This window comes from Coccidioides immitis (genome assembly GCF_000149335.2).
Source record: "Coccidioides immitis RS genomic scaffold supercont3.1, whole genome shotgun sequence".
NCBI classification, from domain to species: Eukaryota; Fungi; Ascomycota; class Eurotiomycetes; order Onygenales; family Onygenaceae; genus Coccidioides; species Coccidioides immitis.
In genome coordinates, this window is record NW_004504310.1 from 436,698 (window position 1) to 539,182 (window position 102,485).

Here is a 102,485-nt window from a genome sequence, read left to right on the forward strand (position 1 = left end):
TATTGTTCCACCAGTGCATTAGCTGGAGAATGACAATAGATCTAGTTGTTTCCCATTCCTTCTGAAGATTGCTGGTGGTGAACTTGTTAACTCCAGTAATTCACATGTATCAGTTGAAGTTAAATGTTCTCATATTTGTGACCAGGGAGATAATTGGCTGATGTTTGAATTTGTAAATGTCTAAAGCATCTTCAGCTCTAGCTGGTCTATTTGCCAAACAGAACCAGAGGTAGGTACTGTCATTGGTCTTGACTGAGCCAATGTTGTGATGATTTCTATGGATGTAAGCTAAATGGTTGAGAAGCTTCTCCCTATTAAGTGTGTGAGTCTGCAAACCAAGTTTTGAAGCTATTAGTTTAGCATGGTCATAGCATAGATAGATATCAGCTTTCTTATTGCTAAAGACCTTTTCTAATTGCTTCAGGATGTGAATAAGCTTCAATTCTGAACATGTTTTAGTACTCTTTATTTTTTAAAGAAGCTGCTGTTTGAAACCATGGCAACAGCAAGTACCAGAGTGTACTGCTATAACAGATTCTTCTTGTTCATGTCAGGGTATTTCCTCATCACTTTCAGGAGAAATAATGGACTTATCTTCATTGCCTAGGTCTTGGAGAGTTTGGTGTGCTGACATGGCTGCAATTCTCTTACTGTGATGCTTTGAAGCTTCTGATTGGCTGGGTGGATTGGCCAGTGTGCTGGTGAATCCAAATGATGGCTGTAATTGGCCAGTTTCCAATCCATGTAATCTAATTAACATTGTACTATGTATAGAGGCTTCTGATACATTGTGGCTATATAGCATTAACATTCTACTCATTGGAACATCTCTTGGTGATCTTGGTGACTGTGGTTCTTCTAGTAGATCTTGAGAGCTGCTTGCAGTGGGAGGACTTCTAGTGATATCCTGAATTGAATATTGGGAGCTAGATGACTGTGGAAGAGCCAATGACTATAGAAGATCATAGTTTCCAATAGTAAGTTCTTGTTGGTGTAGAGCATCTCTTGAAGGAAGTTTGCAGGTGTAATTAACTTCTTTGTCAGCTATAGTATAATTGCCTGGCAATATAGCTAAGCTCTGGTGATGTCCAGCTTCTGTAGCATCTAGTCTTTGAAGCACTGTGCTGTTAATATTGTTGGTGAACTTATTCCAATTCTTGTAGACATTTAGAGTATGGTGAAGCTTTTATATGGCTCATAGACTCTCCACTTTTAACCATATAATATCAATTCTGTCTATCTCCCATGTAGCAACAAGCCTATTCTTGATCTTTTGTATATTAATGTGATGTTGTTTGACATCCAGAGTAATCTTTCAAGCATCATGGAAATCAGCTTCAAAATTAGCATGCATAACATGTTGCCAAGCTCTGAATCTTTCAACATATTGATAAAAATGAGCCACTAAGTTAGTGACTACATCAGTCACTTGCATAAGTGTGTTCATCAGCTCAACTTGTAGACTATATTGATGGTGCAGAGCTTGATTATTGATGTATTTCATAGCTGCTGTTAGGTTATTGAAGAAATGGCCATCCAAGTTGACTCCACTGTCTCTGGTAATGACCAGACCTTGGTTCTTGGTTGCTGGTGCTAAAGGAGGCAGGTTGCTTTGTCCAGCCATTTTTGAAGGATATCAGGGATCAAAAAAATTTGCAAATGAAATGTTGAATCTGTAAAAAGAATCAAGCTTGAATGTAAAAGAAAGTAAAAGCTCCAGGAAAGAAAAATTAACCTTTAAATATCTTCAAAAAATTCAGAAAAAGTGAAGACTTATGCAAATAACAAAGAAAGAGAAACTTTCTGAAAGAGCAAGTAAAAACTTCACTTTTGCAAACAAAACACAACAAATTAAACATCTTGTGAAGGTATAACAACAGCAAAGCTCCAGTCATCTGGTATAACAGTTGGAAATTGTGTTTGCTCCATTTCTTCTTGATCATTTTTATTTTCACTCTGATTCAAGAAGCTGACATCTGAGAAACTGCTAGAGAGAATGTTAGGTTGACTTCTGGTGATATATCTTTGAGAGATGTTCTCCATCTCTACATCAGAATCTGCTGAGCTATCATTGAATGGCTTCATTTCAGATTTTATAAGATACTTCTTCAATCTGTTTCCTGCAATATATTCTTTGAGTTCAGTGCTGTCTAACTCTTCAAGATGATAGGAACCTAGTTCTTGATTGGCAAACTTAACTCTATAGGGTTCTAGCCATCAAAAGTGCAGGATGTTATTTCTAGACATATTCTGTTCTCTCTTGATATTGTGAAGCAAGACAAGGTCTCTAGATAGAAGAGGGTTGGTCTGAATATTATAAGTATTATTAAAGTATTTCTTATTTCTAGTGCACATTCAGAGCTGATAATGAGCTGCTTTCAGAATATTCTCATCTCATCTTTTAATTTGCTGTGCTTGCATCAGAAGCAGGTCTTCAGTTGTTCAAATCTTTCACCAGGAAATCATTTATCAAGTAGGAATCTTGAGTTTAATCAGAAGAACTGCCTCCTGGCCCATTAGTAATTTATAAGGGGAAACACCAGTACTAGCCTTAGTTGTCATTCAATCTGCCATCAGAATTGCAGGAAGATGTTTAATTCAATGCCTTCCAGTGCCATTGGTAGCTTTAGCTAGCCCATCAGCCAAAGACTTATGGCCAACTTCCATCATACCATTTACAGAAGAGTTATAGAGCAAAATAACAATATATTTAATGTTGAATTTCTTCAGTAAGGTCTCCACAATATTCTTATTTTCTGGTCCTCCATCCATAACAAATTTGGCAGGCAGGCCCCATTGACAGATAATATTCTCATAAAGAAATTTGGCCACAGCTTCAGCTGTTGCCTTTTTCAAGACTCTAGCTTTCACCCATTCAGTGAAGTTACATCTGGCAACAACCAAATAATTTTGTCCTCAACAGGAAGGCATGTGCTTGATATCTATCCCAACTTTCTCTTAACAGATAGAAGTTCAGATAGGATGAAGCTTTTCACTCAATCTTTATGAATCTCTTTGTTGACATTGAGAACAGTGCTTCACATAAGCAGACACATCTTTATATATTTCTGACTACCAGTATCAAGCTTGTAGAGCAGAGTACATTTTCTCTTGCTCTTTATTACTAAATTTGTTGTACATCATGTGTAAAATTTGTTCATACTGTTCTTTGTTGTCCACAACATGTCTTAGAGACACACCAGATCTCACTGACCTAAATAGTTGATTGGCCTTCACCACATATTTAATTACCTTTCTTTGGAATTTCGCATACTCTTTCCCTTCCATGCCCAATGGTTTTGATAGAGTGGTTAGGTATTGTGCAATCTTCTCTGATTCTTCTGAATATGTGGAGTCCAGTATCCTAAGGTCTTCACTATCAAGAACTTGGCCAGCTAAAACTCTTATAGAATCCATAAAGACAAACAGATCTTCATCTTCTTCAGATTCAGGCTGTTTCTCAATATCTAGTTCTTGATGAGATAGTCCATCAGCAGCTGTGTGTTTTGTCCCAAGAACATGTTTAACAGTAAAGTTGAAGAGGTGTATTCAAGCTATCTAATTGATAACCAAAGCTTCTGAAACATCTGTAGCAGTCCTGTTAAGTTGGGCAACAAGAGTTTTTACATTGATTTTCAAAGTAAAGGGCACTCCATAGATATGGTGTCAGAATTTCTTGAAGACTTTCAAAACAGCTTTGCATTCTCATTTGCCAGCATTATATGTTTTCTCTGAATCACTCCATACTTCAGATTTGTATCATGCAGGATGTCAAGGTCCTTATTACTTCTAAATAATGCATTCTCCCTATTCTAATTCACTGGCATCAACAGCTACAGTGATAAGCAAAGGATTCTGTTTGTAATTGATTGGAAGAATGATAGAAAATAAACATAACTTTTCTTTCAAAAGCATAAAGATGTTATTTTGCTCTTCAGTTCATGTCCATATAAAATTTCATCAAAGCAGATAATGTAAAGATTCAGTTATTCAACTATAATGCTTTATGAGTATTCAGAAATATCCAGCAAGCCCTAGAAATTCTTATAATTCTGTAACACTTGTAGGAGTAGGCCAATTTGCAATTTTAGCCACCTTGGCTTCCTCAGGTTATCATCTATTATAGTTATAGACCCATCCAACAATATTGACTCCAGACATGCAGAATTAAGATTTGGCACTGGAGATTCTGGCTCCAGAGATTTCAACAAGCTATAAAACATAGTTCAGATTCTGCAGATAATCATAAACAAATCTTCTTATTTCTGGGAGGACTTTAGTTTCATCTTTGATATGTGATTCTTTTACCCCAAGATCATCCATAAAGGCTTGAGCAATCTCTGGAAAAACCTCACATATTATCTTCATTATTCTGTGTTGAGCTTGAGCTGGCAAATTTGTTGCCTCTTAGACTAAAGTTATATGGTGAAAGAGCCCAATAGAAGTTGTAATGGCTGTCATATCTCTGCTTTCTTCTGCTAACAGAAAATTATTGTATCTAGAGAATAAGTCACATAGGCTAGCCATAACAAGTCTGCCAAAATCTTCAGTGTATTTGTCAACATTAGAAGGAATAAAAGTGTTCTGAATAGTAACTTTGTTGTATATATGTGCTGTGTCAACTAAATAATATTTGCCTTGCTGTTTCTTTGTAACCAGAAAATAGAGATTAGTATATGAATTATGGCAAGGCTCTAATGTTTTAGCTTCTAACCTGTTCTGAATGATTTTAATTAGCTTATCATGTAGAGCACAAGAAATTCAGTAAGTCTTAGTCTGCCAAACCTTATAGAGCTCTGTCTGAATAATCTGAGAAGGCAAGCATTCAGAATGAATATTATATAGATCTTTGAATGACCAAGCCAATACCTCTTCACATTTATAAAGAACTGATATGAAAAATTCCTTCTTCTGACTTGTCAGTTTGAATCCAATTTTGAGCTTCTCAATTCTCTCATTTGTTAGCTGTTTTCCAACAGGAAAGGGTGCAATCCTAGACCTAATATGGTCATCAAATTCACAATTAAACACAACACATTTCTTCTCAGAGTAATACTTATTCAAACAAACATCCATCTAATTATCTAGATCTTCTGGCTTGCTTCCATCAGATTTTCCAGATGCTAATAATCTTATCTTATCAGCTTTCTACTTATAAGCAGTGCACATCCTCCAGACCTCTGAAGAAGACAGTCTGATGTTTCATTCACTATTGAAAATGTCTATCTGATGTGATTTCTTTGTGACAAAATTGTGATTTTTGTTCAGAGATGCATAAATTGATTAAGTACTTCATGGAATAGGTTTTTGAATTAAGCTGGAATTAATATCACATGTGTAATGTTTGCAGTGAGCCATGATGCTGTCTGGATCAGAAAGTGACAGTCAGAAAATCTGAACTTCTGATGCAAAATTATTCTTGTCTTCTGATTGGTCTATTTGATTCACCAGTACACTGGTCAATCTGATTAGACTTAGTGTGCTTTTGAATTCACCAACACCAGAATTATGTTTCTTCTTATTGCTGTAATCACCAATACTGGCAATGCTGCCAATGCTTCTGACTTCTCTATTCTTTTCAATCTCCTGACCTTCAACCTTCTCATCATTAATTCTTATACCCATTATCTTCATCACATCTTCTTCATTCTTCTCAGGTCTTGTATCCATGGGCATCTGCCTGATTAAATGCCTGTTGAATTGTTTAAATAATCACTGTTTGATTTATCAGTTGCATATCTTATGTTGCTCAAGTTTGGCTTAAAGTCTTTAAAAACTAGATGATGTGTTCATTTCTTGTTATAAATTTCACAGTTCACTCTGCTGTCTTCTGAGATGTTGCACCTCCAACAGGCAGCAAATTATCAAGGTCTTCCAAGAATAAGTTGCTGATCCCCTCTCTCAAATATAAGGAAAGGGGTATATGTAACAATATCTCCAATTTGAACAGGCACTTTGTCACAAAATATGTAAAAAGAAGTGACTTCTCCTGTTTGAACAACCATGGTTACTTGTGGCTTATTTTCCATTGGCAGATTCAACATTTCAGCATACTTCTGAGACAACAAATTGATTTCTGAACCAGTATTGATCAATGCCATTAATTCTTGTTAGTTTATAGTGACTGGTGCATATAACAAATGCATTCCATATGCTGTTTTGGATTTTAGCATCATGGGCTTTGATGTAAGTTGACTGGAATTGATCTTTAGCTCAGGCTGAACTGGTTCAGAGACTCCAATCTTTGCATAGCTTTTGCTAGTACTGTTATTCCAGCCTGATCTGAAAAACACTTAATGAAGTTTTGGTGATACATCTATAAGCTTCTTGACTGATAATTTGATCTTTTCATTGACAATTTGACCCATTAATTCATTAGCATCTGTTGAATTACAGATCTGAGAGGATAAGTAATCTGTTGCAGAATATCTTGGTCTTTGTTTCTCTACAGACTTGCTCTGAATTTCAGGCTTCTTCTGATTGATTGGTTCAACATCTTTCATGATATTATCATCAACACTAGTCTGATTATTCTGATAAGTAATAAATTGTCCAGTATACTGAGTATGGGGCATTGCAATCTTAGCTCTTTAATTGTTCTTAGCTTCTCCAACTGTTCCAATATTGACTGATGTTCTTTCTTCCAATGGTTCATATTTCTTATTCAAATCAGATTCTTCATCAGACATTAGGTATGCAAGTTGTCCTGCTTGAACCTTCACACTGGTTGAATTTGCAGAAGGTGTCTCTTCTTGCTGATTGATCTTCTTTTTAGAGCTTGTTGACTTCAGAATTACTCATTCATTCTCTTTCATAGACTGTATAATATACATGTTTGGGATTTCTGGTTTAGGAGTGACAATTCAATAGTTCTGACCCTTAGATCTCATGTGTAAGTTCCCTTTGTCATCAATATGGTAGTATCTATTACTCATATTGGATTGGTATTCATAACACTGAGATTGACAATGTTCAGGTTTTCCACAGTAGAAGCATGAGGGACATGTCAAAATTCCTCTAGTTTGAGCTCTTTCTTGTCCACAAGCACCACTATAGCCTGTCATAGGAAAGCCATTTCAAGTCAAATAGAGGTTGACTGGTGGTTGAGTATTCTCTTGTACAGTTGTAGAATTAACAGTCACATTTGTTGGATAATTTGATATAGGTTTTGAAGGTTCTTCTCTCTGCAGCATATAATACTGATTGGAATTCTCTTGTATCTGATTTGATTGTACTCTCATGGCTAATGCCAAATTTGTGAACTTGTTGATCATCTTTTCAATAGCAGCTTCAATATTGGTGCTGTCAGAGCTCTTGGCTTTGGATTTTGATTTGAATTCTTCAGTCTTTGCAAAACTAGCTGTTTTCTTTGAAGCTTCAACTGTAGAGGACTTGTTAGCTAATTGATATTGCTCATCAAGCTTCTCCATTTTCTTTTGTTTCATTTCATCTTCTTCAAAGACCTTCTTATTCCCTTCATACTGGTTGATCAAATCCATGGTCACCTGAACAACTTTCCTAAATTCAATAGGCAACATATCATCTGAAAGATTGAGCTTGGCCTTGTCAATAACCTTATTCTGGAGCTTCTCAGATAGCTCCTGAAGAAACCAAGACACCTTAATGAATTCATCAAGCCTTCTATTGGCTTGTACTGTACTGGTGATAGTAGTGTATTCTCAAACATAGATGTGAATGTTGCCATCCCAAGCATGCAGTTTCTTTGTAATTGTCCAGAGATAATCCTGATGGTGAATCTTGTAAGTAATGTCTTGATCATGAAATTCATGAATAATCTCTTTAAAGAATACTTCCCAATTATCTTCTTTGTAGTCTTTCAAGATCTTCATCCATTCTCTAATTCATGTAACACAGTACCTAGCCAACCATTCAATAATGTTTTTAGGGTTAATTACCCCATGATCCTTGCACATCTGATAAAATCTTTCAATAAACAGGGTAGCATCTCTGTCATCAAACCAAGATGCATTTGCTGTGCCAGGGGAAGGCATAGAAATGTGGAAATGAACCACAATTCTCTTGTCCTCACTCTGTAATATAGTTGCATATGATTCTGTAGTACCTTCAGCCATAGTTGATTCTGATTCCAATTTCTTGATTTCTTGATCTTTAGTCATGTCACATAGTATGTTCTGTCTATTAGTCAATATCTTCCAAAAACCTGTTTATCAGGCAAGCTCTAGATAAGAGGCATTCAAATCTAAGCTCCCTAATCTTATTTCTAAATAAAAAACCTGATTAGTACTGTGTTTCTAGTCTATAAGATCTTATCTTGAAATAGTGTATTGCTTCATGTGTCTCAGAATTTATTTTTCTCCTTCTTGGCAGTAACCAAATCACCACATCATCATCTTCAGGTCTCAGCTTGGTCACCAAATGAAGTGGGGTATGATAGAATGCCTTGTCAAGGTAGGCAAGTTGGTTGATATGGTGAGAGCACAAGAAAGGTGAAAAATCACAACATAGTAAGGGTATGGTCAAGTAGTAAGTGTAGAGATAGGTATGTCCTAATGGATGCCTAAGCTTATAAGAAGTAATGGTACTAAAGAGCTCTGTACTAATACAGGCAGCTCTAATGAGAAACAGTAGCATGTTTCATGAGCAAGAAATCTTCATATTCTCTAACTAATAACTAAACTGGTAGTAAGGAACAAGTGTGTAGAAAAGAGCAATGGTGTGTGAAGGTAATAAGCAAGAAGCAGGGGCTACAGATGATTTATATAGCTCAAGAATAATAGCTTGGGGTGGTTTGTGCCTCAGACTGGAACAATCTTTGTCCTAATGAGGTACTGGAATCCCCACTACAGTATCAATACAAAGAAGCCAACCTCCTGAAACTTGCAAATCTGGAACACCAGCTGAAAACCTACCTGAAGAACAAACCCAAGTTTGTGAAGAAACAACTAATCTTGACATCTTATCTCTCTCAACTGTCAATAAAACAAGCATCACAAACTCAGAGAGAGAGTCTATCTCAACATCAAAAGACAAAATTTAACAGCTTTGTGAGAAGACCAAACTACTAAAGAAAATGGTGAAATGGCAAGAGAAGTTGAATGCTCTTCAGAATATCCAAAAGCACTTATAAAGTGAATCTCTTGATATAGCTATCTCCAACTCAATATCCACAAAGCATCTGTCAATCTTGAGACCACCACAACACACAAAGTGCTACCAGACTGGAACCTACACAGAATATCATTAGTTCACCTCAGATATTGAATTTATTTGTGACACAAGCAAACTAAATGATGAGAATACTCTTGTGTATGCTCTTACAGAACTTGATTATATTGAGAAAGATCTTTAAGAGGCCTACTGTGAAGGCAATCTATTAAAAAATAACTGGACTGGCCTTAAAGAATTTTTATGTATAAGGCTAGTAGATCTAGCAAACTACATACAAAACTCTTGGCAAGCAATCTTTGATCTTCATAAAAGTTTGAATGAAACTGATTATACTTATCACCAACAATTTCTAGAGCTCATAACAGAGATTGGTGAAGAATTGAAAGATTCTATAACAATAAAGAAGAATCTGTTCATATAAGACTTGAATAAGTTTATGCAAACCAAACTGAATGAACAGCTGGAGATACCAAATAACATTGATGATATAATAGTACTGGTTACTCAGGTTCAACCAAGTGTGTCAGTAGCCTATGTGAAGAATGCCTCACATGTGAAGTCTACTAATCCAGTTGGAAGTGCTTGCAGAGGTATAAAGATCAATGACTCAAAACTGCAAATGAATAAGAGAAGTTAATCTCAGAAGCCTGCTCAGAAGATAAGAAGGAATCTTACCAAGAATTACAAAGTCTTGAAAAAGAATAGAAGGTGCTTTGAGTGTAGCTAAAAGAGCCATCTCACAAAAGACTGTCCCAAGAAGAAAAAGAGTAGCAAATAAAAAGTTGGGGGGCTGTAAGTAGATAAAATCAATATAATGAAGTTGTTCAAGAACAGTCTTCTTGCTCTCCTCTCTATTGTTCTAGGTACACAAAGCCTAACTGACAGAAGTATTACCTGGTCAGCACTAATAAATTTGGGCTGTCAATCTATAGTGATCAGTTTGCAATTGGCCACAAAGCTAGATCTAGAGATGCACAAGATATCTATAGAGATTAAAACTGCTATAGATCATGAGAATGTCACTTTTGTGAAAGGGATTGTGAATATATTCTTTAAAGCCTGTGACTCTCAGGGAAACTGGCAGTTGTTTCATAAACAAGTGATGATCATGAACATAAGAGATGAGATGCTAGTGGGTTTGAGCTGACTGCAGCAACACAATCTCAAGATGTGTTTCAAGAAACTAAGACTAGAGTTTCAAACTGTATGTTGCAACCCACTCACAAAGATTAAACTAGTTAATCTCTCAGAGCTTGTAGAAGAAGGAAAGCTCATCTATATAATAACCCTTCACAAATCAGAACAGATAGTGACAGCAGATCTAGATCTTCAGATACCAGAAGTCTACTGTGAACTTGCAGAAGTATTTAGTAACAAGAGAGCTTGAAAGCTGCCACCACACTGCAAAGATGATTTGGCCATAGATCTTGAATCAGAAAAGCAGTCAGGATTTGAAAGAATATACAGACTTTCACAAGCTGAGCAAGAAACTCTTCACAAATATCTGAGCAGTGCTCTAACTCATAGATTAATCCAGTTTTTCAAGTCATCTACAGAAGCACTTATTCTGTTCACATTCAAGAAGAATGATGAACTAAGAATGTGTGTAAACTATCACAATCTGAATTCAAAAACAGTCAAGAATAGATATTCTCTACTACTGATTGAAGATGTGTTGTATAAGCTCATGGGAGCTGCAATATTCACTTAGTTGAATGTCAAGAACACCTATTATAGACTGAGAATTCATAAAGAGAATGAGTGGAAGACTGCATTTTAGACTTTACAGAAGCTATTTGAGTACTTGATAGTGCTTTTTAGACTTACAAATATACCAGCAGTTTTCCAATTATATATCACAAAGATACTTAGCAAGTATCTGGATGTGTTTGCAGTAGCCTATCTTGATGATGTAGTTGTGTACTTGACTCACAAAAAGAACCATGGAACTATGAGGAGCATGTAAAATTAATACTTAAGACACTTAAGAATGCAGGTCTTTATTGCAAGCTGGCAAAGTGCAAGTTCAATGCTTACAAGATTGACTATCTTGGGTATGTCATAAGTTCATAACACTAGAGGGTGTTCTTATGGAGAAGAGTCACATGGACACTATTCTTGACTGGCCAAAGCCAACTAGTAAGAAAGAGGTCCAGATCTTTTTAGAATTCACAAACTTTTACAGGCACTTCATCTCAAGATTTTCTAAGATAGCCTGCAGCCTGACTGCTCTTTTAAAAAAAAGAGAAGCAAAGCTAAGCAGACACATACAAAGAGAGATAAGAAGAGAAGTCAATATTTTTATAATTGAGAAAGATCACAAAGTCTTTATAAGTCTGAAAAGAGCATTTACAGAAGCTGTTATACTTTATCATTTTGATATGGGACAGAAGACCAGATTGGAAACAGATATATCTGACTTTATGGTATGTGGTATTCTATTACAGCTGGTGAAGAATGGCATCTAGATTTCAGTTGGGTTTTATTCATAGAAAATGCAATCCACAGAGATGAACTATAATATTTATAATCAGGAACTGCTCACAATTGTGGAGTTATTTAGATATTGATGCTGCTGATTGAAAGACTTGCAAACACCAGTTCAAGTTCTTACAGATTATAATAGCTTGCACTACTTCCAGACTGCTCAAGATCTCTTGTAAAGACAGATTCACTGGGCACAAAGACTGACAGTCTTTTGGTTCACAGTTGATCATGTGAAAGAAACTAAGAACTCAGTAGATGGACTCTTGCAAAGACTTGACTATATTAAGAAGACTGATCTAGATGATAAGAAGAATTGTGAGACTGCAAACCAACTAAGAGTAATGGTTGTAAAAGAGCAAGAGACTACAGAAAAATTAGAATCAACAGTCCAAGTTTCTCTTAATCAGAGAGAGAAAAGAGAAGATAAGAATGTACAACTTATCTTTATAAAGCTTCAGATTGAAATCAAGAAACTACTTATAAAGATTATCTTGAAAGACATATGCAAAGTAAAGAAGATCACAATACAAATTCAGAAGATTAAAGACCTGGTCTGTAAGAAGAGTTATTATGAAAAGAGCAGCTTTAATCTGTTAGCATTACTGCCAAATCTACTGCAAAGTGAGAACTATGCAGCTGAGGTCCACAAAGACATTAAGACAGGCACAAAGAAATTCACAATATGGAAAGAGAAGAAGGGTATTCTCTATAGAGATAGTCATATGTACATTTCTCAGAATGAGGCTTTGCAAATAAAGCTAATTAGATATTACTATAATCTACCTCTCACAGGGCATTTTGCTACAGTAAGAATATACAAGCTTATAGCTTGCAAATACTTTTGGCCAAGAATAAGAGAACTGGTGAAGAAGTGTTGTAAAGTCTGTAGAGTCTGCCAGAGCTCAAGAAGAGTTTGTGGGAAGTTCTAAGAAGAACTATCACTCTTATTAATCTCAAATTATTCTTGAGAATTCATTAGCATGAATGTTATTACAGATCTTCCCACAAGTCTGAATTTTAAGAAGATGCAGTTTGACTGTATTCTGGTTGTAGTGAACCAGTTTATAAAGATGGCTCACTTTATCTTTACAATAAAGAAGCTGACATCAGAGAAATTGACCCATCTCTTTATTTGCAAGATAGTGAGATTGTATAGATTATCTGCAAGCATAGTAACAGATTGAGAATCTCTGTTTGTGAGTGAATTTTGAGGTGATTTGACTTATATCTTGAAGATTGTAAGAGTAATGAGTACAGCATTCCACCTGCAAACTGATGGTCAGACTAAGAGACTGAATAGTATGCTGGAGCAGTATCTGCAAAGCTATGTTAATTATAATCAGAATGACTGAATAATATAATTATTAATAACTGAGTTCACATACAATAACTCACAACAAGCTTCCACACAGAAATCGCCTTTCCAGCTGATATATAGACTGAATTCACAAACAGAATTCTTGAACTCTGATGAGTATGACTATATATACAAGAATTTAAGAGATCAGGTGAAGGCAATAAGATTGCTCTGTAAAGAGATCAAGAAATCACTTATGAAGGCACAAGTCTACTAGAAGAAGTACTACAACCAGAACCACACCACAAAGATCTTCCAGATGGGAGAGAAGATGTGGCTTGATTTTTGCAATATCAAGACTGCATAGCCTAACAAAAAACTGAATTTGTTGAGACATGAGTCTTGTAGAATTGTGGAGAAGATAGACTTGTGAGTCTACAGACTGGAACTGTCTTCAGATCTGTAAACTCATGATATCTTTCATATATTTCTGCTCTGTAAACACAAGATCCACAAAGAAATCAATAGCTTACCTCATCATGAAGTTTGTAAGGCAGAAAAGAATGAAAAGAAGTACCAGATCTGTAAGATAATTAACTCAAAAAGAGAGGGGTGTAAGCTATGGTACAGAGTACATTAGGAAGAATATGATAATAAGAAGAATAAGACATGAGTTTCCACAAGCAATGTTCATTCACTGAGAAAGCTACTCCAATAATTTCATAGTAGAAACCTGGACAAGCCTGGTTCACAAAAGAGATGGATGGAGATAGTGGAACTAGAAAATAGATTAGAGAGAGAAAAGACATAGTTAAACTAAACTGAATTCAATTAATTTCAAAACAAAAGAAGAAAAAACTAAACTAAGACTATATAATTAAAGTCTTCAGCTTCTTCTGCAAAGACCTGTAATAATTATTTATAATCTCACTGCTGGAAAGAGTAAGTAAGATATCTATAGTATAGATAGTTGTTACATTTTTGATTCAAGTCTGTAGAGATGCACTCTGTAAAGACTATATTATTATAGTCTTGCTGAGCTCTCTTACAGGTGAAGCACTTCTGTTCAGATGATAGCTGAGCCTCAGTCCAAGTTATAAGAATTCTCTTACAGAGCTGAGCACACACAGCTAACTAGTGTAGATTATTTTAAACCAGCAATAAGTACAGAGCTTTAAATAAGCTTGCAACACCATGCTTTTTCACAGGCAGACAAAGCTTGTGCCCCTGTGTGGGGGAGAAGATCTGAGAGAATTACTGAATTGGCCCATGATACACTAGTAAAAGTAGCAGCTGGTGGCATTTAGATGAAGATGGTCTGAAATCACTATTATCAGTCTTACAGAGAAGATGCTGGATGATCTTAAGCATCTTACATAATTATAGTATCTACAAACCCTGCTGATGCAGAGAGAACAATAATAACAATCTAAAGAAGATTAGCTGTGAACTGAAATATAATAGAGAATACTCATATTTCTGGCTGGGGCTGGAGCAATAACTATAGAGGAGAGAGGCAGAGCAGTAAGATTCTAACTCCATCAGCACACAAATTAATGTCAGCTTGTGAGAAACACTTACAGCTTGAGCTGGCACAGAGAGAGTAGTGATAACTGATAAAGAAGAAGAAGAGAGAACAACAATACTCTAGAACTATTAGTTACAAACACTTCTCAAACTTCTTACAACTACTCACTGAAGACTCAATCTCATTTATAAAAGAGAGAGTGAGGATTCTTTCAAGAGAGAAAAGCAGAGATAAGTTATAAGAGAGAGAGAGAGAAGACTGCATACCAGCAGTAACTGCTAGCAAGCATCAGTCTTTGTACAAACCAAACTCCACACAAAGACAAAACCTAATAGTTACACAAAGTAAAGACATAATCAGAGATAAACTCACCAGCTTGTGATCTTTTAGTTAATTACATCAAACATTAAAGTGAAGCTATTTTTCTTTCAGAACATCAGAGATCTTTCACAAGTCTGCCTCTTATATAAAGTAGTGCTTGAAGGATTCACTTATTTTAGTAATAATGATATAGACTAGAGAAGAAAGAGAAGAAAAGAAGAGAAAGAAAAAGCAAGAGAAAGCTCTCTCTTAAGCTAGTATTTACTATCTAATAGTGATACAGAGCTAGTGAAAACAATAAAGACTCTCTACATACTGTTGTATTATTGGGTTCTGTTGTGTTATTAGAGTTGTATTAATATCACATCTCTAGTGAGGCTGTACTCTTTTTCTTGTAAGAAAATTTTTATTTTTCCCAAGAGATATTTTGTTTTTCTACTCATGAAGGTTTTTAATAAGACAGCCATCTTGAGAGATCAAGACTTACAAGAGAGAGAAATCTGTAAGAATTCATTACAAACCTCTTATACAGATGAAGAGCACCTGCAAGAGTCAGAGAACTTGACTTGCAAGCTGCTGAAAGTTGCATGTGTTCTTACAAGACACTAAGTCATGTGCTTGCAAGCACACATAAAAAGCTGTCACTGCATAAATCTCTTGCTGGAAATCAGTGGTAATCTTGTTTACAAGTTGTATATAGTTGCTAGAATACAGATCTTTTACCTCACATGCTCTTTTTCCATATATATTTCTTCTAGAGATTCATTGTTATGCTGATCCACATATACAATCCTCACATTAAGATATTTAATTTCTTTCTTAAAGAAGTTACACTTCTTTAGTTTCACTGGTAGATTGTATTTTTGTAGCTTTTTCAGTACTTTCTTGATTTTTTTAGTGTGATTTTTTCAGTCTTCTTTAGTGAATATAACCACATCATCAAGATATTTCATTCTGGAATCTGTTTTTGATTTGTTGTCTTTTTTAATTCATATCTGATGGTAGGCATCTTTAATATTAATTAGAGTAAACTATGTTACTCCCCTCAATCTGTCTTGCACTTCTTTAATCAGTGATATCAGATAACAGTTCTTGACTATGATGCTGTTCAACTGTCTGTAATCTACATATAGTCATAAGGTTCTATCTTTCTTTAGTGCAAACAGTATTAGATATTCTGCCAGTGATATCAACTCTCTGATGTAATCTTTTTTGAGATTATCTTTAATGTATTTCTTCACTTCAGCTGATTCTTTCTCATTCAATCTGTATATTGGCAATTTCACTGGTTGTTTTTCTTCTTGTAGTTTTATCTTGTGGTCCTAGGGTTTATGCTTTGGTTAAACACACACGCTCTTTTCACAACTCAGTCAATTTTTGTTCAAAATGGACGAAACCACATTCATTTGAAAGATATTCCTCTACCTAACAACCTCTCCAATTTTCATGTGAATTGCCTTGCTGGTTGTTGAGATATAAGTGGAAATACATGCGCCCGTCAGAAACACTTCTCACACTATTACTCAGCAACCATATGATCTTTTCATCTGAATTTTGAGAGACAAGCTCAATAACTCTCTTTAAACAAACTACCAAATTTTCCTTACTATATCTCTACTATTTGTTGTGTTATTGCACTCTTTTTATCTGAAAAATCTCTTACCAGACACTCTCTTATTTTGATTTTCCTTGCCAAGACTCTTGCTTACTCACATTTTGTTGAGATATGCCAAGCTAAGCTAGAGCTCTTATCTTATCTTATCTACTTCCATCTTATCTCTCTACCTCTTCTCATCTGATCTTTGCTCCCCAGGCCTCATACCAGCACTAAATCAGCTCTATCAACTTGATACCCTTGGTATAGCTGAGCCAAATTGATCTCTGCAAATTCTGACCAATCTTTACTAAATACTAGTATGTTCTATACTGTTTGGTAGCTGAGAAATCAGAATTAATTAGTGAAAAATAGCTTTTCAAATACTTATAGTAACTAAGTTTTTGAACTAGGAACAAGCTATAATATAGGCTACCTTGCAAATCAGAGCAGTTTTTATTAATTTTTCTGCATTTAAGAGAAAAATCAAGCTAGATTTCTAGTGACTTAACAGGTTTGCTATCTTTTCCATCTGATAAAAGATATGCTAGCTTTCTGGTGCTGCTACATCTGAAAAAACCAGCTGTCCTTCTCACTTTTCTGCTTAGAATACATCTTATTTTTATAGTATTGGCTCTGGTATCTTGAATGTGAGTCTTTACTACTAAATTTAAAAATACTTTCAGCTGGTTTCTGAAAGCTTCTCTGCAAAAAGCTCTCTAGTGTGATACTTCTCTTCAACAAGTATACTTGCTAGTATTAATTTAACTGATTTTTGAGACATAATTGCTCATATCTCTTAAATTTACTAGCTTGCCCTCTTGCCCTCTACTCTCCCAATAGTTTTTTCATAGTTTTTATCCTAGAAGCTGTTCCCGCGATCACAGTCTTTAAAAAAAGCTATATAGTTTGCTAGTTTTCTCAAACAACTAGTCCAGAATTTAATAGATGTAGCTCTGGCTAAAGAAAAACCTACTACATTGAGATTTTCAGCTCTCAGTAAAACAACTGAACTAGTTTGGGTTAACTAGCAAGTGGAATACAAAATAACCTCAGAAGATCTTCTTAAGAAAGTAATTTCAAAAGATTATCTTCTGTTCTCTTATTCAAGAAGATATTTCTTGAAACATAGTCAAAATGCCTTCTACTTCTGATTCTTCTTCTGAATCTGAGCAGCAAGATTTAAAGTCAATTCTTAAGCTTTTTGCTAAAGAGTCTCAGAAGAAGAATCATGTTCTTGTGCAAAAAGAACTAAATGCTTGTATCTTGAGTATTCAAAAAATCTTTTCTTTTAAAGAAAAAGAAGATACTACCTTTTTTGAGAACTCTGAACTTTAAAATCTTGAGAAAAGAATTATACAGCTTGAAAATCAGAAAAAGATAGCTACTGACAGTAGTAATACTTCACAAAGCTGCTCTCAAGAGAAAGTATCTGCTAGTAATACTTCCAAATCATATTTTTCTGCTCTAAAAACTGGACTAAATACTGAATCTTCAGTTAAATATTCTTTACTCTTTAAAGTAAATGGTAAAGAAGATAAAAAACAACTTTCTGAGCCAAAACTCTTTAGAGAAAGAAGATTAATTCTCAAGATAAATACTTAAGTACTTGAAGAGATCAGTAACAAAGCTTTCTTCTTCAGAAATAGAATAAATGACAGCTTTACTGAAGCAAATATTACTGAAAAACCAGTTATTTCTTCAATTGCTAAGTCATTTAGAGGCCAATCTCTAATTCTAATGACAACAGAAGACTTTTCAGCTGATTTTCTTCAAAAACACAAGCAAACTTGGATATCTATATTCTCAGATCTAATGAACTTTGATATAGAGAGCATGAAAATTCACAAAGATGAGCACTGGGTAGTCTTTGTAGTTCATGGTATCTCTACAGAGATCTTTAATATAAAGAATAGATTATCTCTTCTAAAAGAAGAGGTAGAAATCTTTAACTTTATCTTTTTAAAAAGAACCCCAATCTGGCTATCTTCTGCTAAAAATAAAATACAGAAAAGACATGCATGTGCTGTCTTTCATATTCAAAATACTACAATAGCTGAAAATCTGAAAACAGTTGTGATTGCTGAACAGAATCTTAAAGTTTGTAAATACAAACAGTCAGAAAGATTTAGAAGCACTGTGCAATACTTTAGCTGTTAAATCTATGGACATACAGCACCAAACTGTAAAAAAGAAGCTAGATGTGGTATCTGTACTCAACAACATCAAACAAGTATGCATGAATGCTCAATTTGTGAGATTACTGGAAGAAATTGTATACACTCTACATTAAAATGTGCTAATTGTCTAGAAAATCATGTGGCTAAAAGTAAAAAGTGTGTTTTCTTCAAAAAATCCAACTATTCAGCACAAAATACTAGTAAATCAATGCAACTAGTAAGAGCTGAGCAAAATCTTCCCAGAACTAAATCTGGTTCTAAGAGATCTCATGAAACAGATTCTGAAGATGAAAATCAAGTTGTAATCTCTAAGAAGAAGATTGAAGTTGGACCACCATTTATTAATTTATGTTAAATAAAACTTCAAATACTTTTTCAAAATTGATCTTTCTTCAGAATAATGTTGGAAGAAATGAAAAGTCAATGCATACATGTCTTGATATTGGGTTTGAAAAGAAAATTGATTATATTTTATTTCAGGAACCATGGATAAGCTCAGATAATCAGTTTACAGTCTCTCATAATGCATATTATTGCATTCTTCCTGAGAATAAAGATTTGAGATCTAGAGTAGCTATTTTTGCTAGAAAACAGTCCAGATATCAACCCTGCTTAAGATCTGACATATGCTCTAGTAATAATCTTCTAGTTATAGATATTAAAGATAAATACAATCAGTTTGAAACCAGACAACTGATAAATATCTATAATCAAAAAGATCTAGAGGACAATCCAAATCTTTGGACTATTGAGAGAGAACTAGTAAATATCTCAGTTTCTCAATACTCTATTGTTACTGGAGATATGAATGCTCACTGTTCATGGTGGAATTCAAGTATAGTCAATTCAGTTAGAGCTGAAAAACTAGTAGAGTGGCTTGAGGAGAATAATATGGGTTTTAATAAATGAAATAGACAGAGAAACTTTCTTCAGACCAAATCTATCATCTAAATCAATTATAGATTTGACCTTCTTCTCCACCAACTTAACTCAAAAGATACATGAGTAGTGGATTGATGAAGCTCTTCACTCTAGCTCTGATCATGAAATTATTCAATTCAGTATTGAACTAAATACTGAAAATCTTGTTGAAAATCCACTTTATTCAAATCAATATAACTTTCAGAAAGCTAATTGGGATGAAGTAAATAAATTTCTTCTTCAAAATCTAGAAAAAGAAGAATTTCAATGGACTTCAATAGAAAATACTCCATCAGAACTTGAATTAGAAGCAATTAAATTAAGAAATCTAATTCAAATCTCTATTGAGAAACACATTCACAAAAAGAGAATAACTGAAAGATCTAAGCCTTGGTAGAATAATGAGCTAAAAATCAAGAGAAAAGCTATGACAAAAGTCTTTAGAGAACTGAAGAATAAGCAAGTTAGCTTAGAGTTCTGTCAACAAACTAGAAATAACTACTTTAATGCTATTAAAAAGGCAAAGTCATCTTGTTAGAATGAATTTCTGGAAAATACTCAAGAAAAAAAAATTTTTAAAGCATATAAATATACCAAAGAAAAAAGAGTGGAAAAAACTTCTATTCTAGAATTCTCAAACTCTGAAAATGAAATAGAAAATAAAGCTATGTCATTTAAAGAGAAATGCAATGCTTTTATAAAAACTCTTTTCAGAGAACCATCAAGTTATCCACCAATAAATTGAAATGAATATCATGAAAATCCAGATTGGAAATGGCCTAATCTTCAAGAAATAGAGATCAAAAACTTTATTTTTTCAGGCTCCAAAACCAGTACACCTGACCCAGATGGTATATTCTTTCTTATACTACAAAAAATCTATCCAGTACTTAAAGATAGATTTTTCAAGTTATACTCTATACTATTTGAAAAGGGATATCATCCAGAAATTTGCAGAGAAGCTACTGGACTTATTCTAAAGAAACCAAATAGAAAAGCTTTATTACCAAAATCTTACAGAATCATCTCTTTACTTAACTGCTTGGAAAAAGTTATAGAGAGAGTTATTGCTTCTAGACTTTCTTATTGGGCCTCCCAAAATAAACTACTATATTTTGATCAGTTTGGAGGAAAGAAGCAATGCTCTACTATAGATGCTGTAATGAGCTTAGTACATGATATTCAATTAGCAAAAGCCAATACATTGGTAGCCTCAGCTCTTTTTATTGATATAAAAGGAGCATTTGACTATGTTTCACTAAATAGACTATTAAAAGTCTTCTCTGATTTGCAACTACCTAAATCACTAGCTATGTAGATTTTTCATTTTATGCAAACAAGAAAAATCCAACTGGTTTTTGATGGTGAGAAATAACAAGAAAAGATATCTATAAATATTGGAATTCCTCAAGATTCACCTCTATCTCCAATACTTTTCTCTATATATACTATATTTCTCTTTAAGAATAATAATGATCTAGATCTTAAAGATATCAGAATTTCTAGTTATATAGATGATACTGGACTTGTTGTCTTCTCTTTCTTATTAGAAGAAAACTGCTTTAAGTTAGATAAACCTTTGCAAGCAATGTCTAATAGACAAGATTCTCATGTAGTTCAATTTGATATGGAAAAAACTGAGTTAATCCACTTTACTAAATCATTTAGTGAAGATAACTCAGTTAAACTATATGATCAAGTTTTTAAACCAAAAAAGCTAGTGAGATGGTTAGGTATTTGGCTTGACAATACTTTTACTTTCAAGAACCATGTTGAAATTAAGATATCAGCTGCTGAAAGAGTTCCTAATCAAATAATTAAACTTTCAAATACTGAAAAAGGTCTTATTTTTCAAGCTATGAGACAACTTTATATAGCTTGTATTACTTCAGTGGATGATTATGGTGTTCAGATTTGGTGGAAGAATCAAAAGAATCTTCTTTATAAGTATGAAAAACTTTAAAACTCTGCTTTAAGAAAGGTTCTAGGAGCTTTTAAAACTTCTCCAATTTATACTATGGAGATTGAAGCTGCTATTCCTCCTGCTAAAGTAAGGTTTAATAGACTATGCAGAAACTATGCTTATAGATTATTAAAAATGCCAAAAGAACATGCAATTAGAAAAAGAGTATCTTCTAGCTTTCCACCTTATAATAATGGTGTTGATCTTGATTAGGAAAGGTTTTTAAATTGGAATCAATCAGAATTAAACAATGAATATGTTGTACAAACATTAACTAAAAGAAAAAGAAAAAGAAGAAAAATCAATAAACAAAAAAAGTATCCAAGTCAACTATTCAGAATTTGTTCAATGATTTCAAATATATTATCTTCTCTAAAAACAGAGAGAATTAAAGCAAAATGGAATGCACCTTGGTCTGAAAATCTAGCTGATTTGATAGATATTTAAATTGAAAATTCAGACAAGAAAACAGCTAAAGATAGTCACATAAATAAAATTAAAAATCTAGATAATAGATCTTTAATTCTCTACTCAGATGGATCCAAAGCTGAAGAAAGTTAATATGCTGGTGCTGGTGTATAAAATCTACAAGATAATATTAGATTTTCATAGAATCTAGGAAAATATCTTGAAGTCTTTGATGCAGAACTGTTTGCTATAGATAAAGCATTTAAATTAGCAAGTTCTATCTCTCAGTCTCAATCAAGATCAATCTCAGATATCTGGGTGTTTTCTGATAGTCAAGCTGCTATTCAGAGACTTATGAATCAAGATCTTAATTCTGGCTTATATTATCTTCAATCTATAAGTAAAACTGCTAAGTTTTTTAAAAATCAGCAAATTAATCTACATCTTCATTGGGTTCCTGCACATGTAAATATACATAGAAATGAAGAAGCTGATCTAGCAGTAAAGAAAGCTACAGAATTGAATCAAGTTTGTTCTAAAAGATATATATCTCTTACTTATATAAAAAGACAAATAAAAGAACAAGCAATAATAAAGTGATTTGAAGATCTTTTTAATAGAGAAAGTTCTACAAATCACTACTCTCAATTCAAAATAAAACCCAGATGGAAAGCATCTACTCTTTCTATATCTAAGAAGATATGGTCAACTATTTGCCAATTAAAGCTTGGTCATGAATATTTCAGATCTTATCTAATAAGATTATCTGACTACTCTTTCAATTTATGCTATTTCTGTAATTGTGTTAAAAATCTAAAGCATCTACTATTAGACTGCTCAGCTTATTATACTGAAAGAAGAAAAATTTAATAAGAAGTTGATATTTCTCAACTATCTTTAAATTTTATTTTTGAAACTGAATTAGGCTTAAAATAGCTAGTTTTATTTCTGAAATGTACTGGAATAGCTACTAGACAGTAGCTTTCTCAAATATGCTAATTTTATTTCTTTTTGATTTGTATCACATTGCTACAAGAATTATTATTTTTCTTTAAAATTAATATTATGCTTTATCTGCTATTTGACTTTTGCGGAGAAAGAACATCTCATATTGCCTTGAAATACTTTGAATTTTTTCCTTTATTCAGTTTCTACAATGTATATTAAGTAAATCCTAACAGAGAAGCTGTTAGGTAGTCTTCATAGTCACTGACTGCATAAGACTATAATGAATAATAATAATAATAATAATAATAATAATAATTATCTTCATCAGTACATTATTTTTTGTGTACTGTATATACTTGTTGTTGTTATATCCTGTGCAGTTTTCACATTTTTCTAAATTATGCAGAGATCTTGTTATTTTCTAAAATCTTTTGTCTTTGTGAAATTCACATTAGCATTCATACTTGAATTTGTTGTAATATGGGTGGTTCAGTTCTTTCATCTTTTTCTGCTTTTCATTCTAGTGCTGTTTGCATGTTGTTATCACTAATAATCTGTTTTCTTCTTTGCATGTGATCCAGTGCAATTAGTTATTTTGAATCTACAGTGTTCTTGCTGTTGAGCATTTTATCTTTTCAGATATCACACTTTCCATAAGACTGAGTTTCTTCAAGGTATCATTTTTATATTTCTCAAATTCTAGTATTTCCCAACTTGATTCTTTCTTCAGCTTTAATATAGTTGTCTCTTCTTTGCTTGACTAATATTCTTTATTATTACTGTTGTCTTGTTTCTGAGTCACTCACAACTTCTTTAATAATTGTGAATAATATCTGCTGTTCTTTCTATTTCTATGGATAGAGTAATTATCATTGTAGCAAAAGCTTCAATGAATTCTGGTGTGGTCTGGGTGTTTCATGAATGAGATATTCTGTAGATCTGGTATTTTTCATTCTTCTTTCTCAGTATTGCATCTGCAATACTAGTAATTCTTGATATCACAACTATAGTCTCTATAATACATGAAGTCTTTTATAACCTGTATCTATTATTTGAACTCTTCTTGTTGTTTCTGATGAAGCTTGCATAAACATTTATAAATTAGATATTGAGTGTGTTTCTTGTACTTTGAATCCTGAATTTTATCCATTTTTAGTTTGTAGTAATATTTGTAATTGAGTGATTAAATTCCCCAATCATTACTTGGCTTACTTCTTGTTCTCACACATAATTCTTTGCATAACTTCTATTTTTTATCATTTAGCTGATTTCAGTATTTTAGTTTGTCTTCTAGCTACTGGAATAGCTTCAGGTAAGCTATCATAACTTGTTCTTTAAATATCTCTCTGAACTGCTGTTAGAGTTCTTCTTCAGTCTGCTCTTTCTAAGTTGTTATTTAGAGATATTGTTTGGCTTTAGAGTCTTCTTTATTTTCTTTTGAGATTGCTCTAAGTTTCTTATCTTTTTGATCTGTCTTTTTTGTTCTGCACTGCCTTGCTCAGTATCTGAGCTTGATATAATAGAAGTATAGTTTCTCTTTTTTTCTCTGCTCTTTTTCTTTCTCATCAAGCATGTTAGCTTTTATTGCATCCAGCTTCATGGATATGTGACTGTAAGAGTCTGGTTGTATCTGTTTGCTTCAGTCTTGATCTCCAGTGTGGTTTAATAAACTGGATTACTTCTATAGCACTTTTTCTTACTTTTTTATCTTTTGTTTGTAAAGTTGGTTTTCAATTCTGACTGCTACTTTGATTATCTTGATCAGAGTGTATGATTGTTTCTCCAATTACACTATTTTATCTTTAATTTTATTGAATAGTTCTTGGCAGAAGATGTTAGCTAAGATTTTATTATTCTAATCAGTGTTGATACAGACTTGCTGGAATCTCATGACATAGTCTTGTGGTGATATCTTTTATTGTATGTGGTGTAACTGCTGAGCTGCTGTATTTTGTCTTTTAACTTCTTCAAAAGTGGTTTTTAATATCTGAATAAAGATATTGTAACTGTCAATAACTTTAAGCATATTGTTATTCTGATTGACTTCATCTTTTTTGTAGTAATTTTACAGATAGATGTTGAACTAATCAAATACTGCTCTATAAAGATATGATACTGTCATTATTATCTTGTTCTTATTATTGCTAAGTTTTTTGTCTTTTATATTTATGTAAATATGCAGTTGTTTCAAGAAAGCGTGTAATTTTTCTTATTTGCTCTTGAAGAATTTTTGTGAATTAACTTCAGCTCTATCTTTCTTTTTCTGTTATCTGGTAGATGGAATGGCTATGACCTGGATCTCAAGCTGCTTGTTATAGTCTTTTAATTTGTGATTCTGCTCTTCAAGTTTCTTGGTAATCTGTTCAAGCTGTAAGATTCTATTCATAAGATCTTGAGTGTTGACAGCTGGTGCTTTAGATGCAGACATGGTTTCTATATTCTGTTAGATCTTGATGTGAGATAGAAGTTGTATCTTTATACTTTTGACCTAATACAGAAAGTTCTTTCTTTATACACAATCTCTGAGATCTCAGATGTATTCTCTTCTAAGTCAGGGATGATTAATATGTTGTATGTGATGGAAATCTCTCTGAATTCTTTGGGGTTTTAAGGGTATCAAAGAACTCAAAGAGAGTGACAACAGATTGAAGATAGTGATTAATAATTCAATAATGCTCGGATTAAGTAAGCAGTCTTGCTCTGATGATAAAGAGTTTCTATACGGGTATATCAGAGTCAGAACAAGACTATCATGCCTTCTTAAAAGTAGCAGAATCAGGTATAATTATACAGTATCACAAGACTTCAATAATATAGAAAGTAACCAAGATATGAAAGTATCTGATTTAAAGATATCTATAAGATAGATAAGAAGATTAATCATGATTAACAAGTTCATCAGATCTCTGGTAATAAGTATTCTTATATACATGATGCTCTTTCTGTAATACTTATGATACTTTCTTCTGGATTGCTTGTGTTGTAGTATTACAATATGTGATACTCTCTTTCTTATATCTTGTCTCACTCATATCACTTCCTGGTCATGTGACTTCCTGTTCTAAGGTTTCTCCACAATGATCTGTAACTCTGCCTTGTCAGATCTCATTCAATTGTTCTGTATCTCTGGCTGCTGTGCCACAAGATTTATAACAATTTCTCTTTAAGCTCTTAGTGAAGATATCTGTATCAAACTGCTTGCTCAACAACAATAATGAGCTCTGCTCTTGAAAATAGTGCTGGGTTTGGAATTCTGAAGAATTATACATATGAATCATACAGAAAACTCATGATTCTGTAATAATAGATTATCTGAGTAGAGAGCAGATAATCTTCATACTTATATGTGAATATTTCTGGTCTAAGTTTACTAGAGATATACAGTACTTTGTACAGAACTGTAATCTCTGTCAGATAATAATAATGTGAAGAGATTACTGAAAAAAGATGCTAAAGTCTCTGTCTATTTCTGATTACATCTGATTAGAACTCTTAATAAACTTCATTATTAATTTACTAAAATCAGAAGAATGCACAAATATTATAATTATTACAGACTAACTTATTAAAGAAGTTATATTTGAATCATACAAGAATATTAAAATTAAAACAGTAGCTCAAGTCTTTATACAGAGCATATACTGCTGCCATAAATTATCTACAGCTATTGTTTCTAATTAAAGATCACAATTTGTAGATGGCTTTTAAATTCATCTGTGCCAGCTACTGAAAATCAAGAAATGTCTCTTCACAACTGCATACCCTGAGACTGTTGAATTTACAGAATGCATGAATTAAATACTGAAGACTTATTTTAGAAAGTTCATTAACTTTACACAGAATAACTAAGCTTAATAACTACTGCTAGCTGAGCTAATAATCAACAACTATAATACTGCATTAACAAAAGTAAGTTTCTTCTTTTTGATGCATAGCTATAATGTGAGTCTTCTAAATCTTAAAATTAATATCTTACTTATGAACCAGTCTTCATGCAACTCTATTGAACAAGCAGAGATTGTTATGTACAAAATACAAAGTATTATTAAATAAACTCAGTTTGCAATAGCTGCTGCTTAACAGAAGTAAGAGAAGTATGCTAACTGTAACTATAAATCTTTATGAGACTTTAAAATAAAGGACAAAGTCTGGCTAGATCTACATAACATCAAGATAAACTGTATGAGCAAGAAGCTAAATGCAAAGAATATTAAGTTTACAGTTATTGGAGTGATTAACTTACATAACTATTGTCTGAATATATCATTAGAAATTTATAATATCTTTTATATGCAGCTTCTCTGCCCAGCTGCTACAGACTCTTTCTCTAGGCAGCAGCAGTTGAATTGACAGCTGTCAGGAATTATCATCAAGAAAGAAGAAGAGTACAAAGTGAAGAAGATTCTCAAGAAGTGAAGAAATCACTAATGTCTTGAATATCTTGTTAAATAGAAAGAATATGCATGTCCAATATGAAACAATACCATTCTTATAGAGAAGATAATAGCTCTTGATAGATGAAAACACTGTAAGCATAGAGATGAGATCTCTGGCATCTGTAAACACCAACAATAGTGCAACACCTGAAGAGCAGAAGGGGGGGAGTGTTGTAGAGAGTTGAATCCCTATTCTTCTTGAGCTGAACTCTTTATAGCATGCTGTGTAGAAGACCAACACACTATTCCTCTTTTTAGCTTAGTGCCACACACAAATGTTGTGAATATATTATACATATACTTGTCTACCATTCTTTCTCCCTTTCTCCAAGCAATATGTTCATGTATATAAAGTCTTAGCTAGTAATCTCAGCTAGGCCTGTGACATTTATATTCTAATTCTGAGAAACCCACAAAACTTATATCAGGCTCTTCTAGCAGCTATTGTGTTTCTTTATTTTATATTTAAAGCATGTCACTAAGCTGGTGATCATGCAAGATTATACCTGCATAGTTGCTGATAAAGCAGCTAGGACAGTGGATAACATAATCAATCAATCAATCAATCAATCATCACAAGAATCACAAGAGACAGTACTGAAGAAGCTAGTCTTGTCTCTATGCTCTGAGATACTAATAACAGTTATGAGAACTACAAACTACAACTATGAACTACAAATATAAATTGGATGCCTATATTTAAAGCCTTAGATTCTCTTCCAGATACCAAAGTAAGTCATGGAATAATCAAGAGAATGGAAGAAAACACACCAGTATGGTTTCTGAACTACTAATATGCTTAGAATCAGGTGAATGAGGACCTGTGCTGGCAGCTGGAAGCCACTTGAAATAATAATAGCTTTATTCCAGCTGTCATTGCTAAAACTTCTGTCAAGCACTTTTATTACCAGCTTTCTGATTACATCTGATTCAATGAGAAGAATCTGAGCTGTATTCAAGCTCTAACAAGTATCTCAAAATCCTACGGATTTGGATTCATGCCAATCTCTGACTATACATTTACAGTGTATGGCATGAAGTAGAGAAACATGACTGCAAAAGGGCATGCAAATCCTCTAACCCTTGTGTATATGAACGGAGTTCGAAGGCCCAGTTGGAACTGATGAAGAGAGTTCCAGCTACTATGGTGGCGAACGAAAAGAGGGTAGACCAAAATGGTTATATTGGCGCTCAGCACTTCCAAGACAAGTTACCCCATCAGGAGATTGAAAACTTGGTTTGAAACAAATTATTCTCAATGGTAGCGCCACTTAATCACAACATTGTAAAGCTTAATCCTGAGCCCACAGCCAGCAGGGAGATGCAAGAACTTTCAGCTACAAATAACCTCCAGATTTTGCTGCGTCAATCATTTTCTTTTTCACATCTTCATCAGTATCGTCCTTCTTCATAGGAAATGCGAAGAGTTTCTTGTCTGGATTTTTTTCTGCGAATCTTCTGACAGAGGTATTTGAGGCGTTCGCGTTTGCTTGCACGTTGACCGAGAAGGTGTTAGGGTCATTCGTGTACGGAGACCCTTGGTCGGCTCGAAAATTGGATGCTGCATCATTTTTGGTATTTCTCGACGGAAAGAGCCTTCCTCCAGCATTTTCGGCGGAGAGTTTCGATTTTGCTCTAGGTATGTTGAAATTCTGAATGAATTTCTCTAACACCTTTTTCGGAATCGACATGATATTGGAATTGACTTCCTGTAAGGTTTAGAGCCGATGCTAACAACATCTATTGGTTTGTAAACTTACTGTTTTGGGGTTTGACAATCAGATAGCAACAGGACCTGGCTACAACAGTCCTAAAAAGTGCCAGGGGAGGCGCCTTTATAGTAAGCCTGACTGAAAATTGCCTACATCACCTGATAGAAGCAGGACACGGTGCGGGGTAACTTGCATGACCCAGTGTACAGCATGAAGAGGACAATGAAACTGCTTATCAATATTCTACAGGGATGCACTTAAGGAAACGCCCTCTAGATATCCATCAGATTACCCGATATGCTGGCAGGCCCCGACTCCGACAGTTTCCAAGCTCTTAGTGCGTCTTTTACGCCATCCTTGTTATCCGCGGCGTCTATGACCGAACTTACTAGATTACGCATTGTTTCCACCTTCGCCTCGAAGTCTTCAAGATGTACCCAGCCATCAATGGGGACTCCAAGGGCGCCAAAGAGATCCCTGTGATCTTCCCAGCTCTTCCCTTCAGCAACATGAGACGCAAGCTCATCGGCGCCGAATGTCACAGGACAAGAGGACTGTGGCTGGCCAGTTAATTCCATCCATTCACGCCATGTTCGAAGCATCATCTCTCGAAACAAAAACAATCCATCGACATCCCATGTGTACCCTGAAAAATCGATGAGCTGCTGTCGCGTTAAAGCTTGAGGAAATGACAGAGCAGAGAAGATGTCATTGTCAATTTCGCAGAATTTGGAAATATAGAGCCTCTGTAGTTGTGTAAGCTGGTATCTCCGTAAATTTTCCTCTTTTTCTTGTGGCGTGAGGCCTATGGCTGAGGGAAGGTCGAAAAGCAAGGGCCCATGAATTTTCAGGAATTTTGGTATCCTGCACGCGTGAAAAGCGGGAAGACTTGAGCAGCCTTGCCAATCAATGATGCTGACAATCTGATTTTCCTTTACAAATATATTCCCAAAGTGTAAATCAGAGTGCCAAAGTACAGACCGATTTTGACCTGGATGTGATGGTATCAAATGAGGCACAACTTTCAGATACTTGTCGAGGAGTTTAATGTGACAATCAGGAGACTCTTGACTATCTGACTGTCTCAAGGGGTCTGCCGGATGACGAGGATTTGCAAACTGGGTGATCCATTCTTTCTCTCGCCTGGCGATATCCATCGCATACGCCCCGGACGATGACCCTAATTTTGCTCGGTCTCTTATTAGTTGGATCCCTAAAATTATGGTTAGGTGGTTGGCTTACAAGGGCCCCTAAACGCGCTCATGAATCTCCTCTCCTCTTCCCAAAATCGTATATCACAGCTGGGGCCGATGCAAAACTGATCAGCTATTCCAGGGACATCGATGCCACCCTCAATATCCTCTCTATAGAACAAGCTTCCATAATAACCAAAGTCGACAGCGGCTATTTTGGCTTGAATATTCGCCAACTGAGACACAATGTCCACCTTATCCGATATATCCATAGTGGGCCAACTTTTGCTCAACTCATTACCAGCAGCTTTTTCCATGATGATATATTCAACTCCCACAGGCTGGTCTTTCTTGCTGCTCCAAGCAAAGACTCGCGGGACAGGTATACCGAGCTCGCTACGAAGAAAGTCAAGCGTGGCAACTTCGCTGGCTGTAACGAATTTCTGAGGGATGTAAGGATTGGGGATTTTCGCAATGACCTGGACGTCATTATCCATTGTCAATAGAAAGGCTTTGTTGTATGAGCCTTCGGGTAATTTGGTTATTTTGACGCAGAATTCCGCATTAACTGATCTGGCCGCTGTTTGTTTGAGTTCCTCGACATTGAAGGGCTGGTACCGTTTACGAAGCTGGGCTGCCTCGTCCCATAGCCAGCGTCCAGAGGTATAAGAAAAGAGAGTGTCGCCTCTATGTTGATCTGAGTGGATTATACCTTGAAAAGACAAACTCAGTAAAACCAACCAAATTTATCTTGACGAACTTACCGGGATGGGGAGGTTTGGAGGTTCTCGAGGGGGAAGCGGAAAGGAGCGTGCGATGAAATCGGGGTAGTGTCGCCCTTATAACTCTTCTCAGAGTTTTCAGAGGCGCCATGAAAACGGCTTGAATAATCTATGATGATGTTATATTGTTGAGTATGTGGTGACTGCCTCAATAATCACCCTGCAAGTGATGGATTGCTGAGACTTTGGGCGTCCATGATGCTCAATTTACCCCCTAGCCACACCGTTGCTTACAAACCGGCACCAGCCACTGGCCCTTGCTCAGCAGAGAGCACAGATCAGGGGACCTTGTAAATAAAGTTTTCGGACCTCGAATATGTCACATGATGCTGACTAAAGAGATCCAACCTTCAGTGCCTATAAATACCATACATGGACCTCTGCTGTTTTGAATTTTCAAATTATTTACAGTTTTCTTCACATACATTAATTGATTGGGAATTGATTGTCAATTGATTAGCAATTAATTAGCAATATCTGCTTCATTTATAGATCTGACATCTGATGACCAATCCTTTGTGGCTGATATCTCTTCATCTGACACCCAGAATATAAATAGAGATAGCAGTGTTGACAGGATATGAGTCAAAATGGATGGTAACTGTTTGTCAATTGATTAACAAGTGTTTGGCAACTGATTGGTAACCACTTGCCAACCAATTATAGAATAACCTATTGTTGCCTTATAGCAGTCCTTTACCCAACAGAAGACCTTCCCATAGTACAGAACAACAGACCCCAGCATCTGTATAATCAGTTATTAACTGATTGGTAACTGATTAGCAAATGATTGAGATGGTAAATCGGACGCCATTCTCAGTCCTTTTATATTTGTATTCGTCTACTCATTATCATGGCAGGATTGGGAATAACACGGCGGTTATAGGTTCCCGCAACTCATTTCAGAATACCGTTCGCAGCCAATGGGTTGAGGGATCTTGAAAGCCGCTCACTTGTGCCATTGCCATCTGCTAGGAGCATGGGAGCATTGAGTAGGCTACTGGTCCGTACCCCAGCATCGGCAGGCGCCACAGGCCCTGCATGTTTCATTCAAGAGAGGCATGAGTCAATCAAGCCCATTTCCTTGGTGAAATAGATTTCCACATTTCTGCCTGTCTTGCATGCATGAATTTTGTAACACTCCAAGCCCAGCTGGACTTTGAATGTCGGTGGTTAGTTATCTTAAGTCAATGATATCCTGTACTTGTATCTAGTTTTAGGCAACCAAACACTGAATGTGCATGAACTAAATGAATTTACACGCCGTTGCTTCCTGAGTAGGCTGAGTTGGTGGTTGTATTAGGTAATCTAACTAGCACCTCGCTCACATGACCCACATAGATTAGCTGAGATTCCCCTTTAGGTAGCTTGGTAAATGACAAGCATACAAGTTCTCCATCAGATTATAGTCCTTTGTGCTGAAGAGCAAGTATATAAGATTGATTTACAGCTTAATTGGATATTGAAGCTTATAATCAATATTCTGAACAGTTATTCTTATAAATAATAAAATTTTACAAGCACAAGAGAGAGCATATATTAAGATAGATATCTTTTATATATATAATCTCTGTAGCTTTCTAGTACTGAGCTGAAGAGTAAGTTGAACTCTGTAGCTTTCTGGCATCTAATTGGAAAGTGAGTAAAACACCTGCTAAACACATCTAGCAAGCAAATCAAGCCCCTGGCAATATCAAAGCCATGATGAATTATACAGACAAACTGAAGTATTAAACTTCTAACTAGAAGACTTTAATAAATCTCTCTACACTTTAAATCAAGCTTAGATAATTAAGTAGGCTCAGAGACAGCCCATCAAATAATCAGCAGGAGTCTAGAGAGAAGAGTAAACTTCAAATATTATGCAGAATGATGCTAAATCAACAGAAGATAATACAAAAGTAACAGAAGTTAATATAAAGATAACAGAAGATAGTATAATAGCTAGCACAGCAAGTAAATCTTCTATCAGATCAAGCAAGCACTGCAAATACATCTGCAATAATGTAGGAGAATCTAGAGCATAAAGCTTAACAAGAAGAAGACAAGAATTAAGAAATAAACTTTAATAAGAAACTAGAAGAATATATTAGTAAGCTTATAGATACAAATATATGAATTAGCAGAGCAATCACTTAATTCACAAAGATTATAAAGACAGTAAAGAAGTTTATAATTCTGGCTGAAGCCAGTAACTATCTAGTATAAAGTAAAGCCATTCTAAAAGTAGTCTGTTAAGTAGATGTTGAGAAGATTATTCTAGAAAGACAAAAGACTTTACTACAGCTAGAGTACTTAAAGATTTCACAATACTAAAATATTCAGAATAATTAACTATACAGTCTAATTAACAGTATAATATCTGCACAAGCCAGAGAACATTTTAAGAAATTAAATAGTCTTAGTACTTATAAACTCTGAAAAGCTGTAAGAACAGTCTTTCAAGAGAGATCTGAGATATAGTGGGAAAGTCTACTTACAGAGTTAGTAAGAATGACATCACAATTTATTGGCTCAGAAAGAAATTATATAAAGATATTTCTAGTAATTTATAAAGAATTTAAGAGATTAGAGTTCAAACAACTAGACCACACTCTATACAATATCTTGAAGATGAATATTATATTCTGATGGAGAGAGTTCATACAGAACTAATTTAATATAGCATACCAGAGCAGAATAAATCTATCAGAGAAGAATTTAGAAAGTCTACTGAAGAATATTCTTCACTAAATTCTCAAGAAAGATCAGAAGAGAGACAGATTTACAAAGCCAAATGTAAATATAATAAGCTCAGATTCTCAAAAATCTTACAAGAATACAAACTCTGAATTTAATTTAGAGAAGAGCTCACTGCAGAACTGAAACTGCTATACTTATAGTAAATCTGGCCATTTAGCTAAATTTTGCAAATCTAACAAGAATTTGAAGCTTAACAAGTTTAAGAAAGACTTTAAAGATAAAGATAAGAAAATAACTATAGTTACAACAGACAAGATCTATTCAGTTTACAAAGCAGTCTTCTCTATAAAAGAAGCATGTGAACCCACAGACAAATAAATTCTTGACTCTGAAGCTGGATCTCATATAATCTCATGTATGAATCTAGTTTAAATGAACTTAAAGAGCTATGCAACACAACTGCTTATAGTGAACAGTTTAAAATCAGTCACCAGAGAATTTAGCATGATTAGTATCCAAACTAACAATAGTGAATTAAGTATTAGAGGGGTTAGAATCATGTCTGACCTCCAGATTAATCTTATAAGCTTTAGAAAGCTTATACAAGACAGCTTTACAGTAGAACAGCTTTATGTCAACAGAGAACACATCTTCTTACTAGAATTAGCAGATAAAACACAGAGCTTGAAAGCCATGCTTAACAAGAATAATATTCTAGTTCTACAAATACCTAGAATACACAATTTACTGGCATACACATTTCCAGTACCTATAAAACTTCTAGAGCCCTCCTATGTAACAGCAACTCTAGAGAATAAAGATAGAGATGACATACTTTTAGCACCAAATCACCTGGCAAAGACACCAGAAATCAAGAAGGATACAATGGCCAATTAGCACAAACACTAGAGACATCTCAATGCCTACAATATAGCTATTTTAGCTAGAGATCTGAGAATAGCAATGCAAATAAAGAGAGTAAAGAAGCTAGAGTTCTGTAAAACCTGTACTAAAGCTAAGCAAGCTCACAACCCATTCAAATCTAGAATACACTCTACAAAGTCTGGAGCTAAAATTTTTATTAATATTGCAGATGGCAGCTGTACTTTACTTACAGACTTTAATTCTTCAAGCTACAGTGAAGTGAAGTATTTTCTACTTATAACAGACAATACCACATAATACAGATAAATCTATCTTCTGAAGAAGTGGGTAGAAGCTCTAGAAACTCTGAAGAACTGAATTAACATAATCAAAGTATCTATCAAACAAAAGATTGATACTATACTGTTTAATGAAGCTTCTGAATTAACAAGTCAACAACTGACTGAATTCTACAGAAGCAAGAGTATACAACAGAAGATTACATGCCCATATACATCTTAACAAGATGGAACAAGTGAACAAGAAATATAACTTCTTTGGAAGCATACAAGAAGCATACTTATAGACTCAGAACTACTTAATAAGTTATAGAGCAAAGCTCTCACTACAGTCTTCATAATAGTAAATCTATTGTCTATCTCAGTGTCTCTATACAGATGCAAGAACATGAAGTCATTAATACTCTTTAAAGTCTAAACAGATCACCAACCCTATTGTAGATGAGTCTATAGGTAGAAATGTGACATCTACATAAAGATTTTAAATAAATTCTTAAAGCTCTAATCTAGGTTCAAGAAGATCAACTTTATAAAATATTATGGCATGCACACTTACAGACTTTGAGACCCAGAAATAAACAGTATAATAATCTTGTGAGATGTTATATTCAACAAGAAATTGGATCAAATCTCTACAAATTTGCTAACTGAAGCCAAATATGTTGAACTTCTGAAGAAGTATAATTACATAGATTTGTTAAACAGCTGGCAACACAAGCTACTAGCTTATCTTGTAAAGAAGAAGCCAGAAATTATGAAGAAGCTTGCAGACAGTAAATTAAAGACTTTAGAGCTTACATACCTGGATGAAGAGCAAGAAATTCTCTTGAATACTACAGAGAAAGAAAAGATAAATAAAGCTGAGCTTCCAGTGCTCAGCACACATACAGACACACCAAAATCCATCACCAAAGTCAAACACTCTCAAGAGTGGCTTTATTAAAAGAAGACTCTAGATATTGAAACCTCCAAATTACAAGAGAAAGATATCTGAATTCTAGTTGAGAAGAAATCTTAAATGCAGATTCTCTCTGGCAAATGAGTATTTAATAAAAAGCTCAACAATACAGATAGCACAGTACAATTCAAAGTTTATTAAGTTATACACAGATTCAAACAGCAAGAAGATGTTCACTATAAGAAGATCTACACAGCAGTTGTTAGTAAATCTACAACAAGAGCCTTCTTTGCCATCTCAATAGTTAAGAACTGGAAGATTAGAGTCTTTGACTTCATAACAGCTTTTCTAAATGAAACTCTTCCAGAGAATAAATATATATACATTCAACTATCCACTGGATTCAAGCACAGATGGGATAATCTAGTAGAGCTCTTACATCAGGAACTCTACAGATTAAAGCAAGCTGCTAGACTTTGGTATCAAGCAGCTACTGACTATCTGAAATCTCTAGAATTTCAGATCTCTCCATATAATACAGAGTTACTCTACCACAAGAGAAAGCAAATCTACCTAACTCTACATATCAATAACTGCCATATAATGGGACCCAACAAAGCCAAAATAGAATGGCTTATTGAGAAGCTTCAGAAACACTTCAAGACCAAGAAGATTACAGAACAAGATCATTATCTAGACATGCAGGTTCAAAAGCAGCTAAATAGAGATTTTTTTGTAAATCAGAAACAGTGTATTGAGAATCTACTAACTGAATATAAAATGGAAGACTGTAAATCTTTCAAAACATCAATAAAGAAAGAAATAAACATTGAATTTGTGTTAGGCTGGTATTCAGGACCAGAATAAGATCCCATTTCCCATTGAAGCTGGTCCTGGTTCTGAATTTAGAAACAGCCAGGATCCCAAACATGAAATCTCAGTCCCATGTCTTATTCTACTCAAGAGCTTGAGATCCTGTTCTCATTACTATCCCATAAATTATTTCTCAGTCCTGTTCTCATTACTATCCCATAAATTATTTCTCAGTCCTGTTCTCAAATAGAAAATTATGTCCCATATCTTATTCCAGCAGAGAAGATAGGCTTCCATTTCTTATTCTGGCTGGGTCTATAGTGAGATCAGAATGGAACTGGGTTTTCTGGTCTTATTGTGTCAAGAGTCAAACTGGTCAAATTTTGTGTGGACTGTTACCAAATTTTGTTACTTTTTTGATAAAGATGGAACTCTTAGAAAAATCAATTTCATTGTTAAAGAAAAAAACAAAGTATTAAAACTAAGTAATGATCAAAGTCAGCAAACAATCAGGAACTGTCTAAATAATAAATTCATTATTCTTGTTATCATTATTATTCTTATTATTATTGTTATTCTTGTTATTATTATTATTCTCTTTCTTTTTCTTCTTCTCTCTCTTCTTCTTCTTCTCTTTCTTCTTCTTCTTCTTCTTCTTCTTCTTCTTCTTCTTCTCCTGCTCCTCCAGAACTGGCTTTGTGAACTGGACAAAGGCTCTAATATCTGTCATTTGACAGGCAGAGATTCTGTTAGTGCTAGAGGGAGACAGAGAGATGATGGTGGATGGTGGCAGTGATGGTGGAGCAGTGGCAGAAGTAGTTGGTGAGGCAGAAGCAGAATGCAGGTGGTAGATGATAGCAGCAGAGATGGGGGCAGCAGAAATAAGATAATCAGATACATCAATTGGGCTGAAATAGTTTAATCTGGTTATGGCACTGATGCCAAGAATAAGCTTTATGTTGTTGGTGTTGACTGTAATGTACTTATAGTATGCCATTGCTATAACAGAGTCTATATTACTTAGTATAATTGTTGATGCTATTGTTAATAATAACTTACACTCAAACAGAGTGCACAAGATTGCTTCAGCAGTCTTCTAAAGTAACTGAATAACAGTATATTGCCAGTAATATTCATGTTCTTGATAACAGAATAAAGTAATTTTCTGAATTAATTACTGAAATAAGATTACTGAGAGAATTAGCTCTGTAGAGCTCTAGAAGTGGTGGATTTCTTTAATGGCATCTATTTTATTAATTAGCATCAAGATTGTTACCAAAAATTATTACTTTTTGACATATGAGTGCTGGACTTTCAATTATAAATCAGAGAGTGGAGGTGGAGATTCTTCTAGTTAAAGTTAGTTAGATCAATATCTTTATTAGCTTTACATCAATTGCTCTTCTTCAGAGCTTATTCTTTTAATGTGGTCTTGTGCTGCTTCTCTCTGACTGTGCAAAATGAATGTACACAGAGAAAACTAATATCTTGTTAGTAAACAATGTGTGCCAGAGCAGAATTCTGCAAGCACTTATCTCTTAACACAACTTATTGTCACAGTATAGTTTGTTGTACAGAGAGATATTGAAGAGCAGTAAATAAAAAGAGAGATCTGAAGAAGAGAAGAAAATCATTAATATTAGTTCTGAAGAGAAAAAAGAAGAAGAGAAAGAGAAAGAGAAAAGAAGAGAGACTAATCTTATGTTATTATTCTGCAGCAGTATAGCAACAATGTGTTGAGCTTGCCTATAGCAATATGTCTGTAGAATGTAAATAATATATATAGTAATCATTCTACACAAGTACTTGATCAATACACTCTATATTCTTATTATTCTGTAGCCAGTATAGCAACAATATATTAAGCTTGTCTATAGCAATGTGCCTGTAGAATGTAAACAATATATATAGTAATCATTCTATACAAGTAGTTGATACACTTTATAATTTCATCACACAGTGTCTTTAATTCAACTCATCACATACAATTGTGAAGATGGGGCCAAAGCAATATTTAATAAGAGAGAAGATCTGTGTGGTATAGAAGTATTACTAGATCTTGAAAGATCATCAAAAAGATATATTTAAGATAGGAGAGATAGATTACAAGACACATTATAATGTGCTGAAGAGAATCTGAGCCAAATATAAGTAGTATGCATTCTTAGTGATTTGTGTTAAATCATATTGACATCCATTGCAGGCAAAATAGCAGTGAGAAGAATCATAAAATGATTGAGAATAAAGTTATTGAACAGCTAATAATCAAGTGATTTATCAAGAGCAAGTCAAAGAAGTATCATAAGCACCAGCTCATGATCTCTCAGCAAAAAAAGAGAAAGAAGAAGAAGAAGTATTGCTGAGAAGAGACTGTAGAGACTAAGAATAAAGCTCAGCAGAACAAGAACATAGAATTCAAAAGTAATAAAATTTGATAATAATTCTGACATATTTAGATCAAAACAAGCCAGATACAGTATTTTATTGCTACATATAAACAGATCTGATTCTGTCAAATAATAGCTAAGCTTGAGATCAAGATTATGACTTATGATTATGATTATCTTGCTGCAGTCAGTATATTAAGAAAGAGAATTAAGAAGAAGATAAGAGAATTTCTGAGCTAATTACAAAGTCTGATAAAAGACAATAACAGCTCACCTGCTTCAGAAAAGATAGAGAAAGATAATTTTGAGATTATAATGTTCTCTGATAAGAACAATAAGAAGAATAATAAGATGAATAATGATTGGATTGTTGATATCTAGAGAAGAAAGTTAGATTTTTAGTTCTTTTTTTATATTAATTTGAGAATGGGGTGCCATTAAATTAGCAAAATATTTTATTTTTCTGAAGAAGAATATTTCATTTTGTAGATGATAATTTTGTAGTTGATTACTATGCAGAGTAGAATAAGTCTAACAAGCTGAGTTATTAAATTTTGCTTGAACTATTACCAAATTTTGTTACTTTTTTAACTAAGACAGAACTCAGAGAAAAATCAATTTGATTATAAAAAAAAAACCTAATTAATAACTGAAGCCAGTAAACAAGCAAAATCTACAAAAGTTTCTTCAGAATTAACTATAGTTTAATATAGAAAAAAACAATTTATATTATGAAAGAAGCAGCATCACAAGTTGTTTATTACTTGATAGTTAACTACTGAAGCGGCTTAGTTGATTAAGAATAAGAAGTGTGGTGACTCTAACTAAAAGATAAAGCAATACTATTCTGATTTTTGGCCAAAATTTGATCAGATAACAAAGTATTTTAAGAGTATTTCAGAAATAATTTGCAAGCATTGCCAAATCTTTCTTAGTTATTCAAGCTTTTCTTGAAATAGTACAAGTGGTCTGAAGAAGTGTTTAACCAGCAAAGACTGTACAAAAACTAGTAATGAACAAAGTAACACTCTGGTTAACATAATAATAGATTATAGATTTTAATTTCCCAAATGTAATGAATTTTAGTAATGATCTTGGTGTCTTAGCAATAGTTTCTGAAGTATTCTTAAACAAATTCAGATCTGCCTGTCCCTGAATACAGTTAACATAATTTTCTTCAGCAGCTTGTGTAAATATTAATATTCTTGAATCTCTCATTTTGTGCTATTGAGAATCCAGTATTCCACATATTAATAACCATGCTCAACTCTGTAATGGCATTACAGATACTCACATGAGGAACATTATATCAGATTATAAATAATATATACAATCAGCTATTCTGAAATCTTTTCTTTAACCATGACTCAACAACCAAGATATCTCTAGTAATAGATAATTAGACAAGTCCCAATAATCTTATCTTTATGGTAATTAATGATTATTATATTACAAAGAATTGAAAGTACTGTAAGCATTTACTGAGTTTTGAAAGTTTAAAGAGTACTTATACTGATAAGAATATAACAGAGATTTTTCAATAATTATTAGCAGCATGAAGACTTGAGAGCAATCTTCTTATAATTACAAGTAACAATGCATCAAAAAATAATATTATATAAGCACATCTTATACATCAGTTGAGGCCAGCATTACAGCAGTTGAGCAAGATAACTAATTGAAATACAGACAGTGAAACAATATTCTGTCTTGCTTATATGATTCAAGTTGTAGTTCAAGAGCTGGTTGGCAATCTCAAGATTCAGCCAGACAATAATGCTTTATTTACTATCTTTAATAAGAACTTAATTACTGATAATCTAGCATCAATGCACACATTTACAAATACTCTTAGAAAGATAATGAAATTTGATAATGATCTTGATATACTTGAGTTAATTTACTAATCTTTGCTTAACAATAGATTTACCTTGTTGCTAATGCAACCAATATCTCTTTCCAACTTGCTGCATGTTTCTAAGAATATCAACAAGAGAACCAGTGCAAGAGAATTTAATTATTATTATTATTATTATTATTTATTATAGTCTTATGCAGTTAGTGACTATAAAGACTACCTAACAGCTTCTTTGTTAGAATTTACTTAGTATACATTGTAAAAACTGAATAAAGGAAAAAATTCAAAGTATTTCAAGGCAATATAAGATGTTCTTTCTCCACAAAAGTTGAATAGCAGATAGAGCATAATATTAATTTTAAAGGAAAATAATAATTCTTGTAGCAATGTGATATAAATCAAAAAGAAATAAAATTAGCATACTTGAGAAAGTCACTGTCTAGTAGCTATTCCAGTACATTTCAGAAATAAAACTAGCCATTTTAAGCCTAATTCAGTTTCAAAAATAAAATTTAAAGATAGTTGAGAAATATCAACTTCTTATTAAATTTTTCTTCTTTCAGTATAATAAGCTGAGCAGTCTAATAGTAGATGCTTTAGATTTTTAACACAATTACAGAAATAGCATAAATTGAAAGAGTAGTCAGATAATCTTATTAGATAAGATCTGAAATATTCATGACCAAGCTTTAATTGGCAAATAGTTGACCATATCTTCTTAGATATAGAAAGAGTAGATGCTTTCCATCTGGGTTTTATTTTGAATTGAGAGTAGTGATTTGTAGAACTTTCTCTATTAAAAAGATCTTCAAATCACTTTATTATTGCTTGTTCTTTTATTTGTCTTTTTATATAAGTAAGAGATATATATCTTTTAGAACAAACTTGATTCAATTCTGTAGCTTTCTTTACTGCTAGATCAGCTTCTTCATTTCTATGTATATTTACATGTGCAGGAACCCAATGAAGATGTAGATTAATTTGCTGATTTTTAAAAAACTTAGCAGTTTTACTTATAGATTGAAGATAATATAAGCCAGAATTAAGATCTTGATTCATAAGTCTCTGAATAGCAGCTTGACTATCAGAAAACACCCAGATATCTGAGATTGATCTTGATTGAGACTGAGAGATAGAACTTGCTAATTTAAATGCTTTATCTATAGCAAATAGTTCTGCATCAAAGACTTCAAGATATTTTCCTAGATTCTATGAAAATCTAATATTATCTTGTAGATTTTATACACCAGCACCAGCATATTAACTTTCTTCAGCTTTGGATCCATCTGAGTAGAGAATTAAAGATCTATTATCTAGATTTTTAATTTTATTTATGTGACTATCTTTAGCTGTTTTCTTGTCTGAATTTTCAATTTAAATATCTATCAAATCAGCTAGATTTTCAGACCAAGGTGCATTCCATTTTGCTTTAATTCTCTCTGTTTTTAGAGAAGATAATATATTTGAAATCATTGAACAAATTCTGAATAGTTGACTTAGATACTTTTTTTGTTTATTGATTTTTCTTCTTTTTCTTTTTCTTTTAGTTGATGTTTGTACAACATATTCATTGTTTAATTCTGATTGATTCCAATTTAAAAACCTTTCCTAATCAAGATCAACACCATTATTATAAGATGGAAAGCTAGAAGATACTCTTTTTCTAATTGCATGTTCTTTTGGCATTTTTAATAATCTATAAGCATAGTTTCTGCATAGTCTATTAAACCTTACTTTAGCAGGAGGAATAGCAGCTTCAATCTCCATAGTATAAATTGGAGAAGTTTTAAAAGCTCCTAGAACCTTTCTTAAAGCAGAGTTTTAAAGTTTTTCATACTTATAAAGAAGATTCTTTTGATTCTTTCACCAAATCTTAGGCTGGTATTCGGGACCGGGACAGGATCCCATTTCCCATTGAACCTGGTCCCCATCCCAAATTTAGAAACAGCCAGGATCCCAAATATGAAATCTCAGTCCCATGTCCCATCCCACTCAAGAGCTTGAGGTCCTGTTCCCATCCCTATTCCAGAAATTATTTCCCGGTCCCATCCTCAAATAGAAAATTATGTCCCACATCCCATCCCAGCAGAGATGGTAGACTTGCATTTCCCATTCCAGCCAGGTCCATAGTGGGACTGGGATGGGACCAGAATTCCTGGTCCTATCATATCAAATTCATAGAGAAGAGTCAAACTGATCAAATTTTGTGTGGACCATTACCAAATTTCATTACTTTTTTGATGAAGGCGGAACCCATAGAAAAATTAATTTGATTGTCAAAAGAAATAAAGTATTAAAACTAACTAATAGCTGAAGCCAGCAAACAAACAGGAACTGCCTAAATGGCAAGTTAATTATCATTATCATCATCTTCATCATCATCATCATTCTTCTTCTCTCTCTCCTTCTCCTCCTCCTTCTTCTCCTTCTGCTCCTCCAGAACCAGCTTTGTGAACCAGACAGGGGCTCTAATACTCACCATTTGACAGGCAGAGACCCTGATGGCACCAGAGAAAGGCAGGGAGGCAGCAGCAGTAGTTGGTGAGGCAGAAGCAGCACACAGGCAGCAGGTGGTGGCAGCAGAGACAGGGCAATCAGGCACATCAATCAGGCCAAAATAGTTCAACCCAATTTTGGTACTGATGCCAAGAACAAGCTTCATATCATCAGTATTGACTGTAATGTGCTTACAGTGTGCCATTGCCATAACAGAGCCTATATTACTCAGTATAATTGTTGGTGCCATTGCTAAGAATGACTTACACTCAAACAGAGCACACAAGATTACTTCAGTCACCTTCTGAAGTAACTCAATGGCAGTACATTGCCAGCAATATTCATGTTCTTGGTGACAGGACAAAGTAATTTTCCAAACCAATCACTGGAATAGGGCCACTGGCAAGATTAGCTCAGTAGAGCTCTGAAAGTGGCAGATTTCCTTGATGGCATCTATTTTCATCAATTAGCATCAAGACTGTTACCAAAAATCATTACTTTTTGACATACAAGTGCCAGCCTTCCAATTTTGAACAGGGGGGTGGGGGCAGGAATTCTCCTGGTCAAAGTTGGCCAGGTCAATATCTTTATTAGCTTTACATTAATTACTCTTCTTCAGGGCCCATTCTTTCAATGCAGTCTTGTGCCACTCCTCTCCAGCTGTACAAAATGGATGTGCACAGGGAAAACTAACATCTTGTCAGTAAATAATGTGTGTCAGAGCAGTATTCTGCAAGCACTCACCTCTTAATACAACCCATTTTGTCACAGTATATGTTTGTTGTACATGCAGACATTGAAGCACAGTAAATAAAAAGATGGTGGAGAGGAAGGGGGGGGAGGGGAATCATTAACATTAGCTCTGAAGAAAAAGAAGAAGAAGAGAAAGAGAAAGAGAAGAGAAGAGAGACTGACCTGATGTTATTATTCTGTAGCCAGTATAGCAACAACACATTGATCTTGCCTATAGCAACATGCCTGTAGAATGTAAACAATATGTATAGTAACCATCCTACAGTACTTGGTCAATACACTCTATAATTCCATTATTCTGTAGCCAGCATAGCAATAATGCATTGAGCTTGCCTATAGCAACATGCCTGTAGAATGTAAACAATATATATAGTAACCATTCTATGCAAGTACTTGGTCAATATACTCTATAATCTCATTATCCTGTAGCCAGCAATTCAACTCATCACATACAATCATGAAGATGAGGCCAAAACAATATTCAATAAGAGAGAAGACCCATACAGCACAGAAGCATCATCAGGCCTTGAAAGACCATTAAAAAGACATATTCAAGGCAGAAGAGGTGGATCATAAGGCATGCCATGACATGCTGAAGAGAATCCAAGCAAAACATGAGTAGTATGCACTCTCAGTAGTTTGTGTTAAATCATATTGACATCCATTGCAGGCAGAATAGCAGCAAGAAGGATCACAAGACAATTGAAGATAAAGCTATTGAAGAGTTGATGATCAAGCAATTTGTCAAGAGCAAGTCAAAGAAGTACCATGAGCACCAGCTCATGGTCTCTCAGCAGAAAAAGAGAGAGAAAGAGAAGAAGCATCATCAAGAAAAGGCCACAGAGGCTGAGAATGAAGTTCAGCAGAAAAAGAAGATAGAATCCAAAAGTAACAAAATTTAATAACAGTTCTGACATATTTAGACCAAAACAAGCCAGGCACAGCATCCTATTGCTGCATATAGGAAGGCCCAATTCTGCCAAATAATAGCCAGGCTTGAGGCCAAGATCATGGCCCATGGTCATGATTATCTTGCTGCAGTCAGTGTGTCAAGAGAGAGAATTGAGAAGAAGATGAGAGGATTCCTGGGCCAATTACAGAATCTGAGTGAAGACAACAACAGCTCATCTGCTCTAGAGAAGGTGGAGAAAGATGATTTTGAGGTTGTGGTGTCCTCTAATAAGAATGATGAGGAGGACAATGAGACAGAGGATGATTGAATTATTGATATCTAGGGGAGGAAGTTAGGTTTTTAGTTCTTTTTTCATATTAATTTGAGAATGGGGTGCCATTAAATTGGCAAAATGTTTTATTTTCCTGAAGAAGAATGTTTCATTTTGTAGAAGAAGAAGATTTTGTAGTTAGTTGCTGTACTTACAGAGTAAAATGAGGCTAACTATCTAGAGATTGTCAAATTTTGTGTGGGCTCTGACCACATTTTGTTACTTTTTTGACTAAGGCAGAACTTAGAGAAAAATCAATTTGATTGTGAAAAAAAAAAAAAAAAAAAGAAAAATCTAATGGCTGAAGCCAGCAAACAAACAAAATCTACAGAGATTCCTTCAGAATTAACCATAGTTTAACATGAAAAAAAACAATTTGTATTGTGGAAGGAGCTGCATTATAAGTTGTTTGTTACTTGGTGGTTGACTACTGAAGCTGCTCAGTTGATTAATAATAAGAAGCATGATGACCCCAACTGGAAGGCAAAGCAATGCCATTCTGATTTTTGGTCAAAATTTGATCAGATGGCAGAGCATTCTAAAAGCACTCCAGGGGTGATTTGCAAGCATTGCCAAACCTTTCTCAGCCATTCAAGCTTTTCTCAAAACAGTACAAGTGGTCTGAAGAAGCATTTAACAAGCAAAGATTGTACAAAAACTGGTAATGGACAGAATAACACTCTGGTTAACATAATGGTAGATCATGGATTCTAATTTCTCAAATGTAATAAATTTTAGTAACAGTTCTGGTGTCTTAGTAACAGTTTTCAAAGCATTCTCAAACAGATTCAGATCTGCCTGTTCCTGAATGCAATCAAGACAATTTTCTCCAGCAGCTTGTGCAAACATTAATATTCTTCAATCTCTCATTTCATGCTATTGAGAATCCAGCATTCTGCACATTAATAACCATGCTTAATTCTGCAATGGCTTTACAGATACTCACACAAGGAACATTATATCAGATCATGAATGATATGTACAATCAGCTATTCCAAAATCTTCTCTTTAATCATGACCCAACAACCAAGGTATCTCTGGCAGTAAATAATTGGACAAGTCCCAATAACCTTGTCTTTATGGCAATTAATGGTTATTACATTACAAAGGATTGGGAGTACTATAAGCATTTACTGGGTTTTGAAAGTTTAGAGGATGCTCATACTGGCAAGAATATGGCAGAGATTCTCCAACAATCACTAGCAGCATGAAGACTTGAGAGCAATCTTCTTGCAATTACAAGTAACAATGTGTCAAACAATGATACCATGCAAGCACATCTTATATATCAGTTAAGGCCAGCATTGCAGCAGTTGAACAAGACAACTGATTGAAATGCAGAGAGTGGGACAATACTCTGTCTTGCTTATGTGATTCAACTTGTGGTTCAAGAGCTGGTTTGCAATCTCAAGATTCAGCCAGACAATGATGCTCTATCCACTATCTTTGATGAGAGCTCAATTACTGATGATCTAGCATCAACAGACACATTTGCAAATACTCTTAGAAAGGTAACAAAATTTGGTAACAGTCTTGATATACTTGAGTTGATTTACTAATCTTTGCTTGACAATAGATTCATCTTGTTGCCAATGCAACCAATGCCTCCCCTCAACTCACTGCATATTTCCAAGAATATCAACAAGAGAACCAGCACAAGATGATCCAAGATGTTTGCACAAGATGGAATTTCACTTATGAGATGTGTGTTCATGTCTTGTTGCTTCAACAAGCTGTGAACTCATGGATCCAGAACTCATCACCAAAATACCAAAGACTTCACTTATTGGACCATGACTGGAAGCAGCTAGAGTATATGGTTGGACTGTTGCAGCCATTCAGTCAATTTACCAAGATACTGTCCAAAACAACAGATCCAACAATTCATCTGGTATAGGTAACATACAATCATCTTTTCCAGCATTTAGAAAGAGAGGAGAACAAGACCCAACAGTTGATAACAAGAGAGAATATTCAAGAAGCTATCAAAGCTGCCAACTTGAAATTCCAGAAATACTATAGTGATACTGAGCATCCAAAGAATGAGCTGCTAGCTGTAGCTGCTGTCCTCCATCCATCATGCTGCATGAGAGCATATGATTCAGAGAATTGGACCAGTAATGAGCATGAAACATACCAACAATATATTTTGAGGTTTTACAAAAAGTATTATGAGAAATATGAACAGCCAAGAGAAGTAATACTTGATGTGAATAATGTATGTTTGTTATAAGTATTATTCTGATTTCTTCTCTACTAACTTCTCTAGAATATTGAGCAAATGATTTTTGAGAGATCCTATTAAAGACAAGCAAATTTCCAAAATGAAATGGAGCAATATTTAAATGACAAGAATTTGACATCACCTCAAGCTCCAATTCTGGAACAGTGGAGAATGCTAGAGCCTGATTTTCCAACTGTTGCTTGAATGGCAAGGGACATTCTGGCTATACCTTTGACAGAAGTTGGGATAGAATGGGTTTTCAATGTTGTTCAGGATACATATCATTATCAACAATTACAGCTCCATGCATCTACAATCAAGAAGATCATGCTGCTTAAACATAAAGATAAGGTGCATATGCTGGATAAAGCACTCATATCACATGAGGAGTTGGTCAAGAAAGTCATCCAAGACAATCAAGATGATCAAGATATTTCAGAGATTGTACAGAAAGAGATTGCAAGCCTGCTAAATCCACTACTTAATTCAGATGAGGAACAGAAAATACATCAACATTATCAATAGATAGACTCAAGTAGCTAATAGCTTGCAATATGATCCAATTATGCAAAGAGCATTACCAAATTTCAGTACTTTTCTAAAGTTGAATAAATTGATAAAATTATGTTAGAACCATTACCAAATTTCATTACTTTTTGACAACACAAATGGGACCAGGGTTCCTGGTCCCATCCTACACTTTACTGGTCCCATCCCATATACAATATTGAAATTCCAGTCCTATCCCATTTTGTTATGTCAGGTCCCGGGCCCATTCTACTAGCTAGATTTTGATCCTGGTCCCAATCCCATCCCAATCCCAGTTCCCACAGAACTGTCCCAATATGCTGTTAAACAACCCAGTCCCATTCCATTAAGCTGAGCTTCAACCTGATCCCGTCCTTGGGACAGGAATTGGGACAGGAATCTGGGACCAGAACGGGAAATCCCGGAACTGGATACCACTCTACCAAATCTGAACACCATAATCATCTACTGAAGTAATACAAGCTATATAAAGTTATCTCATAGCTTGAAAAGTAAGACCTTTTTCAGTATTTGAAAGTTTAATTATTTGATTAAGAACTCTTTCAGCAGCTGATATCTTAATTTCAACATGGTTCTTGAAAGTAAGAGTATTGTCAAGCCAAATACCTAACCATCTCACTAGCTTTTTTGGTTTAAAAACTTGATCATATAGTTTAACTGAGTTATCTTCACTAAATGATTTAGTAAAGTAGATTAACTCAGTTTTTTCCATATCAAATTAAACTACATGAGAATCTTGTCTATTAGACATTGCTTGTAAAGCTTTATCTAACTTAAAGCAGTTTTCTTCTAATAAGGAAGAGAAGACAACAAGTCCAGTATCATCTATATAACTAGGAATTCTGATATCTTTAAGATCTAGATCATTATTATTCTTAAAGAGAAATATAGTATATATAGAGAAAAGTATTGGAGATAGAGGTGAATCTTGAGAAATTCCAATATTTATAGATATCTTTTCTTGTTGTTTCTCACCATCAAAAACCAGTTGGATTTTTCTTGTTTGCATAAAATGAAAAATCCACATAGCTAGTGATTTAGGTAGTTGCAAATCAGAGAAGACTTTTAATAGTCTATTTAGTGAAACATAGTCAAATGCTCCTTTTATATCAATAAAAAGAGCTGAGGCTACTAATTTATTGGCTTTTGCTAATTGAATATCATATACTAAGCTCATTACAGCATTTATAGCAGAGTATTGCTTCTTTCCTCCAAACTGATCAAAATATAGTAGTTTATTTTGGGAGGCCCAATAAGAAAGTCTAGAAGTAATAACTCTCTCTATAACTTTTCTCAAGCAGTTAAGTAGAGAGATACTTCTGTAAGATTTTGGTAATGAAGCTTTTCTATTTGGTTTCTTTAGAATAAGTCTAGTAGCTTCTCTCCAGATTTCTGGATGATATTCCTTTTCAAATAGTATAGAGTATAACTTGAAAAATCTATCTTTAAGTACTAGATAGATTGTTTGTAGTATAAGAAAAGATATACCATCCGGGCCAGGTGTACTGGTTTTGAAGCCTGAAAAAATAGAGTTCTTGATCTCTATTTCTTGAAGATTAGGCCATTCCCAATCTGGATTTTCATGATATTCATTCCAATTTATTGGTGGATAACTTGGTGGTTCTCTAAAAAGAGTTTTTATAAAAGCATTGCATTTCTCTTTAAATGAAATACCTTTATTTTCTATTTCATTTTTGGAGTTTGAGAATTCTAGAATAGGAGTTTTTTCCACTTTTTTTTCTTTGGTATATTTATATGCTTTAAAAATCTCTTTTTCTTGAGTATTTTCCAGACCCCTGGCCCTACAGCCGCCCTAGCTCTGGAGTCCCTAAGGCCTATCCAGGGGTCAACCAGGCCTGTAGGGAATGCAAACACAGAGGGATACACCTTAAGCTATTATACATGTGCCTATAATAACTGATCACTGCAAACTGTGCTCTCAAGCCAGCATTAACCATTCTGATTCTAGTTAAGCCACTACTGCCCAGCCTACTGATCTAGTAACTAGTTCTAGAAGCTAGCTAGTCTACTAGCTACTAAACCCCGCCTTCCAGTTGCTAATCTCAGCATCCTAGCCTGCCAATTAGCTGTCACAGTCTCGCCATTAATAACTAACCAATTATCTCAAGAGATAACCAGGGGTGCCCTTGTTGGGTGGTTTTCAAATCCATTCTCCTGAATTGGCGCCCCACTTAGTCACTCAATTATTAGTTATTATTGGATTACTAGGTGGAGTAGCTTTTAGTAGTGCAGTGGAGCCTACTCACTCACATCATTTTAGCATCACCAGATGCTAGATAGACCTACTATTTCTACCCAATCATCAGTTATCATTAGGTAACAGATAGTAAGTAGCTTTTAGTAGTGCAGTGAAGCCTACCCACTTGCATTCATTTTAGCTTTACCAGATGCTAGGTGGACCCACTATCTCTACCCAATCATCAGTTATCATTAGGTAAAAGATAGTAAGTAGCTTAGTAAAGCCATGAGCATACATGGGTTGCCTTTTGCACTGCAACTTTGGTGGGTAAAAAAGTGTGCCAGTTGAAGGATTTGAACCTCGCACCCTGGAGTGCACCTGCAGCTCATTTTACCAGTAAGCCACCTGGCACAAGATAATTTAAGATATTTGCACAAGATGAAATTTTATCTATAAGATGTGTGTTTGTATCTTGTTGCTTTGACAAGCTGTAGACTTATGAATCCAGAACTTATCATCAAAATACTAAAGACTTTACTTATTGAACCATGACTGAAAGCAGATAGAGTATATAGTTAGACTGTTGCAGTTATTTAGTTGATTTATCAAGATACTGTTCAAAACAACAGATCTAATAATTTATCTAGTATGGGCAATCTACAATCATCTTTTCCAGCATTTAGAAAGAGAGAAGCACAAGACCCAACAGTTAATAACAAGAGAGAATATTGAAGAAGCTATCAAAGCTGCCAGCTTGAAATTCCAGAAATACTATAGTAATACTGAGTATTTAAAAAGTGAGCTGCTAGCTGTAGCTGCTGCTCTTTATTTATCATACTGCATGAGAGTATATGATTCAGAGAATTAAACCAGTAATGAGTATGAAATATACTGACAACATATTTTGAGATTTTACAAAAAGCATTATAAGAAATATAAATAGTCAAGAGAAGTAATACTTAATATAAATAATGTATGTTTATTATAATTATTATTCTGATTTTCACTCTGCTAACTTCTCTAGAATATTAAGTAAATAATTTTTGAGAGACCCCATTAAAGACAAGCAAATTTTGAAAATGAAATGCAGTGATATTTAAATGATGAGAATTTGACATCATCTTAAGCTTCAATTCTGGAACAGTAGAGAATGCTAGAGTCTCATTTTTTAACTGTTGCTTGAATGACAAGAGACATTCTGGCTGTATCTTTAATAGAGATTGGGGTAGAACAGATTTTCAATATTGCTTGAGATACATGTCATTATTGATAATTGTGGCTCTATACATCTACAATCAAGAAGATCATGCTACTTAAACATGAAGACAAGGTGCATATGCTGAATGAAGCACTTATATTGCATGAGAAGTTGGCCAAGAAAGTCATTCAAGATAATCAAGATAATCAAAATACTCTAGAGATTGTATGAAAAGAAATTGCAAGCCTGCTAAATTCACTACTTAATTCTGATAAGAAACAGAAAATGTGTCAATGTTATTAATAGATAGACAAGTAGCTAAAGCCTAATAGCTTGCAATATGATCTAATTATGCAAAAAGTATTACCAAATTTTGTTACTTTTCCAAAGTTGAATAAATTGATAAAATTATGTTAAGACTGTTACCAAATTTTGTTATCTTTTGATAATATAAATGAAACTGGGATTTCCAGTTCTATTCTAGACTTTACTGATCCTGTCCCATATACAAAATTGAAATTCTGATTTTATTCTATTTTGTCATGGCCAGGTCCTGGGCTTATTTTATTAGCTAGATTTTGATTCTGGTCCCAATTTCATTCTGATTCCAGCTTCTATGGAACTATCTCAATATGCTGTTAAACAACCCAGTTCTATTCAGTTGAGCTGAGCTTCAACCCAATCCCATTCTTGGGATGGGAATTGGGATGGAAATCCAGGACCAGGACAGGAAATTCTGGAACTGGGTACCACTCTAATTTGTGCCAGATCAGACTTTCAAAAATAAAGTTAACAAGCAGAATATGCCTACAAATTACAGAAAAGGCCTGGGCTCTCTACAGTTTCTAGTTACATGTACAAGACTGGATATTGCATTCACAGTTAATTATCTGGCAAGAGTCAACAGCAGACTTAATAGAGAGAGCTGGGCAGCATTCAAGCAGATTCTACACTATTTTAAGAGCACAAAATCAAAAGAAATAGTCTTCAAAAGAAATATAAATTCTGAAGACTTAAAACTAGCAGTCAGTTCAGATTCTGACTGAGCTGAAGCTAACCCTGCATACAAATTCACCAGCAGCTACATTATTACCATGAACAGAGCTTCAATATTATGGAGATCACAGTATCAGATGTCCATCTCAAAATCTACAATCAAAGTAGAGTATTTAACAGCTAGTGAAGCTGCTTGTGAACTAGTTTGAATCAATAATCTCTTAATAGATATTAGAGTGATTAGTGAAGACTCAGCAAAGCTAAGAAGCTCAAAATTAAGTATTGACAACAAGAGAGCAGTTGACTTAGCCAAAGCTAAAGCTATAACACAAAAAGCACATTATATTAAGATTCAGCACTATATATTAAGAGACTGGATTCAAAAGAATAAAATCTCAATCAAGCATGTTGAAATCAATATGAATAAAGCTGATAAGCTTATAAAGACTCTTGCAATGAATCCCTACACTCAATTTATAAGTGTAATAGAGGTGACAAGTTGATACAGAAAAATATAGAGATTTATTAGTAAAGTCAGCAAAAATACAGTATTGCAGCAAACAGAGCTAAGTCTAAAGAAGAAATAAATCTGAATTCTGTAATTAATTTTTTATTATGGATTTGAGAGATTTGGAAGCTTTGAATCTTTGTAGCTCTTGCTTGCTACTGGAGCTTGTTGCATGAGGAGGTGTTAGATAATCCAACTAGCATCTTGCTCACATGACCTACATAGATTAGCTGAGATTTCCCTTTAGGTAGCTTGGTAAATGACAAGTATACAAGTCCTCCATCAGGTTGGCTAGAGTTGGGAAAACAAATATTCCGGACACCTTGAGCTTCCAAGGCATTGGTTGCTCAAATAGCTAGCAATGTATTCATTGCTGAGTGTCAAGTGTTTGAAGTAAGGCAATGAAGGAAATTCTCTTTCCAGACCTGTAGAAACCAAGCTCAAGTACTTGAAGCAATGGCATCCAACACCTCAGTCACTGGCTTAACAGCAGGCAAATCAGAAAGCACACTCAATCTTGAGAATGGTGTTCTATTTGCATATGAAAATCTCTATGTGGGCGAGACTTATCTCAAACTAGATACAAAGCTCTTCAAAATTCCACCTGATGCAAAGAAAGAACTGCTATTAGAAGGAGATGTCATTACTGTTCTAAGCAAGCAAGGTGGTTGCTTGATTCTTGAGCAAGATTATTCATATATTTCCAAGGGCAGAATGGCTGTAAGGTGCTTTGAGGTTGAAGCCATGAAACTGATAGTGAAGCACATCTCTGTCCCTCTTCCTGAAGTTATCTACAGCCTTATTGATGATTGCAGTAGTGAGATTGGAATGACAACTATTCCAGGTACTACACTGGAAAGCCTGTGAGATAAGCTGAATAGTGAAACAAAAAGATTAATATACCATGAAATATGGGATCAAATCACCAAACTCTGAGAAATCCCTCAACCACTGGAGCGGGGTACGATGGGATGCCTTGTCAAAGTAGGTGAGTTGATTGATATGGTGAGAGCACAAGAAAGGTGAAAAATCACCACATAGTAAGGGTATGGTTAAGTAGTAAGTGTAGAGATAGATATGTTCTAACAGATGCCTAAGCTTGCAAGAAGTAATAGTACTAAAGAGTTCCATACTAATACAGACAGCTCTAATAAGAAACAGTAGCAAGTCTCATAAACAAGAAATCTTTGTAGTCTCTAACTAATAATCAAACTGGTAGTAAGAAATGAGTGTGTAGAAAAGAGCAATAGTGCATGAAGATAATAAGCAAGATGCAGAGGCTACAGATAGTTTATATAGCTTAAAAATAGTAGCTTTAGAGTGGTTTGCACCTTGGACTGAAACAATCTTTGTTCTAATAAGATACTAGAATCTCCACTACATTTTCTTCTGATCTTCAATGTTGGTGTTCTCTGACAACAAACAACATATAAAATAAAATAAAACTAATTTAGTAAAATAAGAGAATAATAAATAGTAATGAGCAGTCTGGTAAGAAAAAATATAGAAAATAAGAATAAGAAGAGTGATAGCAGCAATCTCTAATAATAATTATTATAATTCTCTTCTTCCATCAAGTTCTTGAGAGAGGAAAAAGACTGAATTAATGCTGGATTAATGTTGTTGTGCATGCAATACCAATAGAATTTATTATCAAAAGCTTTCTTTTCAATTTGGTAAGTCTTGACAATGGCATTCAGAGCAATTTGTGTGATCTTTAGGCACCAGTTATTAATGAAGTCCTGAGCCTTTTTGTCATCAGAGCCAAAGAGAATATTGAGTTTCTCAATTACTATGGAGTTGTTCCACCTAATTTGTTCTACCAGGGCATCTGATATAGCTTCTAAGCCTTGTAATTGAATAGCAGTAGGGAATTGATATGGAACTGATCTGTAACAATTTGAATGACTGAATGGAGATGAAGGCCCTGGAACTAGATCTCTATATACAGCAGAGAGCTGGAATCATATACCAGCTTTATTGACTTCTAGATGTTCATGGTTCTCTTGGATTGCCACATACCAGGGTAGCATAGTATACTGGACCTTTTTGCATGGACCATGAGCTCTATAGAGTAGCAGAGAGCTTGTAATTCAGACATTGCCAGACTTGTAAATAATGTTGGTCCACCTAATATTAAATTTTCTTTTGTTATCTTTAATATACATTGTATCTTTAATGTGGTGAATATAGCCATCAGTAGATAAGTCTTGTTCTTTGACTAGTCCCCATTAATTCTCTAGATAATTATGCATTTCTGGCAAGATTTCTGTACAGTTGCCAGACTCTTCTGCAGTTAAAATCAAGAATTCTTGTATCATGTTAATGCTTCTTCCAGTAGTAATAGCATCTGGAACATTAACATCAATATGGCAAAACCCAGTTTTATCCCCTGGCTTAGCATACTTGGCATAGTATGGATAGGAGATTAATTTCCAAGTGTGGTTGGGTCTTGTCAGTACATATTATAGATAGTATGCAGGGTTCTGGCATATAAGTTGTTGATTAATACTGTGATACATTGTTCTCAACCATCTGTAATTATCACAACCTCCCATCATTCACTAATAATGATAGTACATGTTGTATTTGCTGTTGACCTGGATGAGTACTGTAATAATAATGCCTTGTAATTTATTGTTCCACCAGCACATTAGCTGGAAAATGACAACAAACTCAGTTATTTTCTATTTCTTCTGAAGATTGCTGGTGGTAAACTTGTTAACTCTAGTTATTTGTGTATATTGATTAAAGTCAAAGATCTTCATCTTTGTAACCAGAGAGATAATTGGCTGATATTTGAATTTGTAAATGCCTAAAGCATCTTCACCTTTAGCTGGTCTATTTACTAAATAAAACCAGAGATAGGTGCTGTTATTAGTCTTGACTGAGCTAATGTTGCAACAATTCCTATGAATGTAAGCTAAATAGTTGAGAAGCTCCTCTCTATTAAGTGTGTGAGTCTGTAAACCAAGTTTTAAAGCTATTAGTTTAGCATGGTTATAGTATAGGTAGATGTCAGCTTTCTTATTGCTAAAGACCTTTCCTAACTGCTCCAGAATGTGAATAAGCTCCAACTCTGAATGTATTTTAGTACTTTTTATCTTTTGGAGAAGCTGCTGTCTGAAATTACAGTAATGGCAAGTACCAGAATGTACTGCCATGACAGATTCTTCTTGCTCATGTCAGAGTATTTCCTCATCACTTTCAGGAGGAATAACAAACTCATCTTCATTGCCTAGATCTTGGAGAGTTTGGTGTGCTGACATGGCTGTGATTCTTTTACTGTGATGCTTTGGAGCTTCTGATTGGCTGGGTGGATTGGTCAGCACACTGGTGAATCCAAATAACAGCTGTAATTGGCCAGTTTCCAATCCATGTGATCTAATTGACATTGTACTATATATAGAGGCTTCTGATACATTGTGGCTATGCAGCATTAACATTACACTCATTGGAACATCTCTTGATGATCTTGGTGATTGTAGTCCTTCTAGTAGATCTCAGGGGCTGCTTGCAGTGGGAGGGCTTCTAGTGATATTCTGAATTGAACATTAGGAGCTAGATGACTGTAAAAGAGCCAATGGCTGTAGAAGATTATAGTTTCCAATAGTAAGTTCTTGTTGATGTAGAGCATCTCTTGAAGAAAGTTCACAAGTGCAATTAACTTCTTTGTCAGCTATAGTATAATCATCTGACAATATAGCTAAGCTCCAGTAATGTCCAGCTTCTGTAGCATCTAGTCTTTGAAGCACTGTGCTGTTAATATTGTTGGTGAACTTATCCCAATTCTTGTAGATATTTAGAATATGATGAAGCTTTTGTGCAGCCCACAGACTCTTCACTTTTGGCCATATGACATTAATTCTGTCTATCCCCCATGTAGTGACAAGCCTATTCTTGATCTTTTGTATATCAATGCAATGTTGTTCAACATCCAGAGTAATCTTTTAAGCATCATGAAAATCAGCTTCAAAATTGGTGTATGTAACATGTTGCCAAGCTCTGGATCTTTCAACATATCAATAGAAATGGGTCACTAAGTCAGTGATCACATCAGTCACTCACATAGGTGTATTCATCAGCTCAACTTGTAGACCATATTGACAGTGTAGAGCTTGGTTATCAATGTATTCTATAGCTGCTGTTAGATCATTGAAGAAATAGCTATTCAAGTTGACTCCACTGTCTCTAGTAATGACCAGACCTTGGTTTTCAGTTGCTGGTGCTAAAGGAGGCAGGTTGCTTCATCCAGCTATTTTTGAAGAATATCAGAGATTAAAAAATTTGCAAATGTCAGAATAACAGAATAGAAGAAAATGTTGAATTTGTAAAAAGAATCAAGCTTGAATGTAAAAAAAAGTAAAAGCTTCAGCATAGAAAAATTGACCTTTAAATATCTCCTGAAAAAGTGAATGCTAAGCAAATAACAAAGAAAGAGAAACTTCCCAAAAGAGCAAGCAAAAACTTCACTTTGCAGGCAAATAAAAGAAACTTCCTGAATAAGCAAGTAAAAAACTTCACTTTTGCAAACAAAACACAACAAATTAAACATCTTGTGGAGGTATAACAACAGCAAAGCTCCAGTCATCTGATATAATAGTTAGAAATCATATTTGCTTCATTTCTTCTTGATCATTTTTATTTTCACTCTGATTCAAGATGCTAACATCCAAGAAACTGCTAGAGAAAATGTTAGATCAACTTCTGGTGGCATATCTTTGAGAGACATTCCCCATCTCTACATTAGAATCTGCTGGGCTATTATTGAATGGCTCCATTCCAGATTTTATAAGATACTTCTTCAATCTGTTTCTTGCAATAGATTCTTTGAGTTCAGTGCTGTCTAACTCTTCAAGATGATAGGAACCTAGTTCTTGATTAGCAGACTTAACTCTATAGAGTTCTAGCCATTAAAAGCACAGAATGTTATTCCTAGACATATTCTGTTCTCTTTTGATATTGTGAAGCAAGACAAGATCTCTAGGTAGAAGAGAGTTGGTCCAAATATTATGGATATCATTAAAGTATTTCTTATTTCTAGTACATATTCAGAGCTGATGATGAGCTGCTTCCAGAACATTCTCATCTTATCTTTTAATTTACTGTACTTATATCAGAAGCAGATCTTCAGCTATTCAAATCTTTCATCAGAAAATTGTTTGTCAAGTAGAAATCTTGAGTTCAATCAGAAGAACTGTCTTCTGACTTATTAGCAATCTATAAGAAGAGATATCAGTACTAGCCTTAGTCATCATTCAATCCACTATCAGAATTGCAGGAAGATGTTTAATCCAATCTCTTCCAGTGCCATTGGTAGCTTTAGCTAGCTCATCAGCCAAAGACTTATGGCCAACTTCCACCATATCATTTACAGGAGGATTATAGAGCAAAATAACAATATATTTAATGTTGAATTTCTTCAGTAAGGTCTCCACAACATTCTTATTCTCTGATCCTTCATCCATAACAAATTTGGCAGGCAGGCCCTATTAACAGATGATATTCTCATAAAGAAATTTGGCCACAGCTTCAGCTGTTGCCTTTTTCAAGACTCTAGCTTCCATCTATCTAGTGAAGTCACATCTGGCAACAATCAAATAATTTCATCCTCAACAGAAAAGCATGTGCTTGATATCCATCTTAACTTTCTCCCAACAGATAGAAGCCCAGGTAGGATGAAGCTCTTCACTCAATCTTTATAAATCTCTTTGTTGACATTGAGAACAGTACTTTATATAAGCAGACACATCTTTATACATTTCTAACCACCAGTATCAAGCTTATAGAGCAGAGTACATTCTCTCTCATTCTTTATGATCAAATTCATCATGCATTATGTGTAAAATTTGTTCACACTGTTCTTTGTTGTCCACAATATATCTTAGAGACACACCAGATCCTGCTTACCTAAATAGCTGATTAGCCTCCACCACATATTTAATTGCTTTTCTTTGGAATCTCATATACTCTTTTTCTTCCATGCCTAATGGTTTTCATAGGGTGGTTAGGTATTATGCAATTTTCTCTGATTCTTCTGAATATGTGAAGTCCAGTATTCTAAGGTCTTCACTATCCAGAGCTCAGCCAGCTAAAACTCTTATAGAATCCATAAAGGCAAACAGATCTTCATCTTCTTCAGATTCAGACTGTTCCTCAATATCTAGTTCTCAGTAAGATAGTCTATCAGCAGCTGTGTGTTTTGTCCCAGGAACATGTTTAACAGTAAAGTCAAAGAGACATATTCAAGCTATTCAATTAGTAACTAAAGCTCCTGGAACATCTGTAGCAGTCCTATTAAGTTAGGCGACAAGAGTTTTTGCATTGATTTCCAAGATAAAGGGTACTCCATAGATATGGTGTTAGAATTTCTTGAAGGCTTTCAAAACAGCTCTGCATTCTCATTTGCCAGCATCATATGTTTTCTCTGAATCATTCCACACCCTGGATTTGTATCATGCAGGATGTCAAGCCTCTTGTTACTCCTGAATAATGCATCCTCCCCATTCTAATTCACTGGCATCAACAGCCACAGTGATAAGCAAAGGATCTTGTCCATAATTGATTGAAAGAACAATAGAAAATGAATATAACTTTTCCTTCAAAAGCATAAAGACATCATTTTGCTCTTCAGTCCATGACCATATAATGTTTTGTTGAAGCAGAGAATGTAAAGATTCAGTTATTCAACTGTAATGCTCTATAAGTATTTGGAAATATCCAGCAAGCTCTAGAAATCCTTGTAATTCTGTAACACTCATAGAAGTAGGCCAATTTGCAATTTTAGCCACCTTAGTTTTCTCAGATTATTGTCTGTCATAGTTACAGATCCATCCAATGACATTGACTCCAAACATGCAGAATTGAGATTTGGTGCTGGAGATTCTAGCTCCAGAGATTTCAACAAGCCATAGAATATAGTCCATATTCTGCAGATAGTCATAAACAAATCTTCTTATTTCTGGGAGGACTTCAGTTTCATCTTTGACACACAATTTCTTTACTCCAAGATCATCTATAAAGGCTTGAGTAATCTCTGGAAAAACTTCTCATATAATCTTCATTATCCTGTGTTGGGCTTGAGCTGGTGAATTCATTGCCTCTTGGACTAAAGTTGTATGGTGAAAGAGCCCAATAGAAGTTGCAATGGCTGTCATATCCCTGCTCTTTTCAGCTAATGGAAAATTATTGTATTCAGAGAACAAGTTGTATAGGCTAGTCATAACAAGTTCACCAAAGTCTTCAGCATATTCATCAATATTAGAAGAAATAAAAGCATCTTGAATAGTAACTTTGTTGTACATATGTGCTGTATCAACTAAACAATATTTGCCTTTCTGTTTCTTTGTGACCAGAAAATAGAGGTTGGTATATGAACCATGGCAAGGCTCTAATGTTTTAGCTTCTAACCTGTCCTGAATGATTTTAATTAGCTTATCATGTAGAGCACAAGGAATTCAGTAAGTCTTAGTCTACCAAGCTTCATGAGGCTCTGTCTTAATAACCTGTGGAGGCAAGCATTCAGAATGAATGCCATATAGATCTTTAAATGACCATGCCAATGCCCCTTCACATTTATAAAGAACTGATATGAAAAATTCCTTCTCCTGACTTGTTAGTTCAAATCCAATTTTGAGCTTCTCAATTCTCTCATTTGTTAGCCATTCTCCAACAGGAAAAGATGCAATTCTAGATCTAATATGGTCATCAAATTTACAATTAAATGTGATGTGTTTCTCCTCAGAGTAATACTTATCCAAACAAATATCCACCCAATTATTGAGATCTTCCAGTTTGCTTCCATCAGATTTTCCAGGTGCTAATAGTCTTATCTTATCAGCTTTCTGCTTATAAGCAGTGCACACTCTCCAGACTTCTGAAGAAGGCAGCCTGATGTTCCAGCCACTATTAAAAATGTCAACTTGATGTGATTTCTTCATGACAAAATTGTAATTTTTGTTCAGAGATGTGTAAATTGATTGAGCACTTTGTGGAATAGGTTTTCAAATTAAGCTGGAATTAATATCACATGTGTAATGTTTGCAGTGAGCTGTAACACTGTCTGGATTAGGAAGTGAAGAATGGAAAATCTGAACTCCTGATACAAAATTATTCTTGTCCTCTGATTGGTTCATTTGATTCACCAGCACACTGGTCAATCCAATTAGGCCTAGTGTGCTTTTGGATTCACCATTGCTGGAACTATATTTCTCCTTATTACTGTAGTCACCAATGCTGGTACTGCTGCCAACACTTCCAACTTCTCTATTCTTTTCAACCTCCTGACCTTCAACCTTCTCATCATTAATTCTTATACCCATTATCTTTGTTGCATTTTCTTTATCCTCTTCAGGCCTTGTATCTACAAGCACCCACCTGATTAAATACCTGTTGAATTGTTTAAATGATTGCTGTTTGATTTATCAGTTGCATATCTCATGTTGCTGGAGCTTGGCTTAAAGCCTTCAAAAACTAGACAACACATTTATTTCTTGTTATAAATTTCACAGTTTACTTCTCTGTCATCTGAGGTGTTGCATCTTCAACAGGCAGCAAATTGTCAAGGTCTTCCAAGAATAAGTTGCTGATCCCCTCCCTCAAATATAAGAAAAGGGGTATAGATAATAATATCTCCAATCTGAACAGGCACTTTGTCGCAAAACACATAAAAAGAAGTGACTTCTCCTGTTTGAATAACTATGGTTACTTGTGGCTTATTTTCTATTGGCAGATTCAACATTTCAGTGTACTTCTGAGACAACAAATTGATTTCTGAACCAGTATTGATTAATGCCATTAATTCTTGTTGGTTTATAGTAACTGGTGCATATAATGAATACATTCCATATGCTGTTTTGGATTTTGGTACCATGGGCTTTGATGTAAGTTGACCAGAATTGATCTTTAGCTCAGGCTGAACTGGTTTGGAGACTTCAATCTTTGCATGGCTTTTGCTAGTACTGTTATTCCAATCTGATTTGAAGAATGCTTGATGAAGCTTTGGTGATACATCTATAAGCTTCTTGACTGACACTTTGACCTTCCCATTGAGAATTTAACCCATTAATTCATTGGCATCTGTTGAATTATGGATCTGAGAGGATAAACAATCTGTTGCAGAATATCTTGGTTTTTGTTTCTCTACAGTCTTGTTCTGAATTTCAGACTACTTCTGATTGATCAGTTCAATGTCTTTCATGATATTGTTATTGACACTAGCTTGATTATTCTGGTAGGTAATAAATTGTCCAGTATGCTGAGTATGGGGTGTTGTAATCTTAGCTTTTTGACTGTTCTTAGCTTCTTCAACAGTTCCAACATTGACTGATGTTCTTTCTTCCAGTGGTTCATATTTCTTATCTGAATCAGATTTTTCATCAGACATTAGGTATGCAAGTTATTCTGCTTGAATCTTTACACTGGTTGAATTTGCTAGAGGTGTCTCTTCTTGCTGATTGGTCTTCTTTTTAGGGCTTGTTGACTCTGGAATTGTCCATTCATTCTCTCCTATAGACTGTACAATATACATGTTTGGTATTCCAGGTTTAGGAGTGACAACTTGATAGTTTTAACCAGGAGAATCCATGTGCAAGTTCCCTTCATTATCAATATGACAGAACCCATTATTTGCATTGAATTGGTATTTATAATACTGAGATTGACAGTGTCCAGATTTTCCACAGTAAAAGCATGAGAGACATATTGAAATTTCTCCAGTTCAAGCCCCTCCTTGGTCACTAGAATAATAGCTTGTCATTGGTGAACTGTTTTGAGCCACATAAGAATTAACTAATTGTGGTTGAGTGTTCTCTTGTACCATTGCAGAATTAGTAATCACATTTGTTGTATAATTTGGTATGGGTTTTGGAGGCCCTTCTCTCTGCAGCATATAGTACTGATCAGAATTCTCTTGTATCTGATTTGACTGTACTCTCATGGCTAATGCTAAATTTGTAAACTTGTTGGTCATCTTTTCAATTGCAGCTTTAATATTGGTACTCTCAGAGCTCTTGACTTTGGATTTTGATTCAGATTCTTCAGTCTTTACAGAACTAGCTGTTTTCTTCAGAGTCTCAACTGTAGAGAGTTTATTAGCTAATTAATATTGCTCACCAAGCTTCTCCATTTTCTTCTACTTCATTTCATCTTCTTTAAAGACCTTCTTATTCCCTTCATACTGATCAATCTAATTCATAATCACTTGAACAACCTTCCTAAAATCAATAGGTGACATATTATCTGAAAGATTGAGCTTTGCCTTATCAATAATCTTATTCTGAAGCTTCTCAGGCAGTTCCTGAAGAAACCAAGACATCTTAGTGAATTCATCAAGCCTTCCATTGGCTTGTACTGTACTGGTGATAGTAGTGTATTCTTGAATATAGGCACAAATGTTGCTATCCCAAGCATGTGGTTTCTTTGTAATTGCTTGAAGATAATTCTGATAGTGAATCTTGTAAGTAATGTTCTGATCATGAAATTCATGAATAATCTCTTTAGAGAATACTTCCCAATTACCTTTCTTGTAGCCTTCTAAGGTCTTCATCCATTCTCCAATCCATGTAACACAGTATCTAGCCAACGGTTTGATAATGTTCTTAGAGTCAATTACCCCATGATTCTTGCACATTTGATAAAACCTTTCAATAAACAAGGTAGCATCTCTGCCATCAAATCAAGGTGCATTTGCCATGCCAGGGGAAGGCATAGAAATCTGGGAGTGTACCACAATTCTCCTGTCCTCACCTTGTGACATAGTTGTGTATGATTCTGTAGTACCTTCAACCATAGTTGATTCTGATCCTGATTTCTTGATTTCTTGATCTTTGGTCATGTCACACAGTATGTTCTGTTGTTTCTCAATAATTCAATATCTTTCCAAAAAATCTATTTATCAGGCAAGCTTTAGATAAGAGCCATTCAAATCTAAGCTCCCTAATCTTATTTCTAAACAAAAACCTGATTAGTACTGTATTTCTAGTCCATAAGATCTTATCTTGAAATAGTGTATTGCTTCATGTGTTTCAGAATTTGTTTTTCTTTCTTGACAGCCACCAAATCACTGCATCATCATCTTCAGGTCTCAGCTTGGTCACCAAATGAAGTGGGGTATGATGGGATGCCTTGTCAAAGTAGGCAAGTTGGTTGAGATGGTGAGAGCGCAAGAAGGATGAAAAATCACAATATAGTAAGGATGGTAATGGCTGAGTAGTAAGAACAGAGAAGCATGCCTTAACAGACACCTAAGGTCATAAGAAATAATAGTACTAAAGAGCCTGTACTAACACAGGCAGCTCTAATAAGAAACAGTGGCAAGCTTCATAAACAAGAGATCTTCATATTCTCTAACTAATAACCAAACTAGCAATAAAGAATGAGTGTGTAGAAAAGTACAAAGGTGTGTGAAGGTATTGAGCAAGATGCAGGGGCTATGGGTGGTTTATATAGCTCAGAGATAGTAGCTGGGGGGGGTTTTGTGCCTCGGACTGGAACAACCTTTGTCCTAATATGGTACCAGAATCCTCACTACAACATCTTCTTTATTCTTCTCAGGCCTTGTATCTTCAGGCACTCACCTGATTAAATATCTATTGAATCATTTAAATGATTACTGTTTGATTTATCAGTTGCATATCTTATATTGCTTGAGTTTGGCTTAAAGCCTTCAAAAACTAGATAACATATTCATTTCTTGTTATAAATTTCACAGTTCACTCCTCTGTCATCTGAGGTGTTGCATCCTCAACAGGCAGCAAATTGCCAAGATCTTCCAAGAATAAGTTGCTGATCCTCTTTCTCAAATATAAGAAAAGGGGTATGTGTAACAATATCTTTAATTTGAATAGGCACCTCATCACAAAACATGTAAAAAGAAGTAACTTCTCTCATTTGAACAACCATGGTCACTTGTGGCTTATTTTTCATTGGCAATTTCAATATTTCAGTGTACTTTCAAGACAACAAATTGATTTCTGAACCAGTATCAATCAACACCATTAATTCTTGTTGGTTTATAGTGACTGGTGCATATAACAAACACATTCCATATGCTGTTTTGGATTTTGGCACCATGAGCTTTGAAGTAAGTCAACCAGAATTGATCTTTAGCTCAGACTGAACTGGTTTGGAGACTCCAACTCTTGTATAGCTTTTGCTAGTACTGTTATTCCAGTCTGATTCAAAAAACACTTGATGAAGCTTTGATGATACACCTATAAGCTTCTTAACTGACAATTCAACTTTTTCATTGAGAATTCAACCCATTAATTCATTAGCATCTGTTGAATCACAGATCTGAGAGAATAAGCAATCTGTTGCAGAATATCTTGGTTTTTGTTTCTTTACAGACTTGCTCTGAATTTCAGACTTCTTCTGATTAATCAGTTCAACATCTTCCATGACATTATCATTAACACTAGTCTGATTATTTCAGTAAGTAATAAATTGTCCAGTATACTAAGTATGAGGTGTTGCAATCTTAGCTTTTTGATTGTTCTTAGCTTTTCCAACTGTTCCAATATTAACTGATATTCTTTCTTGCAATGATTCATATTTCTTATTTAAATCAGATTCTCCATCAGATATTAGATATACAAGCTGTCCTGCTTGAATCTTTACACTGGTTGAATTTGCAGAAGATATCTCTTCTTGCTGATTAATCTTTTTTTTAGAACTTGTTGACTCCAGAATTGCTCATTCATTCTCTTTCATAGACTGTATAATATACATGTTCAGGATTCCAGATTTAGAAGTGACAGCTCAATAGTTTTGACTCTTAGAGTCTATGTGTAAGTTTTCTTCATCATCAATATGGCAGTATCCATTACTCATATTGGATTGGTATTCATAACACTAAGATTGATGATGTTCAGATTTTCCACAGTAAAAGCATGAGGAACATGTTGAAATTTCTCCAGTTCAAGCTTTTCCTTATCCACAAGCACTACTATAGCCTGTTATAGAAGAGTCATTTCAAGCCAAATAGAGGTTGACTGGCAGTTGAGTATTCTCTTGTACAGTTATAGAATTAACAGTCACATTTGTTGGATAATTTGGTATAGATTTTGGAGATTCTTCTCTCTGCAGCATATAATACTGATTGGAATTCCCTTGTATCTGATTTGATTGTACTCTCATGGCCAATGCCAAATTTATGAAGTTGTTGGTCATCTTTTTAATAGCAGCTTTAATATTGGTGCTGTTAGAGCCCTTAACTTTAGCTTTTGATTTGGATTCTTCAGTCTTTGCAAAACTAGCTGTTTTCTTTGAAGCTTCAACTGTAGGGGGCTTGTTAGCTAATTAATATTGCTTACTAAGCTTTTTTATTTTCTTTTGTTTTATTTCATCTTCTTTAAAGATCTTCTTATTCCCTTCATACTGGTTGATCAAATTCATAGTTACCTGAACAACTTTCCTAAAATCAATAGACAACATATTGTCTGAAAGATTGAGCTTGGCCTTGTCAATAATCTTATTTCAGAGCTTCTCAGATAGCTTCTGAAGAAATCAAGACATCTTAGTGAATTTATCAAGTCTTTCATTTGCTTGAACTGTACTGGCAATAGTAGTGTATTCTCAAACATAGATGTGAATGTTGCTATTCCAAGCATGTGGTTTCTTTGTAATTGTCCAGAGGTAATCTCAACAGTGAATCTTATAAGTAATATCTTGATCACAAAATTCATGAATAATCTCTTTGGAGAATACTTTCCAATTATCTTCTTTATAGTCTTCCAAGGTCTTCATCCATTCTCCAATTCATGTAACATAGTACTTAGCCAACCATTCAATAATATTTTTAGAGTTAATTACCCCATGATCCTTGCACATCTGATAAAACCTTTCAATAAACAGGGTAGTATCTCTGCTGTCAAACCAAGGTACATTTGCTGTACCAGGGGAAGATATAGAAATGTGGGAATGAATCACAATTCTCTTGTTCTCACTCTGTAATATAGTTGCATATGATTCTGTAGTATCTTCAGCCATAGTTGATTCTGATTCCAATTTCTTGATTTCTTGATCTTTAGTTATGTCACACAGTATGTTCTGTCTATTAGTTAATATCTTCCAAAAACCTGTTTATCAGGCAAGCTCTAGATAAGAGACATTTAAATCTAAGCTCTCTAATCTTATTTCTAAATAAAAAAAACTGATTAGTACTGTGTTTCTAGTTTATAAGATCTTATCTTGAAATAGTATATTGCTTTATGTGTTTCAGAATTTATTTTTCTCCTTCTTGGCAGTCACCAAATTACTGCATCATCATCTTCAGGTCTCAGCTTGGTCACTAAATGGAGCAGGGTACAATGGGATGCCTTGTCAAAGTAGATGAGTTGGTTGATATGGTGAGAGCACAAGAAAGGTAAAAAATCATCATATAGTAAGAGTATGGTCAAGTAGTAAGTGTAGAGATAAATATGTTCTAACAGACACCTAAGCTTGCAAGAAGTAATAGTACTAAAGAGCTTCATACTAATACAGGCAGCTCTAATGAGAAACAGTAGCAAGTTTCATAAACAAGAAATCTTCATATTCTCTAACTAATAACCAAACTGGTAGTAAGGAACAAGTGTGTAGAAAAGAGCAATGGTGCATGAAGATAATAAGCAAGATGCAGGGGCTACAGATGATTTATATAGCTCAAGAATAGTAGCTTTGGAGTGATTTGTGCCTCAGACCAGAACAACCTTTGTCCTAATAAGGTACCAGAATCTCCACTACACCACCTATCCTGAAACCTTTCTTCCAGTGCCTTGCTGACAATTCACCAACTCTCAACCCTTTAATTGAAGACTTGGACCACTTTGGAACCCCTCTATACACAGATAAAAATGTCAGAACCGAGATATACTGCTGCTATCTCTAGTTCAGCAGCCTGCAATATAAAAATGAGCTACCAGACATGCTTCCTCAATCATCATGGACTGTCTTCACACACACTAACATTGCCCCACAAAACATCATGGTTAATAACAATTATCACATTACTGGTATCCTTGACTGGAATATGCTGGCTGGTATCTTGATTATTAGAAGTATACACAGATCATGAGGCCTGCTTGCTGGACAGGCAATTGGTAGAAATGGATGGATCTTACTGCGCCCTGGAAATGGGATATCTCAGGAATAGCAGCTGCAAGGCGAGTTCTATTTTGATATTACTTGCAACTACTACTGCTAGTAGTACTACCACAGTCGGCTGCTGTAACACATCATTACAATAGCTGAGACATGACTGATCTGCCTCTGTCCCTTGAGATTATCAGCTTTAGTGTTGAAAAGGAGAAGAGAAAGAGGGAGAATTACTTGGACCACCTTGCAATCCTTGAGGTGTATCACACATGATACAGCTCTGACAGATGGAATGTTATGGAAGAAAACATTATTGTCCATTCACAACAAAATACAGATTATAGATACCACTTCTCAGACACATCCCAGACATGCTTCCACATCAAAGCATACTAGAATCTGATGGAATAGAGACACAGAAATATAAGGTCTATCTCTGGAACAGATTTCCCAGTCTTCTAAGAAGGTTAGCTGCAACCAAGGCATAACTTGGCACTGGCAGAGACCTGGATATCATGGTAGGGAAGAAAAAGAGCAAAAAACATGTTGTCAGCATGACAAGCTTTACAATCCTCAGAATTCCAAGCCTGGCCTTGACAAAGAGCTCCTGGATGTTTTGACAAGGTATTCCCCACTGCTTGAAAGGGTAAAGAGTTATTCTAACCACCTTGCATTCTGTGTTATGACATGAAATACAGTGATCTTACTATTTTGTGTGGTGGTGAATCACACGCTGTCCATTGGTGCATAATTTGCACACAATCAGTTTTATTTACAAAAGTTCTTGATACTGGTTTTGCTGTGAATCAATTCAAATGGCAACACAAGCTAGCCATCAGCTAATTAGGATATTTCAGAAAGCTTTGGCGGGCAATTTTGAACTGCAAGAAAATCCGGCCTTAGTTAGAGCAATGATCAACTATCTTTACACTTCTAACTATGAAGTCTACCCTGCTCTACCCGCCTCAACCGAGTCCACTAGTGATGACATGCCTATCAATGTTATGTCAAACAGTGAAATGCGGGCAGAGCCAGCTCATCTTTCCACAGTCAGGGGTAGTGATGGGTAAACTGAACCTGACCAGTCAGAAACTGTTGCTCTCTCTAATTCTCTATCCTTTCATATCTCAATCTATTCACTCGTGGATTGGCTGTTGATACAAGGCGCAAAGACCCTTTCATAGCATAATGTTGAATGTGAATTGGGCCAACACTTGGATGCCATTTTTATTCCAGCAAGTCATCCTAGATATCTACAATTCCACTCCCGTGACTGACCGCGGCCTACAGGATTTCACTGTCAAGTTGACAATGAGAAATCTAATGCAACTGAGATCTGACAGTGATACAGCTCCAGTTGTTCCAAGACAACCTTCTCAAATCAGTTCCTCAATCTTCACATAATTTGGCTGTGGCATTGATGCATGAATCTGTGTCCGCCTAGAGATACCCTGGGTTTTACGGAATGGACCGGGTAAGATAAACGGTGGTGGACGAGATCTTTGCTGGTAGATGGTTGAGAAGATTCGACAGGGCTGTTTTCAGGGCTCCTCCTCATGGCTGCGTTGCGATGATAAAAGTTCCTTAGATCAGCAATCTTAATTGAACTAAGTAGCAAATGTCTCATTGACTATTCTCCTAAGAAGTTGTGTTGCTCGTTGACTGAGGGGTAGCTGCAGCTTGGTTCGGAAAATTTGCCCAAAGGACCCTGGATGCAGTAATTTAGTTATGCACTCTAGAAAAGGCTCACAAAACCAGGTACCCCTTCACAGCAGGAGAGTTTGCCATGTCCTTGCTGACCGCAATATATATTGAAAGAAAGCTCATTAAGACATGGGCCATCATTATTTTCATCCACTGTCGGCGGGCTCTCGATCAGCGCGACGTCCGCCAGCAGAGCCTTGGCAGCGGAGTCAGTGGAGACCGCGAAAATCCCCGATCTCATGCGTCGCCCACCGCTAATTAGTGAAACCAACATTATCATAGAAGACGCGCATCGCGCTTATGCAGGCCAGAGCACTTCCCATTCCGCACTGACTTCCAGGAAAACGGTTAGGAACGGCGAAGAAAGGCCGGCCACCCTGCCATTATCTGCAAGCATGTATAGTTATCTAGGCATTTAACTAACTAACCTAGTGATGCACAGGCCAACATCAACAGAGGTCTGGAAGAATACATGGCCTGATCCTAGAGTGAAACTGATGGAGGACTTGTATGCTTGTTATTCACTAAGCTACCTAAAGGGGAATCTCAACTAATCTATGTGGGTCACGTGAGCGAGGTGCTAGTTAGATTACCTAACACCCCCCCATGCAATGAGCTCCAGCAGCAAGCAAGAGCCACAAAGATCCAAAGCTTTCAAATCTCTCAAATCTGTAATAAAAATTAATTACAGAATCTAGATTTATTTCTTCTTTAAACTTAGCTCTGTTTTGCTGTAATACTGTATTTTTGCTAGCTTTACTGATAACTCTCTATATTTTTCTGTATTAACTTGTCACCAATCACACTTATAAATTGAGTGTAGAAATCCATTACAAGAGTCTTTATAAGTGTGTCAGCTGTATTTGTGTTGATTTCAATATGCTTGATTAAGATTTCATCTTTTTAAATCCAGTCTCTTAGCATATGGTGCTGAATCTTAATATAATATGCTCTTTGTATTATAGCTTCAGCTTTGGCTAAGTTAACTGCTCTCTTGTTATCAATACTTAATTTTGAGCTTCTTAGCTTTGCTGAGTCTTTGCTAATCACTCTAGTGTCTATCAATAAATTATTAATTCAAACTAGTTCACAAGCAGCTTTGCTAGCTGCTAAATACTCTACTTCAGTTGTTGATTTTGAGATGAATATCTGGTACTATGATCTCCATAATATTGAAGCTTCATTCATTGTAATATTGTAGTCACTGATGAATTTGTATGCAGGGTCAGCTCCAGCTTAGTCAGAATCTGAACTAGCTATCAGTTTCAAGTCTTCAGAATTTATATCTCTTTTAAAGACTATTTCTTTTAATTATGTGTTCTTGAAATAGTATAGAATCTACTTAAATATTATTCAGCTTTCTTTATTAGATCTGCTATTGAATCTTACCAGATAATTAACTGTGAATGCAATATCTGGTCTTGTACATGTAACTAGGAACTGTAGAAAGCTCAGACCTTTCCTGTAATTTGTAGATGTAGTCTGCTTGTTAACTTTATTTTTGAGAGTCTGATCTAGTGTGAATTTGATGCTTATTTCTTTCTTTATTGGTATTTTGGAAGATTTACAGTCTTCCATTTCATATTCAGTCAGTAGATTCTCAATATACTGTTTCTGGTTCACAAAAAGATCTTTATTTGGCTGCTTTTGAACCTGTATGTCTAGATAATAGTCTTGTTTTATAATCTTCTTGATCTCAAAGCATTTCTGAAGCTTCTCAATAAGCCATTCTATCTTAGCTTTCTTAGATCCCATTATACAGCAGTTGTTGATGTGTAGAGTTAGATAGATTTACTTTCTCTTGTAGTAGAGTAACTTTGCATTATATGAAGAGATCTGAAATTCTAGAGATTTCAGATAGTCAGTAGCTGCTTAATACCAAAGTCTAGCAGCTTGCTTCAATCTGTAGAGTTTCTGGTGTAAGAGCTCTAGTAGATTACCCCACCTGTACTTGAATCTAGTAGATAGTTAAATATATACATGTTTATTCTCTGGAAAAGTTTTATTTAGAAAGACTGTCACAAAGTTAAAGACTTTGATTTTCTAGTTCTTAGCTGTTGAGATAGCAAAGAAGACTCTTATTGTAGGTTCACTAACAACTGCTATATAGATCTTCTTGTAGTGAACATCTTCCTGCTGTTCAAATCTATATACAACTCAACAGACTTTGAATTATACTGTGCCATCTGTATTGTTGAGCTTTCTATTAAATACTTATTTGCCAGAGAGAATCTGTATTTGAGATTTCTTCTCAACTAGAATTTAAGTGTCTTTCTCTTGTAATTTGAAGACTTTAATATCTAGAGTCTTCTTTCAATAAAGCTACTCTTCAGAGCATTTGGCTCTAGTGATGGATTTTGGTATATCTGTACATGTACTAAGCACTAGAAGCTCAGCTCCATTTGTCTCTTCTTTCTCTATAGTATTCAAGAGAATTTCTTGCTCTTCACCCAGGTATGTGGGCTCTAAAGTCTTTAATTTACTGTTCTGTAAGCTTCTTCATGATTTCTGGCTTCTTCTTCACAAGATAAGCTAGTAGCTTGTGTTGCCAGCTGTTCAGTAAATCTATATAATTGTACTTCTCTGGGAGTTCAACATATTTGGCTTCAGTTAGCAAATTCATAGGGATTTGATCCAATTTCTCATCAAATATAACATTTCACAAGATTATTATAGTATTCATTTCTGGGTCCCAAAGCCTGTAGATGTGCATGCCATGATATTTAGAGTGGTATCTGGTTCCAGAATTTCCTGTTCTGGTTCTGAATTGCTGTCCCAATTCCTGTCCCAAGGATGGGATCAGGTTGAAGCTCAGCTCAACAGAATGAGACTGAGTTGTTTAACAGCATATTGAGATGGTTCCATGGGAGCTGGAATTAGAATGAAATTGGAAGCAGGATCAAAATCTAGCTAATAAAACAGGCCTGGGACCTGGCCATGACAAAATAGAATAGAACTGGGATTTCAATATTGTATATAGGATGGGACCAGTAAAGTATAGAATAGAACTGGGAATCTCAGTCCCATTTATGTTGTCAAAAGATAATGAAATTTGGTAATGATTCTAATATAATTTTATCAATTTATTCAACTTAGGCTGGTATTTGGGACTGGAACAGGATCCCATTTCCCATTGAAGCTGGTCCCAGTTCTGAATTTAGAAACAGCTAGGATCCCAAACATGAAATCTCAGTTCCATGTTCCATCTTACTCAAGAGCTTGAGGTTCTGTTCTCATCACTATTCTATAAATTATTTCCTGGTCCTGTCCTCAAATAGAAAATTATGTCCCATGTTCCATTCTAGCAGAAAAGATAGGCTCCCATTTCCTATTCCAGCTGGGTCTATAGTGGGACTGGGATGGGACTGGGTTTCCCAGCCCTATTGTGTCAAGAGTCAAACTGGTCAAATTTTGTGTGGACTATTACCAAATTTCATTACTTTTTTGATGAAGGCAGAACTTTTAGAAAAATCAATTTTATTATTAAAGAAAAAAATAAAGTATTAAAACTAAGTAATAGTTAAAGCCAGCAAATAACCTAAAACTGTCTAAATAGCAAGTTCATCATTTTCATCATTATTATTATTCTTGTTATTGTCATCATTCTCTTTCTCTTTCTTCTTCTTTCTCTTCTTCTTCTCTCTTTTCTTCTTCTTCTTCTTCTTCTTCTTCTCCTCCTTCTGCTCCTCCAGAACTGGCTTTGTGAACCAGACAGGGGCTCTAATACCCACCATTTGACAGGTGGAGACCCTGTTGGCACTAGAGAGAGACAGAGAGGTAGTGGTAAGTGATGGCAGTGGTGGTGGAGCAGTGGCAGGAGTAGTTGATGGGGCAGAGGCAGAACACAGACAGCAGATAATGGTAGCAGAGATGGGAGCAGCAGAGGCAGGGCAATCAGACACATCAATCAGACTGAAATAGTTTGACTCAGTCATGGCACTGATGTCAAGAATGAGCTTTATGTTGTCAGCATTGACTATAATATACTTATAATGTGCCATTATCATAATAAAGCCTATATTACTCAGTATAATTATTAATATCATTGTCAATAGTGACTTATACCTAAACAGAGTGCACAAGATTACTTTAGCAGTCTTCTGAAGTAACTTAATAGCAGTATATTGTCAGCAATATTCATGTTCTTGATAACAGAACAAAGTAATTTCCTGAATCAATTACTGAAACAGAGTCACTGGGAGAATTAGCTCTGTAGAGCTCTGAAAGTGGTGGATTTCTTTAATGATATCTATTTCACTAATTAGTATCAAGATCGTTATCAAAAATCATTACTTTTTGACATACAAGTGCTGGACTTCCAATTATGAACTGGGGAGTGAGAATAAGATTTCTTCTGGTTAAAGTTAACCAGATTAACATCTTTATTAGCTTTACACTAATTGCTCTTCTTCAGAGCTTATTCTTTCAATACAGTCTTGTACTGCTTCTTTCTGACTTTATGAAATGAATGTACATGAAGAAAACTAACATCTTGTCAGTAAATAATATGTACCAGAGCAGAATTCTGCAAGCACTTATTTCTGAACACAACCTATTGTTACAGTACAGTTTATCATACAGAGGGATATTGAAGAGCAGTAAATAAAAAGAAAAACATAAGAGAGGAAAGAAAATTATCAATATTAGCTCTAAAGAGAAAGAAGAAGAAGAGAAAGAGAAAGAGAAGAAAAGAGAGACTAATCTTATGTTATTATTCTGCAGCAGTATAGCAATGATGTGTTGAGCTTGCCTATAGCAACATGTCTATAGAATGTAAACAATATGTATAGTAACTATTCTATACAAGTACTTGATCAATACACTTTATATTTTCATTATTCTGTAGCCAGCATAGCAACAACCTATTAAGCTTGTCTATAGCAACATGCCTATAGAATGTAAGCAATATGTATAGTAATCATTCTATACAAGTAGTTGATACACTCTATAATTTCATCACACAGTGTCTTCAATTCAACTCATTATATACAATCATAAAAATGGGGCCAAAGCAATATTTAATGAGAAAGAAGATTCATGCAGTACAGAAGCACCATCAGATCTTGAAAGATTATCAAAAAGATATATTCAAGACAGAAGAGATAGATCACAAGATACACCATAATATACTGAAGAGAATTCAAGTCAAATATAAGTGATATGCACTCTTAGTAGTTTGCATTGAATTATATTGATATTTATTGCAGGCAGAATAGCAGCAAGAAGAATCACAAGATAATTAAGAACAAAGTTATTGAATAGCTGATGGTTAAGCAATTTGTCAAGAGCAAGTCAAAAAAGTACTATAAGCATCAGCTTATAGTCTCTCAGCAAAAGAAGAGAGAGAAGAAGAAGAAGCATTATCAAGAAGAAATTACAGAAACTAAGAATAAAGCTCAGCAGAACAAGAAGATAGAATCTAAAAGTAATAAAATTTAATAACAGTTCTAACATATTTAGATTAAAACAAGCCAGATACAGTATTCTATTACTGTATATAAGCAGGCCCAGTTCTGTTAAATAATAGCCAAGCTTGAGATCAAGATCATGATCTATAGTTATGATTGTCTTGCTGTGGTTAGTATATTAAGAGAAAGAGTTAAGAAGAAGATGAGAGAATTTCTGAGCTAATTATAGAGTTTAATAAAAGACAATAACAGTTCATCTGCTTTAGAGAAGATGAAGAAAGATAATTTTAAAATTGTGATATTCTCTGATAAGAATAATAAGAAGAATAATGAGATAGATAATGATTGGATTATTAATATCTAGAGAAGAAAATTAGGTTATTAGTTTTTTTTTTATATTAATTTGAGAATGAAGGGTCATTAAATTAGCATAATGTTTTATTTTTCTGAAGAAGAATGTTTTATTTTGTAGATAATGGTTTTATAGTTAATTACTGTGCAGAGTAGAATAAGTCTAACTAGCTGAGTTATTAAATTTTGCTTGAACTGTTACCAAATTTTGTTACTTTTTTAACTAAGACAGAACTCAGAGAAAAATCAATTTGATTATGAAAAAAAAAAAATCTAATTAATGGCCAAAGCCAGCAAACAAGCAAAATCTACAGAGATTTCTTCAGAATTGACCATAGTTCAATATGAAAAAAAATAACTTGTATTGTGGAAGAAGCAGCATCACAAGTTGTTTGTTACTTGATGATTAACTACTGAAGCTGCTCAGTTAGTTAAGAATAAGAAGCATGGTGGCCCCAACTGAAAAATAAAGCAATATTATTCTGATTTTTGGTCAAAATTTGATCAGATGACAGAGCATTCTAAGAGCACTTCAGAAGTGATTTGCAAGCATTGCCAAATCTTTCTTAGTTATTCAAGCTTTTCTCAAAATAGTACAAGTGATCTGAAGAAGCATTTAACCAGTAAAGACTGTACAAAAACTGATGACAGACAGAGTAACACTCTGGTTAACATGATAATAGATTATGGATTCTAATTTTCCAAATGTAACAAATTTTAGTAACAGTTCTAGTGTCTTAGCAACAGTTTTTAAAGCATTCTCAAACAGATTCAGATCTGTCTGTTCTCAAATATAATCAAGACAATTTTCTCCAGCAGCTTGTGCAAACATTAATATTCTTGAATCTTTTATTTTATGCTATCAAGAATCCAGCATTCTGCACATTAATAACCATGCTCAACTCTGTAATGATATTACAGATACCTACACAAGAAACATTATATTAAGTTATAAATAATATATATAATCAGCTATTCTAAAATCTTTTTTTTGATTATAATTCAACAATCAAGATATCTCTAGTGGTGAATAATTGAACAAATCCCAATAATCTTGTCTTTATGATAATTAATGGTTATTACATTACAAAGAATTGGAAGTACTGTAAGCATTAACTGAATTTTGAAAGTTTAGAGAGTGTTTATACTGACAAGAATATAATAGAGATTCTTCAATAATTATTAGCAGTATGGAGGCTTGAGAGCAATCTTCTTGTAATTATAAGTAATAATGTATTAAACAATAATACCATGCAAGCACATTTTATATATTAGTTGAGACCTGCATTGCAGCAGTTGAACAAGATAACTAATTAGAATACAGACAGTAGAATAATATTCTGTCTTGCTTATATAATTTAACTTGTGATTCAAGAGCTGGTTTGCAATCTCAAGATTCAGCCAGACAATAATACTCTACCCACTATCTTTAATAAGAGCTCAATTACTGATGATCTAGCATTAACAGACATATTTGCAAATACTCTTAGAAAGATAATAAAATTTGGTAATAATCTTGATATACTTAAGTTGATTTACTAATCTTTGCTTAACAATAGATTTATCTTATTGTTAATGCAACCAACATCTCTTCTCAACTTGCTGCATATTTCTGAGAATATTAATAAGAGAACTGGCACAAGATGATTCAAGATGTTTGTACAAGATAGAATTCTATCTATAAGATGTGTGTTTGTATCTTGTTGCTTTAACAAGCTGTGAACTTATAAATTCAGAACTTATCATCAAAATACCAAAGACTTTACTTATTGGACCATGACTGAAAGCAAATAGAGTATATAATTAAATTATTGCAGCTATTCAGTTAATTTATCAAGATACTGTTCAAAACAACAGGCCTAATAATTTATCTAGTATAAGTAATCTACAATCATCTTTTCCAGTATTTAGAAAGAGAGAAGGACAAGACTCAACAGTTAATAATAAGAGAGAACATTGAAGAAGCTATCAAAGCTGCCAGCTTGAAATTTCAGAAATACTATAATAATACTAAGCATTCAAAGAGTGAGCTGCTAGCTGTAGCTACTGCTCTTTATTCATCATACTGCATGAGAGCATATGATTCAGAGAATTGAACCAGTGATAAGCATGAAATATACCAACAATATATTTTGAGATTTTACAAAAAGTATTATGAGAAATATAAACAGTCAAGAGAAGTAATACTTGATGTGAATAATATATATTTATTATAAGTATTATTCTGATTTTCTCTTTGCTAACTTCTCTAGAATATTAAGCAAATAATTTTTGAGAGATCTCATTAAAAACAAGCAAATTTCCAAAATGAAATGTAGCAATATTTAAATAATGAGAATTTGACATCATCTCAAGCTCCAATTCTGGAACAGTGGAGAATGCTAGAGTCTGATTTTCCAACTATTACTTGAATGGCAAGAGACATTTTAGCTGTATCTTTAACAGAGATTGAAGTAGAACAGATTTTCAATATTACTTGAGATACATGTTATTATTAATAATTATGGCTTCATGCATCTATAATTAAGAAGATTATGCTATTTAAATATAGAGACAAGATGTATATACTGGATAAAGCACTCATATTGCATGAGAAGTTGGTCAAGAAAGTCATTCAAGATAATCAAGATAATCAAGATACTTCAGAGATTGTACAGAAAGAGATTGCAAGCCTGCTAAATTCACTACTTAATTCAGACAAGAAACAGAAAATGCATCAACATTATTAATAAATAAACTCAAGTAGCTAAAGTCTAATAGCTTGCAATATGATTCAATTATGCAAAGAGCATTACCAAATTTCATTACTTTTTTAAAGTTGAATAAATTGATAAAATTATGTTAGGACTGTTACCAAATTTCATTATCTTTTGACAACACAAATAGAATCAGGATTTCCAGTCCTATTCTACACTTTACTGGTCCCATCCCATATACAATATTGAAATCCCAGTTCTATCTTATTTTGTTATGGCCAGGTCCTGGGCCTGTCCTATTAGCTAGATTTTGATCCCAGTCCCAATCCCATTCTGATTTCAGCTCCCATGAAACTGTCCCAATATGCTGTTAAACAACCCAGTCCCATTCCATTGAGCTGAGTTTCAACCTGATCCTGTTCTTGGGACAGGAATTGGGATGGGAATCCAGGACCAGAATGGGAAATTCTGGAACTGAATACCACTCTAATTCAACTTTGGAAAAGTAACAAAATTTGGTAATGCTCTTTGCATAATTAAATTATATTGCAAGCTATTAGACTTTAGCTACTTGAGTTTATTTATTGATAATGTTAATGTATTTTCTGTTTCTTGTCTAGATTAAGTAGTAGATTTTGCAGGCTTGCAATCTTCTTCTGTACAATCTCTGAAGTATCTTGATCATCTTAATTATCTTGAATGACTTTCTTGGCCAACTTCTTATATGATATGAGTGCTTTATTCAGCATATATATCTTATTACCATGTTTAAGTAGCATGATCTTCTTGATTATAGATGTATAAAGCTGTAATTATTAATAATAATATGTATTCTGAGCAATATTGAAAATCTGTTCTATCTTAACTTCTGTTAAAGATACAGCCAGAATGTCTCTTATTATTTGAGTAATAATTAGAAAATCAGACTCTAGCATTCTTTACTGTTCCAGAATTAAAGCTTGAGATAATATTAAATTCTCATTATTTAAATATTGCTGTATTTTATTTTAAAAATTTGCTTGTCTTTAATAGAGTCTCTTAAAAATTATTTGTTTAATATTCTAAAGAAGTTAGTAGAGAGGAAATCAGAATAATACTTATAATAAATATACATTATTTATATCAAGTATCACTTCTCTTGACTGTTTATATTTCTCATAATACTTTTTGTAAAACCTTAAAATATATTGTCAGTATATTTCATGCTCATCACTGATCTAATTCTCTGAATTATATACTCTCATGCAGCATGATGAATGAAGAGCAGTAGCTACAGCTAGCAGCTTATTTTTTAAATACTTAATATTATTATAGTATTTCTGGAATTTTAAGCTGGTAGCTTTAATAGCTTCTTTAATATTCTCTTTTATTATTAATTATTGGATCTTGTTCTTCTCTCTTTCTAAATACTGGAAAAGATAATTATAGATTGCTCATACTAGATAAATTATTGAATGTGTTGTTTTGAATAGTATCTTGATAAATTAACTGAATAACTGCAACAGTTCAATTATATACTTTATCTGCTTTCAGTTATAATTCAATAAATAAAGTCTTTAGTATTTTGATGATGAGTTCTGAATCTATAAGTTCACAACTTGTTAAAGTAACAAGACACAAACACATATCTTATAGATAGAATTTCATCTTATGCAAATATTTTAAATCATCTTATACTAGTTCTCTTGTTGATATTCTCAGAAATATGCAGCAAGTTGGGGGAAGATATTGATTGTATTAGCAATAAGATAAATCTATTATTAAGCAAAGATTAGTAAATCAACTCAAGTATATTAAGACTGTTACCAAATTTTATTATCTTTCTAAGAGTATTTGCAAATGTATCTGTTGATGCTAGATCATCAGTAATTAAGCTCTTATTAAAGATAGTGGGTAGAGCATTATTATCTGGCTGAATCTTGAGATTACAAACCAGCTCTCAAATCACAAGTTGAATTATATAAGCAAGATAGAGTATTATTCTATTGTCTGTATTCTAATCAGTTATCTTGTTCAACTGCTGCAATGCTGGCCTTAACTAATATGTAAGATATGCTTATATAGTACTATTATTTAATGTATTATTACTTGTAATTATAAGAAGATTACTCTCAAGTCTTTATGCTGCTAATAATTATTAAAGAATCTCTGTTATATTCTTACTAGTATAAGCACTTTTTAAATCTTTAAAATCCAGTAAATACTTACAGTACTTTCAATTCTTTATAATATAATAATTATTAATTGCCATAAAGACAAGATTATTGGAACTTGTCTAATTATTTACTGCTAGAGATATCTTAATTGTTGGATTATGATTAAAGAGAAGATTTTAGAATAGCTGATTGTATATATCATTCATAATCTGATATAATATTTCTCATGTGAATATCTGTAATGCCATCACAGAGTTGAGCATGATTATTAATATGTGGAATGCTAAATTCTCAATAGCATAAAATAAGAGATTCAAGAATATTAATATTTACACAAGCTGCTGAAGAAAAGTATCTTAATTACATTCAGAAACAGACAGATCTGAATCTGTTCAAGAATACTTCAGAAATTATTATTAAGACACCAGAATTATTACTAAAATTCATTATATTTAGAAAATTAGAATTCATAATCTACTATTATGTTAATCAGAGTATTACTCTGTCTGTTCTCAGTTTTTGTACAGTCTTTGCTGGTTAAATACTTCTTCAGATCACTTGTACCATTTTAAGAAAAGCTTGAATAACTAAGAAAGATTTGATAATGCTTGCAAATTATTTCTGAAGTACTCTTAGAATACTCTGCCATCTGATTAATTTTTGGCCAAAAATCAGAATGATGTTGCTTTGCCTTCTAGTTAGAGTCACTACACTTCTTATTTTTAACTAACTAAGCAGCTTTAGTAGTTAACTATCAAGTAATAAACAACTTGTGATGCTGCTTTTTCCACAATACAATTTCTTTTTTTTTATGTTGAACTATAGTTAATTCTGAAGAAATCTCTGTAAATTTTGCTTGTTTGCTGGCTTTAGTTATTAATTAGATTTTTTTTTTTATAATCAAATTGATTTTTCTCTGAGTTCTATCTTAGTTAAAAAAGTAACAAAATTTGGTAACAGTTCAAGCAAAATTTGACAACTCAGCTAGTTAGACTTATTCTACTTTGCACAGTAATCAACTACAAAATCATTATCTATAAAATAAAATATTCTTCTTTAGGAAAATAAAACATTTTGCCAATTTAATGATATTCTATTCTTAAATTAATATAAAAAAAAAACTAAAAATCTAACTTTCTTCTCTAGATATTAATAATTCAATTATTATTCATCTTATTGTTCATCTTATTATTTTTATTAGAGAATACTACAATCTTAAAATTATCTTTCTCTATCTTCTCTGGAACAGGTAAGTTATTATTATCTTTTATCAGACTCTGTAATTAACTCAGAAATTCTCTTATCTTCTTCTTAACTCTCTTTCTTGATACATCAATTACAGCAAGATAATCATGATTATAAGCTATAATCTTGATCTCAAGCTTGGCTATTATTTAACAGAATCAGGTCTGCTTATATATAGCAATAGAATACTACATCTGGCTTGTTTTAATCTAAATATATTACAATTATTATCAAATTTTATTACTTTTGAATTCTATCTTCTTGTTCTGCTGAGTTTTATTCTTGATCTCTGTAATCTTTTTTTAATAATACTTCTTCTTCTTCTCTCTCTTCTTTTGCTGAGAGACTATAAGCTGATGCTTATAATACTTCTTTAACTTGCTCTTGACAAATTGCTTGATTATCAGCTATTTAATAGCTTTATTTTTAATTATCTTGTAATTCTTCTCACTGCTATTCTGTCTGCAATAAATATTAATATAATTCAATGTAAACCACTGAGAGTGCATATTACTTATATTTGGCTCAGATTCTCTTCAATATATTATAATGTATTCTGTAATCTGTCTCTTCTGTCTTAAATATATTTTTTTGATAATCTTTCAAGATCTAGCAGTGCTTTCATACTGCATGAGTCTTCTCTCTTATTAAATACTGCTTTGACCCCATCTTTACAATTATATGTGATAAGTTGAATTAAAGGCACTGCATGATAAGATTATAAAGTGTATCAACTACTTGTATAGAATGATTACTATACACATTATTTATATTCTATAGATATGTTGCTATAGACAAGCTCAACACATTGTTGCTATGCTAGCTACAGAATAATAAGAATATGAAGTATATTAATCAAGTACTTGTATAGAATAATTACTATACATATTGTTTACATTCTATAGATGTGTTGCTATAGGCAAGCTTAATATGTTGTTGCTATACTGCTGCAGAATAATAATATAAGATTAGTCTCTCTTCTCTTCTTTTTCTCTTTCTCTTTTTCTTCTTTCTCTTCAGAACTAATATTAATAATTTTCTTCTCTCTCTCTGATCTCTTTTTTTATTTACTGCTTTTTAATGTTCCCCTGTATGATAAACTGCACTGCAATAATGAGTTATATTAAGAGATAAATGCTTGCAGAATTCTGCTCTGATGTATATTATTTACTAACAAGGTGTTAGTTTTCTCTGTGTGCATTTATTTTGCACAGTCAGAGAGAAGTAGCACAAGACTGCATTGAAAGAATGGGCTCTGAAGAAGAATAATTGATGTAAAGCTAATAAAAATATTAATCTGGCTAACTTTGATCAGAAGAATCTCTGCTCTTATTCTTTAGTTCATAATTGGAAGTCCAGCACTTGTATGTTAAAAAGTAACAATTTTTGGTAATAATCTTGATACTAATTAATGAAATAGATATTATTAAAGAAATCTGTCACTTCCAGAGCTCTACAAAGCTAATTCTTCTGATAATCCTGTTTCAGCAATTAATTTGGGAAATTACTTTGTTCTGTCATCAAGAATATGAATATCACTAATAATATACTGTTATTAAGTTACTTCAGAAGACTGCTGAAGCAATCTTGTGCACTCTATTTAAGTATAAGTTACTATTAGCAATGATATCAATAATTATACTAAGTGATATAGACTCTGTTATAGTAATGGTGCACTGTAAGTATGTTACAGTTAATACTGATAACATAAAGCTTGTTCTTAACATTAGTGTCATAACTGAGTTAAACTATTTCAGCTTAATTAATGTATCTGATTGTCTTATCTCTGCTGCTTTTGCCTCTGCTGCTACTATCTGCTATCTGCATTTTGCTCTTATTTTGCTAATCACTTCTGCTGCTGCTCTATCATCACTGTCATCATTCACTACTGTCTCTCTGTCTCTCTCTGGTGCTGACAGAGTCTTCACTCATCAAATAATGAGTATTAGAGCCCCTGTCTAGTTTACAAAGCCAGTTCTAGAGGAGCAGAAGAAGAAAAAGAAGAAGAAGAAAAAGAAGAAGAAGAGAGAGAAGAAAAAGAAGAGAGAGAAGAAGAAAGAGAAAGAGAATAATGACAATAATAAGAATAATAACAATAATAAAAATAATAATGATGATGAGAATAATAAACTTATCATTTACACAGTTTCTGATTATTTACTGGCTTCAGCTATTACTTAGTTTTAATACTTTGTTTTTTTCTTTAATAATGAAATTAATTTTTCTAAGAGTTCTGTCTTTATCAAAAAAGTAATAAAATTTGATAATGGTCCATGCAAAATTTGACCAGTTTAACTCTTGACATAATAGAGCTGGAAAATCTGATCTTATTCTGGTCCCACTATAGATCTGGCTGGAATGGGAAATGGAAGCCTACTTTCTCTGCTGGGATGAAACATGGAACATAATTTTCTATTTGAGAATGGAACTGGAAAATAATTTATAGAATAGTGATGGAAACAGAATCTCAAGCTCTTGAGTAGAATGGGACATGGGACTGAGATTTCATGTTTGGGATTCTGGCTGTTTCTAAATTGGGGACTGGAACCAGCTTTAATAAGAAATGAGATCCCATCCTGGTCGCAAATACCAGCTTAATGATATTCTACAAATTTGATTTTCTTGAATCTAAGTTGGAGCTTCAAGAATTCATTCAAAATCTTTTTATAGATATCACATTCTCATTTATAGACCTATCTGCAATGGGGTTAGTGATCTGTTCAGGCTTTAAAGAATGTCAACAGCTTCATGTTCTTGCATTTATATAGAGGCACTGAGGTAGGCAATAGATTCACCATTATGAAGACTGTGGCAAGAGCTTCACTTCATAACTTATTGAGTAGTTCTGAGTCTATAAGTATACTTCTTGTACACTTACAAAGAAGTCATATTTCTCATTCACTTATTTTATTTTGTTAAGATGTATATAAGGATATAATGTTTTGTTGTATATTCTTGCCTCTGTAGAATTCAGCCAGTTGTTGACTCATCAATTCAGAAGCTACATCAGATAGTATAGTGCTAATCTTTTATTTAGTAGACACTTCAATTATGTTGATTTAGTTCTTCAGAGCTTCTGGAGCTTCTACCCACTTCTTCAGAAGATAGATCCACCTGTATTATATAGTATTGTTCATTATAAGTAGGAAATACTTCACTCTGCTGTAGCTTGGAGAATCAGAGTCTGTAGAGAGAGTACAGCTACCACCTGCAATATTAATAAAAATTTTAGCTCCAGGCTTTATAGAGCATGTTCTAGATTTAAATGGATTGCAAGCTTGCTTAGCTTTAGTACAGGTTTCACAGTAGCTTTTTTACTTTCTTTATTCACATTGCTATTCTTGAATCTTTAGCTAAAATAGCTATATCATGGGTGTTGAGATGCCTCCAGCATTTGTGCTAATTGGCCATCATATTCTTCTTGATTTCTGGCATCTTTGCCAGGTGATTTGATGCCAAAAGCATATCATCTTTATTCTCTAGAGTTGCTGTTATATAGCAGGACTCTAGAAGTTTTGTAGGTACTGGAAACACATATATCAGTAAATTGTGTATTCTAGATGTTTGTAAAACTAGAATGTCATTCTTACTAAGTATGGCTTCAAAGCTCTATGTTTTATCTGCTAATTCTAGTAGAAAGATGTGTTCTCTGTTAATATAAAGCTGTTCTACTGTAAAGCCATCTTGTATAAGCTTCTCAAAGCTTATAAGATTAACCTGAAGGACAGATATGATTTTAACTCTCTCAATGCTCAATTCATTATTGTCAGTTTAAATACTGGCTGTGCCAAATTCTCTGGTGACTGATTTCAAACTGTTTGCCATAAGCAGTTGTGTTGCATGGCTTTTCAGATCCATTTAAACTAGATCTGTATATGAAATTGTATGAAATCTGGCTTCAGAGTCAAGAATTCATTTGTCTGTGAATTTGTGTGCTTCTTTTATAAAGAAGACTGCTTTGTGAACTAAATGAATCTTGTCTATTGCAATTATAATTATTTTCTTATCTTTGTCTTTAGAGTCTTTTTTAGACTTGTTAGACTTTGAATTCTTGTTAGATTTGCAAAATTTGGCCAAATGGCCAGGTTTGTTATAAATATAGCAGTTCCAGTTCTGCAGTAAGCTCTTCTCTGAATTGGATTCAGAGTTCATATTCTTATAAGATCTTTAAAGATTTAAGCTTGTTGCATTTGTATTTAGCTTTGTAGATTTATCTTTCTTCTGATTTTTCTTGAGAATTTGGTGAAAAATATTCTTTAGTAGATTTTTTAAATTCTTCTTTAGTAAGTTTATTCTGCTCTGGCATGCTATATCAAATCAGTTCTGTATAAACTCTCTTCATCAGAATGTAATGTTTATCTTCAAGATATTATATAGAGTGTGGTTTAGTTGTTTGAACTCTAATCTCTCAAATTTCTTATAAATTACTAGAAATCTTTCTATATAATTTCTTTCTGAGTTAGTAAATTGTGATGTTATTCTTACTAATTTTATAAGTAGGCTTTTCCACTGTATCTCAGATCTTTCTTAAAAGACTATTCTTATAGCTTTTCAGAATTTATAGATATTAAGATTATTCAATTTCTTAAAGTATTCTTTAACTTGTGCAGATATTGTGCTGTTAATTAGATTATATAATTAATTATTCTGAATATTCCAGTATTATGAAATCTTCAAGTATTCTGACTGTAATGAAGTCTCTTGTCTTTTCAGAATAATCTTCTCAACATCTACTTAATAAGCTACTTTTAGAATGGCTTTACTTTATGCTAAATAGTTGCTGGCTTCAGCCAGAATTATAGACTTCTTCACCATCTTTATGATCTTTGTAAATTAGGTAATTACTCTGCCAATTCACATATTTATATCTATAAGATTGCCAATATATTCTTCTAGTTTCTTATCAGAGTTTATTTCTCAGTTGTCTTCTTCTTCTTGTTAAGTTTTATACTTTAGATTCTTCTGCATTATTGCAGATGTGTTTGCAGTGCTTGCTTGATCTAATAGAAGATTTACTTACTGTGCCAGCTATTATACTGTCTTCTATTATCTTTGCATCATCTTTTGTTGATTCAGCATTATTTTATATAATATTTGAAGTTTACTCTTCTTTCTAGACTTCTGCTTGTTGTTTGGTGAGCTGTCTCTAAGTCTACTTAATTATCTAATCTCAGTTTGAAGTGTAGAGAGATTTATTGGAGTTTTTCAGTTAGAAGTTCAGTGCTCCAGTTCATCTGTACAGTTCATTATGGCTTTAATATTGCCAGATGCTTAATATGCTTGCTAGATATGTTTAGCAGACATTTTGCTTACTTTCTGATCACATGTTAGAAAGCTACAAAAGTCAACTTACTCTTCAGCTCAGTACTAGAAAGCTACAGAAGTTGCATATATAGAAGATGTCTATCTTAATATATGCTCTCTCTTGTGCTTATAAAATCTCATTATTCACAAGAATAACTATTCAGAATGTTAATTATAAGCTTTAATATCTAATTGAGCTGTAAATCAATCTTATATGCTTGCTCTTCAGTGCAAAGGGCTATAATCTGATGGAGGACTTGTATGCTTGTTATTCACTAAGCTACCTAAAGAGGAATCTCAGCTAATCTATGTGGGTCACGTGAGCGAGGTGCTAGTTGGATTACCTAACAGAAACAAAGGGGGTATTCCAGGTGCAACGCAGAAAATCTAGTCAAGCTTTCGCAACTGCTCTTGCCCAGTCCTTAACCTGTGGTCACTTCCACAGGGCGTTTTTTTCGGTCCAACATGCTAAGGCGCCAAGAGTGTCCAAACTTCGCAGATCGAGCAATCGGTGGGCCTCCCCAGCTCCACAACCCCCGCAGATCAACTCTCACGCTTGCTTCAGCAGTTATCACTCCGCCAGTAGTCGACGTAGTCGGAGACTCGAGCTCCTATACCCAGAATGGGCCATTCAAAGATCAACGCCAATCTAAAAGAACCGGACCTCAACAAATACTTTGAAAAGGCTGAGGACGTGGCAATAGTGACGGAGACCATGGAGCAACTCTCTCCTGAGGGCTGAATGGGGTGGACAATAATGAACCAATGCCAAAAAAGCCACTGTCCCATGAACTTGCCTTCATAGGGCTTGCGGCAACCCTTTTTGGTTTTTAGGTGGATGCAACTTGCCTGGAGATTGCCATTCCAGTGAGCCATAACCCTCTTCCTGATCTGTATGCCACTCATGTTGAATCCTGATGCCCATAGCTAGACAATAGCTGGTGAACTGAAGGGCATGAGTTTAGAGTCATTCTGGGCAAGTCTAGCCTACACTCTATGTGTTCTGGTTATGCAACTGGTTTGCAGCATCTCCAACACATTCAGTCAAAAGCCCCCTCTCTATGTGTTCATAGCATTGTTCTTTATCAGTTCCATCATTTTTGCTGTTGCACAAAATATGAGCATATTTATTGCTGGATAGTTCCTTCAAGGCCTCAGTGGCAGAGGAATTGACATTCTGATTTAGGTGATTCTTGCCAATATGACAACACTGAAGACTTATAAATGAATGGATACAAAAAATCTCAAATACCATGCAAAACTCACTGGTTTCATACTCTTTCTACCTCATCATCAGAATTGTCAATGTCCATTCATTCTCAAAGATATTTTGGAGATAGTAAGTGCAATTGCTTTAAAACACTTAATTCATAACTTGCTTATGTTGTAATAGTGATATGATGGCCTGCGGGCTGCAAGAATAATCCCATGTTCGTAAGGAGTGGATCTCGGCTGCTTCCAAATAATGATCCAATTCTCTTGTGGCCTCACCAAAACTCCAGGTGAGAAGGACGAAAGCGGCTTTGCATTGAACAGCACGGTTCATGGAGCGAACCTCGCATGTCGGTCCAGAGTCGTAGCCAGCCCAAGTGAGTTATATAAATTTTTTGTTATAACAGTTCTACTTACACCAGTTCTCTTTAGCACCTTTCGTATGCTCTCTTCAGTCAAGAACCTAGCAAGATCATCCCACAATGCCGTATACAATGATGCCATGCCTGTCACTGAGGGTAGGTACCTATGGACAGAGTTGGGTCCGGGGCAGATTTACCGCGCGGAACTACACTTTCTCCTAGCACTTTCATGTCGTGGAGCGCTAACTCATCGGAAAGATTAACATAAATATGGACCTTGACTTGACCTGGGGTCATTGAAACCGAGCAATGTCACTCATCCGGCTGTTTCTCACCGGTTGCGGTGACGGTCGTCGTGTTATGAAACGAACCCTAAGAGACAGTTAGAATCCTAGATTGCTAATAGATATTAGAACATGAATGACAGTATACAAGATGCGAACTCCGGTTTTCGAAAGTCGTTTAGCACTCGCGTGAGCTACTTACATGCTCAGTGGCGCCTTTCAAGGCGGCTTGATCCACTTTGAATACCTTAGCATTGTCGGGCAGGTTCGTGATTGCGTTAGGGCCCCATTTTAAGGTAATGCCGTCGATCATGCCCTCGAAGGAATCGGAGGGGAGATTATTGGGACAGGCCATGATCAGGGATTTTGTTGAAGATTAACGGAAGTGAATAGGTCTATTTGTCTCCAATACTAACAAGGGAAGTAGGAAGAGAAGACACTTCCAAAGCGATAAATGAGAGGAATAGGGCGTAAGGCAGCAGTAGTCAGGAGGATTGTTTGCAGAGAGCGGTACTGGAGATATTTGAGAGCTACAAGTAGGAAGAGGTTGAGACAGATGGAAGGAATGATGGACTTTATACATTCACCAGACATCGAATTAACCCGGGTTGATGCTACTTCAGGGTTAAACGCCGCTGCTCTTCCTCGCGTCAGGAGGCAGGCAGGTCATGCAGTATGTTCTGGTAGCCCAAAGATGAGCAGGCAGTGCTTCAAAAGAACCGCTCACCAACCCTTTCAACCAGGTAATTTTAGTATGGTTCTGTTCCATGTGCTGAGCCTGTAATCAATTATGTGGCAGAGGATGGTCATTCTGTTTTGCAGATGGTTTTGCTTGCCGCCCTGCCATGCTCAATGAGAAGCATATGCTTGGTCTACAAGCATTTTGGCTTGTCTGAAGGTTTGACCCGGCCCCCTTACATAGTCCAAGAGCGTAGATTCCTTTCTGATCCATCTCTGGCGGCGAGCTGCCCTCGTTCATCAATTACCAACTTGGGGGATGATCATCCAATCTAGTTAGTAGCCCTGAGAAAGATTAATCCGGATCGGGATGCGATGTGTGGTTGACTGCCAGATAATGGAGTCAGCGCTTAGAGAAAGCGGTCGAAGGCCTTGAATAGAAGAGCGTCTCTTGTAACAAGGCTGCAAGGCAACCCTCACTCAGTGTTTGCATCAACAGTTGAGTGGATCAATTAGATAGTACAAGTCCGGGCGACCTGAATGATACAATGTCCAGCCACAATTCACCTCTAGAAGGTTGTGGACAAGTGGAACTCAGTTAATAGGCGCAAAGATACGGGAGAGACTTAAATGGGTGACAATTAAGTGATCCTCATAGGTCTAATAGGTTGGGCGCGTAGATAGGGTGAGTCTTTGCTAGGATTGATCATTTTTGGGAGGATACGTTACTCTGTACTCCGTACGGAGTACTCTGATCTCGCATAGAGTTTTAAGTCAACCTGCCGCGGCACGGTGGCGTCGAGACTTAAGGTCACCTGACAAAATTGACGTAAGGTTGGACTAGTACCAGTAGGGAGTGTTTATATCTCTTTAGGACAGGACTTCCCTCGCATCAACCCCTTCTCTGGGCTATATCACTCGTAACTAGCGATTAGCGTTCGTGTGGCCTTTGTGGCCGCCAAACTTGCGATAACCCGCGCCGTCTCGCTCCCTGAATGGCCCCACCATCCCCGTCTCTGGTATCAACACATGCTCGCCCAGAATGACTGGCATTGGAACGCGCCAGATTGGCGTGCCAGCTATGGCGATAACGACAACAGCATCCCAATACCTCAAGGGCGATGATACGGCAGACTTCGGCGACTTTGTGAGCACTGAAGACGAGGAACTTGATCTTGAAGAGGTTGTCGAGCCCTGGCATAAGTACGATATAAAGGAAACTCCGCATGTATTCTATCCCATTTTTGTCGGAGAACTGCTCAATGAAAGATACCTGGTAGAGCACAAAATCGGCTCTGGGGGCTTCTCCACTGTCTGGATGGCCCAGGACCTTAAGAACAAGAGAGATGTGGCCCTGAAAGTTATGTCTTTGGGACAATGGGGAGAAAATGAAGCCCACATGCATGACAAAATTATCCAGACTGTACAGGATATCTCTCACTTTGTGACATATTTTGACACCTTTCTACTCCCTGGAAATAAGGGACATCATAGGGTTCTGGTGCTTCCCTTGATGGGCCCATGTCTTTGCCCTGTTATTCTGAGAAAGATGCCCATGGCCACTCGCATGTCTGCTGCTCAGCAGTTGCTAAAGGCCTTGGAAAATTTACACGAAGCTGGTATTGTACACCGTGGTGAGTAAACTCAGTCTTCCACTCTTTCCTGTTCGTCCGCATTCTAAATGGATATTTGACAGATTTGAATGAGAGGAACTGTATGTGGGGGATGGTTCCTGTCCACAATCTCAACAGGAGTGCTAAATACAAGGCACTCACTCAGCCACTAAAGCAATCCATACCATTTGTTGAGCTCTGGAAGCAGGGAGAGCTTGTTCGTCCCCTTGAGATTCCTGAGAATCTACGAACGGACGAATTCTATCTTGGTGACTTTGGTCTGGCCATGACACTTGGTGAACCTGTGACTCAATATAGCTATCCACCTCTGCAATTTTGCTCCCCAGATCGACTTCATGGGAAAGATCCAAGTTTTGCCTGTGACATGTGGAGTTACATGGTCATATTTGCGGAGCTCTATCTTGGCTATCCACCTTTCCCTACCTGGCTTAAAGGTGGAATAATAACTGGTATTGTGAGATGTTTAGGTCCACTGCCTGAGCAGTGGAGGACTCTTTACACTCACCCTGGAGGCCTTGATGCCTGGTATAATCAGCATCAAACACCAAATCCTACTCATGACCTTGCATCAACAATTGCGTACTTTCGTCCTGAAGCTGATCCCACTGAGCGAGAACATGTACTCTCTGTTATGTATAAAGTATTTACTTACTACCCAGAGAAACATCCAACTGCAACACAGCTTCTGCAAGACCCTTCATTCAGAGCTATCATGGACAAATATGGTTGTTGATGATCTATTCCCTTGACTTCGTATGCTGCATTACCGTGTCTTTCTTGCTTACTCTCAGTCTCTCTTTTCTCTTTTTGTTCCCCTGGAAGGATTGCCTTTCTTACTTCCAAAATGCAAATGCAAGCTTTTTCTGTTACATACTTAGATTCTCTGTACTTTGAAAGTTGAATGCATACATGCAAGGCACATTTTCCTTAGAATGATCATCAAAATGAATTCAAAGTACCCACAAATCATTCACTGACTATACTCCGAGCGCAAACTTCACTTGAAAAAGTAGGTGGTCTAGTATGCTTATGCAACTAAAATACTATGTATTGACCTTGTACCTCTCCTTTATCAAGCTTGGAAGATCCGGCAACTATTAGATTGCGGGACTGTCATAATAAAGCCATGGTAATGTGCGAAACAAGCATCAGCATCAGCAGCAACATCAGCGATGTAGGCTTCCAGCACGCTGCCTTGGAACACCATGCCTTTCTTCCGAGTACTTGCGTTCCAGTCCGTAGTCTTCAGGTCTTTGGCCCTCTGGGAGAATTGGAGCTCCACCAAGGCTGGCCAGGACGACCTTGTTATTGGCTGTTAGGTCATCCATGATCTCGAGTTCTTTATCGTAGAACCATCTCGGGAGCAACCAAACACGCACGGGTATGAGAAGACAGATGAGAACAGGGAAACCTGTAGCGAGGGATAAGCGTCTGGAATGCAGGGTACGCGGATGTTGCCAAAGCAGGAGGTCATACCAATAGCCGCAATTGTGTAGGAAATAGCCACAGTGCACGCGACGCCAAACATTTGCAGTCCGACGTACAGCACGACTTTTCTTTTGCGTATCAAGAGGAGTGGCTCATCACGGTGAATGAACCTGTCCTCGCGGAAGAGGAAAATAACCTTTTGCAAAATTCCGTTTGACTCGATAGATCCCCACTAGTGCTTTGGTCAGCCAAGTGGAAGTACGGATTGAAGAACGGATAGCCTACTCCAACAATGAAGAATACACCTGCAAAGACCGCTACAGGCATAGTATGTAACACAATCAGTAGCGGTCCGGTCATTGTTCCAATGAGTAAGAGGGCCATGAAGAAATGAGAAAGTCGCTGTTCAACTACGGCCTTCGCCCTCACAACCGGTCTCCTAATCTCTGCTCCTTCTCCCTCTGCCGTGGAAATTATTTTCAGTTCAGTTTCGTAAATAGTAAGAGAATCGGTGTGCACAGGAGCCTAGAATAGTTAGACATGTGATAAATCCCAAAGTAGGTGGGTTTTTCTAACCTGTGGGACGAGTCCGTTGGGCATTGGTAGGCCTAAAATTCCGGCCACAAAGGTTGTGCAGCCAAGAAGGAAAAAGTCCCAGTGAAATCCGCCGGGTTTTTTCAAAGGGAACTGTCTCGCCTGCGCTGTCAAACTGCTGACATTCTTTGCTGCCGTTACTAACCACAGTTTCCGTTATCGTCGGCGAAAGGGACACCTACATGGTCATAGTAGAAGAGAAGCATCGTCAGAAAGCCAAACGGTATGGCCACGAAAATCCATTTGGTGTCCAAATTCCAAAACTCAATAAGCCAGCTACGGGGCTGGGTGGGATAAAAGGCTCGGGTAATTGGCACTCGGCCAATATCTGCTGCTTCAAGGCGTCCTGGGATATGCGAAAAGCCAACCCAAAACACAGTACCGATCTCAATCAAGCAGATCATTAATCAGCACTTTGCTCGCCAGAAAAATAGGCGTGAAGTATGGGTCCAGTTACTCACAGGGTAAGCGTAATCGGCCAATAGTCCTCGCAGAGCCGGGTTCAAAACATTGCTTGCACCAAGCTTCTCAAGTGCATAGATGCTACCGAAATACAAAATCCCAATCAAACAGCTTAGGTACCCAGCGGCGAGGCCATGTGAAGCAAACTCGGACACAAGTTCCTCGACTCCCTTGACTAACAGCGAGTTAATCCAGTGGCATTGGAGGGATGGTTGGTATCAGGGTCGACATACTCAGATAGATAATACCAACGTACATCCCAAAGGCCTCGCTAGAAAAATCTGTCACATAACGCATGTAGTCGCACCAATTCCAGGTTGCAACAAGCCAATGGAAGATTGCAGCCCAGATCCCCGTCCAGCATATGAACTGGGGGTATATAGAGACGTCATATATCTTGATGATGTCGTAAATAGTAAAATTAAACAGCGAGATAAGACCGGTTATGCCAACCACAGTGAGTGGCTGAGCACTCAGCAAGCTGAAAACTACTGCTGCAAGAGCAGAGGAAACGAGAGCTTCATTGATACCGAAGAACTCGCCTGCACGGCGGTACATGTCCAAGGTGTAGGCTATAGCGGGAAGCAAGCTAGGAAACGGACGTCAGTTTCAGGCAAGGTTAAATACAGTTCAGTGTAGAGACATACTTCACAAAGTACATTCGAACAGTGCTCGCAATAGTCCTGTACGTGAAGCCATCGATGATGTCGCTTTTGTAATAGGGCAGCCGCCTTCGGATATCGTGGTATATTCCCCGACCCGGCCTGAGGATGCGGTACCGTTTCCATCCCCGAAGATTCTCATAGGTGTATGCGTCTCTCGTTCTTTCCCGAGTCAAGGGGGGAGGGGAGTCCGCCCCGGCATCTGTGGTGGAACGGGAGGACATGATGCAGTGTCACTCTATCAAAGTGAAACGCAATGAGGGAGAAGTAAGTCAATGTCGAGGTCTCTGCAAAGACAACAAGGCGAATTTATATAATAATAATACGGAGCACTACTCGAGGACTTGTGTTTGCAAACTTCGTGAATGCTATTCAAGTCTGTCGGAAAACCATGAACGATACCGCGACCAATGGGAGAGATCCCATCCCGTCGCAGCGGCAATGTGCTCTGTGGAGGTCCCCTAAACCGGCCGAACCCCCTGACAAGGAACCAAAAAAAAAAAAAAAAAAGAAAAAAAGAAAAAAGAGATTTCGAACAGTGCTTTCAAAGTCGATACGGGGAAGTATACGTCGTCTACTCTTCGCCTAGGGAAGAGCAGCCATTGAATCGTGACAATGACACCCGCCTGCCCCCAAACCACCGGCCGTGCTACCCTAAATCTCATACATCGTGGATTCCGTGGTCGTGACACACTTGCGCTGGAAACATCAGAGCTTGAGCGCGCGACTTCTCTCACACCCAAGGAACGATGTCAAAGTCTATCAACGGACGGACTAATCCCGTGCAGTCATGATAACGTGGAGATGGCCAGGTGCAGCGCAAGGGTGGTCCATCGCCAGTCCCGCCCGACGAGCGAGGCATGAGCGGATGATCCGATCCACAGTACTCCGTAACCGCCTCCGCGGGCGTTGAGAGGCGCCCAGGATGACGACAGAGCACCGCTATGGAGTACGGGATACGGAATACACGATCATGTTAAGGTTCCGGCCGGGTCAATCAGTAGTGACTGGTTAGTTAACCCAGCCAACGCCTCTTCTGCCCGGGCAGAAAAAGAAAAAGAAAAAAGTAAAAAAGAGAGAAACTCGCACCGCCACATGCCAAGCTGTGCTGCTCCGGGCGTTTCTCCGCCACTGACGGAGTACAGAGCACAGAGTTACGGAGTACATGAAGTATATACAGAGTACGGAGTTACGGAGTACAGAGTAGTTTAATGGGTTCGAAACCATTTTCCTCTGTACAATATTCGACAGACGCCATCCGCGGATAGGCTCCTCTCAACAAGCGACTCTTTTGCCTTCCTCCTGCTCCTTCCGCTGTAGCTTGACGCTTCTTTTGGGTCGACTCTCGCTCTGAAATGCCTGAAAATGGCGGCGAAACCCCTAGAGCGATATCCCCTGATATCGCAGCTGTGTAATGTTTTTGGAACTGATTCGACCCAGCTTGAGTCCACCATAGCTGCCGCTGAGCAAGGTGAAGGGGGTTGTTTTCTTCGTCTGGAGGCTCACATCTGTTTCTCCAAGGTCTCCGAGGCCAACGTCGACCCCCCGAAACCCCTACTCCTGGTAAGGACGACATGTCCCGTCTCCTCTACCAGTGTATCCCCGTCAGTCCTCCTGACAAGGCATCTAGGGTTGGATTGACCTTCGAAACGGTCAGACTCTGGTCACTCCTGAACCATCTCCTGGCCCTGGGCTCGAAGGTCAGGTACGTCGACCTTGTTTATATGTCACCACTCCATCGTACCACGGAGTAACTGTCCCTGTACAACTCATATATCTGTTGACAGCTACGTACAGGACTTAGCACACACCGACAGCCATGAAGAAAGGCCAATCACCGTGCTACCTTGTGGCAATTCTAAACCGGCAGAATCAAGTCATCCAACGCAAACAGACGAGTACGAGGGCCGAAAACGCCGCAAGGTTGTTGGTGGCCTTCGACTTCGACCTCGGACTTCCTGTTCCCGAGAAGATGATCGTGATTCAAGCTCGTATTCGAGCTCTCAAACGGAGCCAGTTCGCCAGCTGCGGAGCGAAACGAGGTTCCCCCAGCGGAGTCACTCGAAGAAGGCTTCTCGTGCAACAGGCGAGCCATCATCCGTCGACAAGCTCATCTCTGGGATATGGCGGCAACTCCATTCAAACACGGAGCTGAATTGGTCTACATTGGTATGATACATGCAACATGTCATCCCCCCGGGCGGAAGAGAGCGTCTAACTCACACCTCAGGCCACGCATGCAACAGTTGGTGTCAGCGGTGAGGTCACCGCGGAGGTGAGTGGCCCATCAAGTAAGACTGCACCGACTTCGTAACTAAATTATTTCTTCAGCTGTTCAAGGCCGTCAGCAACCTCTGTCTTCGACACTCCAACAAGACTCAGACTGCGCGCGCCCTAGAAATGATTGTACAAGCCTACTGGACTGATTGTTATGAAGCCCGCATAAAGTCTATCCGCCTGGAAAGGCCAGCTAGCTCTGCGTCAGAAACCCGAGTAACTGCTCTGAAAGAGGCTTGCTCCACTCTCGGATGGGGAGACAAGGAACTCCGAAATAAGATGTGAGTCTAGATTTTTTTTTTTTTGATACATGATGCCAATCCCCTCCCCACACACTCTCTCCCTCTACACACACCATATATATACAACTTTTCGAAGGTATCTCTCAATAACCGAGGAGCAGGGCCATTTGGAGGGGTTACAAGGAAATCAAAGATGCTGGTGGCTGGGCCAGCCTCGTCTTTGCTAGCTCCGGCGTATATCGCTTCTGCAAATATCGAACACGAATAGACGATGGTTTAGCTTTGAGACTACAACAGATAAGATCGGCAGTTGAACTTGCAGCAGACACCCTGCATCCAAAATGGCGAGAGCTGCTCAACGTTATCGGTCAAGGATCTGTAGCTCTCTACAACGGACATCCACATGAGTGGGTTATAATGCCGAGTAGATCGGTTCAGCATATAACCTCAACCTATCGTCACCTCCAAGCAGAATTTTTGTTTAAGTTCATCGATGAGTCCATTATTGATCGCAGCCTCTTTGGCGACATCGATCCACGATATACACCTGATATTGACCAAAATACTTGCCAAGTCTGCGGACAGCTTCAGTCTGACGATACTACGCTTAATCGATGTGCTTGTTTCCCTGCATTGTTCGGGGCTCCTCGAAAGCCAGTCCCCATTCAGATCTTTCACACTACAAATGGCAAGAACAACGGTGTCATAGCTCGCTGTGTATGTCAGCTTCCTAGTACCTTATCGCACATACTTCGGGATGCTGACTCACTCTAGGATCACGAGAGGGGAGCTGCAATCGCGGAGTTTGTCGGATTCATAACAAACGGGATTGAGGGCCTAGATGTAATGGCGGGTGGTTCGAAGATGCAGGGTTATCAAATTTTTCAGGGGCAGATGGGTACGTCTTGTAGGAATAAATGATCCACCATGTCTACTAACCGCTTCTTGCAGGCAACTTTACCCGCTTCATCAACCATTCCTGTCATCCGAACAGCCAGTTTCAAAAATTTTATTGGCGCGGCAGAGAGCATATTATCGTGGTCTCCCGCGGCATACTAGCTGGGAATGAAATCACGGTGGATTACTCCGATCACTACTGGGAGCGGCTGGACAAGGCATGTCTCTGCGGGGAATCCAGCTGTCGATTTCCTCAGCGAAAGGTTGCAAGACGAATACCTAGTAGGACGGATTCAAATAATGTAGGCAATCTAAATTGACAGAAATACAGTACTCCGTAGTTCTCGCCAATGCAGACGCCATTGCCAATAGCCGCAACGTAGTAACGACAAAAGGATAACTTTGCGTTGATCGGTAGGATCATATCAAAGTTTATCACATGTCCAAGTCATTCCCTGTCGATCAGCAGCTCTCATGATAATCCTTTTCATTGAAAGGGAGACCTTGTGCTACATTGGCCAGCCAAGTCAATGTTTGGATGGCTGCGATGCTGATCTCCCATTGGCTGTCATGGATAACTGTTAGGTAATCCAACTAGCACTTCGCTCACATGACCCACATAGATTAGCCGAGATTCCCCTTTAGGTAGCTTAGCAAATGACAAGCATATAAGTCCTCCATCAGGTTATAGCTCTTTGTGCTGAAGAGCAAGCATATAAGATTGATTTACAGCTTAATTGGATATTGAAGCTTACAATCAACATCCTGAACAGTTATTCTTGTGGATAACAAGGTTTTATAAGTATAAGAGAGAGTGTATGTTGAGATAGACACCTTCTATATGTGCAACCCCTGTAGCTTTCTAGCACTGAGCTGAAGAGTAAGTTGAACCCTGTAGCTTTCTGGCACCTGACCAGAGAGTGAGTGAAATGTCTGCTAAATGCACCTAGCAAGCAAATTGAGCACCTGGCAACACCAAAGCCATAGTGAACTGTATGGATGAACTGAAGTACTGAACTCCTGACTGAGAGGCTCTGATAAACCTCCCTACACCCCAAACTGAGCTTAAGTGGTTGAGTAGGCTCAGAGGCAGCCCACCAAATGATGAGCAGGAGTCTAGAGAGGAGAGTGAACTTCAAATGTTACACAGAATAATGCTAAATCAACAGAAGATGATACAAAGATAACAGAAGATGATATAACAGCTGGCACAGCAAATAAACCTTCTGTCAGGCCAGGAAAGCTGCAAACATGCCTGCAACAGTGCAGGAGAACCTGAAGCAAGAAGCTTAATAAGAAGAAAAAGAAGAAGAGAACTGAGAAATAGATTCTGATGAGAAACTAGAAGAATATGTTAGCAATCTTATAGACATAAATATGTGAATTAGCAGAGCAATCACCCAATTCATGAAGATTATAAAGATGGTGAAGAAGTCTATAACTCTGTCTGGGGCCAGCAACTACCTAGCATGGAGCAAAGCTATTCTAAAGATAGCCTGTCAAGTAGATGTTGAGAGAATTATTCTGGAAAGACAAGAGACTTCACTACAGCCAGAGCACTTAAAGATTTCACAATACTGAAATGTTCAGAATAATTAATTACATGATCTAATTGACAGTATGATATCTGCACAAGCCAGAGAACACTTTAAGAAATCAGATAGTCTTAGTGTCTACAAACTCTGGAAAGCTGTGAAGATAGTCTTTCAAGAAAGATCTGAAATACAGTAGGAAAACCTATATATAAAGTTAATAAGAATAACATTACAGTTTACTGACTCAGAAAGAAATTATATAGAGAGATTTCTAGTAATTCATGTAGAATTTGAGAGATTAGAGTTCAAACAACTGGACCATGCTCTATATGATATTTTGAAGATGAATATTATGCCTTGATGGAGAGAGTTCATACAGAACTGATTTAATATGGTATGCCAGAGCAGAACAAATCTATCAGAAAAGAATTTGAAAGATTTACTAAAGAATATTCTTCACTAAATCTCTAAGAAAGACAAGAAGAAAGATGGATCTACAAGATTAAATACAAATGCAACAACAAGCTCAGATTCTTAAAGATCTTATAAGAATACAAACTTCAAATTCAATTCAGAGAAGAGTTCACCACAAAACTGGAACTGCTATATCTGTAGTAAACCTGGCCACTTAGCTAAATTCTGCAGATCTAACAAGAATATAAAGCCTAATAAGTCTAAGAAAGACTTTAAAGATAAAAGTAAGAAAGTAATAATAGTTGCAACAGACAAGATTTATTTGATTCATAGAGCAGTCTTTTCTATATGAGAAGTGTGTGAATTTATAGACAGATGAATTCTTGACTCTGAAACCAGATCTCATGCAATCTCATGTATAGATCTAGTTCAAATAAATCTGAAGAGCTATACAACACAACTGCTTATGATAAACAGATTGAAATCAGTCATTAGAGAATTTGACACAGCCAGTATCCAAACTGATAATAGAGAATTAAGCATTAAGAGAGTTGAAATTATGCCTGACCTCCAAGTTAATCTCCTAAGCTTTGAAAAGCTTATACAAGATGGCTTTACAGTAAAACAACTCTATATTAATAAAGAACATGTCTTTCTACTAGAATTGGCAGATAAAATACAGAGCTTCAAAGCTGTACTTAACAAAAATGACATTCTAGTTTTATAATTATCTAGAATACACAATTTACTGGCCTACACATTTCCAGTACCTATAAAACTTCTAGAGCCCTGCTATATAACAGCAACTCTAGAGAATAAAGATGACACACTTTTGGCACTGAATTATCTGCAAAGACACCAGAAATCAAGAAGAATATGATTGTAAGAATTCACCTGTGAACCCCTTACACAGACAAACAACACCTGCAAGGGCCCAGGGCCTCAGCTTGCAAGCTGTTAAGAGTACATGTGTTCTTGCAAGGCACTAAGTCACATGCTCACAAGCACACATAAAAGGCCACCACTGCGTGAACCCATTGTTGGGAGCCAGTGGCAATCTTGTCTAGAAGTCATATATAGCTGCCAATACCAGACCTTTTACATTGTGTACTCTTTTCTATATACAATTCCTCCTATAGATTCATTGTCACACCAATCCACATGTACAATTCTCACATTTTGCCACTCTTCTTTGGTGACACCTGACAATGGTATCAACACAAAGAAGCCAACCCTCTGAAGCTTGTGAACCTGGGACACCAGCAGAAAACCTACCTGAAGAACAAACCTAAGTTTGTGAGGAGATGACAAATCTTGAAAAGAATATCTTGCACATGAAGTCTACCAATCCAGTTGGAAGTGCTTGTGAAGGTATGAAGACTGATGACTCAAGACTGTGAACAGATAAGAGGAGTCAACTCCAGAGACCTGCTCAGGAGATGGGGAAAGACCTTATCAAGAATTGTGAAGCTTTGAGAAAAGAAGGGAAGTGCTTTGAGTATGGCCAAAAGAGACATCTTGTGAAAGATTATTCCAAGAAGAAGAGTAGCAAATAGGAAATTGGGGAGCTGCAAGTAGATAGAATCAAAATAATGAAGTTGTCCAAGAAAGGTCTTCTTGCTCTCTCCCCCATTGTTCTAGACACATGAAACTCAACTGACAGAAGTATCATCTGGTCAGTACTAATAGACTTGAGTTGTCAATCTCTAGTAATTAGTTTGTGATTGGCTGCAAAGCTAGTGCTAGAGGTGCACAAGATACCTATAGAGATTGAAACTGCTATAGATCATAAGAATGTCACTCTTGTGAAAGAGATTGTGAATATATTCTTTGAAGCCTGTAACTCTCAGAAAAACTGGCAGTTGTTTCATAAACAAGTAATGGTTGTGAACATAAAAGATGAGATGCTAGTGGGTTTGAGCTGGCTGCAGTGACACAATTTCAAGATATATTTCAGAGAACTAAGGCTAGAGTTCCAAACTGTATATTGTGACCTGCTTGTGAAGATTAAACCAGTTAATCTCTTGAAGCTAGTGAAGGAAGAGAAGTCTATCTATATGATGACTCTCTGTAAATCAGAACAGGTGGTGACAGCAGATCTAGATCTCCAGATACCAGAAGCCTACTGTGAACTTGTGAAAGTGTTTAATGACAAGAGAGCTTGAGAGCTATTACTATATCACAAAAATGATTTGATTATAGATCTTGAGCTGGAGAAGTAGCCAGAATTTAAAAGAATGTACAGACTTTTACAAGCTAAACAAGAGGCTTTTTATGAATATCTGAGCAGTGTGCTAATTCATGAATTTATCTACTCTTTCAAGTCATCTGTAGGAGCAATCATTCTGTTTGTGTTTAAGAAGAACAGCAGACTAAGAATGTGTGTGAACTATTATGACCTGAATTCAAAAATAGTCAAGAATAGATATCCTCTACTACTGATTAAAGATATGTTGTATAAGCTTGTGGGAGCTGTAATATTCACTTAGTTGAATGTCAAGAATGCCTACTATAGATTGAGAATTCACAAAGAGAATGAGTGGAAGACTGTATTTTGAACTCTACAGAGGCTATTTGAGTACTTGATAGTGTCTTTTAGACTTGTGAATGCACCAGCAGCCTTCCAATCATATATTGTGAAGGCACTTAGTGAATATCTGGATGTGTTCACAGTAGTCTATCTTGATGATGTGGTTGTGTACTCAGCTTGTGAGGAAGATCATGAGAAGCATGTGAAATTGATACTTAAGATACTCAAGAATGCAGGTCTTTATTGCAAGCTGGCAAAGTGCAAGTTCAATGCTTGTGAGATTGACTATCCTGAGTATGTTATAATATCAGAGAGTGTTCTTATGAAGAAGAGCTGTGTGGACACTATTCTTGACTGGCCAGAGCTAACTAGTAAAAAAGAGGTTCAGATCTTCTTAGAATTTGTGAACTTTTACAGGCACTTCATCTCAAGATTCTCTAAGATAGCCTGTAGTCTGACTGCTCTTC

At 35.7% G+C, this 102,485-nt stretch overlaps 16 protein-coding genes across 16 annotated transcripts; 7 read left to right on the forward strand and 9 right to left on the reverse strand.

Moving 5' to 3' along the window:
- Positions 1 to 28,570: 28,570 nt before the first annotated feature.
- CIMG_12597 (uncharacterized protein) lies at positions 28,571 to 28,924 on the reverse strand (the record flags this gene model as incomplete). The annotated part of the gene is made up of 1 exon (XM_004445501.1): positions 28,571 to 28,924. One exon carries the CDS (start codon positions 28,922 to 28,924, stop codon positions 28,571 to 28,573), a length of 354 nt encoding a protein of 117 aa, XP_004445558.1.
- A 63-nt stretch (positions 28,925 to 28,987) lies between these two features.
- CIMG_02947 (phosphotransferase enzyme family protein) lies at positions 28,988 to 31,011 on the reverse strand (the record flags this gene model as incomplete). The annotated part of the gene is made up of 3 exons (XM_001249175.2): positions 28,988 to 30,125; positions 30,188 to 30,850; positions 30,903 to 31,011. The coding sequence occupies 3 exons, from the start codon at positions 31,009 to 31,011 to the stop codon at positions 29,218 to 29,220; spliced, it is 1,680 nt and encodes a 559-aa protein (XP_001249176.2). The 3' UTR covers positions 28,988 to 29,217.
- A 5,985-nt stretch (positions 31,012 to 36,996) lies between these two features.
- CIMG_12598 (uncharacterized protein) lies at positions 36,997 to 37,473 on the reverse strand (the record flags this gene model as incomplete). The annotated part of the gene is made up of 1 exon (XM_001249171.1): positions 36,997 to 37,473. One exon carries the CDS (start codon positions 37,471 to 37,473, stop codon positions 36,997 to 36,999), a length of 477 nt encoding a protein of 158 aa, XP_001249172.1.
- Positions 37,474 to 43,071: 5,598 nt separating this feature from the next.
- On the reverse strand, positions 43,072 to 43,467 carry CIMG_12599 (uncharacterized protein; the record flags this gene model as incomplete). Its single annotated transcript, XM_001249169.2, has 1 exon — positions 43,072 to 43,467. The coding sequence occupies one exon, from the start codon at positions 43,465 to 43,467 to the stop codon at positions 43,072 to 43,074; it is 396 nt and encodes a 131-aa protein (XP_001249170.2).
- Positions 43,468 to 53,324: 9,857 nt separating this feature from the next.
- CIMG_12600 (uncharacterized protein) lies at positions 53,325 to 54,032 on the forward strand (the record flags this gene model as incomplete). Its single annotated transcript, XM_001249164.2, has 2 exons — positions 53,325 to 53,712; positions 54,010 to 54,032. The coding sequence occupies 2 exons, from the start codon at positions 53,325 to 53,327 to the stop codon at positions 54,030 to 54,032; spliced, it is 411 nt and encodes a 136-aa protein (XP_001249165.2).
- A 377-nt stretch (positions 54,033 to 54,409) lies between these two features.
- On the reverse strand, positions 54,410 to 54,969 carry CIMG_12601 (uncharacterized protein; the record flags this gene model as incomplete). Its single annotated transcript, XM_001249163.1, has 2 exons — positions 54,410 to 54,699; positions 54,891 to 54,969. The coding sequence occupies 2 exons, from the start codon at positions 54,967 to 54,969 to the stop codon at positions 54,410 to 54,412; spliced, it is 369 nt and encodes a 122-aa protein (XP_001249164.1).
- A 7,617-nt stretch (positions 54,970 to 62,586) lies between these two features.
- CIMG_12602 (uncharacterized protein) lies at positions 62,587 to 63,702 on the reverse strand (the record flags this gene model as incomplete). Its single annotated transcript, XM_001249160.2, has 4 exons — positions 62,587 to 62,924; positions 62,982 to 63,000; positions 63,070 to 63,401; positions 63,615 to 63,702. 4 exons carry the CDS (start codon positions 63,700 to 63,702, stop codon positions 62,587 to 62,589), a joined length of 777 nt encoding a protein of 258 aa, XP_001249161.2.
- A 4,400-nt stretch (positions 63,703 to 68,102) lies between these two features.
- Positions 68,103 to 69,013, forward strand: CIMG_12603 (uncharacterized protein; the record flags this gene model as incomplete). Its single annotated transcript, XM_001249158.2, has 3 exons — positions 68,103 to 68,201; positions 68,389 to 68,567; positions 68,791 to 69,013. The coding sequence occupies 3 exons, from the start codon at positions 68,103 to 68,105 to the stop codon at positions 69,011 to 69,013; spliced, it is 501 nt and encodes a 166-aa protein (XP_001249159.2).
- A 4,182-nt stretch (positions 69,014 to 73,195) lies between these two features.
- CIMG_12604 (uncharacterized protein) lies at positions 73,196 to 73,648 on the reverse strand (the record flags this gene model as incomplete). Its single annotated transcript, XM_001249156.2, has 1 exon — positions 73,196 to 73,648. One exon carries the CDS (start codon positions 73,646 to 73,648, stop codon positions 73,196 to 73,198), a length of 453 nt encoding a protein of 150 aa, XP_001249157.2.
- A 999-nt stretch (positions 73,649 to 74,647) lies between these two features.
- CIMG_12605 (uncharacterized protein) lies at positions 74,648 to 75,419 on the forward strand (the record flags this gene model as incomplete). Its single annotated transcript, XM_004445509.1, has 4 exons — positions 74,648 to 74,689; positions 74,910 to 75,072; positions 75,175 to 75,224; positions 75,285 to 75,419. The coding sequence occupies 4 exons, from the start codon at positions 74,648 to 74,650 to the stop codon at positions 75,417 to 75,419; spliced, it is 390 nt and encodes a 129-aa protein (XP_004445566.1).
- A 2,545-nt stretch (positions 75,420 to 77,964) lies between these two features.
- On the forward strand, positions 77,965 to 78,135 carry CIMG_12606 (uncharacterized protein; the record flags this gene model as incomplete). Its single annotated transcript, XM_004445510.1, has 1 exon — positions 77,965 to 78,135. One exon carries the CDS (start codon positions 77,965 to 77,967, stop codon positions 78,133 to 78,135), a length of 171 nt encoding a protein of 56 aa, XP_004445567.1.
- A 5,036-nt stretch (positions 78,136 to 83,171) lies between these two features.
- CIMG_12607 (uncharacterized protein) lies at positions 83,172 to 83,684 on the forward strand (the record flags this gene model as incomplete). Its single annotated transcript, XM_004445511.1, has 3 exons — positions 83,172 to 83,185; positions 83,423 to 83,445; positions 83,485 to 83,684. 3 exons carry the CDS (start codon positions 83,172 to 83,174, stop codon positions 83,682 to 83,684), a joined length of 237 nt encoding a protein of 78 aa, XP_004445568.1.
- A 3,684-nt stretch (positions 83,685 to 87,368) lies between these two features.
- CIMG_02926 (uncharacterized protein) lies at positions 87,369 to 87,713 on the reverse strand (the record flags this gene model as incomplete). The annotated part of the gene is made up of 1 exon (XM_001249154.1): positions 87,369 to 87,713. The coding sequence occupies one exon, from the start codon at positions 87,711 to 87,713 to the stop codon at positions 87,369 to 87,371; it is 345 nt and encodes a 114-aa protein (XP_001249155.1).
- Positions 87,714 to 90,241: 2,528 nt separating this feature from the next.
- On the forward strand, positions 90,242 to 92,556 carry CIMG_02925 (CMGC protein kinase). The gene is made up of 2 exons (XM_001249153.2): positions 90,242 to 90,977; positions 91,040 to 92,556. The coding sequence occupies exons 1-2, from the start codon at positions 90,386 to 90,388 to the stop codon at positions 91,708 to 91,710; spliced, it is 1,263 nt and encodes a 420-aa protein (XP_001249154.1). The 5' UTR covers positions 90,242 to 90,385; the 3' UTR covers positions 91,711 to 92,556.
- CIMG_02924 (uncharacterized protein) lies at positions 92,144 to 95,035 on the reverse strand (the record flags this gene model as incomplete). Its single annotated transcript, XM_001249152.2, has 8 exons — positions 94,109 to 95,035; positions 93,695 to 94,050; positions 93,461 to 93,636; positions 93,182 to 93,385; positions 92,982 to 93,125; positions 92,691 to 92,930; positions 92,454 to 92,637; positions 92,144 to 92,388 (listed from the first exon to the last, which is right to left on the reverse strand). Exons 1-8 carry the CDS (start codon positions 94,345 to 94,347, stop codon positions 92,144 to 92,146), a joined length of 1,788 nt encoding a protein of 595 aa, XP_001249153.2. The 5' UTR covers positions 94,348 to 95,035.
- A 172-nt stretch (positions 95,036 to 95,207) lies between these two features.
- CIMG_02923 (SET domain-containing protein) lies at positions 95,208 to 97,917 on the forward strand. The gene is made up of 8 exons (XM_001249151.2): positions 95,208 to 95,686; positions 95,754 to 95,828; positions 95,921 to 96,292; positions 96,354 to 96,398; positions 96,455 to 96,681; positions 96,804 to 97,359; positions 97,417 to 97,540; positions 97,594 to 97,917. The coding sequence occupies exons 1-8, from the start codon at positions 95,489 to 95,491 to the stop codon at positions 97,857 to 97,859; spliced, it is 1,863 nt and encodes a 620-aa protein (XP_001249152.2). The 5' UTR covers positions 95,208 to 95,488; the 3' UTR covers positions 97,860 to 97,917.
- The last annotated feature ends 4,568 nt before the right edge of the window (positions 97,918 to 102,485 follow it).

Excerpts from the sequence above, each read along its gene's own strand:
- CIMG_02925 (XM_001249153.2), top strand. The coding sequence starts at position 90,386 with ATGACTGGCATTGGAACGCGCCAGATTGGCGTGCCAGCTATGGCGATA. Across the intron at positions 90,978-91,039 it reads AGCTGGTATTGTACACCGTG|ATTTGAATGAGAGGAACTGT; the intron begins GTGAGTAAACTC and ends GATATTTGACAG.
- CIMG_02923 (XM_001249151.2), top strand. The coding sequence starts at position 95,489 with ATGGCGGCGAAACCCCTAGAGCGATATCCCCTGATATCGCAGCTGTGT. Across the intron at positions 96,293-96,353 it reads AGCTGAATTGGTCTACATTG|GCCACGCATGCAACAGTTGG; the intron begins GTATGATACATG and ends CTCACACCTCAG. Across the intron at positions 97,360-97,416 it reads ACGGTGTCATAGCTCGCTGT|GATCACGAGAGGGGAGCTGC; the intron begins GTATGTCAGCTT and ends GACTCACTCTAG.